The following is a 144,179-nucleotide window of genomic DNA, read 5'->3' on the forward strand; positions in this document are numbered from 1 at the left end:
GACTTGAGCGCGCCTAGGTACACGTTACATTTTTGCTAAATTAGAACAGCGCTTAACACTTGTGCGCAAAAATAAAAAGGGAAAAGTTCTTTCAGCGCATACCAAGAGGCTCCGAGTGTCGTATGATCCGCTCGTCGCGTATGCTTGTCTCTTGTCCGAACACTCGCGTACCCGGGTGGCTGTTCAGAATGTTCAGTCGCATTATCGCGCTGAGATTCGCACAAAGCAGGCGACCTTGACGGCTCTCGGTGGTGTCTTCATCCTTTCTACAGCTTTGGACAGTGATTATAATAGAGCTAATGAGAAGGACGGAATAGGGGGGGGGGGGGGAGTAACTGACCTCGTAGTTTTTCGGGGAACGCAGTGAGCCTAAGCACTAGGGAGACGGCAGTTGTATGCCTCATTTAACCTACAGTGTGCCTTCTTCGATTAGTCAAGGCCGACCAATCTGAGCTCGGTTAAACCGCACACATAGCTTATAGCTAAATCGCACAAACCGGGTAGTTTATGAGCTGCGCATTAGTGGCCATAAATAATGGTGGAAAAAAAATTACAAGTGTTTCAAGAAAAAATTTACGAGGATCCCCGTGCGGTCGACGTGGCGAAGATATGTCATTCCCTGTTATAATGATAAACTAGAAGAAAAGAGAAAAAAAGGGAAAAAAAGGAAGAAAATCGGGGATTGGAACTCGTGACCCCTAGATGTTGGTCGGAAAGATGGATCAGTCGGTTGGTCTGCCAATTGTTGTTTTTTTCTTTCTTTCATGGTATTTATTATAGTAGCATTCAACCAGACGTTCCCCAGTTCAGCATAGTCAGGGAATGGAGGGCACAATGAAAGTCACACACAGAAAAGGCAGCGTTCATACTGTGAGTAGAAACGTTCGTTTCACTTTAGAAGGGTGGCAAGGATAAGCACCTCACCAAAATTGGGTACCAGTCCGGTTGTACAAAGAGTCCATCATAAACATGTTTTAGGTGTAGGGTCATTTGGATAAAATCTACCCTTGTAGGTACCACCGTTTCGGCGTTTCGGTCTATCATTCGCGTTTTCCACAAACCGTGCATTCCCATGACAAAAAAAACATATCGAGAGGTGCACTATTATCAGAGGTTGGCAGCAGGTATCGCACATTATGAGCGTTAATCTCAAAGTCTTTCTTTAAAGTCCGTTGGAGGACATCCCAAAATAGGATGGCGCCGGTGCAGCTAATAAAACAATGTTCAATTGTATCTGGTACATCACAAAGGCGACAGTACCCTTTTTTTTTGTAGCCATGTTTTAACCGGTACGGTTTTAGTATGAACTTTATAAAAAAAAAAAGGTTTTGCAGCAAGGGCATAAATACATTTTGCGAACTCGCTTTAGTACATCGTGGCCTGGCCATTTAATGTATATTGATCGGTAAAGTGGAGGCGGAAATAGCATGGACAGTAAGTCTTCGTACAACGTGTTGCGCGACACAGAATACAAGTATTCAGTGGAAAACCGAACTGTCAGGAAACGAACCGCCAATTAAACTTCTTGAATGAACCCCACAAGCATAAGCGCGCAGAAAAACTTGAAGAAACAACTAAATCAGGTAACCCATTAACAAGTGCGACTTGCATGTATGACCGAATTACAGGATGCGAAGTATCGCGAAAAAAGAAGAAACGAGACACTATTTGCCGCACATAAAGATGTACTAAGCCCAGCCCACCTTCACTAACAGGCCTAAAAATATTGTCTCGCCTCATGGGCTCAAAAGTTGAAGACCATACGAAGGTTGCAAAGATACGGTGAAAGCGTTGGATGTATAGCCTAGCACAGTGGATAACTTGCAATACATAGAAAATTTTTGTTGCCAAGACCTTATTGCAGGCTTCGGCTTTCCCAAAAATAGAAAGTCGTTGTGGAACGAATGTCTGGGCGTAACTTTGCAGGACCGAAACCACTTCTTTCCAATAGTGTGCGCTTAATTTATATGCGTCTAGCGGCACGCCAAGATACTTTGGCGGTACATCAGTCCACTTAACGCCTGCAAACTGTTCTGGTGTATATCACCATGAGTCAAACCATAAGCCTAAACTTTTTGAGGAGTTCATTCACGCTCCTGATACGCTGCCGAATTCTTCTATTTTCGATACAACCTTTTCAACACTGGGCTTATCCGTGCAGAAGAACGCTAGATCGTCTGCATAAGCTAAGACTTTAACTTCATTACCCAGTATACTGAAGCCATGGATGTGACTCGACTGAATTACGCTTAAGCATAGCGGTTCCAGGTAAAGGGCGAATAGTAGTGGGGACATCGGGCATCCTTGTTTTACTGATGAGCAAATAGAAATGGGTTCGGAGAGTTGGCCTTTAATAGCTAAACGAGTAGTACAACAGGCGTAGCAAAGCCTAACGCCTTTAAGCACAATGGAGCCAACATTGACATGCTCCAGAAGAGAAAATAAATAGGAGTGACTGACACGATCAAAAGCTTTATCAAGGTCTACCTGGAGCATTGCAAGCTGCTCAGTGGAACCATAACAGTATTGAAGAAGTGTACGGGCGATATGTATGTTGGTTTGAATTGATCAGCCCCTGATTCCACACGTCTGATGGGAACCAATTAGAATTGACATCGCAAATTGCAATCTATTGGATAGAACTTTCGCAAAAATTTTGTAATGCACGTTTGACAATGTGATTGGTTGATAGCCTTCAGCAGAACGCAGTTTCTCTTTATCTGAACTGTTGGGAATTAAAACTGTGTGGGTTTTGCAAAAATACTGTGGAACGGCGTCAACCTCTAAACTTGTAATAAAAATATCCAATAATATGGGGCTGATAATTGATTTGAAAGCTTTGTAAAATTCACTTGAAAGTCCATCGGGGCCGGGTGTTTTCGACAAAGGCAGTTGATCAATAGCTAGCTCAATTTCTTGAATCGTAAGGCTACCACTGATGACTGCACAGTCATCATCCTGTAACGGTTTTACAAGAGATACAAAACTCTCTAAAACTTTTCCATCGTAATCGTCCGGAGGGGCACTAAACTACATAGTGTAGAAAGTTTCGAACTGAGAAATTATGTCATTAGTATTTGTTAGTATTTCCAGAATTACTTTGGAAATACCATGACGTCGCTCGTCAAGTAAAGCCTGACGTGTTGGTTGGTGAGACTGCAGAGCACGCCTATTTCGAGATCGAATTCGCGCACCTCTGTAACGTAGTGCGTCATACTTTTGTAACTCACATTTAATGTTTTCTATGTCAACAATGTAAGTGCCTGGCATTTCGCATTCAATCTCATAAAGGCTACGTAGGCTCTTAAGAAGCATTTTTTCTTTATTCTTTCTATAGAATGATTTCACCGATCTAATTACTATAGCGACTGTACGAACCTCTTGCTCAAAGAGTTCCCAAGCAGCAAATAATGGCAAGTCAGTAGAAAGAGAATTGGTTAGGGCCATGCGCACGCGATTAATATATTCCTGATAATTTAGGAGCTCAGAGTTAAGCTTCCAGAGTGCCCACTGTGGTCGGAAATTAGTTACAGATTTTACCAATGTTTGCGCTAACCATACAGTGATCAGAGAATGAAACTGGGATAGTAATACAGGATAGTCCTCGAGAGAGGAGTCATGAAGAAACATATATCCGATCAAGGCGGGCGTAGGAATGACCTTGAATTCTTGCATAAAAACGAGCTCCCTGTCCCGACGCTCCTATATCAACGAGCCCTGCATTTTCTATTATGTTAGACAAAACTTCCCCACTCCTGTCCCGCTGAGTGTTAATGCCGCTTCGATCTTTCGGATCACATACACAATTGAAATCTCCCATTAAAACAATGCAGCGATCACAGTCCAATAGACTAGACACAGTATCAAATAGAAGAGTTCCTTTTCCAGCGTCATTAAATGCATAGACGTTGACTATTCGCCATGGCACACCCTGCAACACAAAATCACAACATATATATCGACCTTCAGTGTCGACATGGTAACTAAATGCTGAACAAAGTAGGCTCTTTTTCAGAAACAGGAAACAGCCCGTGGATAAACCAAGAGCGTGTGAAACGCAAACATTATACTCAGACAGAAAAGGTCGCAAAGCCCTTTCTGTCTCGTCATCATTCTCAATCTTCGTCTCCTGCACGGCGACGAAGTCGAGGCGCTTCCTAGACAAAAGCCGGCGAAGCTGCGCCTGTTTGTGCAAGGACTTAAGGCCTCGTACGTTCAAGGCTGCGAATAGAAGTTGCTGGGACAAGGCCATGGTGACTACCAACTATTTGGACCTACTGATCTATGTGATCGGTCCTAGAGGGCAACGGTGAGGCTCCCTCCGAAACCTCACGAGGCCTTCTGGACCGTGATCGTCGGCACTTTCCTGAGTGTTTCGATGTTTCGCGGCGACGTGCTTTTCTTGTGGTACTGGTCGCCTCGCTGTCCGTGCTTGATTCCGATCTGTTAGTCGCACGTCGCTTCGGAACTGAAGTATCCGCGTTACTTCGTCTCTCCTCTGCCAGCTCAGCGCACGTGTCCAGATGCTTGGGTGCATCAGACGAGTCATCTCCGGCTCCCTCATTCGCTTGCTGGGCAGCAACTGGCTCCGTGGTAGCGGGTGCTCCTTTGGGTTGTTGCTTCGGTTGGTCATCTTTCTCTTCGCTACTTTCTTTTTTCACGGGCACTTCTGCGATGCCATTGTCTTTAACAGGTAGAGGGGCCTTACTGGCACAGCTGGTCTCCGCGAAAGAGGGAGCGCCTCCCGTCGCGTCGAGAACCTCCGTAATATCGATTATGTGTTCTTGCAAGCTTTCATCCAGAGGCTTTGTTCTGTGTCGTAACTTATCGGCGTATGTTACGACCCATTCTTCAGCTCTGTGGCCAAAGCGCCGGCAGGTTTCACAACGTGGGGTTCTGCAGTTTCGACGAATGTGCCCCACCTTGTTTCAACGCAGACAAAGTGGGGGCCGGCCAGGAATTCATACGAGACTCTGCACTCCACAAACAGGTAGCAGATGTGCAACGTCTCCCACGCTGACTCCATCGGCAAGAGTCAACACCACGTCACAATTTAGCGTACGCATTTATTCCATCTCCGATACTCTGCAGCTTTCTGCTGATATAGACTTGACTTTCCCGTAAGCCTGGAGCGCATCTCGAATGTAGTCATCTTCCAAACGCTCACGAAGCCACAAAAGCTTCATTTTAACTTCCGTGGGCTCAGGATCAATAACGACGCAGCGTCTACCTTTTACGGATAATTCCCCGCATGCGACTAGCTTTGATTTTGTCATCCCTGATTTGCACGTCACCATCCACACGTGCGACATTTGAAATTGACCGATGAAACTTATTTCCTTCAGGTCAATAATGTTCCGAAGGGCGTCTCTGAAGTCTTAGGCTCTGCACGGTCGACCACTTAAGTCAGCATGCAGGAAAACGGAGCCCACAACCAGCTTACCGGTAGGAAGACGAGGTAATGCAACACGGTAGTCATTGCTGCTGGCTGAAGCCTGAGCAGCACCTCGGCCAGGGGCCGAGAAATCCTTTGAAGCGGGGAACATGAACAAAGCGACCGTACTCAGTTGGTCCGAGCGCTGTTCACTTGTTTCTGCGTGTAGTAGTTAAGAGAATGAGTTTGAGCGAGGAAAAAAAAAAGAAAAGGAAGAAGAAAATTACTCAAACGTAGTTGCAGCGCCATGGTTCTAGAGCGGACGAGCGGGAGAGAAGCAGAAGGAGATATAAACTTGCGTGGCGATGGTGCGCACGCGAAAAACTGCCTTAGTAAATTTAGAGACTTGAGAAAAAGTTACGTTGACAACAGATAACATGACGAACAGCACTCGAATACGACAATAGAAATCAAGAGAAATGCTTCTCCTTATTGAAAATTTCAAAAGACGAGGGAATATAAGATATTCGCAGCGCTTACCGAGAGGACCGCGCCCGCACGAGACTACACCAGGCACCTTACTGAGACATGGACCTCTGTGGCCAGCACAAAGCCCCTTGTTCAGCCGGCTGGGCGTAGATCACGTGCGTTCCGATCGCCCAAGGCTGCGCGGACACGATTGAGTTTGAATCGAGCGAACTCGAGCGGCTCTAGGGACTATAAGAAAAGCTTAAGCAGGTGCGTGGCGATCGCCGCACGCTTAGCGCCTTCCCGTGGGAAACTCGCCCGAGTAACTATCCCAAGGAATGCTGCTCGCGAGAGCGAAATACCTTTGTCTAATTATGATAACCCTAATATGACTATTTTCGAAAAGAGAACGGTCCAGAGGGCTGTACTACGAGTGCTATGACTGATAATTTTTCTATACGTATATATATTTTTTTCATATACGGGATCGATTGCGAGCGCAGTTCACTTGTTTCTGCGTGTAGTAGTTAAGAGAATGATTTTGAGGGAGGAAAAAAAAAAAGGAAGAAAGTTACTCAAACGTAATTGCAGCAACGGTACGTATCGTTTAAAGACAGGTTCATGTGACATACAGTGCACTTATAAAAATAACGGAAATGCGAGAATCCCAAACGATTCCTATAATAATAACTGCCGAAACAAAGATACCCGGCTGGGCTGTGCGCATTTTTCGGGTGTTAATGCGATATGCCCGTGCCTAACGAACATGTTCAGCATAGTGACTGCAGTTTTGAACAATCCCGTTAAGAATTGCAAATTATTTCCGCTTCGAACAGTCTGCAATGTCTCTTTTCTCATACTTGGAATACTTCATACGAATTCATACTTCGAATACGTTCGAATACTTCCAATACATGAATACATTTGCCACAATTACATTAGAATGCACATTAATGGGGGCGTATTGATAAGGTTACTTATCAGCTAAACATGTTACGATCTCTTAGGTGCGTTGATAAGGGTAGAACAAGCGCAATGTCCACTAAATTATTTCAATAATCTACTAACAAAATTGGAGGACGCTTAAGCTTCGCCTTCAAGAGTGGAACGCGATAGCGCTATCGTACCCCGTTCGCACCGCGTACTCAAACGCGCTACGCCAGCCAAACGTCGCGATGGGCACAGATAGCCGGGCCCCGACGCGCCATGAAGGCAGACGCGATCATGGGGCGAGTGGCGCGCCACGTGTCGGCGGAGCGCCGCACATTGCGAGGAGGGGGTCTTCTATGTCTGCCGCAAGATGGCTGTGCGTGTGCGCAGAGCGCAGAAGAAATGTAGCGGAAACGCAGTTCGCTACTCGTGAAACTGCGACTTCTGTAAGTTACATGGTCATAATTACCGATATACACCGCAGTGTAACTTTCTACGGCACGTTTCTAAGGCAACACCGCTTCGGCGAAAAGAAAAACAACGAGTTAAAGAGCTGCCGAGTGCCCTAGATCTTATGCTAAGTACGGAGTGCTACGAGCCGGGATTGTTCACAAAAGAAATTAAAGAGACTAAAACTAAGCTCGAGGCAATAGACACAGAAATGTACCGTGGCGCAGTGATAAGGGCGCGTAACAAAAAACTGTGGTCCGGAGAGACGCCTACCAAACGCGCGCTCAGTGATTAAAAAGGGCACGCTCTGTCGAAAGAGATAACGGAAATATGCTATCAAAACGAAATCACAAATCGAAGAGAAATAATCAAGCAGGCATTCGTCGAACATTACACAGATATATTCAGCCTTAATACTCCGACACTGACTACTTCAGAACAGAATTCCTATCTCTGATGCCGAGATTGGAGGATGATCTTGTGCACGCTCTAGAAGCCAGTATTTCGGCTGAGGAAATTGAATCAGCGATTCTGGAGCTTAGTTCAAACAAGTCGCCTGGGACAGACGGTCTCGGTGCATCTCTATATAAAGCCTTTAGAACAGAAATGGCAGTCGCACTTGAAAGGCTCATTATCGAATTCTATGAAATGAAAGCAAGTCCTCCATCCTTCCGAGCGCCCCCGTAGTACTAATTCCTAAAACGAATGATCCCATTAAGTTACAGTCTGTTGAATCATACCGTCCCATCAGTCTAACAAACGTGGACTATAAGATATTGATGAAGATTTTAGCTCGACGCCTTCAAAGTCTTATTAAGTCACTTGTAGGGCCACATCAGACATGCGGCATAAAAGGTAGGTCAATCTTTACCAATGTTTACACAGCTAGAACTGTCCTTGAATGCTGTGACGGAATGTATGGGCGCGTGGCCATGTTGCAATTAGATCTGCACAAGGCGTTCGATAAAGTCGTACACGAAGTTCTGTTCTCGATCCTAGACCATATCAATGTTGCAACCGTTATTACAGAACGTGTTGAAATGATGTACAATGGTTGTATAGGGAAGCTGATAATTAACAGGCAGTTAAGTGATGGTATTCCTGGTATCCCCCCTGCTTTTCGCTCTCTACCTCGAGCCCTTTTGTTTGCGGCTGCTGAAGAGCCCAAACATCCGGGGTTACACTTTTCATAAAACTGAAGTTCGAGTTTCAGCATATGCTTATGATGTAGCAGTTTTTTGTACGGACCATGACAGTGTTAGAGCAGTTGTACAAGAGGCTGTAAAATTTTGTACTGCAAGTGGAAGTGCTATTAACTGGAACAAGTGTCTTGGTTTTTGGCATGGGAATTGGCAATACAAGCCTGAGACTTTTTGTAGCATGCAATAGGTGGTAACTCCAGGCACCTACCTAGGTGTCCCCCTCGAACATTATCGAGATAGCAAAGAATATTGGGACAATGAAATAGTGCGAATGAAAACCCAGATCGGCAAATGGGGAGGGCATAAATTTTCAATGTTTGCAAGAGCCACCGTGTGTAATTTGTTTTTAGTCGCTAAAATATTTTATGTGATGCAAGCGTTATGTCTGACGAGGATGTCAGATGGAGGACTTCTCAGACAGATTGACATTAGAGATAAATTGTATGCAAAATTCATGGCTACACGCGACCCAGATATACTAAAGACGTTTAAAGTATTCCGCAATAAATTAACTAAGGAGATTAGAGGTGCCAGAAATGACTACATTTGCAATTTCTTTCAGAGTTCTGCAGGAAAGACCAACGAAATATGGGAAAAACTAAATACAGTTCTAAATCGCCACAAAAACTTTAGCTTTGTTACAAAGATTGAGCGTAACAATGAAGAGATCACAGGCGCTCGTTTAGCGGATGAATTTAACAAATATTTTGTTGATATTAAAGTAGAACGTCCGACTGAAGGAGCACTCGATCATATTAGAACTAAAAACCAGGAATCCCTTTTCTTTAGTCCTGTAATAGAGCCTGGTGTTATTTCGGCGTTCCGAGAACTAAATAACAGTAAAAGCAGCGACGCAGACGGTATAAAAGTTGCACCTGTCAAACATGTAATAGAACTAATTTCACCCTGCCTAACGCACATATTTAATCTGTGTTTTTTACAGGGAGTGTTTCCAAAACGATTGCAGGTTGCTAGGGTGACTGTGCTCTATAAAAAAGGCGATAAGACTGACATCGGAAACTACAGACCCGTGTCCATACTCCCTATTTTTTCTAAAGGGTTAGAAAAAGTAATTTACGCCGAAATAATGAATTTCTGCGATAAATATGGTATACTTTCCCAGTCACAATTTGGCTTCCGTAAACACAGGTCGACGGAACAGGCTTTGCTGGAGCAGAAAGAATTTATTTTAAACGCCTTTGAAAAAAAAAGAAGTAGCCTTGGGTATTTTTGTAGACTTCACAAAAGCGTTCGATTTTCTTACACATTCAATCTTACTCAAAAAGTTAGATACATATGGAATCCGTGGTAATGCACTAGCACTTTTAGCATCTTATTTAGAAAATCGACAACAGTATGTCTACCTCAATGGTTCCTCTTCCGATAAAAAAACAATAACATCAGGAGTACCTCAGGGAAGTATCCTTGGACCACTTTTATTTAATATCTATTCGAATGACATTATATGTATTAATCCGAACGTTAAACATATCATTTATGCCGATGACACGACTATGCTTTGCTCAGCTGCATGTCCGAATGACTTAATTTCTGAAGCAAATAGCTCCCTATCGCGTTTGACTGAGTGGTCAAGTGCTAACGCATTAAAAATAAACACGGCCAAGACGAAAGCCATACTTTTCCGTCCAAGGAATAAGAGCGTTTTTATAAATACAGATCTTTTGTTGGGCGATTCAAAAATAGAAATACTCCGCGCATTCAAAACTCTTGGCGTTGTGTTCAAGGAGAACTTAACGTGGGAAGACCACGTGGAACATGTTGTTTCTAAGATTTCAAGTGTCGTAGGAGCTACGTACATTAATAAAGAGATACTGCCTGTGCAGGTCAAGGTTATTCTTTACAATACATTATTTCACTCTCATATTAATTATGCACATTTAGTTTGGGGAACTACGGCTGTTACAAATTTACGTAAAATTCTTACAATGCAAAAAAGAATGTTGCGACATGTTCTCGGTGTTCCTCGAGATCATCCGTCTCTGCCTTTGTTTGAAAAGCTGGAAATTATGAAAATTACTCACATGTATCCATACCGTCTGTGTTTAACATATAAAAAGGATGTGAAAGAAAACATAAACTTCTTCTCAGCTTTAGCTTCTCTGTCAAAGAAAGCTCCTTTATACGATACACGTAGTAGGGAACTTTGGAACGTAGAGACGTGTAGAACTACCTATGGACAGCAAATGATGAAAAGAAAACTGCCAGAATTATTAAATTTTTGTCACAGACACGCTATACAAATAGAACATACATCAAAACAGCAATTAAAATTATTCTTTTCTGCCTCAGTTGTATTTCCCTGAACATTGTTCTCGTATGTATAATTTGTATGCATATCAAATTTCTTTTTGTCTTCTGACGTGCTTCCTGAACTCCTTCTTTTTTCTTTGTGAAATGTAATGACGAATGTTCGTGATATACCATTATGCAGATGTTAAAACGCCGTTGTTGTGTGTATGCTGTTTACATATGTCTTCCAGCAGTGTCCTGCAAACACAATGTCATTACTACAGTTAATGTTCACATGTTTGGGAATGTGCATATTTATACGCCACAAAGATGCTTGTAGGTATACGTATTATTTTTGTACAATCAAAAAATGTTTTTTTTTTTTTTTTGCTGTCGATAGCTGAACTGTCTGCCTTTATGAAATGTGTTTCATTTTTTTTTTGGGGGGGGGGGGGGCGGGAACTAGTCAAGCTGTCTGTTACAGCTTTTTTTCCCTTACCTCCCCCATCACCTTGATGGAAAAAAATAAAGGTTATTATTATGTCTGTGCAAAAGCTGCATAGAGTATTTGCGATGTTTATTTGGGCCTCAACATGGGAACGTACAAGTCGTAGTAATCTGTTCCATAGAATGTTGAATGGGGGGCTGGGGTTGTCACATTTGTTCCTCAAACAGATTGTAAGCAGGTTTCTCTTTTTTTCGTGATCAAAAGGATGCTTTTCTGAGAACAATGATTCAAGCTAGACTGCGCGATTCATTGCCTGATTATGTAGTGTCGTCCACGTATACGGGGCCAATGCCTTTAAGTGCTTTTTTGCGTGAAGTAGTCGCGTCTTTCCGAATACTAAAAGCAAGATTTTCTAGTGAATATCTGGCCGCTGTTACTAGTAAGAAGTTGTACAAAGATCTTGTTGATGTATTCTTGTCTGTACCGTTGTATCGTACAGTATTTGTTTTAGGTTCAGAACGAGATGTTCTTAGAGAGTTAAACGAATGCCGGTAAGAGCTTCTGTTAAATCTTACATTTTCCAACTACATACAGGCACTCTCCCAGTGAAACCGTGGCTGCAAAGCAAAGGCATTTTTGTACCTTGGTCTGTGAATTGCTTTATATGCAAAAAACCGGAGGCGATTGAGCATATCTTTTTGGACTGTCATGACGCAGTGTTTTTGTGGGATATCCTAAAACGTAGCCTTAAAAAGGAATTGCCGTTAAGTGCTTTCGGGATACGCTTCCCGCCATGCGCGAAACCAGAGGGAGTGCCTGTCGATGTGTTAATGCTTCTGTGCATGCACAGTGTGTGGCGAACGCGTATGGATATTAGACGTGAGCGCATTGTTCAGGCCTCAGCACATGAATACTTCATTGAAAGTGTGTTATATATACGCGAATTTTTCTGTGCACAGAGTGATCCTCCTGATTGGCTAAGTGCTTTGGACAAAGTGACTAGCCTACATCGTTCTTATCACACCACACTGATCCGGCATTGACTAGTTATTTTTTATGACCATGTAATACTCACATTGTATTTTCTTTTGCCAAACCGGTAATAAAAAAAAAAAAAGCTCGTGGCTGAGTGGTAGCCTCTATGTCTCACACTCCCGAGACCCTGGTTCGATTCCCACCAGCCCATCTTGCAAGAAGAAGAAGAAGAAGAAACTTTAGTAAAGAATAGTCCGGCAGTTCTTGATGTGGTGGCCGCAGGTGACGGCTCGGAGTTCTTGACTCGAGCGGCATCTTCGGCTTGCCGGACGGCCCAGAGCTGGTCTGCCAGCTCTGAACTTCTGATAGCCGCCTCCCAGCGGCGGCGACGCCTACGGAGAAGGTCCCCGGCGGCTCCTGCATCCGGAGCGGCGTCGGGAAGAACGGAGCTCGAGCCTTCTCCTACTCTGGCAACAGCCGCGATTATGGACGCGTCGCCAACGGAGCTGCTTTGATTACCGTTGTTGCCGGCACACTCCCAGAGCATGTGTCGCAGCGTTGCTCTGTGTGCGCATGTTTTACACGCGTCTGTTGGATACAAACGCGGATAGCAGTGGTGTAAGATAGCGGGGCTAGGGTAGGTGTGTGTCTGGAGCAATCGTAAAGTTGCGGCCTCGTTCCTGTTCAATTTATCGTGCGGTGGCGGGAATGTGCGTCTTTCGAGTCTGTAGTGTTGGGTGAGGTCTCTGAACGTGGTTAGGATGTTTTTTTATTTATGAAGTGCCTTCTGAGATTTATCGCTCACGGCCAACGCCGCTGACGCCGACACCGACGCTGACGACACCGGCTTTTCTGCGACACGAGCTCCTTAACGCTGTCGCGTTAAAAATACCTCCAATGGATGATCTGGCTCTTTTTTCTTTTGTACAGCGCATGTAATATACAGTCTGTCCAAAAAAATTATGGGGTTTTACGTGCCAAAACCACTTTCTGATTATGAGGCACGCCGTAGTGGAGGACGCCAGAAATTTCGACCACCTGGGGTGCTTTAACGTGCACCTAAATCTAAATACACGGGTGTTTTCGCATTTCGCCTCCATCGAAATGCGGCAGCCATGGTCGGGATTCGATCCCGCGACCTCGTGCTCAGCAGCCCAACACCATAGCCACTGAGTAACCACGGCGGGTAGTCTGTCCAAAATGACAGCACTAAATGCAACAGTAATGAAAACCGGAACACTTATTACCCATGACAAGGGCTTCATACCACGCACGATTGGCACAATGCGAATCTGTGCCAGCAGCCGCCTAGTGATTAATAGCACGTAAGCTGCATAACGCCGAAACATTGAAAGGCGCTCAGCGCTTTTCAAATAGCCCGAAAGATAACTTCTGCTGCTAAAACCTTTATAAAAAAAAGAAATCTTCCGACTATCGTCAAACGCAATGCCTCCAGTTTGAAACGCGTAAAGGGGCTTCCCCGAGAGACTAATTTATTGTTCTCTAATTTTTGTGGCTAAGTTGCGAAGCTGCGAGTGACTGAGCTTATCGCAGGTCTCACGCTCCAAAAGCTTCTGTGGTTGCATATATTTAGATTGGCTGAATCTAGATATTTCTTGAAGTCTCGTCTTTTGCTTGCGGTAACTTCCCAAAATTATTTAGTTTGGTTGCCAGGAACCTTAACAACACTGCTACTTTTAAACTGCGAAAACGGCAGCGCACACACTGATGATGCATGCCCCACTAACACGACCTTTCATCAGAGCACGCTAGAATTTATTCAACTATACGTCTCTGTTTGAAAATTCTTCATGCTAACACAATTTCAAGGTATATACGTAAAGCGTGTCACGAGAATCGCACTACACATGCCGCGCACCATTCATCGCGGCCGTATCGAGCGCCACGAAATGAGATCAACCACGCTGACTGCTCAACACACACAATCCGCTTAGTGGCAGCTCAGTATCAAGGTGAAATACGGTGTACTTTCTTTTTTACGCAAATCAACTATGACGCTGAAATCAATAAACGTGAGCGATGGCTTGCCGTAAAACATTCTGTATAGTAGAAGCGAGAACAAGAGCGTGTTATCAAATCATGAAAACGACAAACCGATACTATGCCCGAGTCGCCTGCGCTACATACAGCCGGTTCGCGGTACGAAATGCGCTCACTTAATCGAGCTCTTGACGGAAAATATCTTTGCTAAAACTTACCATTCAGTATAATTGAGGTGTGATGCCACAAAGAAGATACGCATACACAGACACCAAGGTTCAGGCAGACACCGCGAACCGCTACAAGCGTTTGCGTGCCTGGCGCACTCGTTGAGAATTCAAATCGACGAGGACAGATGGCGCACCGCCATTGCGCATGCGCAGGAGCTCCGCGCGCTCAGGGCGTGTGCGCTCCGAGAAGTGTGTGCGCCTTTTCTTTTTTAATTTTGTCTCTTCTTCGCTGTCTGCGCGCCATGCGCGCAGAACGGGTTGTTTTCTTTTTGATTTTTCTTTTTTTTTCGCGGATGAAGGAAATGCGTAGACCAGTTGTATTATAAACGCCGTCGGCTATCGTATGAGACTGGAACGCACACATGGATGAATGCGCTGTTTGTAAAAGCCATTACAGGGCCCTTCAGGCGCTTCCATTATCGACAGCGACGATGAGTAATACAGTGCATTTATAGCATATACTTCAGCGTACCGCCAAACCCGCACGTATGTTAGTGCAAATTTTCCTTTCCTTTGATAGGTCAAAGCAATCAGTACAGCAATGACGTACTCATATGCGTGGCCGTGCAGGTATAGCGCATGCGAAATACTGGGTCGGCTCAGAGAATTTGGCACATATTGTCACACAGCTATGGCAACTAAAACAGTTTACCACCGACAGATTGGGAAAAAACGTCTGCCTTTAGCGATGGCTGGTCCTCGGAGAGCACGCGCGCAAACACGAACTTCATCGTTCTCGCCTTAAGGGTCCCGTGTCAACACGTGCAAACTTATTTCGCGTCATTGCTCCCCTCTCAAAAGCGACCGGCCCGGTCGCTTCAAGGGCAGCGGGCGCGCACTATGGGCAAGAATGCCAACATAAAAAGACAAAAAAAAACCATACAGGAATGTACACAATGCTAGAGCGGTCTGTGAGGGTTGCTTAGCCCTGGCGTGCGTAGTACGGCTTCATCCGTACTACGTGGACGACTTCAGCACGGGGACGGCGTCGGTTCGCACCAGGATCAGAGCTTTGAGGCACCACCTCGTAGTTCACATCACTGAGGCGGCGTACGACTTCGTAGGGGCCGAAGTAGCGGCACAACAATTTTTCTGAGAGCCCACGGTGTCGTATAGGTGTCCACACCCACACGCGGTCGCCTGGTAAGTACTGGACATTCCGTCGGGTCCGGTTGTAACGGTAGGCGTCGGTATTCTGCTGGGTGCGGATGCGATTCCGAGCAAGCTGGCGAGCTTCCTCGGCTTTCTCGACGAAATCTTCAGTGGTGTCATTCCTTGTGGTTCCGTGGTCTACCGGGAGCATGGCGTCTAAGGGGGTGGTAACGCGACGTCCGTAAACAAGCTCGAATGGTGTAAACTCGGTGGTCTCCTGCACAGCGGTATTGTAAGCAAACGTGACGTATGGCAAAATTTCATCCCACGTTTTGTGTTCCACATCAATGTACATGGAGAGCATGTCGGCTAATGTTCTGTTTAGGCGCTCTGTTAAGCCGTTAGTTTGGGGATGATAGGCCGTGGTCTTTCGGTGGTCGGTGTGCGTCAGGGTGACGACTTGTTGCAATAACTCCGCTGTAAACGCTGCACCGCGGTCAGTAATGAGTACAGCGGGTGCACCGTGGCGAAGCACAATGTTGTGGACGAAGAAGCTGGCGACTTCAGCAGCAGTTCCCCGCGGCACAGCTTTCGTCTCCGCATAGCGAGTTAAATAGTCAGTTGCCACGATTATCCACTTATTTTGCAAGGAGGACGTGGGGAACGGCCCAAGAAGGTCCATTCCCACTTGCTGGAACGGCGCCGGAGGCGGATCCAAAGGCTGAAGGAGGCCGGCAGGCTTGACGGGTGGAACTTTACGCCTCTGACAGTCACGGCACGTTCGCACATAGCGCTGAACCGACGAAAATAGGTGAGGCCAATAGTATCTTTGCCGTATGCGTGCTAATGTCCTCGCGAATCCTAAGTGGCCGGCACAGGGATCGTCGTGACACGCCTGGAAAACTTCCTCGCGCAGTGCCGTCGGAACAACGAGAAGGAACGTTTCCTGGCTATTCTCGAAATTTTCCTTGTACAGGACATCGTTTCGCAGGCAGTACGACGTCAATCCTCGTGAAAGTGGGCGTGGGACAACAACGTCAGCTCCCTCGAGATATCTGATGACTGGAAGCAGCTCAGAGTCGGCACGTTGATAGTCAGCCATGCGCACCACGTCGACGACACCAAGAAACGGCAAATCTAGCTCCAAGTCGGAGGATGTCAAGGGAATAGGAGAACGGGACAAGCAGTCAGCGTCGCTATGCTTATGGCCGGATCTGTAGACAAAAGTTATGTCGTATTCCTGAAGGCGAAGGCTCCAACGAGCGAGGCGACCTGATGGGTCTCGTAGATTGGCAAGCCAGCAGAGCGACTGGTGATCACTGACCGCTCGAAATGGCCGGCCGTATAAGTAGGGTCGGAACTTGCTGATGGCCCACACGACTGTTGAGCATTCTTTTTCGGTCGTTGAATAATTAGCTTCAGCTTTTGTCAGACTACGACTCGCGTACGCAATTACACGTTCTGCGCCATCTTGCCATTGAACCAGAATGGCCCCGAGTCCTACGTTACTGGCGTCGGTGTGTATTTCAGTTGCCGCGGTGTCATCAAAATGCGCCAGCACTGGAGCGGATTGAAGGCGTTTACGCAATTCGGTGAAGGCCTGCTCTTGTTCTTCCGTCCACGCAAAGGGCACATCTTGTCGCGTCAGTCTCGTGAGCGGTTCAGCAATCCTTGAGAAGCCTTCAACGAAACGACGGTAGTAAGCGCAGAGGCCCAGGAACCGCTGAACAGCCTTTTTGTCTTTAGGACGAGGAAACTCGGCAACGGCAGCGAGTTTTTCTGGGTCTGGTCGTACTCCTTGGGAGCTGACCACGTGGCCTAGAAACTTGAGTTCCTGGAAGCCAAAGTAACATTTTTCAGGCTTGATGGTGAGGTTGGCCTTGCGTATTGCGGTAAGAACACTTCGTAGCCGGGCGAGATGTTCATCGAACGTGCTGGAAAACACAACAACGTCGTCTAGGTACACCAGACACGTCTGCCACTTTAGTCCAACGAGTACAGTGTCCATCATTCGTTGGAACGCAGCAGGAGCGGAACAGAGACCGAAAGGCAGCACTTTAAATTCGTACAGCCCATCGGGAGTCACGAAGGCGGTTTTTTCACGGTCACGCTCGTCCACTTCGATTTGCCAGTAGCCTGAATTTAGGTCTAACGAAGTAAAGAACTGAGCATGACGCAGACGGTCCAAAGCGTCATCGATCCGTGGCAGGGGATAAACGGCGCGTTTGGTGACTCGGTTAAGCCGTCTGTAGTCAACGCAGAAGCGGAGTGTGTTGTCTTTCTTTTTTACTAGTACGACAGGCGATGCCCACGGACTTGTCGACGGCTGGATGACGTCATCATTTAGCATTTCTTGAACTTGACGCTTAATCGCCTCCCGCTCCATAGGTGACACGCGATACGGATGCTGACGAACAGGCCGCGGCGACTCCTCGGTAACGATCCGGTGTTGCGTAACGGAAGTGCGCTGGACTTTGGATTCCGTGGAGAAACAGCCGGAGAATTCTGTCAGTAGGTCCAGCAGCTGATCCTTCTGTACATCTGCTAAGTCAGCATTAATGTGGACGCGGGTATTCAGGCTGGCGTGAGTTGCATCCGGTGAAGTCACTTGTAACGTGCCGATGTCGGAGAAGTCAGCAATGTCATTCAGGAATGCCACAGCTGTACCTTGAGCGACGTGCTGATACTCATGGCTGAAGTTTGTCAACAAAACTTGCGAGCACTTATGCTGTATTCGAACAAGGCCCCGGGCGATGCAGATGTGTCTTTCGAGCAGCAGCGGGATATTTGCCTCGGCAATACCCTCATAGCCGTCGAATGCGTCGCAGGTGACGAGGGTCACTACGCTGCTCCGTGGCGGCACCGTGAGGTTCTCGTCAACAATCCTCAAGGCGTCGACATACGTGTCGTCAGTGCTGCTCCCTGCTAAGGCCTGCGCCGTCGAAAACGTTACCCGCGACTTTTGTAAGTTAATCACAGCTCCATTAGCCTGCAGAAAGTCCATTCCCAGAATTAGGTCCCTCGAACAGCTCGGGAGGATAACGAAATCTCCGAGGTACGTAAACCCACGAATGCTCACGCGCGCTGTGCATCTTCCCACTGGGGTTAGCAGATGGCCTCCTGCAGTTCGAATCTGCGACCCAGTCCACTTGGTAGAAACTTTCTGCAGTTTGCAGGCAAGGTCCATGCTCATAACTGAGGTGTCCGCTCCAGTGTCGATTAACGCCGTTATTTCTTCGTCGTCTATGGTGACGGGAATGTTCGACGTTACTACCTCTCGTAAGGTGTTTGACACCGTCTGTACGTCTGCGTCGTTCTGTTTTCGTCGTTGTCGTCGTAGTGGAGGATCTTGCGTACGGTCGTCGTCAGCGGCCTCACCTCCGAAGGTCGCTGAACTCAGTTTTCCCGACCCGCCGGGCTAGGTGAGCGGCGTCTGAGAGTACCGCGAGTAAAGGCTTGGCTTGGTGATGGTGACCTGTAACGAGCAGGAGACGACGAACGGGGCTCCTGCCATCGCTGATCAACATTGCGACGATTCGCAACGAAACTCTCTATTTCCGGCGGCCGCTCACCAGGTCGTGGACGAGGTGCATTCGGCGAGAATCCATGGAGCCCCACCTGACGATAAGGACACATTCTGTAGATGTGTCCGGCTTCGCCACAATGAAAACAAAGGGGCTTGTAGTCTGTGGTGCGCCAGACGTCGCTCTTCCTAGTCCTTGCTTCGGCGATGTGCGGTGGGCTGCGAGGCGGCCTGAAGCTTACGTCCATTTGTTGAGTGGGGTGTACCATGCTGCACGCACTTGAGGGTGACGGACGGCGTACTGCTTCAGCGTAACTCATTGCCGCGTGCGTTCCCTGCTGTGGTGCCTCGTACTGTCCAGGAATATGGACGGCCTGTCGTACTTCGGCGCGCACCATTTCCGCAATGGAAAGTTGTCCCACAGGGGCAGTGGTCGTCTGCAGCTTCTGCAGTTCCTCCTTGACGACAGCCCTGATGAGTTCTCGCAGGGCGCCAACGTCGTTACCGAGGGTAACGGCAGAGAGCTCCCTTGAAATCATGGCGTCGCGGTTGTTTTGCCTGGCCCGCTGTTGAAGGGCCTTTTCCATAGTAGTGGCTTCGTCATGGAACTCGGCAAGTGTCGCCGGCGGATTTCGAATGAGGCCAGCAAAGATTTCCTCTTTGACGCCGCGCATGAGATGGCGCACCTTCTTTGCTTCAGTCATCAAAGGGTCCGCACATCTGAAAAGCCGATTCATGTCTTCTACGTACGCCGTCACTCGCTCATTCGGGCCTTGAATTCTTGCCTCCAACGCTAACTCCGCCCTCTCCTTCCTGTCCGCCCTGGCGAAGGCATTGAGGAACTGCCTACGAAATTCTTCCCATGACGTCAATGTCGCCTCGTGGTTCTCAAACCATGTTTTCGCGGAATCCTCAAGAGCGAAGTACACGTAACGTAGCTTACGCTCGTGGTTCCAGTCGTTGAGGTTGGCAACCCGGTCAAAATGGTCAAGCCAGTCATCGGCGTCCTCTGAAGCACTTCCGTGGAACAGATTCGGCGTCCGGATGTGATTGACGACAACGTGCGATGCCGCAGGAGTGGCAGGTGGTGGTTGGGTCGTCATTCTAGTTCGTTCGGGTAGCAGACCGTGCTGTGGCTGGAGTCCCTGGAGGCGTCGGCTGGCACGTACGTGCACAGGGGTAAACTCGGTTGAACTACTCGCCGGGCTGAGGTCTGGGGTATGCTCCGGAGATCTTAACATCGACCGTACCCCGCACGTCCTTCCAGAAATGTCACCCAGCTATGGCAACTAAAACAGTTTACCACCGACAGATTGGGAAAAAACGTCTACCTTTAGCGATGGCTGGTCCTCGGAGAGCCCGCGCGCAAACACGAACTTCATCGTTCTCGCCTTAAGGGTCCCGTGTCAACACGTGCAAACTTATTTCGCGTCAATATTTTAACAGAATGAGAAACTTTGATGAGTTTATAGTGCAGGATATCAATGAGCGGAAAACCCCCCGATGTAAGTGATGCAGCCGAGATATGAGGACAATGTGAAAGGTATCTGAGAATCGGACGACAGACAACGCGTACACATATGCGCGACATCGGTTCCTCGCGCACTCACAAAGTCCGCGCTGGGAGCTTCAAACATTACGAGTATCTGTGCTATTAGCTTGATGGCGTTTGGAATGCACTTGTAGCTATAGTTGGCGTTCATAACATCTATTATCACGATTGGGGCGACGTTTTGCTTTCTTTATTCTACTGCCGCAAAAGTCATGCTATCAGAACTGTGAAGACTGTCTTCGGATTGCCGAGAGCGACTACGTAGATCATATCATGTGGTCAACAAATGCGGAGGTATACACTATGTGTATCCTAAAGTCTACAAATGGGCTCTACAGCAATTTCAGCAGTATTCAACTTCAGTGGCTTATATCAAACGCAGCTCCGTATTATCCACCGGTACCTGCGCTTGGTTACAGCGTACATGGGTTGGGCCCAGATTAACGATTTTTGTGTATTGTCAATCTATAGACGGCATGTAAACCTGAAACAATAAGAATTTTACGGTATCGGCTGTTCTCTACTTCATCTCACGCCTTACCACAATCGGTATACGGGCTGCTCGCACAAGTTAACATAACCGTTGGTGACCCTACGGCCTTCACCGGCGGTGATGTAGGAAACCGTGGAAAATAATTCGAATTGCAAAGAAGTATACGCGGTGTTTTACTTAATTTGAGCCAGACTTTAACATATGCAAATGCTACGTAGCTGGAGAAAACCAAAGTAATGTTGTTGTCATCGCTTGAAGATGCTAAGATTATTTTTTTGCATTTCCCTGATTAGATAATTAGTGTTAAATTATTTCTCAATTATTTTAATTAGACGAAAATTCTCAATGATAAAATTGTAGAGCTACAGTAAAACTCCCGATAGAGCTTTCTGTTCCTCAACACGTGCTCCATAGAAGTGTGTGTGTGTGTGTGTACGTGTGTGTGTGTGTGTGTGTGTGTGTGTGTGTGTGTGTGTGTGTGTGTGTGTGTGTGTGTGTGTGTGTGTGTGTGTGTGTGTGTGTGTGTGTGTGTGTGTGCGTGTGTGTGTGCGCGTGCGTGTGTGTGTTGAAGAACTACGTAGAGTGGGAATCGACAAGAAGAAATATACACCTTATCGACGCTCTTCTATAGACAGTCTAAAGACGAAGTATGAACAACAATAAACAGAAACTGTATCCAGTTTTCTCTATGGGTAGTCTATAGAGGGGAAGTAGACAAAACGAAACAAACACCTTATCGACTTTTTTCTATAGACCGTCTGTAGACTGCAAATCGACAAAAGAAATAGAAATCTTATCGACTTCCGTCTATAAAAAAGTCTATAGACAAACACTAGACAAAAATAGAGACTGTATCAACTTTCGTTTATAGGTGTCTGTTGTGGGGAAGTACACAAAAAGGAAACTACACCATATCGACTTTTTTCTACCAACCGTCTACAGACTGCGAATAGACAAAAAAATAGAAATCTTATCGACTTTCGTCTATAGAAAGTCTATAGACAAATAATAGAGAAAAATAAATACAGGCTGCATCGACTATCGTCTATAGGTGGTCTGTAGAGGGTAAGTAGACAAAAAAGAAACGAACACCTCATAGACCTTTTTCTATAGACCGTCTATGGATTGCGAATAAACAAAAAGAAATAGAAGCTTTATCGACTTAAATTTCGTTTATAGACAGTCTATAGACAAATAATAGACAAAAATAAATAGAGACTGCATCGAGTTTCGTCTATAGGTAGTCTATATAGGGGAAGTAGACAAAAAAGAAACGAACAACTTATCGACATTTTTCTATGGACTGCAAATAGACAAAAAGAAATAGAAACTTTATCGACGTTCGTCTATAGACAGTCTATAGACATTGCGTCAACAAAAGTCCAAACCTGTAGAAAGGCAAGGTCGTCTACAAAAAGTCTATAGACTTTCTATAGACAGTCTAAAGTCATTTTTGTTAGGGCACACCTTAACTTACAGTGAGAATGCTACACTAAGGCGACATTCCCGAAACAAATTTTCAGAAATGCAAAACCGATCGCGGAGGCTGATTGCAGGCAAAAGCACGCGTGCACACATTTCGCTAGAGGCTCCGTCTGCCTCAACGGCAGCAGATATTCTGGCCATGCCGACTTAAACGGTACGCCTCACAGAACCGTTTCCCTAGAAGACACTACGTCATGCTAAACAGACCAGGCGAGCGCGAGAATCACCAGAAATTGCCGCCGAGCGTGTACCAAGGCATACAACACGGAGCACTCGACCAAGCCAGCATGCCCACTGCACACAGATGGCACCTCTGCGCACGCAATATGGCAGTGCCCATGAAAAAGCTGTTAATAGATACTCTGTCAGAGAACGTCTATTTATATGTTAAGGTGGACGCCTGCAAGATCGCTTAGCGTCAAGCCGGCAATGTTGGATCAGGCTACCGCTTGTGCTGGTTTTTTAGTGGCGACTGACCAATTAATGAAGCACGAAAAAGGATTCAAGATAAACTGTTTATTTCCAACGCCCAGATTGATCGAAAAGGTGAACATGATAAAGTGTGAGTTACCGATCAATGAGGTGTTTAATGTCACCAGATATTAGGAGTTATCTTTGCCATTACTTAATTTAGAGTGCATTACGCCATGGCAGAAGTTAAGCTGGACAATCATATCATTTCTCCGCAAAGCCTGTTAAAGGATTGCAAGAGAAAGCTGGGTGTCTCACAAATGTATAAATGCGAAGCATTGCTCGGTGAACATTTGCCACTTTGACAGTATCTATCTATCTAGCCGCGTACGTCTTGGTGTTCTCATGGTCGATTCGTTAACTTGGTGGGTACAAAAATTGGCATACTAAGACTACAGCGTATTTTATTTATTTGTTTGTTTATTTATTTAGATAACACCTTACAGGCCCTGTAAGGCATTGGGTAAGGGAGGCAATGTAACAATGAGCTGTTGAGTACAATGGAAATAACTGAAAAATAAGTCTAACACAACTGTACAGTGGCTGAATCCAAAAAGAAAACAAAGCACACAATGCTCAAGCATAACAACAAAATAAGAGGAAGGAGAATAAATAAAAAGCACGCACAAGTGTTTACGAAATATTTTACGATCAGTTATCGAGACATATTCATCGGGAAGACCATTCCAATGGGACATGGCACGAGGTAGAGCAGATGAATTGAAAGCAGTAGTTTTACCGAAATAGCGCTTGAAGCTAAAATGATTATGAAATCTCGAGGACGTACGGGCGGGGGTTTCGAGGAGTAATATGCATGGCTTATCGGAATGAACATATTTGTAAAATAGACACAGCAAAGCAATCTTGTGGCGGATGTCTAGGGACTGTAAAGAAATATCGAGCTTGATCTGCGCTTTTCTGGAGTTCCCATCAAATTTATCAGTGATATATCGGGCTAGCTCTGTTATGGATGCGTTCTAGCATGGTTATTAAGTTTTCTTGGTATGGTGACCATACAGCGGATACAAATTCTAATTGCGGGCCTACGAACGTCAGGTATGCTAATTTACGCACGTCAGCAGATGTATTTTGCAAGTTGCGCCCAGAAAGCCAAGCGTTTTAGGTGCAGTTGCACAAATTGTAGTAATATGCGAAGAACAAGAAAGGTTACTAGACAGGTTTACACCAAGGTATTTGTGGGTAGTGGTACGTGACAGAATCGTGCAATTTAAAGCGTATGTGAATATGAAGCTAGTGTGCTTGCGTGAGAACGATATATTATAACATTTGGAATAGTTAAGAGACATTTTCCATATGTTACCCCAGTCGGTAATAATGTTAAGGTTATGCTGCAAGGTGGTATGATCATTAATGTAATTAATGGCTCGGTAAACAACGCAATCGTCGGCAAACAGTTGTATGCAAGAAGAAAGGTTTGACTGCAGATCGTTAATAAGTATTAGGAAAAGCAGAGGCCCCAAGACACTCCGCTTCGGTACACCAGACGTGATTTCAGTAATAGATGGACAATCGTTAACAACGGTAACATGACGACCAAACGATAACAAGTTTCTAAGCCAGGAAAGGGTTAGTGAGTCGATAGTGTTGGATCTGGAGGACAACCCCAATTGCTGTCCCCCAGATTTTGGACCTTGCCGTTGGGTGCGCGAGTTGGCCTAGGTTGAGGAGGACTTTGAGATGAAAACTGGAGGTTTATTTACATTATTTACAGTGAGAGTACAACGAAATTAACAGTCATAAAGTTATTACGGGCCGGCAGCAACTCGGATGCTGCGGCCCGTGGCAAGAAGCTCGAAAGAGCTAAAAGAAGAAATGCTCTCTTGCTGCTCCCGGTCTCTGGCTTTTAACCTCTTCGGTATCTCGAAATCACGTACCGTTCGGTCAATCGGCGAGCCCGCTCAGGTGTCGTCATTTTCGGCCAGAGGGTCACTCTTTGGGCTCCAATTGCCCGAGGGATTACTTGTCTGCGGTATTGCCATCCTGGCCTGCAACTGCCGTCACAAAGGTGGACGGCGGGGATTCTGCCAGGGCTTCACGGTGCATTGCAGCCGTCTTGCCTCGCGGCTAGCAAGCGCTCAGAGGGAACTGGCGGTTTGTTCTCGAGTGACCTTTCACAGCCGCAAAGCAGCTTCGCTCGGGACCTACGTTACCTGGAACCATGCCAGGCTCCCGCTACACTTTCGGGAAGAGTCAAGCAGTGAATAGCTCCACATGCGGCGCACGAGGTGGAGGACGCCAACTTGTTTGGACGTGCTGCGCCTCGGGAACGTGGTAGATGTGCTTCTGCGTTGCTTACTTAGGTGTGGCGTGATTCGATGTGGTCTGGTGAACTCGAAGGAGGCTCAAAAAAAGGTCCCGTATCTAACAATACCTAGATGAGATATTTTAGACACGAGCCGGCAATGGGCAACACGATCGCATGCCTTTGAGAAGTCCTGGAAAATGGCGTCTATTTGTTGACTGTTCATACTGCTGTGTAGATGGGTGGTGAAATCGACTAACTGTGTTGCACGCGATAGACCTTTCCTGAAGCCATGCTGTTTCTGAAAGAAAGAGTTTTTTCTAGGTGCGAGTAAATGTGCGAGGCGATTATGTGTTCAAGTAGTTTGCATCACACAGATATTGGCGATATTGGACGATAGTTTTCAGGCTTATGTCTATCTCCTGTTTTATAAATGGGGACAACTTTCGCAATCTTCCAGTCAATGGGCAAGACACCAAACGATAAGGACTGCTTGATGATATGATACAGAATGACACTTAAAATAGGTACTGTTTTTTTAATTGCTCAGTGTTAATATTGTCTATACCACAGCAGATGTTTTAAGTTCGTTAATGAGGCTAACAATGCCTTCAGATGAGATATTTATGGGTGACATAAATGGGTAATCGTAAGCTGGAACCAACTGGAATATTGGAATGGGCTTTCTTGGCGAAAAAATGAAAAAAAAAATGCATTAAATAGCAATGAACATTCCCCGTCTGAAAGAGGTTCTTGTTTGTCGTATAGCAGGGAAATATCGGACGGAACTGTGATCGGGTGTTAACGTTTGCCAAAATTTTCGCGAATTAGCCTTCATGAGAGAAGGTAAGTCGTAAGCCATGTACTTGTCTTAAGTGCGTAAGGCACAAGTGTACTCACTAAGAAAAGTTTTGTACTTGCTCCGTGAGGACTCACTTGCAAGGTTTATAGCACTGCGTTGCAGACGTTTTTTTTATTACGTAGTGTTCGCAGTTTTTTATTGAGCCATGGTTTAGTCTTGACGAACATAAAGATCGGTCATGGTATGAATGGATGACATGCGTGTCATGTAGGTCTTGAAACAGCCGCCTACGTCTAGGTATGTTCCGTAATTGTCATAGTATGACACGAGTTTATGACGAACATAAATTATAGGTCATGACATGAATGTCATATGCGCGTCATATAGGTCATGGAACAGCCGCCTACATTTTGGTGCTGTCATGGTCGTTTCGTTAACTTGGTAGGCTACCCGTACATTGCTTCGCTTAACATATATTCCCACAGGGCGTGGGATCTACCGGCTTTATTTTGGTACTAAATGCGGTAGCGGATTGGAAATTCGACCTTGCTAATCGGAGCATATGACGTGCCTCGGCCAGCATTGATCGATGAAAAAACCAGGCTGAAATTACAATCCAGTGTTGCCTTTTGAATTTCGTTAAACAAGTTAGTGGGACAAATCGCATATTTTTTATATGTTCACCATTGCTATAAGTTATGGTCAGCAAGACCATTGCGGTGGCGGATATCTGGAGCCATATTCTGTAACGATTCTGTAACCGAAGAATTCGCTTTGCGAGCTACGATTTGTCCCCGCCTTGGTGAGGCCATTGCCTCGGGGCGCGCACGCATGTTATGTTGACGTCATGCGCATGTCAATCATGCGAAAACTGAATTTTTTATCTGCTACAAAGCCAAGTGGCGCGAGGTGCTTCGGCGGGATCCGAAGGCGCCGTGTACCACGTGCATAGCCTGAGCGCGCCTTGTGCACAGGCGAAATCCACGTTCAGAGCAAAATGCACGGGGAAGCTTATAGTAGGCGTGGGCAAGCTGAAATTTGGGAGTGGGCCAACCTAAAATTTGGGAGCGAGCAAACATTAAATTTGGACATGGACCAACCTCAATTCGGGCATTGGCCAAGCTAAAATTTGGCGGTCGGCCAACTTACATTTAGGCATGGGCCAACCTAATTTTGGGGTTGGACAAACTTGAAATTTTGAAATAGGCTGAATAAAATCTGGGGGTGAGCCAGCTTATACTTGGACGTAGGCCAACTTAATTTTGGGCGAAGGCCAACTTGAAATTTGGGGGGTGGGCCAACTAAAGTTTTAGGGTGAGCCAACTTAAATTAGGCGGTATGCTTACGCATAATTAACTCCAGTGGAGCTTCTGCACGCCATGTTAGCGTACGACGTACCACCCAGTGGCATAAATGGGTCAATCGTAGTAATCAACATACGCTAAATTACTCAATGCCACTATCATAAGAAGCCAACAAACACTGACACCAAGAACAACATAGGGGAAAAAACTTGTGCTTAATAAATGAAATAAAGAAACGATAAGTTAAAGGTAATTAAAGTGGATGGAAAAACAACTAGCCGCAGGTGGGAACCGAACCCACAACCTTCGCGAAAGTGGGTTCGGTTCCCACCTGCGGCAAGTTGTTTATTCATCCACTTTAATTACCTTTAACTTATCGTTTCTTTATTTCATTTATTAAGCACAAGTAATTTCCCCTATGCTGTCTTTGGTGTCAGTGTTTGTTGGCTTCTTATGATATGACTAATAAAAATCGAGACCCTCGGTTAACCCTCTTTCTTCTCGTCAATGCCACTACGTCACACAGACACGTTTTACAATGACCAAAGATCGGCGACGTCCCCAACCTTAACGAGGCGGCACACGAGGCTGCGCGCGCACTCACAGACCGCGCGGCTTCACCCGACCACTCGAAGAAAAAGGACGCCCTCAATACATACAATGAAATCACTAAACACTAATACCTACAACGTAGAGAGTATAGCACGCCACACCGCACGCTCACTCCAGCTCAAGCGGATACACTCAGAATGCTACAGAGAGACACATACCCCACGCAAAACAGAAGACAAGTCTTATTGCGTCAATTGCAATACATCCCTTAACGTCTATCATTTACTCTGGCTGTGCTCGCAAGCTCACATAAACTCCGAACCGGACAAGCGCGAGTTTGAAGAAGCAATCCGGAACGAAGAACTCGCTCCCCAACCCTGGGCAGTTCAGCAGGTCCACGACGCCGCCAGGAAACTCAACCTCCCGGTACCGTCGTGGGAGACGCCCACTCCATGAGAGCCCAAAGCTCTCGTGGCTTGCAGGACCTTGAATGATGTTGATCTCCTTCCTTCCTATAATGAAGGACAAACCTCATTAATAGCACAAACAAATTATTTGTTGTAATGGTTGTCGTAACGAGGAAGCGTTCCTAATTTGCTATATTTTCGCTTGCTTTGTGGCGCTCACTTCCACAAGTATACCTGTGCGCCGATTGGCATCTGTCCTTCCTCTCGTTTTGATTACGTCACCCGTGTGACACCAGATGTGACGCAAGCGCCAAATTGAATTCTTCGGAAACCGAATCGCTACAGAATACGGCTCCTAGGGCTGAATCTTGCAACGGTTCTGAAAACGAATCGTTCACTTCGCCGCTTACTCAATAATGGGGCCATTCCCAAGCCGGGGGTGGAGGAAGGGGAGAACGCGACCAATAGACGAGAGGTTGCTGCCTCTGAAGCCCAGGAACTGCAGAATGTTTCTGCTTGCTAATTACACATAAAATAAAAATTTAATATTTCAGCAAGTTCTAGAGTATTATACGTGTGGTGACGAGCGTTTACACAATGTCTGAAGTTAATGAAGTCTGAAGTAATTAATGAATGAATGAATGTCTGAAGTAATTAATATTATCATCCTCAGCCGATAGGTGGTATAGCAAGCGTAAATGAGTCCGCAGAGCGCAGCGCTGTGTGGTCTGTTACCAGGAGCTTGCACGATGCACGCACCAGGAATGCACTGCCAGCCCTTCCTAAGTAGCGATCGCGACAAAAGCGTGAACTGGTTTTAGGGCCACCTTTACTAGCCGACTATATCAATTTCCTTTCTTTTTTCGCCCTTCGTCATCGGCTCGGACATGACTCGCTCGCCGCCGCCCTGCCGTTGTCGCTGCGATCTGCATCACGGCACGTCGCGTGATAGAAGCAATGGAACTTGGAATCGAACATCACGATATACGGGCCCTGCATTGCCCGCGTGAAGTAAAATCGAAGAGCGTAGTGCTCACGGCGCGCGCTGTCCCATGGAATTGAGGAACAAAGTGCGGCACTCACGAACTAAACAAAAAGGGCAGCCAAATAAGAGATCTCCACAATACCTTCCCGTCCATACGGTATAGTTTTATCAGCGGAACGAATAAAGCACTGGAGCAGCCTATGTTGAACCGTTATGATTGCTGAATGACGATATGCGTGCTATTCACGCTAGCGATACCACTGCAGGAATTCGATCTCACCATGCAAATATCTCCTTGAGATTGGCTTTGAAGCGGAGGTCACAGTAAAGCTGACCCAGCCCGTCTACCGACCAACACAGTAATTGCTACAGCAACTTCGTGGACAGTGTTGGCAGCAGAGATCTCGGCCATTCCTGTGAATGCTTCGCTTCCGACCGACATCAGAGAGCTGCAGACCGGTGGCGATGAATCGCAGCGCGCAATTCCTTCCTCTGCGTGGAATGACCACTGGTAAGCTTGCACCCGAATCTCTTCAGCTCGTAGCGTAGCCTGAAAAAGGTCTACTTAGAAAGCCGGCAGGGGCGGTGCGAATAAGTATCCGTCTTCTCTTCGAATGCGTATCGCACTTCTAGCCGTGATTGACATCGAAAGAGCAACGCCATGCAGACGACAAGAGCAAGTGATCGCTTCCGAAGCAACCAATGCACACGCGCGCAACACCCGTATGTCTCCAGGGTCGCGCGACCGCTGCGCGCGGCCAGGGTCGCAGACCATACAGCCAAGCGAACCCAAATCGGACTACCCCTTCGCCGGTTCCGCTCTTAGCCAACGACAGGTTCGCTTTGAAAATGATTGACAGATGCGTGACGTGATCAGAATTTCTCTCCGCACCGCCATTGCCATAGGGCTGTGTTAATGTAAACGGCGCATGCGTAGGCCGCGCACGGAGCGTTGCAGTACCTCGCGAGACTCGCATTGCATTTGTCTGCAAAAATGACGAATCCAAGTAGACGCACCATCACACTCGGTAACTCTGCCATGGCTCCACTGCCGTAGCCATGACAGCCTTCTGGCGTCGACTGCTTTCATGGACGTTGTGCACACATGCATCAGCGCTGCTGCTGAGGAGCTCTGTCCGTACCACATTGTGGTACATACACTGTTTACAGCATAATACATAGAACAAGTCGGTCTAAATCTAATCCTCCAGTGGGCGCCCACACTACTACTACTACTACTACTGCTGCTGCGGCTGCTACTACTACTACAGCTGCTGTTGCTGCTGTTGCTTCCGCTGCTGCTGCTTCTGTTACTGCTGCTGCTGCTGCTGCTGCTGCAGTAGCAGCGGCTACATCCATACAGAAAGAAAGATAAAAGTAATGGGAAAGGCAGGTGGGTTAACCAAATTTTTACGTTCGAGTGGCCTATTCGAGAGACTGTAATTTTCATGGGCGCTATCGACCTTCCCAACCTATTTTCCCTGTCTTTGCTTTTTCTCTCCGCTGTTCTTTCCGTTTTCATTTCCCCTTACACTTTTTCCCGTGCAGCGTAGCTACACCCGTAGCTACACAAATAGCTAAGGACAGTCGTCGCAGAAACACCCTTCATCTACAGTCCAGAGTCTTGCGTGCAATTATTTCGGAGCAGTAAGTGGAGTCTTTAGGGTCTAAAGCTTTGGTTTATTCCTGTTGCGAGCTTCGGCTTTTCTCTATGGCTGCCGTCGAATATGCCGAAGGAATGTGGCTGATATTATTAGTTCCTCGGCTTACTGAATATCATAAAGAGCACGCCATAAGATTATTCCTAGTTGAGTATCATGAAGGAGTTTTCATTTATTATCGACCCTTTTTCGGTGCGAGGTGGCTGCGAGATCTGTGCGAGTAATGCCACATCGCCGTGACATCACTGTCAAGACGCGGTCGTGTCCTGTTCTTTGACGCTCCTCCAACTTACCGGCGGAGCCGAGAGCCAGCATACCTTTCATTACTAACAGCAAGAGCATCTAAAGAAGGAAGCGAAGGTTGATGTGATACAAAGTAAGCAGCATTGCGAACTGCAAGAAAATTAGCATAACCATCCGGAAAATTATGAAATGCAGCTGATTGCCGATGAAAACGCGCGAAAAGCGTTTCGTCGGCGCGCTTGAAATAATATGTGTCCGGCTCCTCATTTCGAGTGGATGTGTTGTAGGGAAACCCAGGTTCCGAACTTTTGCTAGGTATTCCCTTGCCTCTCCTTCGCATTCCTTCGCGCGTATGTACTAGCTCATTGTATCATAACATAGTCACCCGCCACGTACCTTTCCCCGCATTTCCCACTTCCTCTTTCCCCAGGGCGGAGTACCAGGCTAGAGACACGCTCTCGAGGCCGACCTCTCCTCCTTTCTCTTCATTAAAATCTACTACTCTTCCTCCTCCTTACGCGCGATGTCGCTGCTGCTGTATGGTGTACCAGCTCAGAGGAAACAAATTCCCACAGTGTAAATAAAGAAAGAGAATGTTCTCTGCATTTTATGACGAAGCCGAACTGGGAGTGTTAGTGTGGTTGAGAACGAAGTTCAAGCCAAGTTACAAACGCAATCTCTCAGTTCATAGAAGAAGAAAAATATGAAAGACGAGCCTGTTGTGCAGTTTACACGCAATAATGTATCGTAAATAAGAAGCGCAGTTTTGTTTGCACAATGGACTGCTTCGTAGCGACTGAATGGTGCAGCAAAACAGCTAGAAACGCCTTCCAAACAACGATTGGGAACATCTGTACCCGTTCCAAAGTTCTTATCTCTAGTCCAATTCTGGAGTGTACTGCCAGTCCTGGAAAAGGAATAAATCGCTGCGGGTGGCTTGCGCTGCACTGCCGTCAACCGTGGCATCCCACATCGAGCTGTTTGGCCAAAAAGGCACCGTACGAGTTGTTAAATAAAAATTATATTTTTGTCTTTTTCAATAAGTGCGAATCCACGCTGCAAAAGAAGGCCATAGACAAAACTCAGCCTCGTGCAGGCAATGTTTTGTTTTCAGATTCAGATTTGTTGCGGTAATGTGGCACACTTGAACACCTACAGAGCAATTAGCGAGATAGGACTTCCCAAAGCCCAAATTGTCGGAGGCAGTTTTACATTTCACAGTATAAGATTCTCCAGAACATGAAAGTACTTGGAGAATGTGGAAACCACTGCAGGGGAATGAATTGAACTCACGCGCTTCTTCTGAGCTCTGAGGAGCACAGATTGTCAACATCACGACAGTGTAGTTTTGCGATTCACAAAAACAAAGGGAGCAGTGCCCAGTGTCGTGACACGAAATTGCGTGTCACGACTGCGTAACAGGCACGCTAGCCGTGACTTGCGTGCGTATAAAAGCTAGTTGCCGGCAGGAAAGGTGCAGCAGAAGACATTCGCCTCCGCCTCGGCGTCCTTTGCACCTCAACACATACGGTGATATTTCCCGGACTTTCCAAACAGCCGCAATGTTTCCGACGGTGAGACACTAGCTTTTACAACGATCTCTTTTCGCAAAATGACAAAGTCGCTGAATAACTGCCACTCGACAATCTCTTAGGTGAATGGCCTTTGATTATATATTTTCTGTTGGATCAGTGTGTCAGCGAATGGATGATCATAATTTGATATAAAGGCACTTCTCATTGAAAGCATTCAGGTAACTATGGCTTACGTTTCCACTTGTACCGGAAAACAGCACCTACTATGTGCATTAGATGGATACAATTTGGAAAAAGAAAAAAAGTGCGTAACCATTCCATATGCCTCCGAAAGATTAAAGCTTGTTTTTCTTAGGCTATCTCTTTCGTCAGGGTTCTGATTCAAGGGAGTAATATCAGTGAATGATCCAGTCCTGGGTGCCAACGACGCGCCCCTGACAGCTGTGTGGCCTATCCTTGAGAGGTATAAATCACGTCCGTTGGTTGTGGTATCAAAGGATGGTATGGTATAAAATCGTACTAAGACGTTTCGCTATAGCTTCCAGCAAAAACTGTGGTGTTTTCGGTAATGGCAGGTGCAGCTGCTGTTCACCCTTTTCGTCGTTGAAGGCTACGCTCTGCACCACCACCAACAGCCGGCACAACCAGGATACGGAGGCCCAGGCTTTGGTGGATATGCTACCCCTGCTGCAACACAATACCGAGGATACGATTCTTACGCTTCTGTGAGTATGAAGTGTTTAGTCTTCTCACCAGCGTATTGTTCGAAGCGTCTGTTACCAGGTCAGGTTAATCTTCACGCATGTAGGAATCTACATGTAAAGTTCTATTTAAAATTGAATTATGTATTAAAATGATTGGTACGTTCTCTAGACAACAACTAGTGGACAAACTACAGTTTCATTTCACTGCCGTGTGAATCTTGAAGATAATTCCACTTGGACACTTCCTAGGGCTCGCGTTGCACAAAGTAAAAACTATTTCAGCAGCACAGTGGCATGATACATATGAAGAGCGGTCCTTAATTGCTTCATCGTTAGTGCGCTTATCTGTAAACAAAAGAAATTATGTAGAAAACTCAAGGCCATTCCGCCCTTTGAAGGTGGTCGACCAGAGGAACCGTAAACATTGTGGTAAGAAATCTTCACAATCACCGATATGTCATTTTGAAGGCACAATCGGTCACACACAACTCAAGCCAAACGTTTTGTGCACGAAGTCTCGGCGGAATTGTGCATACGCACCACTGTAAGTATCAGCCTTCCGAGCGCGGTGCCTCTGCCATTGCGTCGTCTTAATCGACTTCCGATCAGGGACGCTTTCCCCTCGAGCCCGCCGCTTACAGGCACCATCCACGCACGGTCCTCGCTGGTTCGTTCCGCCCAATACTGTCGCTGACGTCTGCAGTCTCGAAGTTGGGCCTTGTGAGCAGCTTGTTCTTAGTGAGTACGCACTACACGGGGCCGCCCCACACCAGCGCACGCAACACACTAACTGCCTATTCGGTTCGTTACGCTGGCGTGGAAACGCAGGAGGCGGCTTGTTGGCAACCACCTGTCACACCGAATGATCGATGCGGGCTACGGCCATTAGCACTCCCTCGGCGCAGCCATACCGGGCAGGTGGCTAAGTCCGGAGCTGGGGTATCTGTCAAAACCATATTACGTTCACGCTTCGCGACATATCGAATGTTATCAATCACCATCAAATCGTTCTTGAACCAGAGTCTCTCACACACTGCGCAACTGAATACGAAATGTCTATTCAGAAAGTCTCTCTGAAAGTTCGCTTGTGTTCGTCCAATTTACTGGCGTGGTACCTGCGCCGCTTCACGGCAAAATCCGCTTCGCGGCCCACGTCTTCCTATCCAGCCCGCCACTTACGGGCAGCCTCGCAGACGCGGTCTTCGCTGCTACTCGCTTCCCCTTTCCTAGCTTTCATCTGGCTACGCCAGATGTCGGAACATGTTTTACTGGTTTGCTCCAACTCTTCATAGAGGGCGGCGCTGTGTTGTATTGGGTAGTGTTCCTGTATATGCTCCCGCAGGGAGCAGAGTTGCGCATACCTTTTCCGGCGCCGCTCGCACCGCTATTGGCCGAGCGCGAAAAATGACGTCAAATGATCCGCGCCGCTGCGAAGGCAACTTTACGGGCGCATCGCCGACTCATGCGAACTCGTCGTTTCCGTCAGTACCATCGCCATTGCAATCAGTGGACCGTCGATCGTGCGTTAAGAGGAGCAGCTAGAAGCTCTTGCATCTTGAATCTTTTTCTATTTGCAGATTTGCTGCTACTAAATAGTAAGCACTACTAAATAGTAAGTACTACTAAATAGTAATAGTAAATAAAAGTAAGCTTTGCTTAAAATGTGCACATGTCAACATTTGAAATGCGCTTAAATCTGTGTCTGCACCGCATGTATCGAAAACGTGCAGCTGTTGTGAACGATGGTTAGTGATAAATGGCGCTCTGTTAACGGTCACTGACATAACTGCAGGCACGATAGCTCTCTTGGCGACGGTCATGAATCGGTTGCTTTCGGCAGCCAAAATCCGCTAAGTGTCCACCTTACGTGTGTGAAGTTTTAAACACTCTTTAAAACATTTCTTGCTTTCTGACCATGATCAGACAACTTCATATGCATGATGAAAATCATTGCACCGCTTTTTGTGGCAACGTACTGCGCGTTTGCGAGCGAACTTTGGAGCTGTTCGAGCCACGGGAGTATTTTATTTTGGGGAATCGAAGGTGCGGTCCCACCCCATATTTGTACGTTCGTGTGTTTGTATATGCGTGTTTACATAGGTACATACAAAGTTTCGGTTGGTTGGAAGCCCACCCCCTCCGGCTGCACGAATGACTCGTTAGAGCGTAGCCTGTATTAAGAAGTGCCCTTTGCTAAGCGCCTGCGAACAATTGGCGCTTGTAGCTCGCGACCACCAGAGAAAAAGGCGGAACACCGCACGGCATTTGGCTCCTGCGGGCGCGAGGAGTGGCTTCGCTGCAGGGCTGGATCACGGCGGCGGACCTATGCGCAACTCTGCTCCCTGCGGGAGCATATACAGGAACACTAGTATTGGGTAGTTTCTTAGCTTTCCTCTTGCTATGCCAGGTGTCAGCACATGCCTCACTCATTTGCTTCGCCTCCTCATAGAGGGCGCGGAAACTTAGAGGCGCGGACATTGAAAAATGTATGGCAGGGTAGACATATACAGCTCCTCAGTAAAATGCAAAAACACTAACCTTCCTTATCCATTCTCCTTAAAACGAACGAAACAATCAAGTGATCCAACCTGTAATCTTCCGAAGGTACTTTGTTTGTTTATGTCTTTTTTCTTTAGATTCTATATTTACCAATGACGTCCATAGGCCTTTCAATAAGGGTCAAGAGACTTTAAATACCTTTTTGTTACTTTGATGACGCAAGGATTTTGATCATATGAGCCATCTCTAACAATAAAGGATATATTTTAATATTTCAGACCTTCAGTTGCCAATACAGTCTTGCCACTTGTATTCGTGCCTGCTTTTATGATAACGAGCTACTAATATGCAAAAATAATGAAGGGAGAATCCTCATATTTTTAATCTGTTGCAGCCACCTCAACCGTACTGCTTCGGCTACGACAATGTGGACGAGTACGGCAACCGGCAGTTCCGGAGCGAGCAGGGTGACGTCAACAATGTGAAGACGGGTTCCTACGGCTACCGCGACGTGAATGGCCTCTACCGACGGGTGAACTACGTGGCCGATGCGTACGGCTTCCGGACCACCGTAGACACCAACGAGCCGGGCACTGCGCCTGGTGCCAGCGCCAACGCGGTCTTCAATGCTGCACCATTCGTCCCTCCTTCAGGAGCTGTCCACAGCGGTACAGCTTCAGCCTATACCACTAGGCCAGCGGTACCTTACAATGCTGGCACCTTCGGTGGTTACGCAGGGTACGGACACAACCCCTACGTAGGCGATGCTGGCGTCTACGGTAACGCTCTGCACGGTCGTCAGGGTTATGGTACGAGCGCTCCAGCATTTGGCGGATACGCTTATGGCGACCAATCTTCCTACGGCTACGGTGCCGTGGGCTCCGGCACAGGATATGCTCCGGGTGCCGATGAGGTTCCTGCTGGATACAATAGCTGGCCTTCCGCTCATCACGGATCCCGCCGCCGTTAGGAATCTATTTTAAGAATGAAGGATGCCGAAGAATTGGGATGCATGCCGGTAGTTTCACGAGACTAAGTAAAACTGTATGGTCACATTTTGTGATCCATTTGTGTAGCAAGACTATTTGCGCCCTGTTATCGAATGGGCGTGCATGAGCAACTAGGCCACCAGTTCATCCTAAATAACAATTTTTTACGAAGTAATAAACTCGTAATAAACTGAGCACCTTGACACTACAGTGAAGCTAGGTAGTGACATCCTCCGGCCTTCAGAAAATAGAGTACGTCGTTGAAGAACACCTCATCGTACTTATTCTTCGAAATTAATTGAACTTTCGTGCCTATATGGATGGAACTTCTCTGAAATAGAACGTAGGACACCGAATAACTGAGAGAGAGATGAACTTTATTATTCGAGCAGCTCATTCTCCGAGCCATTGTTGCTTGTCCAAAGAGAGGTGTTGCTTAGAGGCAGAGAATTGCCTCGAATGTGTTGCATGAGGAGTCTCCAGAGCGTATGGCAGTGGTCCAACTGTGGTTGAGTGGTCCAATTGAACCATTATTGGGGAAAGAAAGGGGGCAGAAGAAATGGTTGGGTACATGGGCGATATAGCCCCCATGTACCTGGCAGGATGGATGAGGCCGCCGGCACTGCACAAAGTGTTCCACAGCATCGTTGGCCAATCTGAGTTTTTGTGGTTAGCGGACGAGACTAAAAATTGCAATAATCACACAGAACATGCACAATTTGCGCTGGATGATTGGGAACAAGCTATCGAAAGACAGGTTAATGTAAGATTGCATGTGGAGAAACGCGTTTGAAATTACGTACGCTTCGTCAGGCTAATAGTGACACCAAGCTTCTTGCATACACCACCGTACTTCGTTCAAAGCTTGAGTATGCCTCATATATATGGAACCCGCACCAAACACATCTTATTACCAAATTAGAATCTTTTCAGAGCAAGGAAGCGCGATATACTACAGGTAACTATTCACAACATTCAAGCAACACCAAAATAAAACATGTCCTAGGACTCAATTGCAGACTAGAAGGAAGATATCTTGGTTAACTTTCTTTCATCAGCTTTTTCATCACCCATATATCTTCTCTCAGGCACACATCTTACCAGCCAAAAATAAATTCCCGCGAATTTATCACGAATTTAAGGTCAAACAACCATTCGCACGTACTAAACTATTGCAGTTTTCATGTCTTTCATGTCTTAACACTTAATGAAACATTCGGAGATTAGAAACATTAACATTTCTTCGTACATTTCTTCAGATGTCAGAAGATGTGAGATTATTGTTTGTATAATGCAAAAATTATTGGCGTATGATTTTGTCGAATGAGAAGAAATGTAAAGGTTGCATAGCATGTACAAATTCATATAAGGATATTCGGCTTACATGCAAGATGCCTTATACTTTTTACATCGATTGTTATGCCCCCCCCCCCCCCCCTCCGGCCCCTATGTGATGCCCAAGCTGGGCCCTTTAGGGTAAATAAATGAAAATGAAAAAAATACGCAAGAAGCATACACACGCATTGCTTTTTGCATTTACTTAGTTATAAATCTCTGTACGTGTGTCTTCTTAAGTTCTCACAAACGATACTTTCACAAAGTGTGAACGTATTAAACATAGCTAACGACAGCTTCTGCACTTTAACTGCATTTCATTATTCCTTATTACTTACGAAAGAGTTGTGGGAGAAGCAATCAACAATTATTGTCAATGTCAGTCGTAGATTTCTTGTGCAACCTCTTGGATGTCTCTGTGCCATCTGTGAATCACGAAACTTTATAGGCATGTCAGCAGACATGTGAAATGACAATCTCGCTACCAACCACAATGCTGAAAAACACCATAACAGACTCTATTGTCCTGACCACCTGCAACTCTGTAGCAGACCAACCCCCATTATCCCTAGTATTCTGGCTGCAACTTCGTTTCAGTTGTTATCCACAAGCAACTGCACTAAACATTCGGGGTGAATGGGGCGCTATTGCTTTAATATATTTAAGGCTACATACTTTTAGTATTACCTTGGCACATCCATTCTTGGGGTTTCGCCAAGAAGGGTTCCATACCACTATCGCCTACTCAGTGCCGAAGTTTTCTGTTCAGGCACATACCCAATGGCCCAACCCGGGGACCCAAGTTGCCCACTAGGCCATACAGCAGCCAACAGTAAGTTCTCTTCAGACACATACCTATTTATGCAAGTTGTCTTATTTGAAAGGCAGCAGGAAAGCACATACCTGGCGACTCAAGCTAGTGAACAACTTGGTTCATTGGTTATGTGCTACTGTTTATTGGGTGGAGCGGCGGCGTAGAGGTAGAACACCCGCCTCGCGTGCAACAGGTCCGTGGTTCGAATCCCGGTGCCGCGCAATTTTCCACCGGATTAAAAAAAATCCGCGTGTTGATAAAAATTGCATAAACAGGTCTGGAGTGTGGCCTGATCCCGGTGACCAGAACCGGTAACGCACTCCCTCACCAGAGCTGGGTTGGCCACCCTGGTGCAGTACTTGGCCACGACCTCCTATATGAACACAACAATCAAACCCCGGCCCTCAGTCCCCAGCAGCTGCGAAGCAACTGACTACGGCGGCGGTCAGACCTGCGACGCAGCAGAGGGTGCTAAGAATCCCTGGCTTCGGACAGGCCGCCATTGGAATATGAACCTGGCAACGTTTAACGCTAGAACGTTATCTTGTAACGCAAGTCTAGCCGTGCTTTTGGAGGAATTAAAGGGCAGTAAATGGGATATAATAGGGCTCAGTGAAGTTTGGAGGCCAAAAGAAGCATATACAGTGCTAAAAATCGGGCGCGTCCTGTACTACCGGGGCTTAGCGGAGAGACGAGAACGAAGAGTCGGATTCCTGATTAATAAGAATATAGCTGGTAACATACAGGAATTCTATAGCATTAACGAGAGCGTGGCAGTTCTTGTTGTGGAACATAAGAGGTACAAATTGAAGGTCGTATAGGTCTACGCCCCTACATCCAGTCATGATGACCAGGAAGTCGAAAGCTTCTATGAAGACATGGAATCGGCGATGGGTAGAGTGAAAACAAAATACACTATACTGATGGGCGACTTCAATGCAAAGGTAGACAAGAAGCAGGCTGGAGACAAGGCAGTGGGGGAATATGGCATAGGCACTAGGAATAGCAGGGGAGAGTTATTAGTAGAGTTTGCGGAACAGAATAATATGCTGATAATGAATACCTTCTTCCGCAAGCGAGATAGTCGAAAGTGGACGTGGAGGAGCCAGAACGGCAAGACTACAAATGAAATAGACTTCATACTCTGCGCTAACCCTGGCATCATACAAAATGTGGACGTGTTCAGCAAGGTGCGCTGCAGTGACCATAGGATGGTAAGAACTCGAATTAGCCTTGACCTGTGGAGGGAACGAAAAAAACTGGTACATAAGAAGCCAATCAATGAGTTAGCGGTAAGAGGGAAAATAGAGGAATTCCAGATCAAGCTTCAGAACAGGTATTCGGCTTTAACTCAGGACGAGGACCTTAGTGTTGAAGCAATGAACGACAATCTTGTGGCCGTCATTGAGGAGTGTGCAATAGAAGTCAGTGTTAACTCCGTTAGACAGGATACCAGTAAGCTATCGCACGAGACGAAAGATCTGATCAAGAAACGCCAATGTATGAAAGCCTCTAACCCTACAGCTAGAATAGAACTGGCAGAACTTTCCAACTTAATCAACAAGCGTAAGACAGCTGACATAAGGAAGTATAATATGGGTATAATTGGAGAGAGAGAGCGAAACAACTTTACTGGTCCATTATGAAATGAAACGCGTTAAGCGTCTGATGGGGTGGCTCCCTCTTCACGCGCTCCATATACTTCCAGGGCCGCCTGGCTCCTGTGGATCAGTCGGAGCTGGTCTTCCAGGGCGGGGCTGGACAGCATGATCTCCCATCCCTCCTAAAGGGTGGGGATAGCAGGGGGGGTAGTTATGGGTATAGGGGGGGGGTGGTCTATGGAAAAATTGCACTCTCCTATGACGTGCCGAAGGGTGCCTAATGCATTGCAGTGAGGACATGTGTTCTTGTATCTCTCTGGGTATATTTTGTTCTAGAGGCAGGGGTGGGGAAAGGATCCTGCCTGGATTTGCCTGTATATTGTTTGTTCGGCTCTGGTCAAGGAGTGGTGGGGGTGCGGGAATGTCTTCCTGCCGTCCCTGTAACATTTGACTATATCTCTGTAATTTGTGATGGGTTGCCATCCCCTTGCCTCCTCCTCGTTGGCCCGGGAGTTTAGCGCTCGGGCCTGTTGATGAGCATATTCATTGCCCTCAACTGAGGAGTGAGCTGGGACCCAAACATTCGATTGCTTGGTTAGGAGGCGTAGCTTTATCAAGGATTTTTAGTGCCGCAAGGGACACCCAGCCACATCTGTAGTTCTTGTATGCAGCTTGTGGGTCCGCGACGATCTTGGTGACGTTAGGTTGCAGGAGTGCGAGAGCTATCGCTGTTTCTTCTGCTTCCTCCGAAGACGGAGTGTAGAGTGATGTGCAGGTGACCAGCTTTTCTAGCCCGGTGACCACGACTGCTGCCTTCGTGGAGCGTTTGGACAGAGAGGCGTCTGTATAACGAACAGTGTCGTCTTCCTCCAGGGTCCTGGAGATGCCTCTTGCCCGGGCGTCGCGTCGTCTGGCATGCCTTGTGGGGTTTATGTTGCGTGGTAGTGGTTTGCATTCCAGCTTCTCACTCAACTTTTCGGGTAATTGGTCCTGGCGGGTGTAGTGCGATTCTTGCCATCCTAGCTTGCGGAGGACGCTTCTTCCCGCCTTGGTCTGGCTAAGGCGTACCCTTTGAATGGATAGGTGGGCTTCTACGAGCTCGGCTACTGTGTTGTGGACTCCCATTTGAAGTAATTTTGTAGTGGATGAATTTATGGGAATACCCAGGGCCAGCTTCGTGGCTTTCCTGATTATTGCGTCAAGTTGTAAGACGTCCTTCTTGAGGAGCTGCAGGTACGGCGCTGCGTAGACGATCCGTGAGATAACAAAGGCCTCAACGAGGCGCAAAGTGTCTAATTCCTTCAGACCCCTCCGCCTGTTGGCCACTTGTCTGATCATGTTCAAGATTTGGTCTGACGTGAGCTTGATTTTTCTAATCATGGCTGTTGCCTTGCCGTCTGCCTGGATCAGGAGGCCCAGGATCCTGAGTTGAGGTACTGGGAGGATCCGGTTCCCTTCCAAAGTGATTTCTGTGTTTTCTGATTGTTTCCTTGATACACGTGGTCTGACAATGGTCAGCTCCGATTTTTGAGGCGAACAGCAAAGGCCACATGTTTTCACATAGCTGTTGATCGTGTCAGCTGCTTTTTGGAGCGTGTTTTTCATCCAGCCATCCGACCCTGCCCTCGCAGTCCAGAGGGTGATGTCGTCGGCATATAATGCGTGGCCCAGACCATCTATTGATTCGACAAGCTTCGGCAACGGCAGGAGAGCCATGGTAAATAGGAGGGGGGAAAGGACCGAACCTTGCGGCGTTCCTCTATCCCCCAGGGAGATCGGTTGGGATGTCTCCTCTACTATTCTGATCCTTGCCGTTCGGTTACGAAGAAAGTCTCGGATGTAGTTGTAAGTTTTCACTCCACAACCCGCGTTGCGCAGGTAGCGGAGGACACTTTCATGTGTGACGTTATCAAAGGCACCTGTGAGGTCTAGCGCTAGTATCACTCGCGGCGCCTGCTTCGTTGCCCGCTTAATTACCAGTTCGTTGAGTTGTACGAGAACATCCTGGGTGCCCAGGTGTTGCCTAAAGCCATACATTGTCTCTGGCATCTGATCGGTGGCATCAAGATGTCGGTGCAACCTTTTAAGTACCATACGTTCCATGACCTTCCCCACGCAGGACGTGAGGGATATCGGTCGCATGTTGTCGATGTGAGGTGTCTTCCCAGGCTTGGGTAGGAAGCGGACTTCTGCCTCTTTCCATTCGTGTGGAAGTTTACCAGACTCCCAGACCCGGTTCATATACTCGAGCAGCTGTCTGCGGGCCTTGTGCTCGAGGTTGTTAAGAACATGCTCTCAGGAACGGGGGAAGCCTAAAAGCAGTGAAAAAGAAACTAGAAATAGGCAAGAATCGGATGTATGCGTTAAGAGACAAAGCCGGCAATATGATTACTAATATGGATGAGATAGTTCAAATGACCCAGGAGTTCTATAGAGAGTTATACAGTACCCGTGGCACCCACGACGATAATGGAAGAGAGAATAGTCTCAAATCCCACAAGTAACGCTGGAAGAAGTAAAGAAAGCCTTGGGAGCTATGCAAAGGGGGAAGGCAGCTGGGGAGGATCAGGTAACAGCAGATTTGTTGAAGGATGGTGGGCAGATTGTTCTAGAGAAACTGGCCACCCTGTATACGCAATGCCTCATGACCTCGAGCGTACCGGAATCTTCGAAGAACGCTAACATAATCCTAATCCATAAGAAAGGGGACGCCAAAGACTTGAAAAATTATAGACCGATCAGCTTACTGTCAGTTGCCTACAAACTGTTTACTGAGGTAATCGCAAATAGAATCAGGAACAACTTAGACTTCTGTCAAGCAAAGACCAGGCAGGATTCCGTAAAAGCCTACTCAAAATAGACCATATTCACACTATCAATCAGGTGACAGAGAAATGTGCGGAATACAACCAACCCTTATATATAGCTTTCATTGAATACGAGTAAGCGTTTGATTCTGTCGAAACCTCAGCAGTCATGGAGGCATTACGGAATCAGGGTGCAGACGAGCCGTATGTAAAAATACTGAAAGATATCTATAGCGGCTCCACAGCCACCGTAGTCCTCCATAAAGAAAGCAACAAAATCCCAATAAAGAAAGGCGTCAGGCAGGGAGATACGATCTCTCCAATGCTATTCACAGCGTGTTTACAGCAGGTATTCAGAGACCTGGACTGGGAACAATTGGGGATAAGAGTTAATGGAGAATACCTTAGTAACTTGTGATTCGCTGATGATATTGCCTTGCATAGTAACTCAGGGGACCAATTGCAATGCACGCTCACTGACCTGGAGAGGCAAAGCAGAAGGGTGGGTCTAAAAATTAATTTGCAGAAAACTAAAGTAATGTTTAACAGTCTCGGAAGAGAACAGCAGTGTACGATAGGTAACGAGGCACTGGAAGTGGTAAGGGGGTACATCTACTTAGGCCAGGTAGTGACCGCAGATCCGGATCATGAGACTAAATTAATCAGAATAAGAATGGGATGGCATGCGTTTGGCAGGCATTCTTAGATCATGAACAGCAGGTTGCCATTATCCCTCAAGAGAAAAGTGTGTAACAGCTGTGTCTTACCAGTACACACGTACGGGGCAGAAACCTGGAGGCTTACGAAAAGGGTTCTACTTAAGTTGAGAACGACGCAACGAGTTATGGAAAGAAGAATGATCGGTGTAACGTTAAGGTATAAGAAAAGCGCAGATTTGTTGAGAGAACTTTCAGTGTATATTGGAATTTGTCTTCATGTATTATACTGTATAATTTAACCGTAAAGGAATCTGTATATCTATATTTTCAGCTCATGATGAATCTATGTGTATTACGACTTGTAAATATTAACCCCTTCTTACTATGAACGAATTTTGTTCGTCTGTCCTCAATGCATTCCATGTATCAGGGAGGCTCGGGTTCCCCTCAAGTGACTGATGTCACTTTTATCCCGAGCCTACCCTCATCCTTGAGATGAAAAATAAACTGATTTGATTTGATTTGATTTGATTTGAACAAACGCGAGGTAATGAAATCTTAGTTGAAACCAAGAAAAAGAAATGGGCATGGGCAGGACATGTAATGAGGAGGGAAGATTACCGATGGTCATTAGGGGTTACGGACTGGATTACAAGGGAAGAGAAGCGTAGCAGCGGGCGGCAGAAAGTTAGGTGGGCGGATGAGATTAGGAAGTTTGCAGGGACAACATGGCCCGAATGAGTACATGACCGGGGTAGTTGGAGAAGTATGGGAGAGGCCTTTGCCCTGCAGTGGGCGTAACCATGCTGATGATGTTGATGCTGATGATCATATAAATATAATAGTCCCTCTGATCATTACAATAGGTAATATATTATTATATAATATAATGATGTTTCTCCATATACAAACTTTGTCCTCACTCATCTGCTCTCATAACCGTCACTTGTTGCATTAGAACGCCATGTTGGTTCATCGACCACCCTTTCTGTGTGTTTCTTCGCAAGCTTCTACAAAATGGTGCTGAAATCCAGGCTTTCGCTTACAGACCTTCGGAATCGCCGTTTGTGCTGGAAAGTACCTAACTGGGTTCTACGTATGGCAAATAGTTGGCCAGCGAAATCTGACATTCAAGGTTCTGAACCGGCAGACGAACAAGTTGCTCCTGAGTTAAGTAAAAGCGTTTCACTGCTGGTAATCAGCAAAACGAGAACATGGTGAAAGCAGGAGCCAACATTTCGACAATGTTGCGGTAGCCGAAATTTCAACAAACGTACTTACCAGGTACTTGCCAGGGCAGCAACTGTTTCCATCTCCGGCCTTCCCCATGTTTCCACTACTGGTGAGCATGATAAGAGAACCACTTTTCAGTTACGAAAGATCTAGTTCTTGGTTACGGATCGCAAGAGTGACAGCATGGGTAAAACTCTTCGTGGACAAATGTCAGTCGCCAACGTCGCATAGAGAAGGAGCCCTTACAGCTACTTAACTTCAAGATACGAACATCTAGTTCAAGCAAATACAGCCAGATACTTATGCCAAAGAAAAACCAGCTTGAAGATAGGCAAGACCTCGACAAGACGTCGTGAATAAGATACTTGCATTCCTTCATCTACTTGCATTCTTTCATCTTGAAATTGTACTCAAGATGAAATTAACGTTCATTCATTCGTTAATCGACGAAAAGTGCGTAATGAAGATTAAAACTTGCCCTCAGAACCCCAATGTCACGTACACTGAGAAAACGACTGTGCTGCCACTGGAAAAAGATTTTCCTGGTTATACGGCAAATGTGCTGGTAATGTGTGACCGAATACTTGTCCTTAAATAAATAACAGTCAGTTCCATTGTACGGACAGCGTAAAATAGAGACCGTAATAGAAGATACCAGTGCTTTTGTATCTAGAAAAAGAAGACTGTGTGCTGAATCTGCACTATATGGCCCAACTGTTAAAGTACAGGCGCTACCCGTATTCAGAAAACGTACGACGCTGTATGCTGAATCTTTACTATACGGTCCAACCGGTAAAATACATGTAGTTTCCATATTATATCTTAGAGCCCATTCATTGTTTGGAAAAATGTACCATCGGGGACTAAACTGCCCAGGGCGCGCGAGCGTAGACGAAGTTTATTGGTGCGCTATCTGCCGGGATGAGCCACGCTAGCATGTTCGTTGAGAGTGTGCATACGTGGCCCACGGTTTCCTGTGGTTTTGAACGTTGATTATAGTGTGGCTGATTCTAGGTGATAGCGCAGAGATGCAATTTCGTCGCCGCTCGCACGTCCTGGAGACTTTTGTCCCTGATAGTACATTTTCTTTAATCCAAATGACACGAAGGCAGCTCAAAGCGGAAGCAGCAGGTCGCCGTTGAGAAAATTGTCTGGCCAACACATAGACATAACTGAAAAGATTTTTCATGCATTTTCATTTATTCATTTTTTAGTTTCTAAAGATAAAAACTTTGTACTTTGCCATATAAATGAATTGCGTAATATATGCAAGTAGGTGAACATTTTCAGTCGTCAGGTTATTTAGGTCACAGAAAAAACTTTTTCTTCGACCACTCGTCTCGCACTCTTTCCTAGTGAAAGTTGTTCTTGATCCCGCATGCCCTGCAAGGATGAACGTGCTGCTGTTAAGAGGAATAAATAGTACTGGTGACTTTCCATCCTAAAGATATCGGCAAAAAAGAATTATAGCAGAATACAACAAAGCGCTAAACGATGTGTTAAAAAAACATGAAGATGGATCAAGGTTGTTGGAACAAGGGATGATGCAATAGCCGACAATTCAACAAAGGTATCTGCCATCACTGCAGCGACTGTTTTCCTTGGCAAACATTTTTGTGTGTGCATAGCTCACTGACCCCTACCTTCACTGGGGGAGAAGAAGCTGGATCATATAGTAGGTTAAAAGAAGTCAAAGTGTTCAAATGAAGGCAGGAGGGATGTGTTTAACAGTGATTTTGATGGAGCAGTAGGGGCACTGCTGTAAGTTCTTTCAAAGAGTAAGGGTGACCAAAAGAAGAAAAGATGTACACATGTCAGCAAGCATCGACCCAGTAGAGCTAGTCTTCCCAGAAATCAAAATAGGAATTAAGATAAATTGTTTGGACATTTGGAATACAAGCAATGAAGATTCAAGTAATATAAACTTCATATCGAAATTCACCTGGTTAAGCGCAATGTAAATGGCAAATGAAGGCACATTATGAGTACACGTTGTAGAAAGCCGATGAAGAAAAATATATTGACCAGATATTCAATAAATAAGGATGTCAAAATTGCACTGGGTATGACCATAAAAGAGCAAAGAAATGCCTACGCAAATATTGGGACGGGCAATATGATAACCTGATGCAACATTGTGAAACGTTGAGCGCGGTTTATATCCATGCCACTGTTGATTACTTCCACTTTCTGTCTTGCTGTTGAGTCTCTCTTACTTGAAGAAGGAAATAAGTCCATTTTCAAAGAAGCCGAAGAAAATGTTATGTACAGTTCTGCTCGGTGGGCGTTCATTTTAGCAGCAATATCCACAAGTTAAAGCTTAATATTTGTCGCCCTCACTGGACCTTAGTTCCTGGCAAAACATTAGCAGTTCTTTCATTCAACACAGATGTTTTCACATTATGTAGGTTGACAGGAGCTCTAGCAAACAACATTACACTGGTTGCCACAATCAAAAGGGAAGTTTGAGTAACAATGAGTGGAAGAAACAAACAGCACTCTACAATACTGATTCAGCCATACGGAAAAGCTGTTAAAATTAATATACCCCCTCCCCACACAATACACACAATAATTGCACACCACATTGAGTTTCATGGTGTCGATCATGGTATTATAACACTAGGCATCAAGTGAGGAGATGGGATGGGAGGGCACGATTACTTTTGTTAGAACATCAAATGCGCTTTGCAATACTGTTGCATTCCAACTTCCAAAGGAGCAGCCGGTTTGTGAGACGGTTACCATCGCATAAGAGAACTCATGACATTCTGTGCAGCAGAACGTTGCCGACGTAGCGTCATGCACACAAACGCACTCTTTCATGCAAAATGACATCCTGGAGCCAAACCTTGTGCAGACATGCCAACCTGAAAATTCATAAAGCACCTCAGTGGAAAGCGAAAAGTGTTCAATTCATTGAAAAATACTAGAAGTTATTCGATTATTCATTATGTTTACTGTTCATTAAGGATTCACATACTGTTCTCTATGGGTGCGCGCTACAGGCACTTTGGTTTTCCAGTCGTAGCAACAATGATCTGTGGCGCAGACAAGGAGAAATGCTTGTGAAATTTACGCAGGAGTATACCCTACAAATTACACCCCACTTCGCATTCGAATATGGTGGAGGATCCATGCTCCAGAGTAGAAAAAGCTAGCTTTCCCTAACTATTGATGTTCGCGATGCCTGTACACTATGAGTTGCATATAATATGCCAGTTGCAATTATATTTTCACTAACTGTAGATACTGCAAGCTGTTTCCAGTTTATCTGCAGACAGCTGTAATACATTCAGGGCAAATTAAAGCTGTCTACTGAATTTATCTCATATGAGAGAATTGGAATGTAATATCCTGCAAATAATTAAGCGAAGGGTTATGTGCCGTCCCATACAATGAAACACCTCTGAAGAAGCTGAATCGACACCTGGGCCGTGACGAGAGCTGAAGAATGTGTTCTGTATAACCTAATGCACTGGCATAGCGTAACGCTTTGGAGAGTGCATTTAGTATCAGTTGTGAAGTTTTATTTTTATTTTAAGCTGCAAATGGTGAACACATCTATGCAGTTTTGAATAATGCAAGACCCTTTTTTTGTTCGAAGGTAATGACTCGTATGGTCATAACACGTACAGTTCGATCTTCATTCTCAAACAATCAAAGCGAGTAGCGCCACCCTAGGCGTCATGTGCCTTCGGTCTCACCTTTGCTGCCAAAGCTTGTTAGTGTGCGTGGGACACTTCTGTAAGCCTTCATAAGCCATGGACCAAATATTCGTTTAAACTCAGAAAACCGTAGTCTAACTTTTCCATGTTCAGGCGGTGACGTGTTCCTTTGTCTTCAGGTTGCGCATAAAATATGGTCTGGCAAGGCGGCCCGTGACAAACTGAACGATCTTGCTTTGATTGGTCCTGTCGTGGATAGAAATGAACCCGCAGCGCTGGGTCACCACATCTCGTTTATAGGCCGAGTGGCGTAGATACCTGGAGGATAGAAAAGATCCTTGGACGCGATATAACGTAGCTCACCTTCCCGCGAGGTGAGCAACTAGCACGTGCTCTCGATACCACAGAGCTCACTGAGCTCGCCAGCAAGTAGCATGACACGCACGGTGAGCTGCCGTATAAGTACTAGTTAGGCGCATCGCGTGACTAGTAAGGCATCCTCTGTCTGCCGGTCACTCTCTCCTAAAGTGCCCCACCGCCTCATGAAGTTCAAAGCAAGGTAGGCAAGCATCACGACAGCGTCCAAACGCTTCCAGACGCTGTCTCTTTGACACGGCTTCATCCACGATGTGCAAAGCGTCTGAGAGTGCCTCGAAGCCAACTCGGTGGCCCAAGAGCGCCTGGCTGTTGAGGCCACTCAGGAGACGGCCTTATCCTTACGGGATAAGGTAGAAGTAGCTATATTTGGAAGGATTCAGGGCTACGCCCAAATAGGTTCGCAGGGGCTTTATTCAATCAATACCTCCGGACAGGCCGCCATTGGAATATGAACCTGGCAACGTTCAACGCTAGAACGTTATCTAGTGAGGCGAGTCTAGCAGTGCTATTGGAGGAATTAGAGGGCAGTAAATGGGATATAATAGGGCTCAGTGAAGTTAGGAGGCCAGAAGAAGCATATACAGTGCTAAAAAGCGGGCACGTCCTGTGCTACCGGGGCTTAGTGGAGAGACGGGAACTAGGAGTCGGATTCCTGATTAATAAGAACATAGCTGGTAACATACAGGAATTCTATAGCATTAACGAGAGGGTGGCAGGCCTTCTTGTGAAACTTAATAAGAGGTACAAAATGAAGGTTATACGGGTCTACGCCCCCACATCCAGTCATGATGACCAGGAAGTCGAAAGCTTCTATGAAGACGTGGAATCGGCGATGGGTAAAGTCAAAACAACATACAGTATACTGATGGGCGACTTCAATGCCAAGGTAGGCAAGAAGCAGGCTGGAGACAAGGCAGTGGGGGAATATGGCATAGGCACTAGGAATAGCAGGGGAGAGTTATTAGTAGAGTTTACGGAACAGAATAATATGCGGATAATGAATACCTTCTTCCGCAAACGAGATAGCCGAAAATGGACGTGGAGGAGCCCGAACGGCGAGACTAGAAATGCAATAGACTTCATACTCTGCGCTAACCCTGGCGTCATACAAGATGTGGACGTGCTCAGCAAGGTGCGCTGCAGTGACCATAGGATGGTAAGAACTCGAATTAGCCTAGACCTGAGGAGGGAACGGAAGCAACTGGTACATAAAAAGTCGATCAATGAGTTAGCGGTAAGAGGGAAAATAGAGGAATTCCAGATCAAGCTACAGAACAGGTATTCGGCTTTGACTCAGAAAGAGGACCTTAGTGTTGAAGCAATGAACGACAATCTTGTGGGCATCATTAAGGAGTGTGCAATAGAAGTCGGTGGTAACTCCATTAGACAGGATACCAGTAAGCTATCGCAGGAGACGAAAGATCTGATCAAGAAACGCCAATGTATGAAAGCCTCTAACCCTACAGCTAGAATAGAACTGGCAGAACTTTCGAAGTTAATCAACAAGCGTAATACAGCTGACATAGGGAAGTATAACATGGATAGAATTGAACATGCTCTCAGGAACGGAGGAAGCCTAAAAGCAGTGAAGAAGAAACTAGGTATTGGCAGGAATCAGATGTATGCGTTAAGAGACAAAGCCGGCAATATCATTACTAATATGGATGAGATAGTTCAAGTGGCTGAGGAGTTCTATAGAGATTTATACAGTACCAGTGGCACCCACGACGATCATGGAAGAGAGAACAGTCTAGAGGAATTCGAAATCCCACAGGTAACACCGGAAGAAGTAAAGAAAGCCTTGGGAGCTATGCAAAGGGGGAAGGCAGCTGGGGAGGATCAGGTTACAGTAGATTTGTTGAAGGATGGTGGGCAGATTGTTCTAGAGAAACTGGCCACCCTGTATACGCAATGCCTCAGGACTTCGAGCGTACCGGAATCTTGGAAAAACGCTAACATAATCCTAATCCATAAGAAAGGGGATGCCAAGGAATTGAAAAAATATAGACCGATCAGTTTACTGTCCGTTGCCTACAAAGTATTTACTAAGGTAATTGCAAATAGAATCAGGAACACCTTAGACTTCCGTCAACCAAAGGACCAGGCAGGATTCCGTAATGGCTACTCAACAATAGACCATATTCACACTATCAATCAGGTGATAGAAAAATGTGCGGAATATAACCAACCTTTATATATAGCTTTCATTGATTACGAGAAAGCGTTTGATTCAGTCGAAACCTCAGCAGTCATGGAGGCATTGCCGAATCAGGGTGTAGACGAGCCGTATAGCGGCTCCACAGCCACCGTAGTCCTTCATAAAGAAAGCAACAAATTCCCAATAAAGAAAGGCGTCAGGCAGGGAGATACGATCTCTCCGATGCTATTCACAGCGTGTTTACAGGAGGTATTCAGAGACCTGGATTGGGAAGAATTGGGGATAAGAGTTAATGGAGAATACCTTAGTAACTTGCGATTCGCTGATGATATTGCCTTGCTTAGTAACTCAGGGGACCAACTGCAATGCATGCTCACTGACCTGGAGAGGCAAAGCCGAAGGGTGGGTCTAAAAATTAATCTGCAGAAAACTAAAGTAATGTTTAACAGTCTCGGAAGGGAACAGCAGTTTACAATAGGTAGTGACGCACTGGAAGTGGTAAGGGAACACATCTACTTAGGACAGGTAGTGACTGCGGATCCGGATCATGAGACTGAAATAATCAGAAGAATAAGAATGGGCTGGGGTGCGTTTGGCAGGCATTCTCAGATCATGAACAGCAGGTTGCCATTATCCCTCAAGAGAAAAGTTTATAACAGCTGTGTCGTGCCAGTACTCACGTACGGGGCAGAAACCTGGAGGCTTACGAAAAGGGTTCTACTTAAATTAAGGACGACGCAACGAGCTATGGAAAGAAGAATGATAGGTGTAACGTTAAGGGATAAGAAAAGAGCAGATTGGGTGAGGGAACAAACGCGAGTTAATGATATCTTAGTTGAAATCAAGAAAAAGAAATGGGCATGGGCAGGACACGTAATGAGGAGGGAAGATAACCGATGGTCATTAAGAGTTACGGAATGGATTCCAAGGGAAGGAAAGCGTAGTAGAGGGCGGCAGAAAGTTAGGTGGGCGGATGAGATTAAGAAGTTTGCAGGGACAACATGGCCACAATTAGTACATAACCGAGGTAGTTGGAGAAGTATGGGAGAGGCCTTTGCCCTGCAGTGGGCATAACCAGGCTGATGATGATGATGACCTCTTTGTTACAGAGTGGGGCATGCCACGACGGGCGGGAGATTATCGGCTCAGGCGAGGGTGTTGTGTCGTCGCTCACCACGTTGAATGTGTCTATTGATGGGGTCTCTGACCGAGTTAAAGTGTATTTAACTCAGCGGACAGACTTCTAGAATCCCGGCCTAGGTCGGAATTGATGTTGTGAGATCAACAACAGTGACGATCTTGGCCTGACTGCCCGTGCAGAGATTTGTATCAGTTGTGTGAAGAAATTGCCTGCTTAAGCTCCACGATACATGAAGTAGCCTTTGATGAGGGATAGATGTTAAGGCGTTAGTGAAGTCAGTGAATGCTAGGCATAGCTCTTCGTCAGCAATGAGAGCCTGGTCGATTCTCTTTCAAAGAGCACCCTTATTCGGGAGGAAAACTTTCTGAGATTGATAAGGGGCACCGTTGCACAATGGCCACTCCCTAAATAGTCCGCCTTAGTGCTTCGCTGACACTCCACACCAGAGTGAGCCAGGCCCAAACGGGTGAGGAACGAGTTGAAGACGGAGGGAACGGGGATTGTAACGCAGAGCTTCCAGCTCAGCGTCATCAATCTGTGCGGGAGCTTGACGTTCCCAGTCCACAGTTGATGTAGAAGGACCAAGGAGGGTATGGCGGGAGAGTGCATCGGCTGCCTCGCTTTCGGTGCCTTTGATGTGCCGGATATCCGAAGTCAACTCCGATGTATAGGCCAGTTGACAAAGTTCCCGTGTGGTGTACATGGAAGAGTTTGTCCGTACGACATATACCAGAGGCTTATGATTCGTTAGAACATAAAATGGCTGGCCCTCGAAGAAGTGCCGGATGGTGCAGTAGACCGCTGTAGCAAGTCTCCGCAGGTTGGAGCTTCGGAGAGAAGAATCCCAGTGGACGCCACTTGGAGTCGATTTGCTGCTGGGGAACAGCGCCGATGACCACAGTGGAAGCATCCACCATGGTGCGAGTAGGTTCGTTAGTTCTTTGGTGGATGAGAAGCAGCGAATGAACGACGGCTTGTTTCGCAGCCTTGAAAGCATCTTGAGCTTCGGTAGACCAGGAAATCGCGGATGAGGAGCCCTTGGTTGTTCGAAAAAGGTCAGTCAACGGACGCGCAAGCTCAGTACAGTGGGAAATTAAGCACCGGGAGAAATTAACTAGGCCCAGGAACTCACGCAGCTGGCGTAGTGAAGTAGGTGCTGGAAAGTCTTGGGCGGCCTTGACGTGGGAGGGCAACGTACGAACTCGCCAGCACCGAGATGTTGGGGCCCATGGACTGGAGCTCGGAAGACCGAACGACGCATTTCTGGAGGTTTTCAACCAGGCCAAATTGTTGAAGGCGTTGAAAGAGTTCCCGGGGGTGACGCTCATGATCTTGTGAATTGGGACTCGTGACGAGAATGTCGTCGATGTAGGCAAATACAGCCGGGAGTCCGCGCGTTACCTCTGGAATGAATCCTTGGAACGTTTGAGCTGCGTCGCGTGGCCCAAAGTACACCCACACATACTCAAACAGGCCGGACAGCGTCGTAATAACCATCTTCGGTATATCGGCAGCCCCACAAAAATTTGATGATAGGCCTTGACAAGGTCTACGTCACTAAAGATTTTGCATCCTTCCAAGTGGCCTGTGAAGTCTTGAATGTGTGGAAGGGTTTGTGGTGGGCTCTCTCGGATGGCGTTAGCATTGGGCGCCCGGTAGTCGCCGCACGGATGTCAGTCACTCGGTTCTTTGTTGGGCATCAGATGGAGCGGGGAGCCCCACTTCTGGACGAAGGGCGATTAATACCCAGCTGAAGCATGTGCTCGAATTATCGTTTAGCAATGAACAGACGCTCACCGAAGAAGCGGCGCGGACGAGCGGCGACAAGTGGACCACGCGTGACAATGTCGTGCGTTGCGCTGTGCTAGGGGGGCTGATTTAAAATGTAGAGTCTCGTCACCACAGAGGTGAGCACGTCCTCGAGGTGCGCACTCTTCGCCGCTGGGCGGTCTGAAATACTTTGCTTCGGTTGCTGGTCATCGCTGCACCCAAAGGTGCAGCGATGACCAGAAACCGAAGCAACTCACGAGGTAGCGGACGTCATCGCTGCACCCAAAGGTACAGCGATGACGTCCACTACCCCGTGAGCGATCTCGGGAGTCAGGTTGGCGAGTAAGTGCCGATACCGACAAGTGTCCGAGATGATGTGGCGTAGACCGGAAGAAGCTTCGACCAGGGTGAAACAAATCTGTGGGCCCTTGCGCCCGAACATGGGCAGGCGAAGCTGTAGAACTGCGACGTATGGTCACGTTCAATATTACTTGCAACACCCTTGTTCGTGGTTGAAGGGGCTCCAGGGCTTCGCGGAGGCTCTGACATGCGAAATAGTCGTTTAATACATACTACTAATTGAAGCTGTGTTTAGGTCTGGAACCTATCCTGTGTATGTGCAGCCGTACAGTCGTGGAGCCCCTTCGACCACAGGCACCGGTGTTGCAGGTCATATTGCACGTGACTCTACCTGCGGGTGCGAGGTAGCGTCATGCGGAAGGTTGCCTGAGGGCAGTAGGTTGCTGGGGTTGGTCTTCTCGTAGTCCGGAGTCACGAAAACTTGCAAACCGAGAGCTTGCAGCGGAGCGCCAGGACAAGAGGACCAGAGTCGCAGGCTCTTAGATTGGACTAGCACGTGCCGCCCAACCTCATTATCGTCATCTTTTTGGATAGCTGACCGAGAGCGCCGAGCTTTCACGTCCGCGTGTAGCAGCGTCGGTTGGCGCTAGGAGCAGTCTATTTCACACCAGGACGAGCATCACACTGTGCTTCTATTTAGAAAACTGACGACCAAAGAATTAGTGAACGTGATCTATATTGTCACAGCATTTGTTTTTCTTTAACAAAGATTTAGAGAGCTTTAGAACACCTCTTTTACAAAACTCGGCATTGCAACCGCCTTCTCACGCGGTGATTATTGTTTTTAAAATTCCTATGGAAACCCACAGGGGCCAAGTACTGCCCATAGCTTTTGTGGTGGATGACAGCGAGGAGCTGGGAACCACTCCTTCGTTTAAGGACGCGTAGTCCTCGTATACGAACTTGGCGTATCCTCCGAAGTCCTTCTCCAACGTGCTTTTCACACTGTTCGCGACGATTTCTGAAAATAGGAAAAGCCAAAATTTCAGAAACAAGGGAACCGTATTTAATCCGACAGCATTATAGGCACACCTCGACCATTTGTAGGTATCCGTCTGGCGTAAAATACGGGCAGACCCCGAAGGCAGTGCATTCTAACACAGCGTCTCAAGCGCTAGCTGTCATGAGGTAAGAATGCGACAAACTGGCAAGTGACGCCCACACGAGACGTTTCCAAGAGCGGTTTTCGCACAAGTATGCGTGCGAGCGTGGCCTGGTTGTTGCAGCATTTGGCTGCTGTGTTGGAAAACAGGCTCGAGACCACCACCGCTGTTACGGACTTCTTCGTGACTTAATAGAGCGGTGATTTTGGCGAGTTGGATAGTTCAGTCATACTGGCACAAAGCGCTGTGTCCTCGTTACACTGTTGGCATTCTTGTAGCTCGTTTTGCGTACAGCGCTGACCAAGATTATGACATCTTCCTAACGCTCTAGGCGCCAGTCATCCATTTTTGAGGTATCTAACAGAAGGCTCTAGGTGTGTTGAGCGTTCGTGAGCGCGCCTAAATATGCACAAAATCTCGAGTTTTTAAGAGATAAGAGGTATAAAAAAGACACCGATAGATGAGTGTGTGGTAGGACGTGCGCAGGCCTTCAAGACGTCTATCACGCGTCGATACATTCCAAACTTATCTCTCATACCTTGGCAATTGCCAGTAGCTAAATTCTGTTCTTTTTTGCGCTGTAAGAAGTGCCTTGTCATTATTCCTTAAAAGGCACCGCACCAGCTTTGGGCCGTACAAGTAGTATACAAGCGTGGTGCGCAGGGTCACATGGTAACGATTGCGTGTGCAATCTATTACACAGATTTGCTTGGCGACAATATCGATAAGTTCAAGAAAAAGGCCGCGTGCGCTCTTCTCGTGGGAGTCATTTTCTCGTCTGGAAGAAATAACGTCAGAGCCTCAGCGCATCTGCATCAGTGCGTGGTGCTTGCAACGGACCATTAGCCAGCACAGGCGCGAAGTTGGCAATTCCCGTGGAACGCAAAGCGCGTAAATCCGTCTCCGAAAACTCTTGGATACTAGGATCCAATGTGGAAAAATACAGGAGAAGAATGCCGCTTCCGGGCGCTGGTCGAGATAACGAATGAAGGGAAACATTATTAATGTTAGCAGGTACCACTGGGTTAGAGAGCCCTCAGTACAGGGCTCCGCAATGAAGCAATGAAAACAGTGAGCCTGTTGCTGCCTGGCAGCCTCTGCTGTTATAGGGGAAGTTCACTCAACTGTGGTTGCTGGCGGTGACCCTGCCATTGCTAGGAACCGCGTATGTCGGAACGCGCAGTTTGGCACAGTTTTTGGTAGCCCCACTATGTGGGGATTTGCAACGAGAAAGGCACTGAAGTTGCCGGGCTGACACCACTGCTAATACAGATAAAGGTATTGCGAAGGGTCAGGCTCTACAAAAGAACTAAACGCAGGCCAAAAACTAGACCGTCTCTATATTTATGGCATTATAAGAGAAGAATGTGCAACTGAGCTATCGGAATTATAAAAAGGAAACTATATTTATTAATATTCCATAGGAAAAGAAGCAAAAGTCGATTTATTTTGCCGTTCCCGATTGGATCAAGTCGAAAATAATAACATGTACTCAAAAGTCTAAACTGTCCCGCTATATTCAACATAGTTGTCATCATCACTAATGTCAACTAGCGAGTTGAAATTAACTATGATTATTGCAGCCGTTTCTCACAGGGAAAGAAGGCGTGTCAATCAGACTGGGAACCAGTAACGAATAATTTTGTACATTCTTGAATGTATGCCAGCACTATTTGGAATGTACGGCGTCATACACGTATAGATAGTAGAAGGACTCGATGCGTGAGTAACTTCAAATTTAAAGGACCGACAACTGTGCTCACTGCTATCACCTTTAACAATCCTCTTGGTTTTTAGTGCTTCATTGGGCTCAAAAGGCAAGATAAATCTTAGCTCACTTTGCGTTAAAGATTACTGGGGAAACCACGTGAGCACACCTTTATTGGCGCGGAGTGAAGCAGCCTTTCAAAATCAATGACGAATATTAGATCAACCTATCCTTATCACTGCTGTTACAGAAGTACTTATATAACCACGTTTACGGGAATGAGACCGTAGCAGATCACATTCTTTCCGCATCGCAGTTGTACTACCCGACAGCGTATAGATTCGGCGCGGCCTCCTTAGTCCGAATCAAGCCGGAACCTGCTTTCGGCGAGATCAATCAGGAGATCGCAGGCTGGCAGCCATCTGCCATAATGGATAGGTCCAAAGAGAGTTTTCGCATTTGGCAATGGAACTGCAGGGGGTATTCTAACAAAAAAGCTCCCCTGCAGCAATTCTTCAGGTCTTTCGCTGTCAAGCCTCAAGTCATTGCTCTCCAGGAAACATTAGTCTCTGCCGCCTCTCTCAAGGGCTACAGGGCCGTGTCGGGCCTGCCCGGGGGGCGAGGGATTTGCACCTTGATTGATAAAAGGCTGACTCATCTCACCCACGACCTCAAGCTGGCAAGTGGTAGAATTGAATATGTGATGGTTGAGATCCTGCTCGACGTACCACAGCAGAATCAGCGCAGAAACAGCGTGTTTGTCCTCAATATCTACAGCAACCCCAGGGACTCGCGCCAGCAGTTCAAGACCATCCTCAAGAAAGCGACCGACTTGGCCGGCACTCGACCCTTGGTCGTCGTCGGTGACTTCAACGCACCGTACGACATCTGGGGTTACGTCTACGACACTACCAAGGGGCGCAACCTGTGGCAAGACGCCAACGAGATGGACCTCACTCTGGTCACTGACAAGAATTTTCCTACGCGCATCGGCAGCTCCGTCACCCGGGACTCGAAACCCGACCTCGCGTTCGTCAGGAACGTTGAGGACGTGGGCTGGGAAAACACCGCAATGGAGTTCGGCAGCGACCACTACATTCTCGAGACCAACTTCAAGGTATCTCGGAGTAGGATCAAGGAATTCACGTTCATCGATTGGGACCGCTTTCGCAAGAATCGCGAAGAACCCGGCAGAGCCAGGGCACCCGCCACCCTCGAAGAATGGTGCGAAGGCGTCCGGAACGACGCTTCCGCGGCTACCAAGAAAGTGGAAACCGATCTCGACGTTGAGCGGATGGACAGCAGACTTGCACACCTGATCGAGGCCCAAAACGCCCTGCTCTGCCGATGGAAGGGTCAAAGGCTCAATCGTAGGCTCCGAAACAAGATCTCGGAGCTCAACAAGATCATCGATGACCACTGCAAGGCGCTATGCCAGCAGCAGTGGGACGAGCTCTGCGAATCCATCGACGGACAGATGCGCAACGGCAAATCCTGGGGTATGCTGAAGCACCTTCTTGACGAAAGCGGCTCAAAGTCAAATCAGAGGCATGCGTTGGCCCGGGCCCTTCACGAAGCCACCAGGTCTCACACGGTCGATGAGCTCGTCTCAAAACTCGTACAGAAATACTTGCCCGTCCGTCGCGACGGAGATCCAGTGACCCAACTCCCGGACTACCGAGGCCCTCCACACCCCAAGCTCGACGAAGACTTCTCCGTTGCCGAAGTCAGACAGGCCATCTTCACGCTCAACCGCAAGTCTGCGCCGGGTCCAGACGGAGTCACCAACAGAATGATGAGAAACCTCGAGGACACGTCGATCGTCTTTCTGACCGACAAAGTCAACGAGTCCTGGCATAGCGGCGTTGTTCCTGCAGAATGGAAGATGGCCTGCACGGTGCTCATTCCCAAGCCCGGCAAGGGCCCGAACATCGAGAACCTGAGGGCAATTTCTCTAACCTCCTGCGTCGGCAAGGTCATGGAGCGCGTCGTCCTCAACAGAGTCAACGGGTACCTCGAAGACAACGAGGTTTACACGTACTACATGATCGGCTTTCGCGCCGGACTCTCGACGCAGGATGCAATGAAACTAATAAAGCATCAGATTGTGGATGGCCGTTCCAGAGACGTCAAGGCTTTGCTCGGTCTTGACCTCGAGAAAGCTTTCGACGACGTGCTCCACAGCTTCATCGTAAAGACCATTTCAGACCTGGGTCTCGGTTCCAGATTCCATAGCTACGTCAGCTCTTTCCTAACGGACAGGAAGGCCAAGCTTCGTATTGGGGCCTTCCGCTCCAACGATGTGCCCCTCGGAGGGCGGGGCACTCCTCAGGGCGCCGTCATCTCACCCACCCTGTTCAACATCTGTATGATTGGCCTTTCCGAGAGGTTGGCACGCGTGGAGGGCGTCAAGCACACCATATACGCCGACGACATCACTTTATGGTGCTCCGAAGGCTGCGAGGGCAGAGTTGAAGAATCCATGCAGGAGGCGATCGATGTGATCGAGGAGTGTCTCCGCCCTACCGGGCTTCGATGCTCCCCCGCCAAGTCGGAGCTTCTGCTTTACAGAAAAGAGAAGGGAGGCAGACCCAAAGATTGGAAGCCAGTCTCCGAAAGCAGCATCAGTCTTCGCACTTGTGACGGGGGGGGGGGGGGGGGTGATACCTAGGGTCGACGTTATTCGGGTCCTGGGCACGTTTGTCGAATTCAACGGCGGGAACGGAACGGCTCTCCGCAAGATCATCGCAAAGACGGACAACGCTTTCCGCCTCGTTCGCAGAATAGCAAACCGGCACCGAGGAATGAAGGAAAGCAATCTCCTCAGGCTTATCAATGCCTTCGTACTATGTCACTTTACGTACACAATTTCTATGCACAACTGGCTCAGAGCGGAGCGAGACAAGCTCAATGCTCTCATCCGCAAAGTGGTCAAGAGGGCTCTCGGGCTACCCATCAGGACCCATACCGAGGATCTCCTCAAGCTGGGGGTACATAACACTGCCGAGGAGATTGCCGAAGCCCAAGAACGCGCGCAACTCACTCGCCTGAGCACCACAGCGGCAGGTAAACACATCCTCGAAAAGCTGGGTTACCACCCTGCGGGATTCCCGATGGTCACTACCCCGACCCCTAGGTGCATTCGAGACAAGTTCGATGTTGCCCCTGTGCCCCGAAATGTCCATTCCGGCCATAACGAGGCGAGACGCAAGGCCAGAGCAGCAGCCATCGTCAAACATATCAAGCAACGAGACATTATAGCAAGCTTCGTCGACACCGCGGAGTACAGCGATGGTCGACTCTAGCGGCAAGATTTCCAATTGGGCCTCCATTCGCACTTCAGATCCCGGAGTCGCCGAGCAAGCCGCCATCGCCCTCGCCCTGCTAGACGGTCGTGGGTTCGAGATATATATCGATTCCAAAACGGCCGTTAGGGCTTTTCAGAAGGGTTGCATCGCCAAGCAAGCTGCTCGTCTTCTTAGCAGCTCGAGTCGATATGCTCTCACGCATCATTCAATCCACTGGTTTCCAGCTCACGTAGGGTCGGTCGAGGGTGCTCCCCCGAACCTCAATGAGTCTGCTCACGAGGCTGCGCGTGACCTCACCGACCGCGCTTCCTCTGCAAGAAGCACCGACTCCCCTCCTCCCTACGGCCACAGGGACGCTCCCGCTACTCACAACGAGATTATTGAATTCTTCTACATGTCTAGAAGGGCCTTTCCACCCCCTCACCCCAAGCTGAATAGGGCGCAAGCCGTTTCGTTTAGGCTTCTGCAGTACGTATCCGTGTCTGTCCGTTCTCCACGAGGCTTACCCGGACGTGTATCGCGACGACGCCTGCCCCTACTGCGGGCAGACCTCCACTCTAGCGCACATGCTGTGGGAGCGTGGGTCGACATACCCCAAGTTCATCAAGGAGGAGTGGGACTCGCTTCTGCGTAGCCCCGCTCTAGAAAAGCGAATCCTGGCAGTCCGGCGTGCCCGCGACCGGGCCGGTGGGCTAGACCTGCCGGTCCCGACGTGGGACTAGCCAGGTGCGCGACGAGTTCGCGTCCTCGCCGGACCTGCAATAAAAGTTTCTTCACTGACTCACTCACTCAGCCATCTGACTTTTCCGCTTTCCCGCCGTGCCATGAGGCAGTGTTCACATGTTCCGCGTGAGTCGACTTACCTGTCTCAATCGACACTCAGTGCATTAATTGGCAACCACCTTCCTAGCGCATTGCCGCCGCACATATGGAGGAGATGCGACAGAAGTTCCATGTGATGCGCCATTCACAGAAACGAGGCTTGCGACTTTCGTTTCCCTCTTTGATTTTTTACGTTCTGTCACCCTTTCGTGTCTTATACATACGATGTGCACATGCGCACTGTTAACAATACCGTGTCGCTTTTTCTTATTTCCCCTAGCGTAAAATTTCTGCGTGGCTCTGCTATCACAAACACCAGAGAGCACCGGAGCTGGGGGAAGGCCACTAAAGTAATGCCCAACCGCACACAAAACACACAGGCGCCGGCAACACGTCGCTACGGCGTCCGCCAAAGGCGTCTGCTACGGCGTCGGTGATTCGCGTGGCGAACACCGTAGAAGACGCCGAGTTTGTGTCCACTCTGTACGGAGCGGCGGAACCCCGTGCCTCGCGGGCCACAGGAGAGGGCCCGTATCCCGGCCGCGTTCCTCGCTCGCGGGGGCACCGCTCCTTTTCCCCCTCTGGGCTCCACCCACCCTCGCCGTGTCGCTATGCTGGGCGGTGCTAGTTTTATACTCTGCTTTCACTCTCTCTCAGCTCTCTCCCCCAGTTTAGCGAAGCTGCGGACGTCAAGAGAAACCCAGCGCAGCTCTAACAGCTCCACTGTAAAATTTCGGCGCCACAAACCGCACGACGTTGTGCCAACTACAACCACAATCGAAGCTATTCTTACCACGTCTGGGTAGTTGATTTAAAGCATATACTAGCTAATTATTTACTTCACGGCGGACCTTGCACATACTAAACTTGAGCCGAGCAGTAGTGAAGTCACGTCTTAACAGAAACGCTAAGCACCACTTTCGTAATGTCTGTACCCAACATCCGCTAAAGGATGCACTGGCGTTCCCGTTATGACCGTGAAAGGAAGTGCTAATGGGAGACCTTTGCAAAACTGTTAATAGGAATACCTTTTCATTCCGTCAAACCTTCTAACGGGTGATAACTAGAAAGCTTTCCTAGTCCTTCCTAATTGTTGTTTTCAATTCCGCAATTTAATAAGGTTTTCCAAAATGAATAAATAAAAAGTTATTTAGTGAATCATCATCAGCTGCAGCAGCCTTTTTTATGTCCACTGCAGGACCAAGGCCTCTCCCTGCGATCTCCAATCACCCCTGTCCTGCGCCAACGAATTCTAACAAGAACATGCGAATTTTCTAATTACACCACCCCACCTAATCTTCTGCAATCCTCGACTGCGCTTCCGCTCTCTTGGTACCCATTCTGTAGCCCTAATGGCCCAACATTTATCTAACCTGCGCATTACATGACCTGTCCAGCTCCATTTTTTGTCCCCTTAAGGTCAATTAGTATATCGGCTATACCCATTTGCTCTTTGATACAAACCGCTCTCTTTCTCTTTATTAACGTTATGCCTAGCATTCATCGTCCCATCTCTCTTTCCGCGGTGCTTAACTTGTTCCCAAGCTTCTTTGTCAGTCTCCAAATTTCTGCCCCATCTGTCAGCACCGGTGAAATGCACTGATTCTGTTCCGTCCTTTTCAATGATAATGGTAAGCTTCCAGTCAGGAGCTGGCGATGTCTGTCGTATGCGCTCCAACCCATTTTCATTTTTCTGTGAATTTCTTTCTCATGATCAGGATTCCCTGTGATTAATTTAGCTAGCTAAACGTACTCCTTCACAGACTCTAGAGGCTGACTGGCAATCCTGAACTCTTGTTCTCTTGCCCGGCTATATATTGTTACCTTTCTCTTCTGCATATTAATCTTCAACCCCACTCTTAGACTCTCTGTTACGGTCCTCAATCATTTGTTTTAACTCTTCTGCAATGTGACTGAATAGAACAACGTCATATGCAAATCGAAGTTTGCTGAGATATCCGCCGTCGATCCTTACTCCTAAGCCTTCCCAGTTTAATAGCTTGAATATTTCTTCCAAGCACGCAGTGATTAGCATTGGAGAGATTCTGCCTCTTTGTCTTACGCCTTTGTTTTAGGTACGTTCCTACTTTTCTTGTGCAGAATTAAGGTAGCTGTGGAATTTCTGCAGATCTTTTCTGAGATATTTACGCAAGCGGTCTGTGCTCCTTGATTACGTAATGCCTCTGTGACTGCTGTAGAGTATCCCTTCCTTAAGTCAGCCCTTGGTTCCCTTGGTTGCCTTGGTTGAATAAAGTCCAGTGTTGTCATTACTCTATTGCAAATTATCTTGCTGAATATTGACACGTGTACGTGTCAATATTCAGCAATATCGGGTCACCTCGTTTCACCGCCTAACAAATATTATCGCACAGCGCAGGACAGCCCTGTATGTATCGGAAGTTTCTGGAATGTTATCGATGGTTCCATCCGATGTCTGTCAATGAACCTTCTCTAATCTGATTGCATGTATGCGCGACGCGACTAATGTAGAACTTTATGGAAAACACGAGGGTCTTAGCGATTACTTTGGAACAATCGATGACTAATGTATAAAAGCCGAGGCGCTTGACCAGCTGATCAGATTTTTTGATGATCGCCGACTGTGTTCGCCGTTTTCGTTGAGCACTGAGTGTAGCCTGTTTTTTTCTGGGCACAGGTTCGCCCAATAAACTTAGTTTCGCCATTCGCAGTTTTGTTGCTGTATCCTCAACCGTGACTACCATGTGACAATATTTTACACACCTAAAATACTGGGAGTTAGCCAATGGGCTTATAATTTTTCAATTATTTAACGTCTCCCTTTTGTGGAGTAGTACAATGTTTGCATTCTTCCAGTTTTCCGGGACCCTTGAAGTGGACAGGCACATCGTATGGCGAATATATTTAATAAACCGCGCGGACACTGCGATTCGTCGGGCAAATAATTTCCGGCTTTTCATGTTATACATCTGAACTTTTACATAATTGAAAACTAAAGATGTTCTGATCGAATGCACGCGCTGGAATCTATGCGAGAAAGAGAGGAAAACAGGAAAGGCGGGGTTAGTTACGGAGACATCTTAGTTATGTTGCACCCGATTTGCTACACTACGCTCGCGTCGATTTTATACGACATATACCGCATAGGTATATGTGCTCACTAAGTGCCACGTCGTCTGCTACACAGGTCTTCCTAAAAAAGGGAACACTGGGTAGGATTTCTCATTCATAAGGACATAACGGGCAACATCGCTGAATTCTACAGCACTAATGAGAAAGTAGCAGTCGTCTTAATAAAGCTGAATAGGAGATACAGATTAAAGGTATACTACAAGCCTACGTTCCAAACTCCAGTTATGACGATAAAGAAAACAACAGTTTTATGAAGATGTTGAATTAGCAATGAGAAAGGTGCCAACTCAGTATACTGTTGTCATGGGCGAGTTCAATGCACAAGTCGGCAAAAAGCAGGCTGGGGAACAAACAATTGGCAACTACAGCACCAATTCTAGCAACACTATAGCAGAGATGCAAGTAGAATTCGCGGAAACAACAGACTCCGGATAATTAATACCTTCCCAGGAAGCGCAGTAACAGGAAGTGGACCTCGGAGAACACTAACGGACAAACACGAAATGAAATAGTTCATGCTCAGTGCGGATCCCAGCGTAGTGCAGGATGTAAAAGTGTTTGGTAGGGTAAAGGGCAGTGGCCATGGGTTATGTGATGTCTATGGGCTCTTTCAATACGAAGAGAGAAAGAGTAGAATTAGTCATGAAGAAACAGGCCAACCTAGACGCAGTCAAGGTGAAAGCAGACAAATTTAGGCTAGCGCTTGCAAGCAAATGTGCAACTTCAGAACATGAAACTGAAGATAACTTGGAGGTAATAAATTAGGTGATAACTAGGCTAACTTTAGAAGCAGCAATCGAAGTGGGAGCTAAGGCACCAACCTAACCAGTAGGTAAGCTCTCCCAAATATCAAAGGACCTAATAAAGAAACGACAAAGAATTGTCAAAACTGATCAACTAGAAGAAAGTAAGGGATATTCGAAATCATGACGTGGGAAAAATTGTGGAAGCAGTAAAAGATGGCCGCAGCATGAAATCAGTGAGAAGAAAGCATGGCATAAGTAGGACAAGGCTGGATGTATGCAGTGAAAAATAAGCAGGGTAATGACGTCAGCAATTTCGATGATATAGTAAAAGCAGCACAAGAATTCTGTACTGACCCATGCAGTACCCAGAGCAGTAACGCTACCTTCATTAGAAGCAGTGATAAATAGCATACAGAGGCTCCTTATACAGGATGTCCCAAATATTGTGGACTAACAATTAAAAATATTCAAGTTCCACATAACTGGACAGAACCAAAGTAATCTTGTTTGTTGTCGCTTCGAGATAATGAGATTATCTTTTGCATTCCGCCTAATTACATTAGTCTTAATTAATTATTCAACTTCTCAAATATTATAACTAGATTAAAAGTGTCAATGATAAAATTGTAGAGCAACAAGAAAAACTTCTGATACAGCTTTCTGTTGCTATGTTTAACTATGTTCTGTTGTTCCGTTTCATATGTTTAGATCTTGGTGCATGATAGTTGGGAAATCCTGTATAACGAGCGATGAAGTTAGAATGGCCTTGCAAGGCATGTCCCGCGGAAAAGTGGCAGAAGAATGTGTAATAAGAGTGGTTTTGATCAAAGATGAAGGAGATATTATGCTTGAAAAGCTCGCGGCCCTTTATAAGCAATGCCTCACGACTTCACGTGTACCAAAGAACAGGAAGGCTGCCAACATTATGCTAATTCATAAGAAAAGGGACGGTAAAGAACTGAATAATTATAGGCCCACTAGCTTGCTTTTAGTATTGTATAAAGTATTCACCAAGACAGTTTCGAATAAAATCAGGGCAACACTGGACCTCAATCAACCAAGTGAGAAGGCTGGCTTCACGAAGTGATGTTCTGCGATGGATCACATCCATTTCATCAATAAGGTAATTGAGAAATCTGCGGAGCACAATCAACCTCTATATATGTTGTTCATAGATTATAAAAAGACACTTGATTCCATAGAGATACCAGCACTCATGGAGGCACTACTTAAGCAAGGAGTACAGGAGGCATACGTGAATGTATTGAGAAATATGTACAAAGATTTCACAGCTACTTTGGTCCTCTACAAAGAATACAGAAGATTACCTATAAAAAAAAGGGGTCAAGCAAGGAGACATTATCTCTCCGATGCCATGCACTGCATGCTTAGAAGTAGTATTCAAGCGATTAGACTGGGAAGGCTTAGCAGTGCGGATCAACGGCGAATATCTCAGAAACCTTCAGTTTGCGGATGGCATTTTCCTGTTCAGCAACACCGGGGCCGAGTTACAACAAATAATTGAGGACCTTAACAGAGAAAGTGTAAAAGTGGGGTTGAATAATAATATGCAGAAGACAAAGTTAATGCTAATAGCGTGGCAGGTAAACGAGAATTCATTATCGCCAGTTAACCTCTAGAGTATGTGCAGTAGTACGCAATCTAGGTAGATTACTCACAGGCAACCCTGACCACGAGAAGTAATTTACAGAAGCATAAAAATGGGTCACAGTGCGTACGGCAAACATGACCAAATCGTGACTGGGAGCTTACCACTGTCGTTTCTATGAAAAGTGCACAAACATTGCATTCTACTGGTGCTAGCATACGGGGCAGAAATTTGGAGGTTAAAAAGAAGCTCGAGAACGAGTTAAGGACCACGCAAGGAGGGGTGGAACGAAAACTGTTAGACGGAACGTTAAGAGACAGAGGAAGAGAGCGGTGTGTATCAGAGCAAACGGGGATAGCCGATATTCTAGTTGACATTAAGGGAAAGAAACCGAGCTGGCTCCGCCATGTAATGCGCTGGGTAGATAACCGCTGAACCAGTACAATTACAGAATGAGGGCCAAGGGAAGTCGAGGACGGCAAGGAATTAGCTGGGGTGGGGTGATGAAATTAGGAAATCGCAAATTAGGCAGCTGGAATCAGCTAGCGCAAAACGGGTAATAGGAGATCGCTGGGAGAGGCCTTCGCCCTGCATAGAATATAACAATACGATGATGATAATGATCATCCGGGATGGGCCCAGTTCACTGCTTCACTACCTTCAGGATAGGCCCACATTACTCGGGGCGAATATGACGGAAGAAACGTGCAAAACACCGAGAAGGAAGGCAAAGAATATTCTGATTTATAAAGGAATCATGTTACTCAAGCCCTATGTCGGTTGCAGTGCGCATATTTAGGTATCGCTTGTTGTTTCGCTGGATTATTTGTTAGAGAACTAAGTCGGCTGCCTAACCTAATCTAAATTCCCATCTGCAAGGACAGCGCGAACTGCTAGATGGTATGACCCGATTTGTTATACGAGTGCTGTCCTGCTTGCGAGCTTTAAAAATCCCCGTCTGTGAAATACATACCTTTCTCGTCGCCTGATAGTTGACTGGCAGTTGACTTGGTAGAAACGTTACGCATCAAAATCATCTGGCCGAGGAGCTTGCTTCCACTTACGATCTTCGGTAGCTCGTACTTGGGAAGCACGCGAAGTGTTTTGTTCAGAAGACCTGAACCCAAGTGAATCCATCCGTTACCGCCGGAAGACGTTGCCGTAGACGCCGACTCGCTGTAGCCAGTGCTTTTCAATAGCGGCTGCTCTGACTCGCCCTTGCTGTCGGCTAGAGGCGACGACTCTCGAGCAGCGACTTCGGCCTTCGCTGGGGAGGCGGCAGCGGCAACGGCTTGTTGGTATAGAGTCAGGTCGATCTCGTCGTCCACACCGTCTGTGAGCAATATTACACGGAAAAAAACTCACATTTTCGCCCGACAGGCAAAGCATTCATAGCGTTAGCAAAGTATTAGACAATTACATAAAGATACGTGGTTTTTAGGCCGTGTAAATTGCAGTAAACATTCGCTTACTAACTTAATTAATGAACATGGTGCCACGCGCGCACTAACATGAACACACGTCGCTCTATGACCACGTGCGCACACTGTCACAACTCTGGCGTGATGAGGAGCGTCGGCAGCCGGAAAAGAACGCTTTGTGTTACCGCTGGCTTCCCCGTGTCTGGCAAACTTAGATAATGCGACCTCCAACATTACGTTCGCATGAAGCCGCTACTCATCTTGTCTCGCCCTGACTCCTTGCGTCCGCTACAAATGACATCCAACATACGGCGTCCGGGCCACGTATACGCTCAGCCAATCGGACAGCAATGCGCAGCCGCGACCAAGCAAGAAGAGTGGAAGCGCGCGCTCCTTTCACAGCGCATGCTCCATCACGTGACCTCCTATATCACGCGAGAGGGAACGCGGCTCGCGTCAAGCCGCCGTCCTTCTCTGTTAACCCTCTCGCGTTTACCCTCGTAATCTCAGCATACGGCTGGTGGGTTGCTCATTCTTATCGCACTGTCTTTATGCGGGACACTACGGCAACGGCACTATTTACCTGATTCGTTCACATATGTGATATCGCAATAAAAAAAAACGTATTAGGTGAAGCAGAGCTCGAGTAAAACACATGTGACGGTGACAAACTGACTACGGCGTTGTGCTGCTGACCACGCGGTCGCGAGTTTGATTTCTGGTCTGCGGTGACCGCATTTCTAACTTCGCTGTACACAAGGACTCTCTAGTAACGAGCAATGCTTGCACCAGCAGAGGGAAAATTATTCTGGAATGATCCGAAACAGCGTCTTTTGTAGCTCCTGTGAAGCTATAAGGCAAAATTCAATCAATCAGTCAATCAATCAAGAAGTGTCTTAATTACTCTGGCAGTGAAATATCGCAACATACTTGTTCGCTATCCCGCATTGCCAACAACTAAAACGCACCCTGCGGGTAAAATCACTACGAGTGGAACAGGATAACTGGCCTACCTACTACGATGATACAGAGGTACTTTACAAGCTCACCCATTGTGTATGCTTCCAAATCGTTGTCTGCGTGCATCGGGACTACGTCGTGCCAAGATGGTGGTGGTGGCCTGTACGCCCCCTGGAGGCCTTCGTTGTACCAGTACAGGCTGGCTGCGAGGAGGGCACAAACTGAACGTCGGATATAAGACTGCGCCACCGCATTCCGGAGAAGCGTATTAAGCATGAAATGATTTTAGCTCCCGTTATCGGCGGCCTTCAAATGACCTTGAGCCAAAGGCCAGAGCCGTTATCCGGGCACTCAAATGAAAACATCAGGGCAAGTTGCGAGAACGAACGGAGATGCATCCGGGCAACCAGTCAAACTTAACAAAATGCGGTCTCTGGTCCCAACCCTTCGTATAGGACCGCGTTACATACGTTAGTTGCTGCCCAAACAAGTTACAAAAAATATTGCTTCCGAGTTCTTCCTCATGTTTGTTCACAGTGTCGCTCAAGCTGTAACATCTAGCACGCTGAAGTTTCATTTGTCATTTACAATAGCGACGTTGAAAAGGCAGATGCAGGGCACCACGCAATTAATTGTAATCTTTTCGCGCTTAGACAGGCTTGCTTGTGCTCTTTTGAATGCCAGCCATCCATTAGTTCCGCGGCGCGTCCTTTTGCGTCGCCTCGAGGGATGGCGCAACGCTGCGTGACGCCTCCTTCAGACAATTTTTTTATTCTATCTGGGCAGTGCGCTCTGTTTCCCTGGCGTCTTTAGCTGCCTGTCGTGCCGCCTTCAGCGGGTCTTTTTTTTTTTTCTTCTGGCTAGGCATCGTTCATATGTACCATTGCACGGTATGGCGGGGTGTGCTGTGGTGGGGTGTGCCGTTGCGGACACAAGCTGTACGAATTTTAAGATTGTGGCTATGAGCAAAACAAGAACAAGGTGAAAGCAGGTGCCAACGTTTCGACAAGTTAACTTGTCTTCTTCAAGGCTTCTTCAAGATTGTGGATAGTATCATGTCGAACCAATCTGCTTTCCCGGTCACCATTTCATGTTTACATCTACTCTCGATTACGGAATAGCCACCAATCTTTTTATACTGGCAAATGACATTTTCCAGAAAGCGCAAAGGCTTTGCGACACACTATTCAACTGCTTCCATTGTCGCGTTTCTTTGAAGCCTCATTTCTCGCAATATGCGAGAGAACGCGGCGTTATGTAGTGGAGAAAGTGATTTACGCGCTCCGGTAACGAAATTCGCGGTGATGATGCCCTTTGCAACGTAGATTGTAATTTAAAATGGAACTAGTGCAAAGAAGTCATTTGATCTGTTTTCTTTCCGTGCAACTCGTCCAACAGCACACACTTTTGCAAATTGTCGTAATTATTCACCTCAATCGAGAATACGTTTACGCGATATTTCTTAGAAAGAACGCCGGTGCACACGTAAGAAAAAACGTACTTTTTCACTCGTTTTCATGGTTTCTGCGATGACGCGTTAGTAGCTCTTAAATATCTAGAATCCAGAGCTTATAATGAAACTTATGGGAAGTGAGACGTATATTTAGGAAACATTTATTGTTGTATTCAGAAAGAGGTCTGCACATTTCAATTTCTGTTTTAAGTAAGCAAGAATAAGCTTCTACCACAGGTACGGTTCAGTAGCCGAAACCAGCTGGGGCGACAGTCGTCCGAGTCTCTCGAGATTTGAATTTCTAATCTGCCTTGATCGGCAGCGTGCCCCACTCGATAAGACCACCTTGCCGCACGAAACCCCCATGATACCGCAACGCCGGTGCGTCAATGGGACGTCACAAGTTCAAACGTGTTTGTTCCGCAATGAAAGTTCTGTAAACGTGCTAAGCTCATTCTTTAGCTCTTTCAGAATGCCGTGTATCAGAACCTCTATCATTAACAAATAACTAGGCCCTAGCAAGCGCCGTCAAATTCAGTGACGTCACACAACGATCTGGTGCGCGAACTTCGAGGTGGCGTCGCCACCAGTCTTTCATTTTTGCGTTTTTTCTGGCCTATCAAGCCCTCTTTCGTTTTAAAGTGATTTTTTTCTTGTTATCGTAGAAGGGTGAATTACTAATACAACTCGATTTGCTTTCTCTTTGGAGGCCCTTTAAGAAATGTGGTATCCCAAATCTCATAGACAGCAACGACGATGAGATGCTCTGAGGAAGTTAACGGCGAAAAGAAGCCATCGGACAGCGACGATGACTTGTGCCAGGTCCACTGTAGCTCGGCTTCAATAAATTATTTCTGACGCGAAAACATGAAATGACCCATTGAGCGAAAAAAGCCGACATCTGGAGCACCTCATTGGCTGCGACGCCACGTCACTGGCCAAACGGAACGCCTGCTGCCGCACTAGCGCACCAGGTGTTGCATCGGGGAAGAGAGCATCGCCGCGACGCCACATCATCAGCGCGCCGTATCTTTCTCTGTCACCCTTACTGGGCTAAGCTGGTGCGTGCACCTGCGGACCGGCCTTGCTAGTCGCTGCTACTTCCTCGGTCTCATTCGCGCAGGACTTCGGCGGCGTGTGGCATTGGCAGTGCAGGCTGCTGCTGCTGCTGCTTGCTGGCTCGGGAAGCACGTACTGCTACGAAGTCCGGAGCATCTACATTGCCGGTGGGCGCAACATCGGCAGTAGCGAAACGTGGCTGTCTACGCCAGCACACCGCAAACGAAGTAAGGGAGTGGAAGAACGCAGCAAAACGAGCGAATAGGCAGGCAGTGGACCAGCTGAATGAAAATGAAGACATCGTGGCCACCGAAGAACAAATCGTCAGCGCGACTCTCCCGATAGACATTAGTGAACGCACTAGGTGAAAATAAATCCACTTAATTTTTCAGCAATATCGTCCAAATAATTCTAGTCTGCAGCTAACATGCTAACGTAGAAACTGTAAAAAAATATAACCCGCATCAATTTAATCGCCAACTCGATAGCATATCCCGCCGCAAAACTCGAAAACATTACTCGCAGTGCAAAAGTCGAAGGACCGCTTCAGGGGCGTTCGACTGGACATAAATGCCTTCGTATTCACAACTCATATGAACTGCTATGTGTCCTCGAAAGCTTTTTTAAGTGTGAACTCATCGCCATTACTGTCTCCTCTGTCTATTATCATAAAAAACTGCCAAGCCAACAGCACTCCAGTTATTATTTTCTAACGTATGAAAATCACAGTGCATCCAAGGGCATTGTTTTCCTTTTATGGCCGGTAAAAGTAGGCACGAGTTACGATCAAGAGTGCTCTAGAATCCGGTAAATGCAGTAAACGTTACTAGAGCAAAGACTATTTTTGAAATCGTTCGATCATCAACCGTGAAAAGCACGCATTCATTTTACACTTGTTTTTCGACCGCGTGTATTGATCCTTACAACAGCCAGTATTGCATAAAAAAAACTCTGTAGCATTTTTTATGTAATGACACACATATTCCACACAATATGATATGACTTGGTAGAATTTGATAATGATCAAGTTTGTCTGTTACACATAAGCATCGGGTTGAAGGTTTCACGTGAGTGATTCTCGTAGGGTCGTCGAGCGCACAACAGAACTACATCGTAGCTCACATAGCACTCTGGTGCCGTAGAGGTCCCGGTTACAGACGCAGCTCAGCCTCGCACCACGGACGCTGTAGCAGTCGCGCAGGAAGCAGTGCATGAGCCAGCACCGGCCCGGATAAACATCGCATCGGTCACCTGTGAAGCCGAACAGGCACCGGCAACCCTGCACAAACATTCAACGAGTCATGTAACTCCGCTGTGCCTCTCCTCAACCGTGTCTGCTCATGATAATGCGTGCTTTGAATGCAATTGGTATTCTTAGCCTACCTAAATAAATTTGTATTATCTATCTATCTATCTATCTATCTATCTATCTATCTATCTATCTATCTATCTATCTATCTATCTATCTATCTATCTATCTATCTATCTATCTATCTATCTATCTATCTTGCTCTCTCTCTCTCTCTCTCTCTCTCTATGTATATATACATAGCGAGCCAGCCTCTTTTGTCTATCAGCTTGGCCTTCTAAGTATGAGCTGGCTGCTGTTTTGCCAAGAAGATGGACAACACGGCCCACTGGATGTGTCCGAATAAAGAACTTGCGCCAGGCTTCTGTCTTACCCAGTAAACAACTTCGATCATTATGTGCCTTAATAGACTAACACTTCATCATTACATCACCATAAACATAGTCATTAAAAGTTCTAGCAAAGATTAAATTTGTAGTCACTGAATTACGTATTGTAGAGGCTGATGTACACGAAAACCACCCGGTGCCAACGCCTGTACAAACACCAGCTCAAAAGTGCCCTCCTCTTCATCTCTAACCGCGCAACTTTCTAGCGCAGAAGCTCACAGAGGGCACGTGGCATTCCTCTCTCTCCCAATGAAGCATCGTCTCAGGGCTAAGTAGTAAAGCAAACAGAAGAAATTCGTGACTAAATAACTTAAACAAGCGTTACACGACACATGTACACTAGAACAAAAAGGGCAGAATCGCTGTAAAAATGGTTGCAGGGTGACGTGCTCTAATTAAAACAGGAAGTCGTTCAAAAGGTAGGCCACAATGCGAGAAGTGAAGTTTGAGTCTGGCCACGTGAACGACTTCAGGTTAGGTTGAGGTAATTAGGTTGAGGCTGACGAAGAGAACCTCTTCATGTGCCTTCTGGAATAACCTCTTAGACGACGTCGCTGAATCACAGCACAAGTTTGTAAAGACCGAATATATTTTTCGAACGACCTCACTGACGAATATGTGCTCACGCCACACCTGTTCGCCAGGATTGTACGTGACCTCTCTATGGCGAAAATTGTAGCGGTGAGCGTCAGGCATTTGGCGACACTGTAGACAGTATTGTGCGAGTTGACCGGCATCGTCAGCTAGCTGGATGAAAATTTCAGCATCGGTAGGGAACATTCCGAACGTGTCGGGAAGCGGCAAAGCACCGAGAACTGTCCTAACCTGTTGGCGATGGAGTAAGCGAAAGATTACAGGGTCTCTTAAGATTTCTCTTAAGATGTGAACGGCGAAAGTCTCCTCTCCCTCCTCTTATCATTTTCCTCTTTCTCTTTTTTCTTTTAGTCATTACTGCTCACTACTAAGCGTTTTTTGTCATTTGTAATCAATTGTGGTCATTACAAGCCGTCGTTAGACATGTTGGCCATATCTAGTCATTAGTAGTCATTACAAGTCATTTCAGTCATTATTAGTCATTACTGGTTAGTACTAAGCATTTTAGTCATTTCTTATTAATTGTAGTCGTCACAAGTTGCCGTTAGACACAGTGGCCATTTCGTGCTCATTACTAGTCATCACAAGTCATTTCAGTCATTATTAGTCACTACTGCTGACTAAGAAACATATTTTAGCCATTTGTAATCAATTGTGTTCATTACAAGTCGTCGCTGGACATCTTGGTCATATCATAGTCATCAGTAGTCCTTACAAGTCATTTCAGTAATTATTAGTCATTACTGGTTAGCTCTAACCATCTTTAGTTAGTTCTCATCAATTGTCGTTACAATTTGTCGTTAGACATACCGGTTATTTCGTAGTAATTAGTAGTCACTACAACTCATTTCAGTCATTATTAGTCATTACTAAGCATGCTTAATCATTTCTAATCAATTGTAGTAGTTAAATATTGTCGTTAGACATATTGGTCATTTCATAGTCACTACTAGTCATTACAAGTAATTTCGGTCATTATTAGGCATTACTGGTCATTAATAAGAATTTTTAGTCATTTCTAATCAATTGTGGTCATTACAAGCCGTCGTTAGACATATTGGTCATTTCGTAGTCATAGTAGTCATTACAAGTCATTATTAGTATTTACTGCATATTTCTAATCATTTCTAATCAATTGGGGTTATTACAAGCCATCCTTAGACATATTGGTCATTTCGGAGTCATTAGTATTCATTAGATGTCATTAGTAGTCATTATTAGTCATTACTAGTACCTCCACCAATCTCTATTATAACGTTATAATTCACTGTCACTATCAATCATTTTTCATTTTTTTATCTGTCTTTAATCTGTCGTCATATGGCGCGATGACGCTTCGGCGGACACTACGGCGGTCAAGTGTACTGACAAACTTCACCATGAGCCTAGAAAGGCTTTGGCCTTAAAAAGGGTGTAGCCTCTACTTTCTTGAAAGACAGTGTTGCGAGCGAAAGTCGCAGTACATCGTCCCAGATATTGTGGTCTGTGGCAACGCTCTTAGACAGCATATCTGCTATTCTATTGCTTAGTGGTTCCGTTAACCTGTTGGCATGAGGATGATAAGCAGTTGTTAACGTTGCGCAGTGATCTGCGTTGTCCGGCGATCGCTGATTACTGCTGGAGTTCCGCGGCGGAGGACGATGTTATAGATGAAAGAAATGCGCAACTTCAGTAGCGGTAGCTCTTGGCAGCACGTTTATTTTTTTTCGCAATATTGGGTGAGGTAATTATTAGCGACTACAACGATTGCCAGAAAAAGATGTGGGAAATAATCTCAGCAGGTCCATACCAATGTACTGAAACGGTGCTTGCGGTATGTCTATTTGTTGTAATAGTTCTGCTGGACGCATAGGAGGATTTTACGTCGTTAACAGTCGCGACACGTGCGAATTTATTGCTTTACAATCTGTGCAAGACGTGACCAGTAGTAGACGCGACGAATTCTTTCCAGCGTACGTGGGAATCCCGTCCGGACAATGGTTCATCAGGACAAGCGTGTAAAAATTTGAGGACGCTTAAGCTTCGCCTTCAAGAGTGGAACGCGATAGCGTTCCCGTCGACCCGCCAAGGGATATAAGACAATGCGCTACGGCGCAGTGATCACTTACGAGGCGCCCCGCATCGGACTTTGCACCCACCAATCACGCGGTGAGCGTCGAGCAACGCAGCGTTCGGCGCGGCAACGAAACGTGCGCCTGAGCAAGCGGAACGAAGCAAAGAACTCGGTGGAAACGATGTACGCCAGCCAAACGTCGTGATCGGCACGGGCAGAGAGATAGACAGATAGTGATCTAAAGAAAGGAAGGACGCTCGATTCTGCAACCTGTGAGGCAGCACGGCGAAGCGTCGTCAGGGGAGAGGGAGTCCGGGCCGCGACGCGCCACTCACCGGTCCCCGCACAGCCCCAATGTGCGCGTGGCGCGCCACCTGTCGGGGCAGCGCCGTACATTGAGAGGAGGGGGTTTTCTGTGTTTGCCGCAAGATGGCTCTGCGTGTGCGGAAAGTGCAGAAGGAATGTAGTGGAAACGCACTTCGCTACTAGTGTAACTGCGACTTCTGTAAGTTACATGTTCATAATTACCGATATACACCGCAGCATAACTTTCTACGGCTCGCTTCTAAGGCAACGCCGCATTCACTAGAGGCGCTTTTGTACCACTGTGAAGCATCGAACTCGTGGCTGAGTGGTACCGCCTCCGTCTCACACTCCGGAGGCCCTGGTTCGATTCCCACCCAGCTCATCTTGCAAGTTGTTTTTTATTAATGATGTGCCTCCCGGGGTTTATCGCTCACGGCCAACGCCACCGACACCGACGACACCGGCTTTTCTGCGACACGAGCACCTTAACGCTGTCGCGTTAAAATGTCAAGAAGGGCGGTCGTCGTGACGAGCAGGTAAGGAGTTTGATATAGACCGAGCTTCTTGTAAAGGCGGGAAGACTCATTCTAATGTGTTGTAATGTAATGTAATGTAATTCTAAATGCACAGGGACGGATGCCGTGCAAATGCTTAGAGACACACAACTGTATGAGCATAAATCAAATCCCGAAAAACATACATTCAGAACACTACGCAGAGAGGCGGGAGGCGAGAGCCAAAGCCCTCCACAGGCAATATTCAAACCATAAGGAGGCAGTCTGTACGGAAGTTGCAGAGCTCCGTGATCACGACTTTTCGATAAGCGTCGTGGGCACAGAACTAAAACCAATCTCCGCCGCCTCCGTACGGAGCGAAAAGGCACACGAGGCGGAAGAAGCGGCCATCGACCTAGCACTGGAGCCATCAAAATCTTTGGAGACTCGCAGACAGCCGTTCGAAACTTTGCAAAGGGGAGGGTCCACAAAGCCGCCAAAAAAACCCTACAACCGCAAAATTTCAACGCCAGACCCATTAGAATCATATGGGTTCCGACCCCAAGCGTCGCATTCTGGGAACGAGGCGGCCCACAACTTAGCCCGAGGTTTCGTCGACCGGGCAGTGGGCGAGCCGGTCCTGAGGTCGGCCAGAGAGACCTTGACCACCTACCACGAGATAACGTTATATTGACACGTGTACTTATCTTTATCGGGCGACCACGTTTCGCCGCTTAACAACTGTAATCGCACAGCGACGGACGCGCCTGCATGTATCCGACGTTTCTGGAAAGTTATCGATGATTCTACCCGGCTGTCTGTTGTCGCCGAACCTTATGTTATCTGATTTCATCGCCTGACGCGAATGGCGTAGAACATTGTGGAATACGCGCGGGTCCCAGCGATTAGTCTGGAACATTCGACGACTGCTGTATAAAAGCCGACGCGCTTGACCCGCTGGGCAGATTTTCCGACGATCGCCGACTGTGTTCGCCGCTTTCGTTGTGCTATAAGTGTAGCCTGTTTTGTGGGCACAAGTTCGCCCAATAAAAGTTAGTTTTCTCGTTCACAGTATTGCTACTGTGTTCTTCTACGTCACCACCACGTGACAATATTATGGAAACAACAGAAGGACGCACCCGTAGCCGGACAAAAGCCTTAATAAACATGAACAAGTGGCATGGCGAAAGCTGCATACTAACACCTTCCCCAACCCCCACATATACTCCAAGGCCTACCCAGGAGTCTACACCCCCAAATGTAAGCTCTGCGGGGTTACAAAGGCAGACTTAAAACACATTTTATTCGAATGCGACAATCTAAAACCGAAAAGACAATGGCAACTCTCTAACGAGCAATAGTGGGAGGATGCGGTGTCCAGCGCAAACCCGGCGGCACAATTGCAGGCTGTCAGCTGGGCTTTGGAATTCACCGCAGACAGGGTCTCACGACTATAACAGGTGGCACCAGAGGAACTGATCGGACGGCCACCTCACTCACCGTGCAAGCCCACTAAACTCAACCAAATCCTTTCTGTGCACGACATAAAGTTGTTACCACTTGTAAAGGACCTCGTTGCGAAAACAAAACGAAGACAGTGAATGTGCGAAATCGCGAATATGGCTGGACCCGCATTCTTCAAGGTAGTCAATGAGGGGCGTGGTTCCATGTCGTCGCGCTGTCGCTGGGCCAAATGTGATGCTGGCACAGCGGAAAGAAAAGCACCGTCCTCTTATAGGTCCGTAGTGCTGCTGTCGACGGGAACACGTGAGCGGCAATCAGCGTCGGTATGCTTGCGTCCGGATTTGTGAACCATGGCGACGTCAAATTTTTGCAAACGAAAGCTCCATCGTGCCAGAAGGCCTGAAGAGTCTTTCAGATTTGCGAGCCAGCAGCGAATGGTTTGTTGCTAACCACTCTAGATGCATGGTCGTAAGGTATGGTCGGAACTTCGTTACTACCTGGAGAAACGCTAAACATTCCTTTTCCGTGGCGGAATAATTTTTTTTCTCAGCAGATGATAAGTACCGCTCGCATAGGCAATGGCACGTTGAACGGATTTTCGAAACCGGTCCAACATAGCTCCTAGACCGTCCTTACGGGCGTCTGCACGCAATTCTGTGTCTGCAACCTGGTCAAAATGACCGAGCACGGACGGAGCCAGCAAGCGGTTTTGCCGAAGACGTGGCGTTGTTACGATCTTCAAACAAAAGTGAGTTCATCATTCGTAAGCTTATTTAGCAGATAAGCTATTTTCGAAATTTCCTTCTCATGGTCCGGGACCCATGTGAGCCTTTGAGTTAGAGAAACATACTCCTGTACAGACTGTAGAGGCTGACTGGCGATCATGCATTCTGCATAAAATGGGGCTGAATGGGGTTGGAATCGGTTATGCTATGAAGCATAAAATTGGGTTGTAGTGCATATGGTAGGCATTATGAAATACTGACTGGGAGCTTGCCAATGTCGTTGAATAGTGAACAATCACTGCATTCTACCGGTGCTAAGATGTGGGGCAGAAACTTGGAGGTGAACTAAGAAGCTCGAGAACAAGTTAAGGACCACGCAAAGAGCGATGGAACGAAAAATGTTAGGCGTAACGTTAAGGCACAAGAAGCGGGGTGGTTCAGAGCAACGGGAATAGCCCATATTCTAGTTGATATTAAGAGAAAGAATATCACCGACGATTACGATACTTGCTAACACGAAATTTGAGCGCAGCTCAACGCGCTTTCATTTACACGATGTTTTCATCTGGCGCAGACAATCAGTCTCGTGCTGCACATTGCAAACCGAGCTAACTGTGGCCCGACTGCGTCGCTAATCTGGAGATCGCGAGCGGCAGCGCGTGGGTGACGCGTGGACGCGATTCACAGCAGCCATGCAGACACACTTCCCAGACGACGCGGGCTAGTCTGCACCGTCTCATAGCCATCTTAGCTGCACTACGCTTTTCTTCTCACCCTTTCGCCATACCCTCATCCTTTGCTGCTTTCCGTTTCATGGTTCCGCAGCACCCTGCTCCTCCGCTTTTCTCTTCGCGGCTTTCATCCCCCGCAGCGCTCCCCTTTCGCTCCTTCAGGTTTCGCTGTACTCGTTCTTTCGGTTACGCCAACGCCGACACTCGTCACAGGAACGGGTGCCTAAGAGCTGCGCTCTAGAAATGGTGCTGGGCAGGCCATGTAATGCGTAGAGTGGATATTCGTTGAACCATTAGAGTTACAGAATTGGTGCCAAGGGTAAGGAAGTGCTGTCGATGACGGCCGAAAACTAGGTGGGATGATTGAATTAGGAAATTTGCAGGCGAAAGTTGCAGTCAGTTAGCGCAAGGCAGGAATAATTGGAGATCGCTGGGAGAGGCCTTCGCCTTGAATTAGACGTAAAAATAGGCTGATGAAGATGACGATGAAGAATTTTCGCAAAGCTCTCGACGTAGCGCCTGTAGTATGCACAGAATCCCAGGAATAGGCGTAGATACCATTTATTCGTCGGCTGGGGAAATACGGCAACGGCAATTGATTTCTCTGGGACTTTTCCGGCTTCAAAGAAAGAGCAGCTTGTCGAATGGCCCGATGAACTGACTGAATGCGCCGGATGCGGTTGCTCGAATGTGTCGGAAAAGACTACGATATTGTTTAGTATAATAAGAATGATTGCCATTTCAGCCCCGAAAGGACATTCTCTCCTTCATCATCCTTTGAAATGTAGATGGTGCCGAACGCGCGATGAGAGGGAGAACCTTAAATTCGTACAGGCTGTCTGAAATAATAAATGCCGTTTTCTAAGAGTCACGTTCGTCAACTGCTATTTCCCAATAGCCACTGCGCACATCGATTGAAGAAAGTATCGAGCATGTCGGATACCACCTAAGAGTCATCTATTCCTGCCAAATGGTAAACCTGTTTCGACAGTCTACGCAGAAGCGCAAGTTTCCATCCTTCTTTTTCACTATTACAACCAGCACAGCCCAAGGAGTTTCGAAGGCTGGTTGACGTCGTGTTTAAGCAGTTGCTGGGCTTGGGGACCCATATCGTCTTGCTCACTCTGCGACACCGTGTATTGTGGCTTCCTTGGCTTGTCGTTGCGGTGCACGTGCTTTTGAATAACAAGGGATCAAATTCTCGAGGTTGTCCTTTTAGGCGGTGGCTCTTTCTAGCTGTGGAGGCTGTCTCAAATGTCTCTGCAGCAGGATCGGAAACTTCTGGGCCAGAGTGCATGCACCCAGCCCTACCACCAGCATATAACGGATGAAATACACGACGACCACCCGGAACTAACTTCTTTACTAACTGCAGCTCGAAAGCGTCCTCCTCTCATCATGCCGTGTGGGTGAATCAGCGTACTCACCTCGACCAAGCGGACAGACATAATACACGACACTGTCGTCTATTCTTGGTGCTTCGGGATGCTTGGCGAAAACAGGTGCTTGGTACATTAGTGACTGTCAGGAGTGATAAGCGTAAACAAAGAGAGAAGACGAGGAAGAGGGAGTGAAGCGAGCGCGTGGAGCCGCCATCTTAGAGAAGGAGCGCGAACAGAGAAGGACGTGGTGGCCGGGGCGCAGCGTTCCAGGAGAAGACGGCCGGAGATCGCCTCTCTGGGTCCTGCCCCAGTTCCTAGGCAACGCATCGACGTCCCGTCCGAGGACCTGGCTGGGCGAGCAGATGACTGACGTCCCCGGAACTACCGCTGGCCCGGACCTACCTGCCAGGACACGTCAGCAATTACGCCGCTCAACGTAGACGCGCGGAGGTTGGCTGCAGCCCGTCACCGTCCGGTCTAGGGAACTAAGCTGGGCCGGCGCGCATCGGGAGCGCCAGCCGGCACGAGCCCCGCTCTGTCGGAGCGCGACAGCTCCTCAGCGACTGTGCCTTCGACACGTCGACCGGGGCATCGGTGACGCCGGACCACAGCGACGACTGAAGACGACCGGATTGCAACGACGGACCACAGACCGGGGGGATGCCGATACCCGCCCCGAACAGAACCGGTACTGCAAGCGCCCCTACTATAGCGTATAGACGATCGCCGCACAGACGTTGGTTAACGCGGTAGTGCGAGCGTAAAGCATAGCAAGGGAAGACGCGGTCCGTGTGCAATAAGTGGTGAACGTTACCGTGTGTTCCAGCTGTTAAAAGTTTATATCGAATGAATGTTGTGTGTGTGCCGCACCTTGCGTTCATTTGTTCCTTCTGCCTGCTCAAGCAAGCGTACCAGGCGTTGCGCGACAGTCACCAACTCGCCCAAATTTCCACATTACTGTCCTTCTCGCCAAGCGCGCACCTTTCAAGCGCGGAGGCTCACAGATAGCATGTGTCAATATGCTCCTCGACTTGAATGGCTGTCGCATTAACGTCGGTAATCATCCCCAAAGGATGCCTTCTGCCTAATTTTTTTTCTCTCCAATCGGTACTAATTTCGAGCGCGTAAACGGGACAAGCAAGCATACAAGAAAAGGGAAAAGAGAGCGCTGAATTACTACGTCACTTTTATTGTTGGATTCTGCAGAAAATATAAACCGTAATCGCAAAGGTAGAGAAGTACATGAGACACCTTTTTCGCATAGAGCCTTACAATGTATGCATGACACGTGCCTAAGAAAGAAATTCAAGCGGATTTCGTGGCACGGACTTTGTCATAGGTACGTTAGTTTTGCGTGAGTATTCCTGTCACAAAAGGAACTTGAACTTCTGTCGTAGTAAGCAACTCTGCCACAGGATATCGGCTACAGGTTTTTAGCGTGTCTCCACGCTTCTGTATTTCATGTAGTCACGAATAAATCAAAGCGCGGAAGACACGACGATGACGACGATGCCCGGGAGGCTGGAGCTCTTTTGAAACAGCACACTGCATCTGTCCATTCAAAGGAGAGCAGCTGCGTATGACGACGACGCCATACGTCGCGTGTCAGCACAAGCACCGAACTACATAGAAAGTTGACGGTGCGTGCAGCGGCTGAGATGGACGAAAAAAAATATGGTAACGTTTCTCTGATGGCGTCGTTACGGATGGCTGGATGTGACAAGTTACAAATAACTGGCTATGTTTCATTTCGCTATAACAATTACAAATTGTCGATATGTTGGAGAAGACAGGTTCCACATCTATTTCGCGAGTGACCCTAGCCTACTCCAGTATTCTTATCCCAGTAGAGCTTGCTCATTTTTTGTTTTCATGACGTGAAACTACTCTTCGCTGTTCTAACCAGACGCTTCATCATTTTTGATATTTTCTTACGTCGGAGTAGCAGTTGCCAACGCCGCAGAACCGTGTGTGCCTCCCCTTCTTGCAGATTGGATCTGAAAAAAAAAAAGGAAAGCAGATTTAGTTTGTTAGTCATACGACCTAAGGACGTGCAGCTAAATGGGCCTGCACAACTGTGACGCAGGTAGGACTCATCATGCCGTACAGTGCCCGTCTGGAGTTCTAACTCTGACTAGGTTAGCCCCTACTAGTCCGTGCTGAGGATTTTTCGGGGATCACCTCAAAGCGGGTCTTCTTTTCTTAACAATTGCCGACATTACGTATAATTACCCATTGTACCCACCGATACCATCTGTACTAATGTACCCACCGGTACGAACCGGTACCAATGCTAGCTTGGCAGCATTGCTAGCATTCGTGCCAGTGCTAGTACTCACCGTTACCTATGCTACCTACTTGGCTTTTCATATTTAGGTTTCTACATGTGCGCGAACAAACCGAGAGAGTAGTTCTTAAATTGTGGACCAGAAATTTTAAACGAAGAATTCGCTTCCACACGCATGTAAAGAAAAGATTAAATGATTAAATGCTATAACTGAAGCTTTACACATTATGTGAGCCTTGGAGATAACATTTCAATCTTTCTTTATTCTATTTTGGCCGCCATGTACCCATAACACTATACTACCCCTTTATATAAACTACTGCATCATATATTGTGGTCACACATAATCTGTTTAGCTCTCCCCTTTGATTAAATTCCACAAACAAGCCGCTCGCATATAGAATTCACTCCATAGTCGTCACCTTTTTTTTGTCATTTTTGATGGTCTTACTATCTTGTATTTCTCCATCATTTACTTCTATAATACATGTACAGGCATTTTCTTATTCCTCGTGTGTATCCGTGTTTTCATTTTAGACATTTTACCCACATGTCCTCCTTAATTCTAAATATACTGGCTTTACAACTCATTGTAACTTGCGCTTACACGTATATGAAGTCTGGGACTTTTGAAAAAAACATTTAAAGAATGCGTTTTCAAATACAATTATTCCCATCTACATATGAACATCAGCTTGGATTGCGTTACTTATCTGTTGTGTTTTGATGCAGTTGTTATGTATTTTTTGTCATGTAAGCTCTCTTTTGTTTCATTTGTTGACGGAGAATAAATTTGTCCGACGTTCAATAAATCTTCATATCTCCTTTTGTATATGCACAACTATTTGGTATTTCTAGTACAGCGGAACGCCTTTATAGCGAAATTCTAAAACATAATTATATGTGTCATTCGTTATACAGATCACTTCGTTGTAAAGGCCGCGCCCCATACCGCTCAGAACAGAGACAGAATTAATCCTTCGCTGTGCAGGTCAATTCGTTACAGAGGCGTTCGTTGTAGATTAGATCGACTGTATATGCTATTGCATTACATTGATTTGAATTTTGGCGGGGTTACAGCGACAAACAAGGACTTCGGGTTAAGAAGGCGGGGAGGATGTTTCAACAACTTAAGCAACATAATGCTCGCTAGTAGCGCCTCAGCCTCTAATTTTGAACAGAATACGCCGATTCCATTCTTTTCTCAGTCAGGTTCACTACCGAACTCTCAACTTTGCTAAAATTTAATTGCTATGTCTGGCATAGACGCTAATTGATATTTTACCTTGCAGTAATTGGTGACGGCCTTTGAGTCTAGCAAGGTCTAGGGTGCACCAGACAAGGATGTCCTAATAAGTAGCAGACGCTGTAAAACATCGGTGAACCTGGCAAAGTACAGCTGATTAAATAATAGACAAGTGAGTTAAAATGTCAGGCCTAATTCACACCACGCGTAAAACCTTGGTGTGATATACCGCACTATGGAGGACGAACAATATGAGCCTGCTTTGATGGCTGAGATTTGATTGCGGCAAGGTATTCGCCTTCAGGTCAATGCCTTCGCCGTTGCGGCCTGGCGTTGCGAGAAAGGCAGTAGGTCCCCGTCATGCAACACCATCACGCACGACAGTCCCATATCGCGCATCGGATACGCGCACTCTGGAACACCCATTCTGCAGTTTTGATTTGTTCAGTGTAATCCCACCATAGAGGTGCTTCATAATCGCTGTTAAGGGACAGTGAGAGAGAGAGAGCTAACCAGCTCTCGCAATGAGGACCAGCTCCGGTTGGTAGAGCGGGTGACACCACAAGCACTAACGATCGGGGTCCTGGACTATGAACACCCACCACCACGTGAATTTCTGGGTTTCAATAAACGTGTATTCCTCTTTTCCTGAGCATTTAAAGATCCGGTGGGGAAACCGAAGCTCGAAGACATTCGCGAACAGTGAAGGCACTCCCCAGAACACTATTAAAGGGCCCCTCACCATGTTTGGCCATGTTAAACAGACAAGCGCAGCGTGTACTTCACGCGCTGAAGATCGTGGATGGATGGATGGATGGATAGATGGATGGATGGATGGATGGATGGATGGATGGATGGATGGATGGATGGATGGATGGATGGATGGATGGATGGATGGATGGATGGACGGACGGACGGATGGACGGACGGACGGACGGACGGACGGACGGACGGACGGACGGACGGACGGATGTTATGAGCGTCCCCTTTGGAACGGGGCGGTGGGTTGCGCCACCAAGCTCTTGCTATTATACTGCCCAATGTCCTACCTAGGTTAAACAGGAAAAAAAGAAAAAAAAACACTATGAACTCCCACAACCCAATTTTCTGATCCCCTATTCCAAACGTTGCTTTTTTACGTCTCCATTTTTTGTCGTTTCCCTACTTTTCTTCCACCAATCCTCCAATCGCCTCTTACTAATCCCTACTGCGGACATGTTTGCTTTTCCACTGCTCTCGCTGAACCCAAGGGCGTGTCTGCAAGGCTACGCGCCCCCTGCGGCAACAGCCTGAAATTTCAAACCAAAATCTGCGAAGCTTTTTTCTCAAGAAAGCTGCACTCGCAGCCACAGAGTCAAGTCACACGCACAAAAACAATGACGTAAAACGCACCCCAAGTTACGTCAGTCGCTATGAAACGTGGCATCAGTAAATCCTCCAATGGGGAAGGAGGCAATGGCGTCACTAGAAATACGCTGCGCAACAAAAAAAGGAAGAAGGAAAAAATTCGCAAATTCACCCGAAAGGCAAAGCCCCGATTGCGATTGCAAATTAGTAGATAGTTGTACGAAGTGAGGATAGTAGTTTATCAGCCATGTAAACTTGTAAACATTCGCTTACTAGCTGAATTAAAAATGATAGACTATGTAAGCGTCGGTCAACGAGGACCTAGAAAGGAACAGACACACAGAGACAGCGCTGTCTTTGTGTGTCCGCTTCTTTCTACGTCCTTGTTCAGTCGTGTTTACACAATTTATCATGGATTCAAACCAACTAACCCGTCAACGTGTTTTAACTAGATTAACCAGCACGGTGTCACGCGCGCACAGGTAGGCACGAAGTCATCTCGCTTGATGAGCGCGAATACTCGCTTTGAAAGTTAGTGAGGAATTGTGAGAAATCGTTGCTGTTCATTAATGTCTCGCTTCAGCGCGAACGAAACGTCGAAAGCACAGCGCATACGAAGCTACCGGCATTACGCGCACTCTGCAAACATCGCACGTAGCTTTGAAGATTACGTCTGCGCGGGCGTGCACTTTAGCTACGTCGCAGATCGCTTTGAAGACACAGGAGTGCCGGCAACGCGTCCCTACGGCGCCTGCCAAAGCGTCTACTACGGGATCTGCGAGTCGCGCGGGCAACGCCATGGTAGACGCCGCGGTTGTGTTCACTCTGTACGGATCGGCGGGCGAGGAGGACATCGAGGTACCGTAGCAGTCGCCGGAGAAGAGCGCCCATCCTCCCTAGACTCAACCCCTCCCCCCCTGCCTCGCGCGCCACAGGAAAGGGCACGCATCCGGGCCGCGTTCCTCGCTCCCGCACGCGATATTGAACCGACTTCACCGGCTCACGCTCACACGCTTTCACTCATACAGAACCTCACGGCGACACCGACGGCAAAAATTCGTCTTGAGTGTTCATATAAATGCTATCGCAATAAAGGGAGTTGGGGCATGCACGTAAACCCAATGTGGTCCATCAGCTACGCTTTTGGGAGAAGGTGGGGAAGGAACATCTCTTGCGGGAGCTACAAAGACTTTGCCTCTATTGCCAGCCGCGCTCGGCTTCTGGCGGCATGGTAGCAGGGCATTAAGTTTCTTCTGTCTGCTTTAATAATGAACGAACTTGAAAAATTATTTGCGTAAGGCGATCAGTAGACATTTTTTTTTAATTTACAGTCATAATCCAAGTTTTCAATGGGGCCTCGTGAGCGGCCTTTAATTTCAAGCTGGTCATGCTAAGATTGGCTGTCCATCTGCAGCAGGTACACGGCGGGTGCTTCAGCAAGCACTGGACGATGTGACACGGAAAACGAATCTGGAGGCCTTCTGAGGACGGCGCAAAAGTAAATGTGGCCATGCAACGTGCGCTCGGCCCTTTCAGAGACGGTCCGAGACAAACTGGTATGGAACCGTGTCGTAACGGAAGAAGTCTAACCGCATTCCGGTTACCACAAATTTGAGAGAACGCCGAAACCTTGCGTCAACCATACCGAGCATGTCTTTCTGCAGGAACGCAGGCACGTGGACATCTGCCTGCAGCACTTGCAAGCCGTTTGGAAGCGACTCCTATCAGGAAGCTCCTTCATGAAACGCATATCTTGGCCTGACACGGTATGGGCATCTGAATGTTGGGTGGACAAGTTACAGGCGTACTCTGCAGTCACCTCTTGAGTCTACAAGCAGGTTCGAGAGACGAAACTAATGACGTCTTGCTTTTCCCTGTCGCTCACATGTCGATTGGCATTTGCGCATTCTCCGCACTGCTTAACTTCTGTCCAAATACGAACTTGAGAGCGCGGCTTTGAGCCCCACATTTGCTCTAGCTTCTTTTTTTTTTTCTCATGCAGCCCTCTTCCGGTCTCTCTCTCTCTCTGATATTTTTCTTCCCACACCCCTTCCCTCCGCAGCGCTGTTGAGGTGACCTCCAGTGAATCAGTTGCGTCGCTACACTTATATCTTCCTTCCCGCCTTTTAAAAGTCACTCTCTCTCTCTTCTTCCCACGTATGTGAGCTTTCACAGCGCAAACAAAAAACTCAAGAAGGCCATAATCTATAGCGTAGTCGGAATATCTTGTCTGAAATTTTATTTGAGACCGCGCCCCTGCCCTCCAGTCTAGACATTTGAATCTGTCCTTTTCCTTTGTGGCTTATTTCCACCTACAGAGCAGGAATCAAATTGATGAAACGCATCGGGCAATACCTGTCCAAACCTGATTATCTTTTCCAAAATTTATACTGTGGGTGTGCCATTACAAGCCCACTGGCTTGCACTGATGTTTCATCGGTAAAAGCGAATGAGCTTGCTTTTTGAGGGAATAAAACCGAACAACACCAACTACTATCTCTCACCTGTTCATCGAGGTATGTGGTTTACGTGTTTCTGAATGAGGATAAAATTTGTTACCCAAGAAACAAGAAAATTTTTATTCATTCTTCATGAACACGCAGATAATAACGTTACGAAAATTTTTCAATGAAAGCGTGAAATAAACATTATTGCACTTGCATAATTTAACATGAATGGTAAATGGAATACCATAAACTATAAAACAATTGTGATGACATATGTACACAGATGCATGCAGACTTCAGATTGAGCAAAAATTCGCTGAACTTCACATTCCAGCTGGCTTACGCAAAGCTGAACCCTGCACAAGTCTTGCTTCCGTGGCAACTGAGATGAACACATGGAATTTCTCGAAGATGAATTCGTAGCCTCCCTCTGGCATACGTAGCAACCACCATTTTGCTTATTAGTTTTTCGTGAGCCATGCATGCCTTCAAAGAGTGTTTGTCTATTTCTTCGAGGTATGCTAGAAGAGAATGAAGCGGCGACTTAATCGTGAAAAATCCGTCGTGAGTTAACAGCGGCAAAATGTTCGTCGTGGATTTTAAAAGCTTTCATGACAGTATTGCTTGCATAGACGATGCTTTGCCTGTCCCTGACGTTTTCTTTGACTGCAGTCAGGGACGCATATTGGTCATCTGGTTTGCCAGAGAGAGCAGCCTTGCACGGCGCGCAATTTACAGATTCCAAACTCCCTTTCAAAAGCCCCATAGCTAAAACAAGATGCGACGTTCGGTTGACGTGAGCTCTTCAATGAAAAAAATTTCGAAGTCACTGATTTTCTCGACTTCGTCTTCGGTACATTCCTTTTTTCCTTGTGCAAGCAGATCAAGAAGGTATTCGCCCTCAGCAAGTTCATAGCTTGTTGATCTCGGAGTGTGAAGAAATTGGCTGACACTCACGGGTCTGAGTGCAAACTTCTAGTCATACGCAGTGGACATTGATATGAGCCGCCCCACAGAAAAAAAGAAGGTTTTCCAGGCAGCCTTGCTCGTCTCATGGAATTCATACCCATCACTGCGAAGAAAAACTTCTTAAAGGCGAAGGACAGCCGTTGTCGCAATTGGGACTCTCGCTTGCGATGGCTTCCACAGGGAGCCGATGCCCATTTTGAGTTCTGTGATGGTTTCTGTTGCCGTGCGTAGAATGTCCGAAGCCGCATGTTATTTGTTGTTTGTGCGGCTTAGCGTCATTGTGGCATGCCGCGATGACAGAAGGGCGTGCCCCCCCCCCCCCCCCCCCCATCTGGAAACGCGGTCCATAAACCATGCCGTTGTTTAAGCCTCCGTTTCGATCCACTTTCTTTCATCAGGAAGTGAATAGCTGGCGGGGCTTCGTGGAAGAGTTGGACAGCGACTTCAACTTTAATCCGTTTGAAATGGCTACAAGCAATGTGGACTTCTCACAAATTTGGTGCTACCTTAAGTTCATTGGCAGCGACGTAATCAAGGACGGCCTGCACCTGCTCCAATTTCGCCTTCGAGGCCGTTGATCCATTCTGGCTTACTCTAGCATCATTGAGTGTGAAAAATTATTAGACGCTGTCCTCTCAGGTTCTTAAGGACATGTGGTGAATCCGATATGACGAAAATGTTCCGTGCCTCCTAAAGTTCGGATGGGTAGCGCGCATGAAGTTGCCGAGTGACGGTGGCTGGAAAAGCCAAATTGTCATCACATAGCATGGTTTGCTGCACCCATGTCACATGTGGCAACACGGATTCTTGCAGAAATATGGCTGCATATATGAACTATTTGCAGAACATATGACATGAGTTCAGAGCCGCGCGCATACCTACCAGTGAATTCGTAGGCTATCACTTGCTTCCAGCTTGTTTACTCCACCCAATATAAACGCCAAAGCATGATTGGCTGGCTCGTCAGGCTTTGAGGGGAGCGTCGTTCCTCCCAGAAGCACGTCTCTGCCACGATTTATTTCCAATCCGTGTGCTATCTTGATTTTATCTGGAAAGAGAACGCAGCCTTTCTCCACGTCCTTCATTCCCTTTGCTTTCTACTTTATCACGGCGATCCCTTAATGCAGGATACCAGGCAGAAACTTCAGGCCTCGACTTTTTCTCGCTAACGTTCTGCTTGACAGGAGAGGGTAGCCCATCTTTCTGAGTGTTTCGTTCCCGGTGGTTCCAGAAACAAATTTAATTTGCAGACCTTTTATTGTTCGCGCTGACCACAAATTGCCTTGATTGTTTTTCCGCGAAAGGGCACGACTTTGGTCCTTATTTAAAAGCTTCGTGGTTTGTAAAAAATTAGGTGTCTCTTTCTGAAGCTTAGGAAGCTGTATCTGTAGATTTCCGGTATTGTTTTTATATTTGTCCCGATGTTGTAGCTTTTTTCAGCTCATTGTAGGCTGCTGTAAGGTCTGCAATCTCCTTTCTAAGCTCGGGTGGTTCAGAATCAAATGAATCGGTCGCTCTAACCAATGCAGGTTGCTCAAGGCATCCTCGAAGATTGAAGAAAGTTGCTTATTAGCGCTAGTCACTTCTTCTGTATTCTCTGTTTCTCTATCTCTACTTTCCGGTCACTTCAACTCCCCTCTCTATCCAACGTAGGGTAGCAAACCGGATCTTCCCCTCTGGTTAACCTCCCTGCCTTTCCCTTTCTTGTTTCACTTTTGTTTCTCTTCTGTACTGCCCAATCTCTCAGCAGACACCGTGTCTGACGACATATCAACAGGTGAAAATTCTTCCGTTGTTAAGGGAAGAGTGTCCTCCATTTCTGGTGATGAATATTGTGGGACTTCGTCGTCACTTAATAGTCCAGTCGCATGCACACATCGTTCTGTCGGTGACCTTCGCTCGTTAAGAAGTTCTGCAAGCAAATAAATAAAAGAATACACATTACATATGCATTAAAAGTAGTGCCCACTTGAAAAATAATAGAAAGCGCGCCAGAAAACTTGTTATGTATGTGCACGAATCGTTTCCTGACACCACTTTTTCAACTGCAGATAATGAGGCGATGAGCAATATTGTAACAAATACAAGGTTTAAGAATCATCTTACCTTTTAATCGGAACACCATTGGCACAGCATTTGGTTTGAGCTTTTTCCCACCTATCCGCGCGGTTCTGTTCGAAGCTGTTCTCTTCGAAGTGAGTCTGCAGATAAACAAGAGACAGGAATCAGCGAAGCGTTCCCGGCACGAAGATGCGAGCTTTGAAGGCAGAACACATGAGGAGAACTCACATATAGAAGCCCAAGTTTCGGGTGAATTTGTCGAATGGGAATCTCAATCTACACATAGCAATATAATTTGTTTATGTCATTCACCGACTTAATGCGGCGTCGTAGGACGAAGCGCAGGGGTAACATGTTGCAGCGAAAGCTACCCAACACTTCATAAGTGTCAAAAGCAACGCGAGAAAATGATAGATAATTCATACAAATTGGTTCCTGTACAACCACATTGCACAGTAATGGGCGCAGCATATGTGCCCATGCTTGTCCTCATGCTCTTTGACCATATGGAATGTTCGGGCGCCAACAGCAATTCGCCGGCCCAGCGCCTTGTAAATGCAATGAACTTTTAATTTTAAGGAAACCGGCCAAAGCACGCCTCGCTCGCATTGCGAGCGGTAACATTGTATTGTACACTCTCGGACGCAAATAAACATGCGGCAGGCAATGGTCGGTCCCGCATGATAGTGCAAGTTGATTACTTTGTTAGTCTTTCACGCAGCTTTTTTTTTTTTTACGCCGAGCAAGAATAACAGTGCAGATAGCATACAGCAGATGTGACCGATGAAGGGCATTTACTTAACCACACGAAAATCGATAAATTGTTATAAACGTAGCATTGAACGGACATGCCGCACTTACGCTGCAGACACACGAGGAGTTGGTGAGTCGCCACTTGTCACGCTTGACTCGCACCAGCCACAGATGCCTCCTTCTTGGGCTTCTTGGAAAATGAAACATGCTCCAAGGACGTTGCGAGTTAGAGAACTGTAGAACGCAACATCCAAGCATTCCACGTCGAAGAAAGCCGCGCGAACGCAGCAGCACTTCGCGTACGACCGCACAACAGCGCGACGAGGATGATGCGGGCAACACGATAGCGGAGGGAGCGCGCAAAAACCTGCCGAGGCGGCGTCGACTGGTTCAACGGCTGGCATCACGCTAAGCGGTGGAGCGCGCATTGAGAAACCCCGATTCCCAAAGAACGCTCGGCGTCCTCTAGCGCCGCCGACGCGAAACCTGGTGTGGCATTCCAAAATCATGAAGCACAGGTGCATTCGAACAATAACAAATGTGTCACGAGAGCACCGGGCTGCTCTCTCGCGTTTATTTCTCAAGACGCTGCGCCATCTAGTTGCACTGCCGAAAAGTCCACGCGTGCTCTTCGAGACCAGATGCATGGCGCGCCGATGTCTGCGAACGCTGAGAACTTTTCCCTCGCTATGAGCACGATTAGTGGGTCATACTCAGTGACCAAAGTTGGCAAAACGTTCAGTGAAACGCGGCATAAGCCGAATCCTTTCATGGCGCAGCTTGCGAAAGCGTTGGCGCAAAGGCGTTCATGAAAAAGAGGCACAAACCCAATGCATTTGTGGCGCTGCCTACTAATCGGTCGGGTTGGTGTGCTTGAGGAAACCGTGTGACGTGGGTTTGATTCCGCTAAGCATCCAAGAAACTTAAAGGGTCTCTTTTGTCTTTGTAGAGCAGCACATTCCAAGTGGCACATACCTACTTACCCAAGTTGGCGTCAGATACGTTCATTGAAATGCGTCACGCGCCTATTTGCACATACCCAGTGACACAAATTAGCATCAAACAAGTTCACTGAAGACAAGCACAGACCCAACCTACCCTGTCCCGCATCTACATTGACTCAGGTAGGCGTGAAATAGTTTCGTTGATGGGAGGTACGTATGTACACATACTCAGTGCCCAAATTGATCTGATGGTTTGTTTACAATCCGTTACCGCAGCACAGCAGCCCGATGCGCTAACCACTCGACCCCGGACGACCTAGTGACCCAGGCCGCCGGGAAAACGGCTTGATACAGAGATACTACCGTAGACAGGCTGATAGCCAATGGAAAATACATGAAATACCGTAAGTATACGAAAGCATTAAAAGACGCCAAGCCTACTGCTGGGTCTACTACTGTAGTGTCTGTGCTGGCATCTGTAGGTTAACTTCGCTGCTGATAGCGCACGACGCAAATTTGTAACATCCCGACTTACCGTAGCAACAGTGGCAACGGGGCACTTCTCTGTTGCGTCAACCAGATAATTGACAACTGTGTTATAGGTTCAATAAGCTTCGAGTCCTACGCATGTGTGACGATTTCACATCAGAAAGCATATTTTTGTCGAAAGCTTTTACTACACCTTGGATAGAAAAAAACGTTGTTTTTATGAGCGAGTCTAGCACACAAACTAACAGCACAAGAGTGAGCTTTCGGGAACCAGACAATGTCGCGCTGGTAATGAGAGCAAAAACATTATAGTAACCGAAAACTGCAGATACTTATTGAGCAATTGATTATTAAATGGATTGATTAAGCAATTGAATTAATGAGTGAGATAGGAACAAAAAGTTACGTCGTCGACCTGCTGACCAGCAAGAAAAGCGCATGCTCCATTCACAAGTATCCTTTCCTTTCGCTCGCATTACGGTGTTACTGAGGGCGCACGGCGGCACGTCTACTCACCATGGCGGACGCGCCGGAGCAGTCTATGAAACTGCAGGAGCCGTTCGGGAGTTAGGGCCACCAAGGGACGCGTGGAGCCGCGGCTCTCCAGGCACGTCAGGGCGCGGCGCACTGAGTTCAGAGCCAGTGCGTCGGGTGTGGGCTCGCTACCCATGGCCTGGGGGTAGGCCGCGACCAAGGATGCTGAAGCGAGCAGCATCAGTGATTGAAGAATCATATGCATTCTAGGAACACGTCCCACCATTGCATCTTACTTCTTCTTTCTCGTCTTCTCCCCTCGTAGAATATGGGTACAGAAACCCCGATCGGGTGTCATCATTACTGGACTACTCAAGCCGTGCACTGCGAGACAGTGTTGCCAACTGTAAGGCAATAAATACACGAGCAGTGTTTTTTAATGCCTGAGCATTAGGAGTGTCGAAGTGGAAAAAGTGCATGTGTGTGAAGTGTAGGACGCCGTTCACGTGAAGAGAGGATATTAGAGAGCTTAGAAGAGCCTGGATATATACATATATATGCAGGGTGTTTCAGCGAACGCTTTCAAAAATATTTAAGGCTGCCTGCGGCAGATATCACAATTCTAGTTCATGAGCTGGCCTACTCGAACCGGCGAACAATATTTGCGCAAAAAATGAGTTGCAAAATAGACTAATTCATAAAAATTCGCTAATTAAGGTATTAATTAATTACATTATGGCCCATATTGCGATTTATAAGTTAACACCGTGGAGTCCGCAAGGCGGACCCACTTGGAACGAATTTTCAAGATGACACCAGTTTTGAGATATAAATTCCCGAACTGTCCGGAGAAAGGCATTGATGTTCCAGTTAATTTGTTAACAAAACGTTGTTTCACGCACTGACACACACAAGTAACTGGAAGACCAGTGCATTTCTCCGCAAGGTTCAGGAATTTATATATCGAAACTGGTGTCCTAAGAATTCGTTCCAAGTGCACCCGCCTTGCGAAGTCCACTGCTAGAATTTGTAAAATTGCAATATGGGTCATAAGATAATTAGCTTAAAAGTTAATTAGTGAATTCTTGTCAATTAGCCAATTTTTCATTACAATTCTTTTTGCCCGTAGTGGCATTCGCTCTGCTTCGAGTAACCGGTGCATAAACCAGATTTGAGCTATCTGCCAGAGGCAACCTTTCAAAATTTTGAAAGTGTTCACTCAAACACCCTGTATACATGAAATCCAGGGTTTCTCACACGGCGGGAAATATCAAGCGCCTACCAATCGTTGAGAAAAGATTAAAAAAATACGTTTCGGCCCCACTACGGGAGCCCTGCAGCTGAACAACGCTCTCGTAGTGGGTCCAAAACGTATTTTCCCCCTTTTTTACCGATTGGTCGGCGCTTGATATTACCCGGCCATATATATATATATATATATATATATATATATATATATATATATATATATATATATATTCATATCTTAAGAAGCCAAGAAACACTGACACCAAGGACAACATATGGGAAATTACTTGTGCCTAATAAATGAAATGAAGAAACGATAAATGAATGGAAATTAAAGTGGATGGAAAAACAACTTGCCGCAGGTGGGAACCGAACCCACAACCTTCGCATTTCGCGTGCGATGCTCTACCAATTGAGCTACCGCGGCGACGTTTCCCCATCCACTTTTTTGGGTATTTATGTGTCCTAGTAGAACCCTGGGAGCCTTCACCAGTTAGTTGCCTTTACCCAAAAAGATCGCGGTCTCGTTACGCCTGCGGCAAAAAGGACGTTCCAAGTCCGCCGGCGAGGTCTGTGAGTGGTGGCGCTGGCTAACACTCCCAGGGTTCTACTAGGACGCATAAATACTCAAGAAAGTGGATGGGGAAACGGCGCCGCGGTAGCTCAATTGGTAGAGCATCGCACGCGATGCTCTACCATGCGGAATGCGAAGGTTGTGGGTTCGGTTCCCACCTGCGGCAAGTTGTTTTTCCATCCACTTTAATTTCCATTAATTTATCGTTTCTTCATTTCATTTATTAAGCACAAGTAATTTCCCCTATGTTGTCCTTGGTGTCAGTGTTTCTTGGCTTCTTATGATATGACTAATAAAAATCGGGCCCCTCGGTTAACCCCCCTTTGTTCTCGTTTATATATATATATATATTTACAGTGAAGTAGGCGCGCGTATGAAGCGGTTTATTGACGTTTCGGCCGGGGTCAGGCCTTCATCAGAAATGATTTCTGATGAAGGCGGGACCCCGGCCGAAACGTCAATAAGCCGCTTCATACGCGCGTCCATTTCACTGTGAATATTTATCCAGACCCAGAATTGCTTTTTTCTGGTACAGTGAATAAACATTTATTGGGTCCAGCAACACGCGATAACACGCGCACCCGGCTAATCCCACGACGGGAGTGACACATCTAGCCTGCCGGCCTGATCGCGGGCGTGCTGGACGGCCAGGATTTGGTTCTCAAAAAACAACACCAAGAGCCCCAGCATGAGCCGCGAACCCCGTGCCTAGCACTGCTGATGACGATTGGCCAGCATTCGTCGTCTTCACTACAATTACCCCCGGGAACGAGTGTGTGAGTGAAAAAACATTATTGCAGGTCGGGCGAGGACGCGAACTTGTCGCGCACCCGGCTAGTCAGACGTCGGGACCGGCAGGCCTATCCCACTGGCCCGGTCGCGGGCGCGCCGGACAGCGAGAATTTGCTTGCCTAGAGAGGGGCTACGCAGAAGCGAGTCGCACTCCTCCTTGATGAACTTGGGGTATGTCTGCCGGCACTCCATCAGCATGTGTATTAGAGTGGAGGTCTGCCCGCAGGACGGGCAGGCGTCGTCACGATATCCGTCAGGGTAAACCTCGTGTAGAACGGACAGACACGCACATGTGCTGGTCTGTAGGAGTAAACCGCTTGCGCTCTATTCAACTTGTGGTGAATGGGTGGAAAAACCCTTCTAGACGTGTAGAATTATTTAATAACCTCGTTGTGAGTAGCGGGAGCGTCCCTGTGGCCGTAGGGAGGAGGGGAGTCGGCGCTCTTTACAGCGGAAGTGCGGTCGGTGAGGTCACGCGAAGCCTCGTGAGCAGACTCATTGAGGTTCGACCCTCGACCGACCCTACGGGAGGGGGAAACCAGTGAATCGAATGATGCGTGGGAGCATAGGGACTCGAGCCACTAAGACGAGTAGCTTACTTGGCGATGCAACCCTTCTGAAAAGCCCTTACTGCCGCTTTGGAATCGCTATAGATCTCGGCCCCACGTCCGCGTAGCAGGGCGAGGGAGATTGCGGCTCGCTCGGCGACTCCGGGGTCTGAAGTGCGAATCGAGGCGCTATTGGAAATCTTGCCGCTGGAGTCGACCACCACGACGGCAAAGGTCCTCCCATCGGTGCAGTCCGCGGCGTCGATGAAGCTTCCACTAATATCTTGTTGCTTCATCTGTTTGAGAATCGCTGCTGCTCTGGCCTTGCGCCTGCCCTCGTTGTGGACGGGGTGGACGTTTTGGGGCACAAGGGCCACTTCGAACTTGTCTACAATGCACCTAGGGATCGGGATACTGACCATCGGGAATCCCGCAGGGTGGTAACCCAGCTCTTCGAGGATACGTTTACCTGCTGTTGTGGTGATCAGGCGAGTGAGTTGTGCGCGTTATTGGGCTTCGGCAATCTCCTCGGCGGTGTTATGTACCCCCAGCTTGAGGAGACCCTCGGTATGGGTCCTGATGGGTAGCCTGAGAGCCCTCTTGAATACTTTACGGATGAGTGTTCAGCTTGTCTGGCTCCGCTCTGAGCCGGTTGCGCATAGAAATTGCGTACGTGAAGTGGTATAGTACGAAAGCATTGATCAGCGATGAGGAGGTTGTTTTTCGTAATAGTTCTGCGGAAGCCTCCAAAGAGGAGAAAAGTAATTAATAAAGGGAAAATAAGACATCCACCCAAACCTAGCAACTTGCTACAAAGGAAAGCCATACGGGTTCCTCGAAAGAAAAGCCTCGCAGTTGAAGTCGCAGTCCTGGGGCTGGGACGAATCCGGTCCGAGCAATCTGTCCCAAACCAGGACGAATTTTTCTTGAACTGCGAGGCGCTCTTCTTTCGAGGAAACCATATAGGTTTCATTTGCAGCAATTTGCTACGTTTGGGTGGATGTCTAATTTTTGCTTTATTAATGAGATAGTTTTCCTTCATGCCTCCGCGTCGGTTTGCGATTCTGGGAATGAGGCGGAAAGCGTTGTCCGTCTTTGCGATGATCTTTCGGAGAGCCGTTCTGTTCCCGTCGTTGAATTCGAGAAACATGCTCAGGACCTGAATAACCTAGACCCTGGGTATCACCCCCCCCCCCCCCTGCACAAGTGCGAAAACTGATGCTGCTTTCGGAGAGTGGCTTCCAATCTGTGGGTCTGCCACCCTTCTCTTATCTGTAAAGCAGATGCTCCGACTTGGCGGGGGAGCATCGGAGTCCGGTGGGTCGGAGATACTCCTCGATCACGTCGATCGCCTCCTGCATGGCTTCTTCGACTCAGCGCTTGCAGCCGCCGGAGCACCAGATGGTGATGTCGTTGGCGTAGATGGTGTGCTTGACGTCCTGGATGCGTGCCAACATCTCGGAAAGACCAATCGTACAGATGGTAAATAGTGTGGGGGAGATGATGGCGCCCTAAGGAGTGTCCCGCCCTCCGAGGGGCATATCTTCGGAGCGGACTGATGCTTGATTAGTTTCATGGCATCCTGCGTCGACAGTCCGGCGCGGATGCTGATCATATTGTACGTGTAAACCTCCTTGTCTTCGAGGTACCCCTTGAGCCTGTTGAGGACGATCCGCTCCATGACCTTGCCGATGCAAGGGGTTAGAGTAATCGGCCTGAGGTTCTCGATGTTCGGGGCGTTGCCGGGCTTGGGAATGAATACCGTGCAGGCCTTCTTCCATTCTGCAGGAACAACGTCGCTCTTCCAGGACTCCTTGATCTTGACGGTCAGAAAGATGACCAAAGTGTCGTCGAGGTTTCTCAACATTCTGTTGGGGACTACGTACGGACACGGTGCAGACTTGAGGCTGAGCGTGAAGATGGCCTGTCAGACCTCGGGAACGGAGAAATCTTCGTCGAGCTCGGGGCGAGGAGGGCCTCGGTAGTCCGGGAGTTGGATCGCCGGATCCCCGTCGCGAAGGACGGGCAGGTATTTCTTTATGAGTTTTGAGACGAGTTCATCGACTGTGTGAGACCTGGTGGTTGCGTGAAGGGCCCGGGCCAACGTATGCCTCGGATTTGACTTGGAGCCACTTTTGCCGAGAAGGTGCTTCAGTATACCCCAGGATTTCCCGTTGCGCATCTGTCCGTCGACGGATTCGCAGAGCTCGCCCCACTGCTGCTGGCATAGCGCTTTGCAGTGGTAATCGATGACCTTGTTGAGCTCCGAGATGTTCTTTCAGAGTCTGCGATTGAGCTTTTGACCAAACCGCTGGGGGATCAGGGCGTTTTTGGCCTTGATCAGGTCGGCGAGTCTGTTGTCCATCCGCTTGACGTCGAGATCGGTTTTCACTTTCTTGGTGGCCGTGGAAGCGTCGTTCCAGATGCTTTGGCATCATTCATTGATGGTGGCGGGAACGAAAAGGAGCCGTCATCATGGTAAACCTAAGAGTTTACCATGATGAGCGGGCCGTGGAACGTCTTCAGGCGCTGCACATCGACAATATGTTGTGCCCGGCATCGCATGTCCGAGCACTGAGTGATTTGTTCGACGACATAATTCACAGGAGATGTGTGCTCGATAATGCGATAAGTGCCTTCGTACTTGGGCAGTAGGTTCGAAGAGAGACCAGCTGCATTGGCAGGAAACGACAGTGACGCAAGTGCGCCAGGAAGAAAAGTGGGCGCGTCAGTGTAGTCGGGGCGGCTGCTCTTCTGGCGCTCCTGTTGAGATGAAATTAAGACCCACGCGAGTTCGTGGCCCTCCTCAGCATTTCTCGGGAGAATTTTGTCGATACTGTGCGACAGATGGCGGCCATACAATAAGAAAAATGGTGAAAACCAGTCGTGCTGTGTATCGTGGTGTTTTATGCGCAAGGGAGAAGGGGTAAAAGAAGGTCGCAATTTGTGTGGTCAGAGGCGACGTACATTGCAAGCATATCGTCAAGTGTACGGTTGAAGTGCTCAGTGAGCTCGTTGGTTTGAGGAAAATAGGCGGTAGTTGTCCGATGAACAACACGGCACTGATCGAGGATGGCGTCAACGACTTCGGACAAAAAGGCGCAGCCACAATCACTGAGCAGTTCTTAGGGCGGACCGTGCAGCAGAATAAAAGTGCAAAGAAGGAACGACGCAACGTCGTGCGCTGTAGCTTGCAGGTAGGACGGCGGTTTCGGCGTATCGCGCGATATGATCAACTGTGACGATGGCTCAGCGGTTAATTACCCGCGGTTGTCAGCGGAAGTGGCCCATACATATCAATGCCGACACGTCAAAATGGCCGCGCAGGGCAAGGTAGAGACTGTAGAGCACTTTGCGACTCTGATGATTTGCGGCATTGGAAATCTGGGCAAGCGCGGACAAACTTTTGAAATTGCTGTTCTGTACATCCCTCGCCAGTAGCGCCGTTGTTGAAGACGTCGGTAAGTTTTGAAAACTTACAAGTGCCCACATTGCGGATCAGCATGGAAGGATGCGCAGATTTCGGAGTGCAGGCTTCGATTTATTACTAGTAACCACTGGTGGCCCTCTGAGAAATAAATGCGTCGATGAAGCAGGTCTTCTTGAATGGTGAAATGGTGAGCCAGAGGACACAGCGTTGGAGTTGCCAGTTGTGTTCACGAATCGGAAAGAACATCTTTAAGGGAGGCAATCCAGTGGTCTTTCCACTCTTCGGAAGCGATGGTTCCAATGTCAATTGACGATATGGTAGACTGAGACGCTGGGTAACAGGAAATGTTGTCGGGCAAGGGAAGCGCGACAGGGCGTAGGCATCAGAATGCTGGTGTCCATTTCGGTACACGACGCGGATGTCAAAATCTTGTAGCCAAAGTGCCCATCGAGCAAGGCGGCCTGAAGGATTTTTCAATGATGAGACCCAACAGAGTGCATGATGGTCTGTGACGACATAGAATGGGCGCCCATTTGCCATGTGATGCCCAGGTGATGGCTAAACATTCTTCCTCCCTCGCAGTGTAGATGGTATCGGCTTTTGTTACTGTTCGACTTGTGTATGCAACGACGATTTCAAGGAATGTGGGTTTACGTTGTGCACGGACAGCACCGTGGCCGACACCGTTGGCGTGCATGTGCACTTCCGTAGGGGCTGTTGGGTCGTAATGGCAAAAATTGAGGGTGAAGTAAGAAGACAGCGTAGATTCGTATTCGTGAAAGCGTCCTCGCATGCCGATGACAATGAGGACAGAGTGTCATTGCTTCCAAGCAGCTTCGTCAGGGGTTATATGAATGCGGCAAAATTTCGAATGAACCGTCTGAAGTACGAGCACAGTCCAAGAAAGATATGTAGTTCTGTTGTCGACGTTTTTTCAGGGAATTCAGCGACGGCGCGAAGTTTGGTGGGAGGGGGGGGGGGGGGGTATGCCGTCCTTGGATACAAGATAACCTACTATTACAAGCTGTCTTGCTGCAAAGCGGCATATTTTCAAGTTCACCTGTAGGCCGGCATTCGTTAAGCATGCCAGGACACATTTGAGCCGCTGAAGGTGCGTGGTGAAGCCCGAAGCAAAGACCACAACATCATCGCGATAGCTCAGGCACATGTGCCACTTAAGCCACGCATAATTGTGTCCATCATGCGCTCAAATGTTGGGGGTGCATTACAAAGGTCAAAAGGCATTACATTAAATTTGTACAAGCCATCAGGCGTAACAAATTCAGTCTTCGGCCGGTCGACTTCTCCCACAGGAATTTGCCAATATCCCGACCGCAAATCTAATGAAGAAATGAACTCTGCGCCTTGCACACTGTCAACGGCGTCATGCATGTGCTGTAGGCGATAGATATCCTTGCGAGTAACTTGTTAAGGCGTCAGTAATCCACACGGAAGCGAACAGAGGCATATTTTTTCGTAACAAGTACAACAGCAGACGCCCATGGACTATATGAAGGTGAAATCACCTGGCAGCGAAGCATGTCGTCGACTTGCTCGTTGATGACATGACGCTCTGAAGCAGATACGCGATACGGACGTTGTCGCACTCGCGGGTGCGAGCCGATGTCAATGGCATACGTAACGGTGGACGTGCGGCCCAAGAAAGTTTGCGTAACATCGAAAGAAGAACGAAATTCATTTAGGACGCATAGAAGCTGTGAATGCTGAAACGGTCTAAGATCAGCGCCGACGGAAACACCAAACACATCTGTGGACTATGCCGTAGGCGTAGATAAAGTACTCAGGGCCGGGTGGCGGGCAGAGGCTGCGTCATCCGATATGTCAGTGACTTGCTTATGGTCAAATGGCTTCCACATCGCGCAGGCATTCTCCTGCAGGATAGGATACGGCAGGGGGTTCGAAACAAGATTGCTGCAGCCTTACATATTTTTAACAGCTCCGAAAGTAGTACAACAGCTTTTGGTTTAAGGAACAGGCGAAATGGAGAAAACAGTGCGGCTGCGTCGGCGGAGCTGCTGCAGCACACGGGCAGAATCGCTGAGGCATTGGAGAGAACGTTCATATCTCCCTTCCTTCACGAGCAGTTTACAGGGAATGGGCGGAACGTCGGCTAAGGCCACATTTACCATCGGTGGTAGTCTGAACCACAGATAACGTCATGAGAGCACTAGGAAATAGCAATTTGCGGCTCGGGTGTCCACAAGTCCTGGCTGAACCTACACGCACACAAGGTCGGTAAAAAACATTCTGGGCCTTATTCTGCTCAGCCAACACTTCCCGATAAGTGCTACTAAATCAAGTATTATCAAAGGCATCTCGGACCACGACATACCAATATGCACCTTACCAATTAGCAACACCCTCATCAATCACAGCGAAATCTCTGTGATAACTAACTTTAAATGACAGCAGTATACTAACGCACTTAGATTACGAGTATCACAACTTTTCACAGCTCGCGTCTCACGCATCCTGTGACGTAAATACTCTATGGCTTACGTTCAAATCAATTGTATTTTTTCGTGTCGATAGGTATATTTCGAAAAAGATAAAGCAACAACAGAGGTCAAACCCGTGGATCACGCGAGAGGTTATTCAGTCAAAGCGTCGACTGAATCAGCTTCGCAAAGCCGTAAAGGACAACCCAAGCCAGCCGACAAATTCAAACTGCAATACGCTAGAGATGATCTCCGAAACAAGGCCAAAGCGGCAAAGGATCATTACGAAACTCTACCGAACTTCCTTGCAAAAAATCCTCGTAGGGTGCTCAGCGACTCGAGGAATGCCGTGCGCAACTTTGCCAAGGGGCGAATATGCGCGCCGGCGGCCGCCATCATCGGCAAGCTCCAATTTCAAGACCGCGGCAGCCCCGTCCGTATCAAGTGGTTCCCGGCGCACGCCGGCGAGTGTGCATCTTCACCGAACCACAACGAGACGGCCCATCCGGCGGCGCGAGCGCTTACCTTCCGCGCCCCCGAGAGTGACCGTTCCGTGTGGTGGTTCGAAACCAAGGACAGATTGACCAGTTATGCCGAAGTAACCAAGTGTTACCGCTTAGCTCGACGGACAATGCCACCTCCCCACCCGGCTCTCAATCGGGAGGAGGCCGTAATCCTAAGGCAAATACAGACCACGTCACTCCTCGCCCCCGCAATGCTGCACGTGCTTCACCCAGAGCTCTATCCGAGTGGGCTGTGCGGTGTTTGTGCAGCGAGTCCGGTGGTAAATCATGTGGGACTGTGCCAGGTTCCCGACGACAGCTATCTCCAGGACTTACCCGCCCGAAATTCAGGGTGCACTGCAGTCTGAGGACAAGGACACACAACTATGGGCCGTCCAGCAGGCCCGGGGTGCGCTCGAAAAGCACAAACCTCATGACCCACTACAAACGGGCCCAACTGGGGTAGTTAAGAGTAGGGTATAACCCCGGGTCGACGCTTGGCCAGCGTCACGACGCGTTAAACCGTCGTTTGCCCGCACTTTATTAAAGGTATCCGTATCCTATCCTGGAAGCACTTCAGTGGAAACACAGCAGTGCCACAACTATCTGCAGAAGAAAAATACGAAAAAGCTGATCCATTTACTGATTTTTTCCAGTCAGTATATACTGTCGAAAATAAAAATGTACCCACTGTCACTTCATGCTTTACTACCACCATCGATGACCTAATTATTACGGATGCCGGTATCATGAACTTTCTGTTAGAAATAGTTTCTAAAAAAATCTAGCGGCCCCGATAACGTCCCGAATGACTTTCGTAAGAGGTACACGGAATGGAGTAGCAAATATCTAGGCCTAATTTTCAGGAAATCTTACCAATCCTCTAAATTACCGTCAGACTGGAAATTAGCTAAAATTATACCGATACATAAATCCGCAGATAAACAAATGGTATCAAATTAGAGGCCTATATATCTCGCAAGTACATCGTGCAAAATGTTTGAACATATTATTTTTAAACACATCACACTTTTCCTTGAACGACTAAACTTTTTCTCCGAACCAGCATGGATTTCGAAATGGTTTATTACCTACTACACAATTGTTTGAAGTTGTACGTGACCTTGCTTGTAGCCTGAATAACCGAAGTCAAACAGATATGGTTTTACTAGATTTCTCAAAAGGCTTTCATAGTGTAAGTCATAATAAATTATCAAACTAGAAGCCGTTATGGCTAATAGCCCAATTACCCGTTGGATCAAGGACTTTTTGCTTAATCGTAAACAATTTGTATTCTTTCAACACGTTACATCACACACTATTTCTGTGTCATCGGGTGTACCACAAGGATCAGTCCTTGGACTATTGTTATTCTTAATATACATTAATGATATCGCAACGGGAATCATTCCAAAATTAAACTTTTTGTCGATGACTGTGTTGTTTACCGGGAAATCAACAGCCATGCAGATGACCTTGCCCTGAGTGCATCCCTCAACAGAATATCTAAGTGGTACGAAATGTGGCAGATGACAATTAATGCAAAAAAATCCGCCGTAATTACCATCACTACAGAAAAAGATCCTTCTAACTTCGCTTATGCAGTCAATGACACCGACCTAACTAAAGTTAACAAACCTAAATATTTAGGTGTGACACTTACGGCAGACCTTAAGTGGACCCCGCAAATGGATACCATTACCGCAGCAGCACTACGCAAGTTTTTTCCTAAAAGGGTGCCTCCAACTAGCGCCTACTTCAATTAAACTGCTCGCCTATAAGATATTCATAAGGCCGATCTTAGAATATGCCAACGTGGTTTGGCTTCTGTAGAGAATGACTAACTTAAGAAAACTGGAAGCAGTACAAAGAAAAGTTATAAGATTTGTACATAACAGGTACAGGAGCACAGATTCACCCTCTAACCTTACCGCATCTACCCTAAAAACGCTAGCAGATAGAGCGAAGGAAGCTCGCCTCAAATTTTTATTCCACATACTTCACAACAATATAAAGATAGACGCATCCAAATACACTTCGTTTTCCGACACTCGACCTACACCTCAAAGCCACGCAAACAAATTAATTTAATATCCCTACAGTAATGAAACATTTAAACATTCTTTCGTTTCGTTTGCCATAAGAGAATGGAACCAACTTCACCCATCCATCACAAACTCTAAATCGTTCTCGCGATTCGCTAATAAAATTGAAGGCAACAAAAACTAGTTTTCTTAATTGTTTATCATCATCATCATCATCATCAGCCTAGTTACGCCCACTGCAGGGCAAAGGCCTCTCCCATACTTCTCCAACTACCCCGGTCATGTACTAATTGTGGCCATGTTGTCCCTGCAAACGTCTTAATGTCATCTGCCCACCTAACTTTCTGCCGCCCCCTGCTACGCTGCCCTTCTTTTGGAATCCAGTCCGTAGCTCTTAGTGACCATCGGTTATCTTCCCTCCTCATTACATGTCCGGCCCATGCCCATTTATTTTTCTTGATTTCAACTAAGATGTCGTTTACCCGCGTTTGTTGCCTCACCCAATCTGCTCTTTTCTTATCCCTTAACGTTACACCCATCATTCTTCTTTCCATAGCTCGTTGCGTTGTTCTCAATTTCAGCAGAACCCTTTTCGTAAGCCTCCAGGTTTCTGCCCCATATGTGAGTACTGGTAAGACACAGCTGTTATACACTTTCCTCTTGAGGGATAGTGGCAACCTGCTGTTCATGACCTGAGAATGCCTGCCAAACGCCCCCCAGCCCATTCTTATTCTTCTGGTTATTTCAGTCTCATGATCCGGATCCGTGGTCACTACCTGCCCTAAGTAGATGTATTCCCTTACCACTTCCCGTGTTTCGCTACCTATCGTAAACTGCTGTTCTCTTCCGAGACTGTTAAACAGTACTTTAGTTTTCTGCAGATTAATTTTCAGACCCACCCTTCTGCTTTGCCTCTCCAGGTCAGTGAGCATGCATTGCAATTGGTCTCCTGAGTTACTAAGCAAGGCAATATCATCAGCGAATCGCAAGTTGCTAAGGTATTCTCCATCAACTTTTATCCCCAATTCTTCCCACTCCAGGCCTCTGAATACCTCCTGTAAACATGCTGTGAATAGCATTGGAGATATCGTATCTCCCTGTCTGACGCCTTTCTTTATAGGGATTTTGTTGCTTTCTTTGTGGAGGACTACGGTGGCTGTGGAGCCGTTATAGATATCTTCCAGTATTTTTACATATGGCTCATCTACACCCTGATTCCGTAATGCCTCCATGACTGCTGAGGTTTCGACTGAATCAAACGCTTTCTCGTAATCAATGAAAGCTATATATAAGGGTTGGTTATATTCTGCACATTTCTCTATCACTTGATTGATAGTGTGAATATGGTCTATTGTTGAGTAGCCTTTACGGAATCCTGCCTGGTCCTTTGGTTGACAGAAGTCTAAGGTGTTCCTGATTCTATTTGCGATTATCTTAGTAAATACTTTGTAGGCAACGGACAGTAAGCTGATCGGTCTATAATTTTTCAAGTCTTTGGCGTCCCCTTTCTTATGGATTAGGATTATGTTAGCGTACTTCCAAGATTCCGGTACGCTCGAGGTTATGAGGCATTGCGTATACAGGGTGGCCAGTTTCTCTAGAACAATCTGACCACCATCCTTCAACAAATCTGCTGTTACCTGATCCTCCCCAGCTGCCTTCCCCCTTTGCATAGCTCCTAAGGCTTTCTTTACTTCTTCTGGCGTTAACTGTGGGATTTCGAATTCCTCTAGGCTATTCTCTCTTCCACTATCGTCGTGGGTGCCACTGGTACTGTATAGATCTCTATAGAACTCCTCAGCCACTTGAACTATCTCGTCCATATTAGTAACGATATTGCCGGCTTTGTCTCTTAACGCACACATCTGATTCTTGCCTATTCCTAGTTTCTTCTTCACTGTTTTTAGGCTTCCTCCGTTCCTGAGAGCCTGTTCAATTCTATCCATATTATAGTTCCTGATGTCCGCTGTCTTACGCTTGTTGATTAACTTAGAAAGTTCTGCCAGTTCTATTCTAGCTGTAGGATTAGAGGCTTTCATACATTGGCGTTTCTTGATCAGATCTTTCGTCTCCTGCGATAGCTTACTGGTTTCCTGTCTAACGGCGTTACCACCGACTTCTATTGCGCACTCCTTAATGATGCCCATGAGATTGTCGTTCATTGCTTCAACACTAAGGTCCTCTTCCTGAGTTAAAGCCGAATACCTGTTCTGTAGTTTGATCCGGAATTCCTCTAGTTTCCCTCTTACCGCTAACTCATTGATTGGCTTCTTGTGTACCAGTTTCTTTCGTTCCCTCCTCAAGTCTAGGCTAATTCGAGTTCTTACCATCCTGTGGTCACTGCAGCGTACCTTGCCGAGCACGTCTACATCTTGAATGATGCCAGGGTTCGCGCAGAGTATGAAGTCGATTTCATTTCTAGTCTCACCATTCGGGCTCCTCCACGTCCACTTTCGGCTAACCCGCTTGCGGAAAAAGGTATTCATTATCCGCATATTATTCTGTTCTGCAAACTCTACTAATAATTCTCCTCTGCTATTCCTAGAGCATATGCCATATTCCCCCACTGAGTTATCTCCAGCCTGCTTCTTGCCTACCCTGGCATTGAAGTCGCCCATCAGTATAGTGTATTTTGTTTTGACTTTACCCATCGCCGATTCTACGTCTTCATAAAAGCTTTCGACTTCCTGGTCATCATGACTAGATGTAGGAGCGTAGACCTGTACAACCTTCATTTTGTACCTCTTATTAAGTTTCACAACAAGACATGCCACCCTCTCGTTAATGCTATAGAATTCCTGTATGTTACCAGCTATTTCCTTATTAATCAGGAATCCGACTCCTAGTTCTCGTCTCTCCGCTAAGCCCCGGTAACACAGTACATGCCCGCTATTTAGCACTGTATATGCTTCTTTTGTCCTCCTAACCTCACTGAGCCCTATTATATCCCATTTACTACCCTCTAATTCCTCCAATAACACTGCTAGACTCGCCTCACTAGATAGCGTTCTAACGTTAAACGTTGCCAGGTTCAGATTCCAATGGCGGCCTGTCCGGAGCCAGGTATTCTTAGCACCCTCTGCAGCGTCACAGATCTGACCGCCGCCGTGGTCAGTTGCTTCGCGGCTGCTGGGGACTGAGGGCCGGGGTTCGATTGTTGTATTCATATAGGAGGTTGTGGCCAAGTACTGCACCAGGGTGGCCAATCCTGCTCTGGTGAGAGAGTGCGTTACCGGTTCTGCTCACCGGGATCAGGCCGCACTCCAGGCCTGTTTGTGCAATTTTCTCAACACACGGTTTTTTTTTTGTATTTTCCGGTGGAGAATAGCGCGGCACCGGGATTTGAATCACGGTCCTCTTGCACTGGAGACGGATACTCTACCGTCCCCGTAGGAGTTAAATTAAAAATTAATTTATGGGGTTTTACGTGACAAAACCACTTTCTGATTATGCACGCCGTAGTGGAGGACTCCGAAAATTTCGACCACCTGGGGTTCTTTAACGTGCACCTAATTCTAAGTACACGGGTGTTTTCGCATTTCGCCCCCATCGAAATGCGGCCGTCGTGGTCGGGGTCCGATCCCGCGACCTCGTGCTCAGCAGTCTAACACCATAACCACTGAGCAACCACGGCGGGTCCCGCAGGAGTTGTACGCCTCATTTAACCTACAGTGGTGCCCTACTTGGTCAGTCAAGGTGGACCAATCTGAGCTCGGTTATACCGCATGGATGGCACTCGGCTAGAGAACCTGGTATTTATGACCTGCACATGTGAGTGTGAGGCCATACATATTTGAAGATATATATCTTTCGTTTTTTTTTTTTAGGAGGGTTCCCGTACAGTGATAAAATAAAGGAAAAGACATTAAAAGAAAGAAAAAAAAAAGAAAGAAAAAAGGGGTGGAAAAAAAAAAGGGAACATAACAGGTGATTTGAACTCGTGACCCTTCGATGTTGCCCGGAAAGATAGCTCAGTCGGTTGGTTCGTCAGGCCCCAGGCTAATTTCAAGCGCCACAGCTCCTGCTCCGAGCCTCACACTTACGTGGAAAGAGACTCATGTTGTCCGCGATTGTCAGTTGGAAGGCATACTTTCTAGTAAAAATGGCCGCTCGAGGAGAAGAGCGAACTCGAGCGGCTTTAGAGGCTAGGAAAACTGCCTTAAAATATTTAGACTTGAGGGAAAGCTTCGTTAACAAACTATAACACGGCAATCAGCACTCGAATACGACGAGAAAAATTACTGAGACGTGGAAAATTCCCTTGAAAAAATCTGGTTTGCTAGACAAATGCTTGTATGTATTGAACCTCTTAAAAGATGAGGGGTGAAATATGCGCTCACCGAGAGGGCATCGTCAGCACGAGACATCCACGAGGCACCTTACAGAGATGTGGAGAGCTTCGCGGCCGGAACGAGGCCTCCCTTCTCCGCCGGCCAAGAGGGGGAAAACGCGCTTTCCGATCGCTCAAGGTTGCGCGGACAAAGCATAACTCTAGCGTCTAGGAAAAGCTTAACCAGGTGCGATGGCGGCACGCATAGCGTGGGAAGCTAGCCGCCAGAATAACTATACCAAGGACTGCTGCTGATGAGGGCGAAATACCTTCGTGTAATTATAATAACCCTAATAGGACTACTCTCGAAAAAAAAAAAAAGAAAAGGAAACGGCCCAGAGGGCTATACTACCAGAGCTATGACTGATAGTTTTCTATATATATATATATATATATATATATTCATCTCATCTATGGGATCGCATGCGCGCGCTGTTTCTTTGTCTCTGCGTGTAGTACATTTGAGAGAGCCAGTTTAAGGGCGGAGAAGAAAGAAGAGAAAAGCAAAAACTGCAGCGCCGTGGTTTTAAAGCGCACCCGTGGTAGAGAAACGGAATGCGATATAAGCTTGCGTAGCCATGATACGCACACGACAAACTGCCTTAAAATATTTAGACTTGAGGGAAAGCTTCGGTAACAAACGATAGCACAGCAATCAGCACTCGAATATAATTATAACCCTAATACTAATTGTAAATATTCATCTCATCTATGGGATCTAATGCGCGCGCTGTTGCTTTGTCTCTGCGTGTAGTAGTTGAGAGAGCCAGTTTAAGGGCGGAGTAGTTGGAAGGCATACTTTCTAGGAAAAATGGCCGCTCGAGGAGAAGAGCGAACTCGAGCGGCTTTAGAGGCTAGGAAAACTGCCTTAAAATATTTAGACTTGAGGGAAAGCTTCGTTAACAAACTATAGCACGGCAATCAGCACTCGAATACGACGAGAAAAATTACTGAGACGTGGAAAATTCCCTTGAAAAAATCTGGTTTGCTAGACAAATGCTTGTATGTATTGAACCTCTTAAAAGATGAGGGGTGAAATATGCGCTCACCGAGAGGGCATCGTCAGCCTGAGACATCCACGAGGCACCTTACAGAGATGTGGAGAGCTTCGCGGCCGGAACGAGGCCTCCCTTCTCCGCCGGCCAAGAGGGGGAAACGCGCTTTCCGATCGCTCAAGGTTGCGCGGACAAAGCATAACTCTAGCGTCTAGGAAAAGCTTAACCAGGTGCGATGGCGGCACGCATAGCGTGGGAAGCTAGCCGCCAGAATAACTATACCAAGGACTGCTGCTGATGAGGGCGAAATACCTTCGTGTAATTTTAATAACCCTAATAGGACTACTCTCGAAAAAAAAAAAGGAAACGGCCCAAAGGGCTATACTACCAGAGCTATGACTGATAGTTTTCTATATATATATATATATATATATATATATATATATATTCATCTCATCTATGGGATCGCATGCGCGCGCTGTTTCTTTGTCTCTGCGTGTAGTACAGTTGAGAGAGCCAGTTTAAGGGCGGAGAAGAAAGAAGAGAAAAGCAAAAACTGCAGCGCCGTGGTTTTAAAGCGCACCCGTGGTAGAGAAACGGAATGCGATATAAGCTTGCGTAGCCATGATACGCACACGACAAACTGCCTTAAAATGTTTAGACTTGAGGGAAAGCTTCGGTAACAAACGATAGCACAGCAATCAGCACTCGAATATAATTATAACCCTAATACTAATTGTAAATATTCATCACTAACAGACACAGAGGGCTGGGAGAAGAGAGCGCCATGAGACTGGTCCACGCTTTCGCCTTGTGTCACTTCTCATATATAGCTGGGATGCTCACTTGGACACAGACAGAGATAAACAAGTTGAACAGATTAATTAAAAGGCTAGTCAAAACAACAGTGGGGTTACCGATTAACACTCCGGATAACAAATTAATGAAACTCGGGCTCCACAACACAATAGCCGAGATAATTGAAGCTCAGCAAATTGCCCACAGAGAGAGGCTCTCTGGAACAAGGCCAGGTAGAGCAATACTAGAAGAGGTAGGATGGTGCCCAACCGAATCCAAAATTTCAGGTGAAGGCACAGTAGAACTAAAAGATAGCATAAGAAAGGTAATCAAGACGACTCCTTTCCCCAGAAATATGCACCCGGTGCACAACCTGGAAAGACGAAAGGCAAGGGCCAAAGCTCTCCTGCAAGAGATAGAACACGACAGAGAACATGCGGCATTTGTAGATGCTGCGTGGGTCAGAGGAAAGAAAGCCTTTACGGCAGTAGTAGTAGATGCAGATGGTCTCACTCGGGATGCTATTACAATCATGACTAAAGACACGACAGTCGCGGAACAAGTAGCGATAGCATTGGCTTTAAGGAATAATAAGTGGACGAAGATTTACAGTGACTCTAAGATGGCTATTAGACACTTTACCAATGGCTTTGTAACCAAAAGGGCTGCCCAGCTGATCGGTGAGTTGGACAGCCAAGAGATCGAAATCCGCTGGTTTCCTGCGCACATGGGGTCTGTCGATCCATCTCGGAAGAATTTAAACGAGATGGCTAACGCAGCTGCACGAGGACTTACTATCCGTGCACTACGCGACCAGGACCTTAATAATATACAGGAGGAGAACAGGGACCAATTACTAACATATAATGAAATCACGAGGCATTATTACATCAACAGAAGGGAATTCCCAGTGCCACACGCTAAGCTCAATAGAGCTCAAGCGGTGACTCTGAGAGTGTTGCAAACAGGAACTTATCCAAGTCCAAACTTTATTAACAAGATATATCCTGAAAGAGAGATACCAATCAATTGCGAGAAGTGTAATGGCATCATTACTCTGGATCACATGCTTTGGCAGTGTCCTGTGACTTTCACAGACTGTGACAAGGAGAGAGACTGGTGGCAGCGAGTCCTACACAGTGGAGGTCTTTTCGATCAAGTACAGGCCGTCCAGAAAGCCCATGATACGGCGGTAAGATTAAACCTTACTGTCCCGACGTGGGAGCCGCCTGCGTCAACCTAAGGGTTGATCTTCAGGACATTAAATAAAGTTCATCATACCATACCATACATCTCATCTATGGGATCTAATGCGCGCGCTGTTTCTTTGTCTCTGCGTGTAGTACAGTTAAGAGAGCCAGTTTAAGGGCGGAGAAGAAGAAAGAAGAGAAAAGCAAAAACTGCAGCGCCGTGGTTTTAAAGCGCACCCGTGGTAGAGAAACGGAATGCGATATAAGCGTGCGTAGCCATGATACGCACACGACAAACTGCCTTAAAATATTTAGACTTGAGGGGAAGCTTCGGTAACACACGATAGCACAGCAATCAGCACTCGAATATAATTATAACCCTAATACTAATTGTAAATATTCATCTCATCTATGGGATCTAATGCGCGCGCTGTTGCTTTGTCTCTGCGTGTAGTAGTTGAGAGAGCCAGTTTAAGGGCGGAGTAGTTGGAAGGCATACTTTCTAGGAAAAATGGCCGCTCGAGGAGAAGAGCGAACTCGAGCGGCTTTAGAGGCTAGGAAAACTGCCTTAAAATATTTAGACTTGAGGGAAAGCTTCGTTAACAAACTATAACACGGCAATCAGCACTCGAATACGACGAGAAAAATTACTGAAACGAGGAAAATTCCCTTGAAAAAATCTGGTTTGCTAGACAAATGCTTGTATGTATTGAACCTCTTAAAAGATGAGGGGTGAAATATGCGCTCACCGAGAGGGCATCGTCAGCACGAGACATCCACGAGGCACCTTACAGAGATGTGGAGAGCTTCGCGGCCGGAACGAGGTCTCCCTTCTCCGCCGGCCAAGAGGAGGAAAACGCGCTTTCCGATCGCTCAAGGTTGCGCGGACAAAGCATAACTCTAGCGTCTAGGAAAAGCTTAACCAGGTGCGATGGCGGCACGCATAGCGTGGGAAGCTAGCCGCCAGAATAACTATACCAAGGACTGCTGCTGATGAGGGCGAAATACCTTCGTGTAATTATAATAACCCTAATAGGACTACTCTCGAAAAAAAAAAAAAAAGGAAACGGCCCAGAGGGCTATACTACCAGAGCTATGACTGATAGTTTTCTATATATATATATATATATATATATTCATCTCATCTATGGGATCGCATGCGCGCGCTGTTTCTTTGTCTCTGCGTGTAGCACAGTTGAGAGAGCCAGTTTAAGGGCGGAGAAGAAAGAAGAGAAAAGCAAAAACTGCAGCGCCGTGGTTTTAAAGCGCACCCGTGGTAGAGAAACGGAATGCGATATAAGCTTGCGTAGCCATGATACGCACACGACAAACTGCCTTAAAATATTTAGACTTGAGGGAAAGCTTCGGTAACAAACGATAGCACAGCAATCAGCACTCGAATATAATTATAACCCTAATACTAATTGTAAATATTCATCTCATCTATGGGATCTAATGCGCGCGCTGTTTCTTTGTCTCTGCGTGTAGTACAGTTAAGAGAGCCAGTTTAAGGGCGGAGAAGACGAAAGAAGAGAAAAGCAAAAACTGCAGCGCCGTGGTTTTAAAGCGCACCCGTGGTAGAGAAACGGAATGCGATATAAGCGTGCGTAGCCATGATACGCACACGACAAACTGCCTTAAAATATTTAGACTTGAGGGGAAGCTTCGGTAACACACGATAGCACAGCAATCAGCACTCGAATATAATTATAACCCTAATACTAATTGTAAATATTCATCTCATCTATGGGATCTAATGCGCGCGCTGTTGCTTTGTCTCTGCGTGTAGTAGTTGAGAGAGCCAGTTTAAGGGCGGAGTAGTTGGAAGGCATACTTTCTAGGAAAAATGGCCGCTCGAGGAGAAGAGCGAACTCGAGCGGCTTTAGAGGCTAGGAAAACTGCCTTAAAATATTTAGACTTGAGGGAAAGCTTCGTTAACAAACTATAACACGGCAATCAGCACTCGAATACGACGAGAAAAATTACTGAGACGTGGAAAATTCCCTTGAAAAAATCTGGTTTGCTAGACAAATGCTTGTATGTATTGAACCTCTTAAAAGATGAGGGGTGAAATATGCGTTCACCGAGAGGGCATCGTCAGCACGAGACATCCACGAGGCACCTTACAGAGATGTGGAGAGCTTCGCGGCCGGAACGAGGCCTCCCTTCACCGCCGGCCAAGAGGGGGAAACGCGCTTTCCGATCGCTCAAGGTTGCGCGGACAAAGCATAACTCTAGCGTCTAGGAAAAGCTTAACCAGGTGCGATGGCGGCACGCATAGCGTGGGAAGCTAGCCGCGAGAATAACTATACCAAGGACTGCTGCTGATGAGGGCGAAATACCTTCATGTAATTATAATAACCCTAATAGGACTACTCTCGAAAAAAGAAAAAAGGAAACGGCCCAGAGGGCTATACTACCAGAGCTATGACTGATAGTTTTCTATATATATATATATATATATATATATATATATATATATATATATATATATATATATATATATTCATCTCATCTATGGGATCGCATGCGCGCGCTGTTTCTTTGTCTCTGCGTGTAGTACAGTTGAGAGAGCCAGTTTAAGGGCGGAGAAGAAAGAAGAGAAAAGCAAAAACTGCAGCGCCGTGGTTTTAAAGCGCACCCGTGGTAGAGAAACGGAATGCGATATATTTGCGATTATATATAAGCGATATATTTTTAGACACTAGAATGATGTTCACTGTCTGTATTCATGTAACCAGTATATGTTGTAATGCGTTACTCTAACCTCTCTTTTCCTACATTTGTTTACATACTTGACTGTTTTGTGAACGTTTCACATATTGCAATGCCCTCCTGCTATGCTCTCAGCTGAGAGCAGCAGTATTGAAAATAAATAAAAATAAATTAATGCAATGGTATACAGGACATACCCAATGACCACACGCGCCGTACACGCCGCGACAGCATGGCATGCTGAGCGCTTGCCGTTCAAAGGAAGAACCCCGAACGTGGCGTCGTAACTTTCCGAAGTGAATGACACAGTTTTTGCATCCATGACAGAGACGGTGGCTCCGGTGTCCATGAGAGCTAATGCGCATACACCTCAAACACAAACTTTTATAACATATGACGGGCGACGGTAAGGAATTTTGTTGTACGGATGGCGCCGCAGTCCGTGCCTCATGGACTGCAACAATAACTGTTCCTCTTCTCGAACGGGGTCGCATCGGCGATAGTGAGTGGCGACGCTGAGAACGTGATCGGCGGATAACGGACATCGTTCGAACGCTTGTATCACGGCGAGTCACGAGTGAGGCGGCACCAGTGGATTGAGCGCGTCGACAAAAGCGGGCGATGTGACCGGCATAGCCACGGGCAAAGTATATAGGCCGATCTTCGGACGTGCGCCAGCATTTTGCGACGGCAGGTCCAGTCCAGTTCAGAGGGCGTGGTGGACGTGGCATCCGGTGAAACAACGGGAGGGCGACTTGTGGTCGGGGCCCAGGTACCACGTCGGCGTTATGCACCACTGCAGGAATCTGTCGGCACGTGGAGAGGCAAGACCCCGGCATTTTTTCCTCAGTCGCGTGGCTGAGTGAGGGCCCAAAATCTCGAGATGGATGTTGAACCACCACCACCACCACCATCATCATCATCATCATAATCATCATCATCATCACCACCACCACCATCATCACCATAATTATCATCATCATTATTATCATCATCAGCAGCAGCAGCTTGGTTACGCCCACTGCAGGGCAAAGGCCTCTCCCATACTCCTCCAACTATCCCGGTCATGTTGAATATGGCGCGGCTAAGCGAAGGGCACTAAGGAGAGATGGTGGGCAACTTCCTCACACACAAACACATTTATCTCAGCAAGCAGCGTTGACTGCTCGGAAACGGCAGCCAATCCAGCCAGATGTTGGTCGTGCGAACAAAGTCAGAGGGTCAACGACCGCTGCCTTCGCAGCTCCTCGCAGCTTTCGCACAGAGTAATATTTCCGCCACAGTGCGCGGATTCTTCCCTAGCAGCATGTTGAAAACGTCGTCCTCTATTCCCTTAATAATATGCTTGATTCGGCGTGACGCTGACATGGTCGCGTCCACTCTCTTGCACAAGTCTAGAATGCCTTTGATGTAGCTCGCGAATGATTCACCTAGCGGCTGAGCTCATTCGCGGAAATGCTGCCCTGTGCGCAGCTTGCTAACAGCAGGGCGGCCAAACACTCTACGAAAGAGGTCGTAAAGGGAAACTGAAACGGTTTTAAATTTCCATGAGTTGCTGGGGTTGGAAAGAAGAGACCTATTAATTTACGGTTCTGAATTTTTTTCTTTGCTTTGTTAATATAAGGGGCAGAAATCGCTTTCTAAATCCCCCCCCCCCCCCCCCCACGGACACGCCCCCGTCGCTTCCCAGAGCGCCGGGTGATGAGGCAGCCGGAGGAGAGAACCGGCGAGAGTGGCGTCATTCCCGGGGACCGTGCTGCCGGACCGGCGTGCTGGCATGTGCTTGCATGTTTCTTTCCGTCCTGCGCTTTACTAAACGACGCTACGAGAGATCTGCCGCCGCTCACGTTTATTTTCTTTTGCGATTTTTGTGAACTGCACTTCCTTTCTGTGCTGCGTGAGTGCCTACACCCAAGGACGCCCAACATGCCCTCGTTCTGTGCAGCATTCGGCTGAACGAACACGTTCCCAAAGGACAAGAAACTTGCAGCGCAGTGGGTCCGTGCGGTGAGGAGAGATAATTTCGTGCCGACGAAGTCAACTGTGCTGTGCTCGGACCATTTCCGCAGGAGTGATTATCATCGGAGCTTGACAGCGATGCGGGCAATCGGTATTCCAATTAAATTGGCGCGACTTAAGCCCGGCTTTGTTCCGTCTATATTCTCCCACAAGAAAAACACCTCGCCACCTCCAAGAGCGGCCTTCGCCAAGAGGAGAAAGGGTGAGGTAAGGGTTTTAATGTGCACACCGGCAATTTTTTAAGCAGATGATCACCTGAGTGTCGAACAAACGGCCTTACAGCTGCCTATGACGATGCCAGGTGGAAGCACAACCGGGAATATGCACATGCGTGCAAAGTGCTTGCCATTATCATGCTGTTTTTCCACTCCGCTTTGTCACAGAACACTGTACTACGGCTGTTTGTTCGGCGCTGTTTTGATACATTGAAATAACTGGCCGGGGGTATGCTTGCGCATTCAGCGATATTTGCTATTCGTCCTATCACGCGGTGCCTGCAGGTTTTGCTGTTCAGCATTCGTGTTCAAATCGCACGACATGAGGCGTTACGGTAATATTTTCATGCTCGCGTTAGAGTAGTTGATCTCGGCGTGTGAAAACTTCGTTTCGTAGATTCCGCACTCACAGCTTGCTACCAGCAGCGAAATGCCGCAAAAACGAGCGTCGGCACAGCCGCGTCCGCGGCAAGGCGAATGAGTCAAATAATGAAGTAACGCGGTGAGGTACTGAACTTGTCAGCGTTCGACGTGGTCTAGCACAATAGAGGCATCGCTGCTGGACAAAAAATGTTTTCTTGCCTTTGTAGCTAGAGAACTAGCTATGCATCACGCATGGCAAAATTATTATTTGAAAGTAATTATATTACATTACTCATTACTTTCTTATTACGCTCACTGATTTGAATTACATTACCAATTACCGCTTTCAAAAAAGTAATGGTATTACTCTACGATTGCTTCCGAAAAGTTTTCATGCATAACAGAAGTAAAAAGCAAAGTATAAAGGGACGCCAACCTTTCTTCAAGGTAGAGAGAAGTGGTTCTTGTGGGGAAGGAAGAAAGGCTAGCACTATTTTCTGCAACCCATGCGGGAGCACGGCTGAGCGCCAGCAGGGTGGGGGATGGGATTAAAAGAGAGAGACGGTAAGAGGTAGAAAGGTAGAAGGCCGTCATAGCAGCATCAGAGCAGCCCGGCAGGGAAGGCCCAGTGGGTTCGACCGGAGGCGTAGGCTGGAGTTAGACCGTATAGGAGGTGGCCCAGTAGAAGCGATGTAGTGGCGAATCAGGAAGTCCGAGGTTGTGGGATGGCCGTGAGGCCATCCGTCTTTGTAGAAATTTCTTATAGTCTCGCCGAGAGCCATGACGAGTCGAGCTGCTCAACGACACTTAGGAAGGCTGGTAGCTGATTACAACAGGGGAAGAGAATATCTTCCTGTCGTGAACATGGGAGCCCCAGGCGGTGGAACTCTTGCAGAAGTCGGCCGCGGTGCTGCAGGTGAGCAGGGCAGGCCAGCAGGAGGTGCTCCAGAGTCTCTGGTTCACCACAAGAGGCACAGGCTGGCGAGGTGGCTTTCCCAAGGCGGTGCCGGCAGGTTGCCGTCCAGTAGCAGCCAACTCGCAGTCGAAGCGGCAACGAGGCATCCCTTCGTATGAGGCCGTGCAGTGGAACAGGCTGTGAAGGCCGGCCCAGCTATACCCGTTTGTCCGGGTGGCAGGCGATGATGTGCCGGCGCAGCCTATGTCTCGAGAAGTCTGCGACCGTTACAGCAGGGCTCAGGGGGACGCTCGAGTGGTGGGCACTTTTTGCAAGAGTGTCCCCGCCTCTTCATTGCCCGGGATCCCCACGTGTGCCGGTAGCCAATGCATGGATAGTGAACATCCTGCGTCCTGGTAACATGCATTTGCCAACATTTCATGCCCTACCCCCACGTTCCTCCACGACACCTGACGACACTACCAATGTTCTGGCGCCGTGCGGAGCTTACTGGTGCATACTTAACGCAATTAATAAATTACTTCAGCCATGAAATTACAGACACCAAATAATTCACATTACTAAATCACTAGACAACTAATCCATATTATAAGACGCCCACAAACACTGACACCAAGGACAACATAGGGGAAATTGCTTGTGCTTAATGAATGAAAATAAAGAAACGATAAATTAATGGAAATTAAAGTGGATGAAAAAACAACTTGCCGCAGGTGGGAACCGAACCCACAACCTTCGCATTTCGCGTGCGATGCTCTACCAATTGAGCTACCGCGGCGCTGTTTCCCCATCTACTTTCTTCTTCTTCTGGCTTCTTATAATATGACAAATAAAAATCGGGCCCCTCGGTTAACCCGCTTTCTCCTCGTAGACAACTAATCCGTCACATAAATTACTGAAAAAGTATTTCAATTACTGTAAGTCATCCAACTGTTGTCATGTTTGCTGATATCCATGACATGCTGAAATTCAAGACATCCATGCCTTGCACTCTTTCAGGTTCTAGCAGAGAACCTTGAGAACCGAGCCGCTGATGAACCTGTTCCACTACCATCACCAATCCAAGAGTTTGAAGCAGCCAGTGTGACACAGGCAGATAATGTTGAAGAGTTTGAAGTAGCCAAACCCGGCACTTATGTTCGCGATCGTGTATCAACACGCAATAAACCACGGAACATTAGACAAGCAGCGGCAAGGTGCTTGACATCGCGGAATCGCAACCGGGTTTACCATCTAATGAGATGTTAGTGCTTCGGCATTCTTCCAGCAACAAGTTCCCAGCGCCACTTTAGCGCGTTTTATTGCGAAAGCAATACTGCTCGAGGTTTCCGCTCTTGGCCGTCGTTCCGGAGAATCCACCATTGACCTTTAGCGTGACCTATGTGTGACGTCATACCAGCTGTGGAAAAGTGGGGCCCCAACTCGGCTCGTCGCGATCGTCCCAGCGAATCCTCCATGCTGCAGCTGCGCGCCGCTGCCGCGAGGGGCGCTCGCTGTACGTGACGTCATGCCAGCTGTGGAAAAGCGGCCCCCCAACTCGGCTCGTCGCGATCGTCCCAGAGAATCCTCCACGCGCCGCTGCCGTGGGGAAGGCGCTCGCTCTACGTGACGTCATGCAAGCGCGTTTCTTCGTCATGGTGCGCGTTTTCTTGCAAAAAACAGCCGCTTGCGTTTGTTTCCGGCCTTTTTAAACGAGATATTCGTGTTCAGTTGACTCAAAACTGTATAATGCCGCAGCGAAATCATTTTTTTTTAAAGTGTTTCAGCTTCCCTTTAAGCTCTGACCACATCTAAAAATCCCTCTCATGGTTCTTGTACCAGAGGCTGGCCATAACTGCGAAGTAGAAAATCACGTTGTTCAGTTTTGTGGCACCGTCCCATTTGTTGTGCACGCTTATCTTTTCGTATGGCGATAGTCAATTCTCCACGTCCTTGGCATCCGCGCCGCTGAGAACAGCAGGGTCCCTTTGGCGGAGCTCACCGGAGCACACGACCGATGGGAGAGGAGACGCCTTGGGGAATGCGTCGTCGGGCATCCTAGTTCCAGTGTCGTCGTTTCCAAGATATCTAGCACCTCCACCAATAGTGAAGAGGTTGAAGTGCAGACTGAGAGCGGCTAACGTGGCGGTCAAGCAGCAGCAAGAGTCCCAGCACGTGCTGCGAATCTCTTGCCGAGAGCTGGTGATGATGATTGGCTGGCGTTCCGCGTATTCACTACAATATATACATATATATATATATATTGTAGCGAGTACGAGGAACGCCGGCCAATCATATATATATATATATATATATATAGTAGAACCCTGGGTACAACTAGTACACATAAATACCCAAGAAAGAGGATGGAGAAACGCCGCCGCGGTAGCTAAATTGGTAGAGCATCGCACGCGAAATGCGAAGGCTGTGGGTTCGATTCCCACATGCGGCAAGTTGTTTTTTCATCCACTTTAATTTCCGTTAATTTATCGTTTCTTTACTTCATTCATTAAGCACAAGTAATTACCCCTATGTTGTCCTTGGTGTGAGCTTTTGTTGGCTTCTCATGATATGACTAATAAAAATCGGGCCCCTCGGTTAACCCCCTTTTCTTCTCGTTTATATATATATATATATATATATATATATATATATATATATATATATATATATATATATATATATATATTGTAGTGGGTAATATGCTTGTGGCGCTGTGCAGACTGCCACCGCTACAGCGCGAGACCCGTGCTGGGGCTGCTGATTCGAAGGGCTAGGACTCGTGATCAAGAGCTACTTGCGATCCCGCCAACAAGCTGCAATAAACCCCATTTCATTTGGTGGAGGTGCTGGGTAACCACGGAAACAGCAAATCCGAAACCGGGCGCTACCGACTGCTTCAACCATGCCTGACGAAACCACCCAGAAAGATGCACCACAGCCTCCCGCGGTCATCTTTTCTGGTGTGTTGCGCCAGCGTGATCCTGCCATCTTTAGCGGCACCGATGATCATGACGTGGAGGACTGGTTGTCATCTTAGGAACGGGTCAGCCAGCATAACGAGTGGGTCGATGTCACCAAGTTGCACAACGTGCTGTTTCACTTAACCGGCTTCGCGAACCTCCGGTTCCGAAACCATGAACACGATTTTATAACATGGAGCGCATTCAATATAAGTTTCGCAGAAGTGTTCGGGCGCCCCGCAGTGCGCAAGCTTCGGGCAGAACAACGCTTACGGGGGCGTGCACAACATCACGGCGAAACTTTCACAAGTTACATCGAAGATGTCATTGACCTGTGTAAGCGCGTGAATCCGTCAATGGCAGAACAGGACAAGATAAAACACATTATGAAAAGCATTGATGAGGGCGCTTTTCAAATGAGGTTAGCGAAGGATCCGCATACCGTGGCCGAAGTCATCAATTTGTGCCAAAGCTTTGACGAGCTACGGAAACAACGCATCTTAGCTCGGCGCCCACCACCTACGGAAGATTCGTTAGCAGCATTGGTTATTGGCGACAACCACGCAAATTCGCTGACGCAAATAAAAGAATTTGTGCGCGAGGAGGTCGCGCGACAGCTCTCGATTTTGCCGACCACGGAGAAGCCTTCTCAATATTTGGCTCCAGCAATTCGACAGGTAATTCAAGAGCAAGTGACCGAAGCTCTTCCACCTCCGTGTCAGCCGGCTCCCGTGGCCGCGCCGCTAACGTATGCTGAAGCCGTTCTACGGGCGCCTCGTCGATCGGGGTTCTCTCCTCCACCTTCGCCTCACCAGCAGGCGGCTCCATTTTTCAGTGCACAGCAGCAGGGTACAAATCCTTGGCGCACTGCTGACAACCGCCCAATATGCTACGCCTGCGGTACACCGGGACATGTAGCGCGCTTCTGCCGCCGGCGCTTTCCGGCCTTCGTAGACACCCCGCGACCACCCAGCTCCGGCTTCCGACCATTCCGTGTGCCTCAACGACCACCACCGGAAGTCTACGCTCCTGATGACATACCAGCACCGCAGTCACAGCTCTACGGTACTCGTCGCTCACATTCCCCTCGTCGGCGCTCACTCTCACCCATGCGTCGTAGGTCCAGTGCCAGTACTACTGAGGCGGAAAACTGATTTCCGCAGTTCCTGAGGCACGAACTGCGTCATCGTCGGAACATCAAAGTGCTCGTTTTTCCCCCGCTAACGTTATTGAAGTCTCCGTTGATGACATCAGATCTATTGCGCTCGTCGGTACAGGTGCTGCGGTATCCGTGATTAGTGCGAAGCTTTGTCGTGCATTACGGAAAGTGACCATGATACCTTCGGTACCATTGCTTAGAACAGCCAGTGCATAACAAGTTCAGCCAGTCGCTATGTGTACTGCCAGGGTGCTGAATCGTGACATTTTGTAATCGATTGATTTCTTTGTGTTAGCTTGTTGCTCCCACGATGTGATTCTCGGTTGGGATTTTCTGTCGCGCCATCATGCCGTCACTGACTGTGCACGTGCTGAGATTCAGTTCTCCGTTCTGTGCGACTTGCCATCTCACGACTTTCAAGTTCATGATGTTAGGAGGATCTGTGTAGCTTCAGATACTGATCTTCCTCCTCACAGCGCTGTATTTGTCCCTCTTTCATGCGCATCGCTTGCTGAAGCGACGGTGATGTTCACAGCCGCTGCCGGCTTCATTCGCCGCCAGCCTATATTGTTGCCTTTCGCCCTCCTCACGGTTCACCACGGTACTGCAGAAATAGTGATTTCGAACCCAAATTCGTACACTTTGGCTTTGCACTGTGGCGAGATTATCGGTACCATCGAGACTGTGGACGCTGACGTTATTGTGTATTTCCCTGTTGCCGACGACGTGGATACTGCCAACGTAACAGCACTGACACCCCATGTGCCAACTAACCGAGTATCACCGGACATATTTTGTCGCTCTATTGCCGGTGACCTTGAGCCGACACAACGTGAGCGGCTAATAACTCTAATAAATGATTTTCTCGCCTCTTTTTACTGGAACCAAACATCATTTGGGCGCACAAGTACCGTCTCTCACCACATTGATACGGAAGATCACGCACCATTACGCCAGCGTCCGTACCGCGTGTCATCCACCGAGCGTCGTATCATCACCGAGCAAGTTGAAGACATGCATGAACATGGTGTTATCAAGCCATCCTGCAGCCCTTGGTCATCTCCCGTAGTACTCATTAAGAAAAAAGATGGCTCGATTCGTTTCTGTGTGGACTATCGTCGCCTCAGCAAGATTACACGAAAAGATGTCGATCCTCTACCGCGCATAGATGACGCCCTGGATTGTCTACATGGTTCCGAATTCTTTTCTTCTTTGGACTTGCGATCCGGCTATTGGCAAGTGCCAGTGCATGAATCCGACCGCTCGAAGACAGCTTTGATTACGCCTGATGGCCTGTATGAGTTTACAATAATGCCATTCGGCCTCTTCAATGCGCTCGCGACATTCGAAAGGATGATGGACAATATTCTGCGAGGCCTCAAATGGAAGACTTGTCTGTGTTATTTAGACGACGTGGTAGTGTTCTCCCCTGATTTCACCACTCACCTCTCTCGTCTACGCGAAGTCCTTACTTGCCTTGCCACCGCCGGCCATCAGCTTAACTTGAAAAAGTGCCACTTCTGAGCCCGCCAGCTGACCATACTTGGCCATGTCGTTTCCAAGGACGGCGTCCTTCCCGACCCTGACAAACTTAGTGCTGTCGCAGAATTTCCGCGGCCGACTACAGTGAAAGAGCTCCGCAATTTTGTCGGTCTTTGCTCTTATTTTCGAGGCTTTGTGCGCAATTTTGCCTACATCATCGCTCCCCTGACGAAGCTCCTGGCTGGCCCTGGTGACCTTCGCGATTGGACTGCGGCATGTGACCAAGCCTTCACCACTTTGCGTCGTCTGCTTACCTCACCGCCAGTTCTACGCCACTACGACCAGAGTGCACCGACCGAAGTTCATACGGACGCCAGCGGCGTTGGTCTTGGAGCCGTCCTTGCGCAACGCAAGCCTGTCTATCCGGAATATGTGGTTGCATATGCGAGTCGTGCCCTCACGAAGGCAGACTCCAATTACTCTGTCAGGGAAAAAGAATGTTTGGCTATAGTTTGGGCCTTACACAATTTTCGCCCTTACTTGTATGGCCGTTCGTTCGACGTTGTGACAGACCACCACGCGCTCTGCTGGCTTGCGTCAGTGAAAGACCTTGAAAGACGTCACTGAAAGACGTTGGGCCCTTCGGCTCCAAGAATTTGACATTCGAGTCATCTATCGATTCAGGTGTCGACATTCTGATGCAGATGCGCTCTCCCGATCGCCCATGCGATCCGACGAAACGCCACCCTCATCCATAGAGTGCCCGGTTGCTACGCTTGCTGTTACTGACATGCCGTCTGAACAGAGAAAAGATCCGTGGATTGTCTCTCTTATTAACATTCTTAACAGTTCTACAACGGCTACATGCCCTCGAGCCCTTCGTCGCCAAGCCACCCATTTCGTGCTACGGGATGCCATCTTGTACCGCCGGAACTATCTGCCAGACGGTCGCAAATGGCTGCTAGTCATCCCTCGCCATTTGCGTTCAGACATATGCACGTATTTCCACGCCGACCCACAACAAGCTCATGCTGGTTTCCTGAAAACCTGCGAGCGGCTCCGCCAGCGGTACTACTGGCGCGGCATGTATTCTTATGTCCGCAAATAAATTCGGTCATGTGCAGCCCCTCAGCGACGCAAGACATCTCCTCATACGACAGGCCCTCTGCAACCTTTACCGTGTCCTGCACGTCCTTTCGATCGGGTTGGCATTGACCTATATGGGCCTCTTCCATGCACTGTTAAGGGAAATCGTTGGATAATTGTCGCCATAGGCCACCTCACAAGATATGCCGAAACTGCTGCACTTGCTTCGGCTGCTGCTCGCGACGTCGCCGCATTCATCTTACGGCATTTCATCTTACGGCATGGCGCACCGCGAGAACTGCTCAGTGACCGAGGCCGTGCCTTCTTGTCCGAAGTTATTAATGAGCTCCTCGCCGCGTGCCGCACTATTCACCGCACCTCTACGGCGTATCACCCACAGACTAACGGTCTAATGGAACGATTCAACCGCACTCTTGGTGACATGCTCAAGATGTATGTTGCATCTGATCATTCCAATTCGGACGATGTTCTCCCTTTCGTGACTTACGCATATAATACCGCCGTTCAGGCTACCACAGGCTTCTCACCATTTTTACTTCTTTATGGACGTGACCCATCCACTACCCTCGACACCGTACTACCATACCATCCGGATGCCTCTGAATTCACCCCTCTCTCTGAAGTTGCTCGCCATGCTGAAGAGTGCCGCCAACTGGCGCGCCCATTCACGTCGGATACCCAAGGAGTCCACAAAGGTCGCCATGACAACGATCAACCCACACAGTCCTTCGCCGTGGACTCTCACGTCTGGCTCCGGCTCCCCTTCCGAGCTCCAGGCCTTAGCCCGAAGCTTGCACCGAAATATCAGGGTCCGTACCGGATCGTCGCGTGTACATCGCCTGTAAATTATGTGGTTGAACCGGTGGCGCCATCTTCGGACAAGCGCCGCCGAGGCCGCGAGACGGTTCACATCAGCCGCCTGAAGCCGTACCACGACCCCCTTATCGTGTCATCACCTTAGGTCACCAGGATGGCTCCTCTTCGCCGCGGGTGCAATTGTAGTGGGTAAGATGCATGTGGCGCTGTGCGGACTGCCACCGCTGCAGCGCGAGTCACGAGCTCGGGCTGCTGATTGGAAGAGCTAGGACTATATATATATATATATATATATATATATATATATATATATATATATATATATATATATATATATATAATATTACGATATGATTCCGCGAGAGACGAGCCGCCGCGAGAACGACGAAGAAGTTGGTCGGTGCCCTCGGCACGAGTGAGTGTCAGCCTGGCTGCCTGGCTCCAGTGTAAATAGCGTGTAACACGTAATATATATGTATATGTATATGTATATATATATATATGAACGAAAAGAATACAAATGAGTAGGACCGATTTTTATTAGGGATATCATCATAAGTCAACAAACCAACACACTAAAGACAGCATAGGGTATATTTTCTGCAGTTCTGATTGAATTAAAGAGGACAAAGAAATTAAAATGAACGTGGATAAAGAAAACAACCAGCCGCAGGTGCGTTACAAACCCCCGCCTTCGCATCATGCGTGCGATGCTCGTACCAAATGAGCTACCGTGGCGCCGTTTTGCATCCACTTTCTGCGGTATTTAGTGTATGTTTATCTCCTTGAACTAAACCTGGTAGTGTTGTCAGCGTGGCCACTCGCAGCCTTGGCGGCGGATGTGGAACGTCCTTTCTGCCGCAGGTGTCACGTCTATGCGAACGTTTTGGGTGAGAGTAACTGGTCATATATATCGTACTGGATTTTTTCATGGTCCAAACGTATTTATAAGGATGAGAAGCACAAGTTGGCAGTTATCTTCGGTTTATTTATGCAACAGTTAGAAGACCCACATAGATACGTGACGCCAACGCATTTTTCTCGCATTTATGAGAATTATATAAAATTTTGCTGGCGCAGTTCCTTACGGGCAGCGTATTGGTGCCTGTGTGGCGTCACTACAGGCTGTACAAAGCATGTTAAAGCTTTTAAGGGTGCGAGAGATTTTGGCGCATCCGCGTATGTCGTGTCTGCATTAGCCGGACCCGCGTATAGTTGTAACACCGTCCGAAAAGTTCAAAGGCAACGCTAAACATTGCTGCCGCAGTCAGTGCTTCAGCCCTCAGGAGAAACTACTATTTTTTTTCTCCCAGCTCAACATTTTTTGTACTTCCTTAGACGTGAACTCTAGAACACTCAGAAAATGCCCAATATCTGGCCAGCCATTCTGGCTGAAACTTCCGATACGATATCTTTGTTTCAATCTTTTTCTTGGTTCACTTTATTAAAAATTCACTTACCATTATAGTGAGAGCTAGATGACCCTCGTCCATAACTGTGTAACCGAGAGTCACAAATTAAGTACATTGATACTATGGAAGTACAACTTTCGCGGCCACTGGATGAATATTAGAAGTTTTCCAACGCTTCACTCACTTGATACCTAATACGGGAAGGCATGAACTAAACTGACGAACACTACCTTCCTTTCCCGCGACAGGCAATGCACTTAAAGAATGGAAAGAAACCTCCTCGTTTTCGGCGGAAATGAGACACGCAAAGCGTAGACACGCAAAGCGCAGAGCACCGAAGGATTAAGAATTTCTTGTATGTCAACCCAACTCATAGAATCTTAATCGCCCTCTGGCGTTGCCACTGAAAGAATCTTTCCCGGCACGATTGATGTCAAGACGAAAAATTGCAGCAGATCCAACGAGTTGAAATCTATATACAACGAAGCTTTGTGTGAGTGCATGTAGAGTCGACGCACGAGAGCACACACACACAGACACACAAGCGCCGGTGCACACGAATTATACCGAGCCTTTTGTTAAGCCGAGTTGCTGACAACTAGCGAGCACGACGGACGCCTTGAACGCATCACAGTTTCAGATGAAGCATGCGCACATGTAATTCGAGTTCCTTCGGTCCGCAAGCAGCGGTTACTTCCTCATTACCCTGCAGATACGCGAAGACGAGCTTTCTGGTGCTTTTGTTTTACCGTGATACCAATTAAATAACCACGCCAGGCGTATTTATGCCGTTGCCGTGACGTTCCGTATAAAGTCCAATTGCGATGACCGTCGTCGCGCGCCGAATGCTGTGTGTGCGAGGGTGAGCCAACAATTTTCAATGCTGGCCAGAATTGCAGCCCACTGGGAGGGAGTTGCCGCGGAGGTGTGCAGTGTGGACACTTCTCGCTGTGACTATAGCGCACAACGCACATGCCATCGTCCGCAAGTACACGTGCCGGCGTCGCAGCGATGTCGCAACGACAACGCCGCGATTTCCTTTACATAGCAGCTCACAGGCTCCACCTATCGCCATCCAAGTGCACGATATATGAACGCTGCAAATGCAAATTTTAAAAAAGCAAGATAAGAATTGACCGGCGATTACGATACTCCCTAATGTGAAATTTGAGCACAGCTCGATGCGTGTTTTCATTTCGCGCGTCAATATTTTCTATTGTGAATACTATATAGGTTCACGGATTATAATAGGAACAGAACGCTGTGACTAGCGCGCTTTGTCTCCGTACAGACGAAGCGCGCCGCTCTTGAGGCCATATCGCAGCCATTGTCGCCGCAGAGCCCGTCTTGCGCGGCGCTTCGCTTTTCTTCGCATGCTTTGGTTCCGCCGACGACGAGAGCGGTCCTTCGACGCGGGGAAATCGTGCCACCAGTGTCAGCGACGACGACACCCAAGGGAGCGTCACATCGAGCCTTGCTCGTAGTCGCTCGCCGTCGCCCCTTGCAGGAGCAATGATTCCCGTTAGAAACGCTAGTACCGCGGGCTGACCTCAGCAGCTCACACCACTGAGGTCAGTCTGCGGTACTAATTCACGACAGGGAAAAATTGTAATCCATCTGACTGTAGCATGAAGCTACGAAGGAATGCCATACAGGTTTCTCAGAAACCACCATTAAATTACGTACCCGATGGGCCAATTGAATGTCGCCAAGAAAGAAATAACCGAGGGCTTTCCTTAACAGCACCCACTCTATGTTGATAGGTTTGTGTTAATGCCAGCAGAGTTTTTTTTTTTTTCATTGTCGACAAGCAAGTAATATTTAGGAAGGAAAAGCATGCGACACTTTTTTTTTCACTGTTTTTTTAATCCACGTGACGAGTCCCCACACTAGTAATATGTGGTCTCAGACGTAAACGTCTTCATCAGTACGTTGTGTATATTACGAACGTGCAAACCTCGGCAGCGGTCTTTTATTCGTTAGGAAAGCTAACCGCTACAAGATAGCACTACTTCGCGTTTGATATGGACTGACGAATATATATATATGTATATATATATATATATATACATATATATATATTCGTCAGTCCATATCAAACGTCCATATATATATATATATATATATATATATATATATATATATGTGTGTGTGTGTGTGTGTGTGTGTGTGTGTGTGTGTGTGTGTGTGTGTGTGTGTGTGTGTGTGTGTGTGTGTGTGTGTGTGTCGGTTTCTGCGCTGCGCTTCTGAACGTGTCGCCTAGTAGCTCGACATAAGCGTAGCATCAAATGGATGTGACTTATGTGTACATTCTCAGATACTACAAGCGGCCATTCTCAAAGCGTTGCTTAGTAACTAGCGATTTAGAATTAGGAAATTATATTGGAAACAATCATTGGTGCCGCGTTATGGGGTGGTACCCTATTAGGTGTAGTTTCCTTTGCACCAAATGGAATAATAGCAGTTCGTACCAAAAAAAAAGGTGTCATGTAACACTCTATGTTATGAATTGCTGGCCGCTTTGTGGCCCAACGCTGCTGACCTATTCTACGACGCAGCAGGCATATTTGCAGTGCATTGGAACCTAGAGGCACATTTCAACCCAACAGCTGTTGTCTGCTCATACGTTTTTGGCCACCGTCACGATTGGTGTTTAGCACTGGTTTACCCGGCATCCCTTCTCGACAAATAATGCTTCACCGCCGAGCGTGCAGCTATGAAAGGTCCTTCACGCTGTATCGTTGTTTTCTCAAGAGCAGAGAGCCGGTGACCAAGTCAGCGTCACCTAAGACTAACGGACAGGCAGTTGTGTTCCGTATCTTCGACTGTGGACCGCCCAGAGCAGACGTGAGCGACGAGCGCCCGCGCAGACTAGACTGGACCCGACCGACTGTGACGCGCAAGGAAAGGAGCTGGCGTTGAGGCGACAACAGCCGCCGCCCTCCGTGGAAGGGTAATTAACGCTGGCCCTATACCTGACCTGACCCCAACAAGCGGACCATCAAAGAGGGCCCACTAATTGATAATAGGAACCGACGTCGAGGACTTCCGTGGGAACGACGTCGACATCAAGTCCCCAGTTTGCCACGTCGATGCCACATACGCGGGGGCGATCGCGCAACATTGGGGGCGGAGTCCGGCGGAACGGTGCTACCTCATCGGCGGGATTTTTCGAACGATTCGACGACTGTGATTGGCCGAGGAGAAGAACAGTGCATTCCCTCGACGTGAGAAATGGCGAAAAGAACGGCTTAAAAGCGCCACAGAGAAGAGTAATCGTACGGTTGCCTTTAACGCTGTCCGTACAAGAGTACTCATGCAACGATTATTCGTTCCGTTCATGAGGTGCATCTTATATCACAGCATCGTGCTTGTTCCAGTGGCCCCTGTGATTTTCGCATCATGGTTGTAGTCATTTTATTAGCATAATTTTTTTTCATATGTTTTCGCAGTGATGCCCCGTTTCGTATCATAGGCTGGTTTGCCGACCGTCGTATGCATGCTTTCCTGCACACCGTAAGCTGCAGGATTTGAAACAGAGCGGGCCCAAACTCTACGTCGCTGTTACTTAGCGGTGAATTGAAATAATCAGCAGTATAATTGAAGGCTGAGCCTAATAGCACACAATACGAGAAAAAATGTGCAGCAGCAACAAGCCTTGATAATTGCAGAATCTTTGTGCATTCCTTCGTTCTTTCGTTTCGCATGAAGAAACAGCATCAAAAGCGTCTGGAGAAATATTCACACTTAGCCCTATCACCGTGGCCAAGCTTAGGCTAGGGGAAGAAAATGATAGAAGTGTTCTAAACACATCAATGACAAACTTGCCGGTTATCATGCACGGATACCATAATTCTATTTGCTACTACTCTATAGAGTGTCTTGAAGGGTACTAAAAATCAGGCTGTCGCATGCATAGAGAAACAAAGCCTGTTAGACAATAAGCGCCAGTTCGCAGCACAGGAGAAATGTCACCGCTTTCCACAGCAGCGCACGCACAATACAGTTCTGCGCTAAAACTGCTTACTAGAGTTTGAGACGATGAATCAGAGTACGTCACTAAGATAAACGCATCCGCCATCCGCGGTAGTAAGTTGTGGCTTCTGTCCAATCGGCTGCAAGAGCACGTCCCATCTCTTACCAACGAGAGCTCGAGCAGCGCAGGCCGCCAGAATTATGTTCATAAGACTGATATCGCCCTATCGTAAAACTTTCTGCGTACGTCGGCAGCTGCGACTGCCGTTTAAGTTTCGTGAATTGACTTACGCTTACTTTATGCCCAAACAGAGAAGTTCGCACCTGCGTTATCATGGCACACCCGCCTGTTATCGACTACGGCGCTAACGTTTTTTAGGAGTATGCATCGTAATCTTGTTAATTTTACGAACGTTTTTAGATTTGAGACAAAACTTCTGTCGAAATATATTTCTTACATCGAAATTTGTTCGCAAGTTGTCTTTGTGAATTTTACCCCTGGTGAATATTTCTGTGCAGCTCAATAAAGGCGGGATACTGCACGTCGCACATGATTTTAATTTACACAGCGCTTCATGCGTTTGCGAGGCAAAGAATAGCACGTTTTGTTTATTACATCAGCGAGTATTCACTTCTTCCAGCTGGCGCTCCGAAATGGTCTGGCATTTTGTTTAGCCAACTGCCATTATTTCGCCGAAAAAAAAATTTCTCCTGCAGGTCTATTGGTTTGTTGCTGATATTAGCGCATGCCACCTACGGCTTATCGTGATCGCAATCAAAGTTGTACGATTTAAGGAAGCTGAGGGACTTCTCCTTCCGAACTCTTGTCTTGAAAGAATCAATTTCAGACTGTGTCCAGCTTTTCTTGTACGTCACGTAGCGCCACACTGTTTGAAGAATGAAAAAAAAAAACACTAGTAAATGCGAGAGGCAACAGCGATGAAACAATTGCCGCGTTACAGGCGAGATCACACAGAAGCTACAAAAATTTTTTTGGTGCCGAGGAAGCCGGCAGAGCTGAAGGGCTCGTGGCCGACGCCTAGGTGGGGATGTTCGCCCAATCCCCGAATAACTCGATGGACCTTAGAATAGCGTTCTTCTGCTAGGTAATGGCAGTGAGTACGATCAAGTGGAGCCACTGTTTCTTTCACTATACCTTATAGGTCTTGTAGCCAACGAAAATTTCTTAAGTGACGGAACTGAATTTCTAGCTAATATAGCTCTGACATACTGCAATTCAAACCCATAAAACGACGCGCAGTGGTTAGGTACTCGTTCGCATTCGCGTGGCTTCAGCGAGTTGTTGTGAAGAAAGACCTGGCAAACAGAATATTCTAAGGCGCCAAGTATGCGTGTAAGTAATTTTAGCCAGCTCTAACGTGGTTCGACGGTATTATATATAGCAAATCGGCAAAATCAACACTTCTTTTTTTCCTCTTTTAGGGCAGTGGAACACATGATGCACAGCCAGGTTGCCAGATTACAAATGCCTTCGCGTGGAACCTGTGTTCGTAGCTCATTGGTCTTTAGCGTATAGTGGCTTAAAAGCTGTGATACGGTTGAGCCGTGACTTACTTCTAGCGCGAGAACTTTCGGCACGAAGCAAATTTTTTGCACGGACTGGTGTCACATCGCGTTTTCTTTGATCGCGACGCTTCGGATGTTCAAGAGATACCGCCATCATCCAGTATCGGCTTTTCACTTACAGGCCTTCAGACTGCCGCAATAAACTTTGAATAGGCTAGTCCGATGCCTAATTAGTTTGATCGCCACGCCATTCCTTCCACAGAAAGGAGTTGTCCGATCGCAATTAATATAGTCGAACGAAATTCTGCGGTAGCAACTGTTCCGCCTTTCCAATTACTCTCGGCCAGCCGTTCAGGCAAGCCAGGCTGAGACCGCTTACAACGCTTTCTTTTTTTTTAAGAAACGAAGAATGCCAACAAACAGTACATAAAAGATAAGTACTTTCGTCTACCTCACTCTACAAAAACATGCCTAATTTTGATCAGCAGTCAAAAGATGATTGCAGTTCGGTTCTATCAGGCAAGGAATGTAACGTTCGTAGTAAGCAGGCGCAGCGAGAAAGAACAAAATATTGGTAACCGGTAATAGCAACCAATTTTCACTGCAATATTTTTAATATAGCGTGCACATTTTTAAAGTAAAGCCAGTCGTGCATGGTAACGGCAAAATGTTATTATATTCGCAGTCATGGGGCACTATAACGTAAAGATATTCCAATTCTGCAATCAGCCCTCCACAATTGGTCAAAAAATGTTTAGGCCACGCCCCCTTGGCCTGTCTGTCTCGTGGCATCACGAAAACTGCGACAGCTCCCCACCTGATACGACGCGTGCACACTGGTTCTGCATGAATAGACCGAATGAAGGAAAGAAATTATTTCTGGTTCGGCGTGTTTTCACCGGTAGCTTTCTGGTTGCATCTAGGCGATTTTGGTGGTTTTGAAAGCAAACGAAAGGGACCTGCCATAAACGAGGGGAGCATTTGATTGCACTGTTCAGACAACGCTTTGGGTCACCGCCCGGTGCTTGCGCCGGTGGTTACGTACATTTAACGTCAGGAGAGTGCAATAAAAGAGATTGGAATATTTTTATGCTATATGGTACATGCACTCAATATACTTGATGTGGGGCGTTGTGGAAGATGCTGCGCCTACCTGATCCGTCTGGAAAGCACTCGAGCTGAACCAGATACTTGCAGTTGTCAGTGTCCAGTATGAGGGATCTGCTTTTAGCTGTAGAAAAAGAACAAGGGGATGACGCAGCCAGTTATTGTCAGTCATACGATGTGCTCGGAGCTCCAGTTTATTATAGTGAAATCGTGAAGCCCATGAAATAGTTTTGTCCTTGTGTGACAGCTACATACAAAACAAATACCTTCTCTTCATGTCGCATTAAATGCTGAGGCACAGAGCGAAAATGACTTGCATTTCAGTCGCAGAGCGGCCCACTCTGACTAAGCTTTGTTCTCACCTTGGATTGCTTTAAATGAACTGATGGAAGAATATTCGACGGACATATGTCAATTGCATGCTATTTAAAAAAAAAGAACTTCTGAAGTTGTTTTGTGGGAAAATCAACGCTTGAACACTTGCCTGCGGTGACGAACGTGCCTGTGATACGTACATAACAAGCTATAGACACTGCAGGTGGACATTACAGTAACGCCGAAATTTTAATGCACCCGGAATGCAGGTGCGCCGAATGACTGAATTATCTTGGCAAGCACCACGCTGAAACACAATGTGATTTTGAAACAAACGCCAATTTTCCTCTCATCTTTTCGTCAACTGTAAATAACGCGTATTTCTACTGCAGCATTGTTAGAAGCATTTGGCACGACACGAAATGCACGGACATGAAGTGACGGGCCGAGTTCTAGCTTCCAACTGATTTATTCGGGAGAACTTAGGCCGAAGTAAACATCAGGCGCATGCGTATAAAAACAGCATTCCCTCCACAGACAGCAACAAAGAAGGACCTTCAACTTCCTTCAACTATTTTTACGACTCGCAGCTATTATTTATAACCACTGTGATTGCCATGATAATCTCAAACATTGTACTTATTGAAGACAGATAAAGAGATTGGTACCAGTGTTCAAAAGAACGTCGGTGGCGCTTTATGATTATGTTAAGTTACTACAAGTACGTGACTTATACGTACTTGGTTAGGAGCGCGACAATGCACATAGGAAGTGAGAAATTTGACAGGACAGAGCGCTGTTATCGTGTCGCTTCTCTCATTTCTCATGTATGTCGTCGCGCTGCTAACCAAAGATGCAACATTACCAACACGCCCTTTCAGCCACTCTTGCAGCGTCTACAGCAACGTAGTTGTACAGTCGCACTCTTTACAAGATGAAAGCGCATATTTATTTCTGACAAGATCCCTTTTCGGTTCTATTCTATGAGATTCTGGTCCTGGTAACCGTATGAGATCACTTTTAATGCCGCGACGCCATTTAGAGTACCACACATTGAACCTCCAGACTAGAGGTTACGGCAAACTAAGGTTAAAAGAAGAGTGCACGGTAGCATTTTTACCGCGATACTGTAACTGTATTGTGAGGGTTCCGAATACATTTAAACAGCACCTCTTAGTTAATCAAAACAACAAGAAATATTGCGCAAGAAACGTTTTCTCATACCGTGATCTGTATAGACGTACGGAAATGAGGAGTAAACAAAAATCCACAAGAGCTACCACTCTAAAAAAAAATATATATATATATGTTACTGTGACTGCTCGCATACTTCCGTCTCCAAGGTCCCTCTCCAGCTTGTTGCTCCCGTCGACAGCGGTGTACAAGTATCTGCGAATGAAAACGTCAAGTTGTTGCCTTTCTTCGTCAGCATGATGAACGACTGAATGGCGCTTATAGAAGAAATGGTATCAACCGTAAGTGTATTACAGTATTTCCGTAACTATTGCTGTACTTATTGGGTTGCAAAATACATCCTATTTGCAGAACGAATAGGCGAAAGGCTTTTGTCATTCATTCTCATGTCCAATTCAAGGTGCGAATTGTTATGCAGCGCCGCGAAAATCGTGGTATCTGCTTGCGCGCTAGCGCTTTGTAAACTGAAAAAGTGTGGTTCACCTGCCGCGGAGGCTTACGAGCTACGGTGTTGCGTTGCTAAGCAGGAGGCTGCTGGATCAAATCTCGGTCGCGGTGGCCACATTTATACGGGGGCGAAACTCAAAAGCGCCTGGGTGCCACGCCCTGGGGGCACGTTAAAGATCCGTTGGTGATCCAAATCAATCCGGAGCCCTTCACAACGGCGTGTCTCATATTCGGATCGTGGTTCTGGCACGTAAAACCACAGAATTCAATTCAAGAATGTGGATAACTTTTCAGGTTCATTTTCTTTTCTTTCGTTAGCGCAGCTTTGTCTTTTTATCAATAAAAACTTGCGCTTCCCTACCGGACAATACGGAATTTATGGTGTCGCAAGATCCCCGTCTGAAACTTTATAGAAAACTGTTCGTACGTGCCGTTCATCTAAGCATTTATTATATTAAGCTCTCTTTCTGAGCACTGATTTGCTTTTCAAGAAGTACAATGCACCTACGTCGAGGACAAGATCCAATACTCATTTCCTGCTACTATGAAAAGAGCATCGCCAGATATTCATTGATCCGTTATATATGCAAATGCTAGGGACACTGAGTCGTTTTATTAATGGATATTTACTATTGGCTCTTTTACCGTCTGTCTAGTTGGATTCGAAGAAAGCGTATATCTCGCACTAATAATCACATTGTTCATTTTGTTGACCACTTAGATTTGAGTAATAAGACTGCAGAGAAAATTAGGTTGCAGGCTTAAATGCTGTCAGCTAGGGGGGACTATCTGCGTTCACAAATATTACGGCGTGATCATAAGCCGATATGTTTCACTCAAGGAAATTTAGGCGATCGACTAACAGCGAACATGAGCAACCTGTGTTTTGACGTTGCTCCTGCGTTCACGCGGACAGTCAGGATGGCCACAATGAGCCCACCCCTCACGTAAAACCCCGTCGTGGGCATTTGATGCACCAGAAACCAATAAATAAATCATGTTAGGGACGGACGGCCAATAAATCAGTCACTTGCTGTGCCGGCTAATACGCACAGCACACCACCTTTTCCGCTTTGACGCACATTACGATACGAGTGATGCGAAAGATACGCCTTTTTGTAAACCTAATGGCCAGTAATCCTAGGATGCAAATGACATGTAGCACGCTCGCAGTATAATAAATATTTGGAAAATCTAGTCAACTAGAACTGCCATTGACTTACGTATTTATTGGTCTCTTGAGAGGGTGCGCTTTTATAGCCTCGCGCACTATAATCGTCTAAACTAAGTCGGATCAGAAAATTAGGCCGTAATTTGCCAGGAAAAAACATTTTTGTGGTTCTCCTGGAATTCACTGCATTAGATTCTGCAAGCAATTTCAGCCTATTGCTATATTCAATTCCCAGTATTTGCAGTACGCCTCCTCATTTGTTGGGAATATTCCTTCTGTCAAAGAGTGCAAGGAACAACTTTAAGATAATGAACGTTCAACATTCACTAAACAACGACTGCCTACACATGTTATAATACGATCTACCCATTGGATTGCATATGTCATGAAAATCGCATGTGCTTCGGAGGATCGAGAATCGGCTCAATTATTTACCACATCTTTCTTTTTTTACTTATTTTTCGAGTTATCAAGAGTTCGTAGCGCAGTCGAGTACGTCTGAGTACGCTTGAAAAACTTACGGCGTCATCTTGCATTCTGCTGTGGAGTTGACGGAATAGCAGACGTAGTCACCGCGATGTGACTGATCAATGCTTTCCGGTGCGCAGAACGCAGATTGATTTGGTGGTATCCATACTGCCCACGAATCCGCGCTGAAGCCGCATCTTAGTATCTGCGGAGAGAGAGAGAGAGAGATAAGTCATAAGGGAAATGTCGGGAATTTAACCAGGCTGAGCTCGGTAGGCTACCCTGTACTGGGGAAGCGGCAAAGGGCATTGAAAGAGGAAATGCCCAACACTGCGACGTTGAATTTTTACCTATCACAAATGAGCATACCAGGCTCGCTTCCTTTGCGGAGGCACGCCCGTGCTTCGGTCATTGCGTCGGCTTGAATAGACAACTTCAAAAACATTTCCTGCGTCATGACGCAGACATAGTCGGAAGATGCAGCAACGTACCTTTTCTAGACTAAATCTTTCTAGCGGCTCTGTATTGCATGCTTCATCATAAGATGCTAACGCCGTCACGAAACAGGCACAGCAGGCTGCTACTGCGAGCATGACGTCACGAAAAGCAAGCATTCCTTCTTTTCTTGGTAGCTTTCCTCGGCAAAGGATCCAAAACGTAGTGTAGATCCTATCCGCGTGGCTGCGTCCTTAAATAGCACGGAGCGGTACATACTGACTGGCGTCCCGCCCAGCACGTAGGTTGTTGACTGCAGCTGATAATCACAGTGCTTGAAAAATGAAGGTTTAGTAAATATACGGCAACGGATAACTACCGGAACTGCACAAGATATGCACCTACGTGTACATCGGGCATCCTGCATGGCAGTTTTATTTTGATAAACCATTCAGTACACGCGTGTAGTGCGGTGATAAAGCTTACGTTTTTTTTTAAATAGTGTGAGCAACTTCCCGCTTGCAATTTCTTTCATTTGCTTTTTTTATAGCTACACTGTCCTACATGTTCAAAAAACTAAGTTCATGAGCGACTGCAACACATGCAGTGAGTGAAGGACGCGTTCATGCGGTAGCTCTACAGAGCAAAGTATTTCTAGGTAATATACTTGACTATAAGCTTAATTTCATTCTACACATCAAATATCTCAAAGCCAAATGTCTAAAAGCAATGAACTTACTGAAGATTCAGTCTCACACAACAAGGGGTAGCGGCAGGAAGTGTTTAATGAATCTTCACAAGAGCCTTATTCGATCACCATTAGACTATAGTACCGTAGTATACAACTCTGCCGCCCCGAGCGCACTAAAATTGCTGAATCCCATCCACGATCTGGTTATCCACCTGGCCACCGGCGCTTCCTGAACAAGCCCCATTGAACGCTTATATGTAGTATCACATGAATGGTCACTCCATCTGCATAGATCATATATGAACTCCACGTATTTCCTCAAAGTGCACTCTAATATTGAGCATCCGTGTTCTAAAACCATCAACCATTCGACGTGCATTGCACTTTTCTATAATCTAGCCTCTGCGATGAAGCCTTTTTCACTACTTGTGAGGGAGCTTAGCGTGGAAATGGATGTCCCATTCTTCGAACATCGCTTCACACTTCTAGCTAAGCAGCTAGCGCCTTAGGGGTGGCAGCTGATAGAACGTGATGTATTTTTTGTGAGAGTTACAAAATACTTATCAGAACTCAGAATTCGTATGCATTTCCATGAACTCCAATCGAAGTACTCTTGCTCTGAGTTCTGCACCGACCTCAGTCACATGCTGGCGTATCTTATGCGGTTGTTGAGTCCTTTTTCTCTGAATCAGATGTATTGGACCCTCATACAAGTATCTTCACTCCAGTAGCCTATGCAGTACTGTCTGCGGTTAAAGACATAAAGATTTTAAAACAAGAGAAAGTAATATTATTTACGGACTCTTTATGTGTCGCAAAAGCACTTATATCCTTAAGGAAACACAAAAAGTGTGTTTTATTGAGCTTTGCTCATCGTTGCGCAATATTTATTCTGCTCGTAGACATGTGACAACATACTATGATCCTGGCCATAGATGTGTCGAGGTTGATCTGCTAGAAGACGAAAAGGCCACATTAATTACATCGCGAGCTATTAATCCTACCGCTGCTGTTCCTGCTACAGACCTTAAGTCTTTTTTGGCGAACTAAACTGCGAAGCCACTGGCAACGCTTGCCCGACACTGAAACAAACAATAAGCTCCGCTTGATTATGCAAATGTAGGTTTCTGTAATAAGCATGTGACAGCCCCTGGGCAACCTGCGTCCGGAAATCCCCAGACTGGCTCTTCTTGAGCTGCTTCTTGATGGTCTGCACCACCCGCTCGGCTGCACCATTTGAGGCAGGGTGGTAAGGCGAAAGCATCATTCGGCTGATTCCGTTCTACGTCAGCCATGCCCGGTACTCTGTGCTGGCGAAAGCAGGACCATTGTCGCGCACGATGGCGTCCGGCAACCCCTGGGCGGCAAAGACCTGTCACAACGCTACAATGGTGATGGAGTGGTGACAGGTACAACCTTAACCTATTTCGAAAAAGCGTCCACCACCACTAAGAAGTAATGGCTCTTGAAGGGCCCCCCAAAATCCACATGCAGGCGAGCCCAGGGTCTCTGTGAGAATCTCAAGTGGGTGATCTCCCCATGATGTGAGGCCCGCTGATGTTCCTGGCAGACTTGACAGCTCTGCAGCATATGAACGATGTCCTGGTCCAGGCCAGGCCACCAAACGTGGGACCGGGCCACCTTCTTGGTCTTTTCCACGCCAGAATGACCCGCGTGCAGCAACTGCAGGATCCTGGACCGGAGGCTGTGTGGGATCACCACCCTGGAACCACACAGTAGGCAGCTCTGCTGCAGGTTCAGCTCAGCGGCCTTGGGGCTATAGTCCCGCTGAACCAATTCCTTTCCTCCATACGGGACACCGCCTTGACCGCCTGACACAGGACTGGGTCCCGGCTTGTCACCTGCGATACCGCAGATCTGGAGAGTACCTCCGGGTACGCGTGCTCCAGCATGAACACTTCAGCAAGTTCTGGAACAGCAGCAGGTACCTCTGGCAGGGGCAGGCGGCTCAGGGCATCAGCGGGTCCATCCCCGGACGGTAAACCAGCTGGTAACACTAGGTTCCCTGCCTCAAGGCCCAGCTCGAGGTGCTCAAGGCCCAACACTCGAGGTGATACCTCCACGGGAACTGCCTTGTCACGTCACAGCAGCCCCAACAGCAGCTTGTGGCCCATGACCGCCTCGAGTGTACCACGATCCACTCGGGTTCATGATCGGGGAAGGGTCTCGTTCACGAGGGAGGGAGCGTCTGTCCGTTGGACAGACGCTCTGCAGCCTGGTAGTGATGAGCGATGACTGATCGCCGAGGCGCTGTGCTCGTCCGTATTTATTTGGTGCGGTGACCAATGTTGGCCACCGAGCCTGGCAGGCCACCGAGCCTGGCGGGCTAACGAATATTATGCCCGGAGGGGCGTCACATGCTTTGTACAGTTTCTGGCCCTGCGCTACGGAAACACGACGAACTGACGTCCTATTCTGTCATCTCAGAATATGACACACATATAGTACTCACAATTTTCCATTGACTGGTAATGAACCTCCAATCTGTGGTAAATGTGGTAAGAGGCTGACCGTCCTCCACGTTCTCTTCGACTATCGTAAACCCGAAAGACAGAGAAAGAAGCATTTTCCTCGAGCATACCGCTATTGTGTACTTCTCTATGCCCCCCCCCCCCTCCGCCCCCGCAGAGGTGTCTGAGTCACACCAGCGTTGGGCCCTCCCGCGAGTAACCGTGCGTGTCTTTGCCGTGGCCGGAGAAAAGGGGATCCTGGGGTTTGAGCAAATGCTGAGTGCTTGGACGTTGATGACCCCTTGGTGTAGTCGCAACACACCCTTTTGACCTCGGCTTCCCGTAGACGGCTCCCCCGCGCGGACCCACCCGAGGGAAATCGGTAGTTCGCTTTTCCTGTACACCTCTCCAATCTTCGCCTTTCTCTCTCACTTGGAATCTTTCGTGCCCTATCGTTATTTCGCCTTCTTCCAATTTCCTAGGCAGCAAGTGTTAACCTTGTGTGGTTAGGCAACCTTCGGTACACGATATTTGATTAAAGTAGTTCCGTAGAGCTGGCGCATGCAGGGCCTGGCCTTTCAGGATCCTGCAGCGTGCCCTCGTTGGCCTGCGTGGTGGTTGGCTGGCGCCGCTGCAAAATTTATTATATGTAGCCATGGCAACTTCCTTTCCCCCACTTCCTGATCGCCCTCTAAAACGAGGGCGCACCGAAGACTCAGTTTTTTTTGGCAACCGAGCACAGAACTTTCGCCGTTTTCACGTAATCCACTCTGATAAACCTGAAAAGACAGTGAGAGCGATCTCGCGCTTCGTCGTCTCGGAATCTCTGACTGAAGTTTTCGGTTCCGGTTACCAGGCATCGAAAATGGCAAGCGGTGATCTGCTTCTGGACCTCCCCGATCAGAAACAACATGAAATACTGCCAATCTTGTGTCATTTGGGGATGCTCCAGTAAGAGTGACCCCACACCGTACCATCAATACCACTGTGGCGTTGTCTCCGATGCTGATTTGATATAACTGTCTGAAGCTGAACTTCTAGTGGGAAGAATGATCGGAATGAGATCAATGTTAAGCGTATTAAAATGAGGCGTGACGGAAAATAAATCGGTGCTAAACAGCTAATATTTACATTTAACTCAAGGGTCCTGCCCGACATTATTGAGGCAGGATATGTGGCGTTCCAGGTCACTCCGCATGCCCCAAATCCCCTGCGATGTTTTATGTGCTAGCGATTGGGACACAGCTCACAGAACTGCCGCGGCCGTCAGACTTCTGCGAAATGCGGTGCAAACGAACGCCTCTCTGAATCATGTTAAAACACCCTGCACTGCGAACTGTGTTGGGGAGCACGTCCCGTACTCGCGGTCCTGCCCATCCTGGGAAAAATAAAAGGAAATTGTGAAACTAAAAGTAAAAGAAAATATATCATTCAAGGAGGCACGCAGGCGGGTGTCCTACCTGCCCAAAGTCCGTTCTGCCTAATGGACGCGTCAGGGGGCAACACGACAATGGCACCCGGAGACTGTACGGCACACACAGTGTGAGCCGCCGGTGACGCCAACCACCCCCTCTGCAGCTACTGTTGCTCTGCCGTCCCAGAAGAGGGAGCCATCGACATCCAGGCTGGTGGCTGCAGTGGTCTTGTCCCCCAAGACGATGCCATCACGTCTAACAAAGTGCTGGCGAGAGCGGGTATCGAGCGCCCCGCAAGAAGCCATGGACTCCACTCCCACGCAAGCGGC

At 47.4% G+C, this 144,179-nt stretch overlaps 1 protein-coding gene across 2 annotated transcripts; it reads right to left on the bottom strand.

The window, feature by feature from the left end:
• Positions 1-46,516: 46,516 nt before the first annotated feature.
• On the bottom strand, positions 46,517-94,851 carry LOC126540122 (uncharacterized). 2 transcript variants are annotated; one of them, XM_072286302.1, is made up of 6 exons: positions 94,619-94,851; positions 83,495-83,556; positions 73,235-73,391; positions 69,690-69,803; positions 68,193-68,552; positions 46,517-46,720 (listed from the first exon to the last, which is right to left on the bottom strand). In XM_072286302.1, the coding sequence occupies exons 1-6, from the start codon at positions 94,839-94,841 to the stop codon at positions 46,548-46,550; spliced, it is 1,089 nt and encodes a 362-aa protein (XP_072142403.1). In that variant the 5' UTR covers positions 94,842-94,851; the 3' UTR covers positions 46,517-46,547. The 2 variants fall into 2 exon arrangements, with proteins under 2 accessions (XP_072142403.1, XP_050042869.3); XM_050186912.3 differs by lacking the exon at positions 46,517-46,720 and adding an exon at positions 55,472-55,773.
• Positions 94,852-144,179: the final 49,328 nt, after the last annotated feature.

Source organism: Dermacentor andersoni, chromosome 2 (genome assembly GCF_023375885.2).
Source record: "Dermacentor andersoni chromosome 2, qqDerAnde1_hic_scaffold, whole genome shotgun sequence".
NCBI classification, from domain to species: Eukaryota; Metazoa; Arthropoda; class Arachnida; order Ixodida; family Ixodidae; genus Dermacentor; species Dermacentor andersoni.

Excerpts from the sequence above, each read along its gene's own strand:
- LOC126540122 (XM_050186912.3), bottom strand. The coding sequence starts at position 94,841 with ATGCATATGATTCTTCAATCACTGATGCTGCTCGCTTCAGCATCCTTG. Across the intron at positions 83,557-94,618 it reads GCTCCGGCGCGTCCGCCATG|ATCCAATCTGCAAGAAGGGG; the intron begins GTGAGTAGACGT and ends TTTTTTTTTCAG. Across the intron at positions 73,392-83,494 it reads TTGGCAACTGCTACTCCGAC|GGTTGCCGGTGCCTGTTCGG; the intron begins GTAAGAAAATAT and ends ATGTTTGTGCAG.